This window comes from Carex rostrata, chromosome 22, assembly GCF_964058835.1.
Source record: "Carex rostrata chromosome 22, lpCarRost1.2, whole genome shotgun sequence".
Taxonomy (NCBI): Eukaryota; Viridiplantae; Streptophyta; class Magnoliopsida; order Poales; family Cyperaceae; genus Carex; species Carex rostrata.
Window position 1 is genome coordinate 4957953 of NC_135939.1, and position 144179 is coordinate 5102131.

General features: G+C 31.7%; 8 protein-coding genes across 15 annotated transcripts; 3 read left to right on the forward strand and 5 right to left on the reverse strand.

The window, feature by feature from the left end:
• The first annotated feature begins 3170 nt into the window (after positions 1 to 3170).
• Positions 3171 to 6951, forward strand: LOC144574366 (kinetochore protein NDC80 homolog). Its single transcript, XM_078324321.1, has 4 exons — positions 3171 to 4343; positions 4909 to 5155; positions 5756 to 5902; positions 6544 to 6951. Exons 1-4 carry the CDS (start codon positions 3241 to 3243, stop codon positions 6787 to 6789), a joined length of 1743 nt encoding a protein of 580 aa, XP_078180447.1. The 5' UTR covers positions 3171 to 3240; the 3' UTR covers positions 6790 to 6951.
• A 4834-nt stretch (positions 6952 to 11785) lies between these two features.
• Positions 11786 to 18784, forward strand: DPB2 (DNA polymerase epsilon subunit B2). 3 transcript variants are annotated; one of them, XM_078323880.1, is made up of 13 exons: positions 11786 to 12041; positions 12686 to 12863; positions 13126 to 13279; positions 13516 to 13647; positions 13987 to 14064; positions 14447 to 14551; positions 14893 to 14973; positions 16205 to 16335; positions 16714 to 16808; positions 16981 to 17080; positions 17467 to 17581; positions 17689 to 17799; positions 18441 to 18784. In XM_078323880.1, the coding sequence occupies exons 1-13, from the start codon at positions 11876 to 11878 to the stop codon at positions 18585 to 18587; spliced, it is 1593 nt and encodes a 530-aa protein (XP_078180006.1). In that variant the 5' UTR covers positions 11786 to 11875; the 3' UTR covers positions 18588 to 18784. The 3 variants fall into 3 exon arrangements, with proteins under 3 accessions (XP_078180006.1, XP_078180007.1, XP_078180008.1); XM_078323881.1 differs by having other exon boundaries at positions 17689 to 17777; XM_078323882.1 differs by having other exon boundaries at positions 11902 to 12041; positions 12686 to 12852.
• Positions 18785 to 19230: 446 nt separating this feature from the next.
• Positions 19231 to 21169, reverse strand: SYP112 (syntaxin of plants 112). Its single transcript, XM_078324323.1, has 2 exons — positions 21089 to 21169; positions 19231 to 20283 (listed from the first exon to the last, which is right to left on the reverse strand). The coding sequence occupies exon 2, from the start codon at positions 20269 to 20271 to the stop codon at positions 19366 to 19368; it is 906 nt and encodes a 301-aa protein (XP_078180449.1). The 5' UTR covers positions 20272 to 20283; positions 21089 to 21169; the 3' UTR covers positions 19231 to 19365.
• A 2653-nt stretch (positions 21170 to 23822) lies between these two features.
• LOC144574068 (mitogen-activated protein kinase kinase kinase NPK1-like) lies at positions 23823 to 66898 on the reverse strand. Of its 6 annotated transcripts, none has more exons than XM_078323912.1 (18): positions 66876 to 66898; positions 29846 to 30276; positions 29714 to 29755; positions 29558 to 29623; positions 29345 to 29455; positions 29164 to 29244; positions 28993 to 29070; positions 28651 to 28733; positions 28137 to 28218; positions 27522 to 27622; positions 27191 to 27230; positions 27039 to 27098; positions 26626 to 26675; positions 26178 to 26304; positions 25652 to 25894; positions 25177 to 25547; positions 24563 to 24618; positions 23823 to 24311 (listed from the first exon to the last, which is right to left on the reverse strand). In XM_078323912.1, the coding sequence occupies exons 2-18, from the start codon at positions 30194 to 30196 to the stop codon at positions 24223 to 24225; spliced, it is 2031 nt and encodes a 676-aa protein (XP_078180038.1). In that variant the 5' UTR covers positions 30197 to 30276; positions 66876 to 66898; the 3' UTR covers positions 23823 to 24222. The 6 variants fall into 6 exon arrangements, with proteins under 6 accessions (XP_078180038.1, XP_078180037.1, XP_078180040.1 ...); XM_078323911.1 differs by lacking the exon at positions 66876 to 66898 and adding an exon at positions 57535 to 57550; XM_078323914.1 differs by lacking the exons at positions 29846 to 30276; positions 66876 to 66898 and adding an exon at positions 57299 to 57488.
• On the reverse strand, positions 61764 to 65883 carry LOC144574070 (mitogen-activated protein kinase kinase kinase NPK1-like). Its single transcript, XM_078323916.1, has 8 exons — positions 65816 to 65883; positions 65500 to 65582; positions 63214 to 63295; positions 62700 to 62803; positions 62362 to 62401; positions 62210 to 62269; positions 61904 to 62048; positions 61764 to 61872 (listed from the first exon to the last, which is right to left on the reverse strand). The coding sequence occupies exons 2-7, from the start codon at positions 65574 to 65576 to the stop codon at positions 62025 to 62027; spliced, it is 387 nt and encodes a 128-aa protein (XP_078180042.1). The 5' UTR covers positions 65577 to 65582; positions 65816 to 65883; the 3' UTR covers positions 61764 to 61872; positions 61904 to 62024.
• Positions 65951 to 66894, reverse strand: LOC144573758 (mitogen-activated protein kinase kinase kinase 3-like). Its single transcript, XM_078323506.1, has 5 exons — positions 66674 to 66894; positions 66532 to 66573; positions 66376 to 66441; positions 66162 to 66272; positions 65951 to 66061 (listed from the first exon to the last, which is right to left on the reverse strand). The coding sequence occupies exons 1-5, from the start codon at positions 66827 to 66829 to the stop codon at positions 65951 to 65953; spliced, it is 486 nt and encodes a 161-aa protein (XP_078179632.1). The 5' UTR covers positions 66830 to 66894.
• Positions 66899 to 73705: 6807 nt separating the features above from the next.
• LOC144574212 (universal stress protein PHOS32-like) lies at positions 73706 to 75618 on the reverse strand. The gene is made up of 4 exons (XM_078324115.1): positions 75373 to 75618; positions 74906 to 75015; positions 74678 to 74796; positions 73706 to 73998 (listed from the first exon to the last, which is right to left on the reverse strand). Exons 1-4 carry the CDS (start codon positions 75545 to 75547, stop codon positions 73923 to 73925), a joined length of 480 nt encoding a protein of 159 aa, XP_078180241.1. The 5' UTR covers positions 75548 to 75618; the 3' UTR covers positions 73706 to 73922.
• Positions 75619 to 87320: 11702 nt separating this feature from the next.
• Positions 87321 to 88976, forward strand: LOC144573759 (putative disease resistance protein RGA4). Its single transcript, XM_078323507.1, has one exon. It carries the CDS (start codon positions 87333 to 87335, stop codon positions 88974 to 88976), a length of 1644 nt encoding a protein of 547 aa, XP_078179633.1. The 5' UTR covers positions 87321 to 87332.
• The last annotated feature ends 55203 nt before the right edge of the window (positions 88977 to 144179 follow it).

Consider the following 144179-nt stretch of genomic DNA (forward strand, 5'->3'; position numbering starts at 1 on the left):
TACCCATAACTTGTTTGTAGATTATCGGGTTCGGTTTGGATACGGAGTGGTTTCGGATCAGGAGCGGGTATATGTCACAAAAAAATCAGGAGGATGGAAAGAAAATAACTTTTGAAAATAAAAATATTGAATAAGAGATATAATTTTTAGAAAGTAAAATATTAGAAATGATGATTTTCTTTTCTATGGTTTAAAAAATCTATGAATAAAATACTAATAATTTATAGAAATGACATATCAATGAGAGCAATAAATTTTCATTATTATGCAGAGGATATCAAGACAAATATTGAAGGATATATTCATAGCAATAAATTTTAATTAAAAAATTAATGCGGCTGTTATGGAAGGAATAAATTTGGCATCCATCTATGTGTATAAACATAGCGAATATGTGACTACATTCTATTTTCTCACATTCTAGTGGGCTCACCACGGCTTATGCAAAAATTAATATGCAAAGTTGTATTGTTATATATTAATAGTTATTAATATATGTTTTATCGGGTATTTATACGGGTATCAGGTTGGATTCGGTTATGGGTCGGATAATTAAATGAAACCCATATCCTACCTATTACAGTATCGGTTCCGGTTTGGATTCGGATCGGATATTAAATTATTAATTTTATAACCGTATTCATAATTTAATCGGTTATATTTTTTAAACCATATCTTATCCAAATTAATCGGATTCGGTTCGGTTCCAGATCGGATCAGGGTAATCAGATAAAAGTAGCACCTCTAGTTTTGACATTCGCACTACAGTAAGAGGCAGTTTTACCTAGCTTTGAGATTCGGGCAAAATTAAAGGAACGGTCCAGATTCCCTATTACGGCACCGGAGAGGATCTGATTCGCCTATAAAAGAATACAAATAATCGTTTTATGCATTAAAATTTGAAACCATATCCACTCAGGTACTTGACTGAGAAAATTAGAAATAGACGGTCCAGATTAAACCGTACACCTACAGTTTCCCAGGCGTCTGTAGGTGAATTCCTTGGACTGTAGATGTATGTTTTGAGATTTGTGCTTTATTAAAATAACAGTCCAGATTTACTAATTGCCTGGGAGGATCTCAAATCCCAACACTGGGAGACCGGTCTTCTTGAGTGCGTATCCTCTGGTATATCTCAACTTTTACGTGACCGACGTGTCCGGTGCCTATTCGGTGATAACGCAGGGGATGTGTACTATTTGTGATTTGAGATTCGTGCAGAACTTGTTTAAACGGTTCAAATTTTCCGTAAAGTCATGCAAAGTTTGAGATATCTCAAAGGATACGAATTCGGTCTTCTTCCCTCTCGAAACAGAACAATAAATAAGCGATCAAATTTTGAAAAAGAGAATTCAAATTACATTTCAGTCTTCTCATAACCTCACATTCTTTTCAATGTAAAGTAGGACAATTTCCTTTACAGTACTTAGGACTCTCTTTAAACGATAGAAAGTTAACTATAGCCAATTGGCAATTCCTTATAGATAAAGTAGAAAAATAGGTTACAAAGTTGGAAAGGCCAACTTTTATCTTTAGGTGGACGATTAACACTAATTAATTCAGTACTTTCAGCGATACCCCTGTATACCTTATCTTTATATAGAGCCCCTAAGACAATCTTAAGAAGATTAAATACCATTAGAAATCAGTTTCTTTGGCAAGGTTCAGGTAAGTCTAGGAAAAAATACGCTTTAGTTAAATGGTCTAAGGCTTGTTTGGCCAAAACCCACGGTGGTTTAGGCATTCTTAACTTTCAGGAAATGAACATTTCATTACTTTTGAAATGGTGGTGGAAATTTCATAACTCTCAATATTCTGCCTTATGGAAAACTGTTATTCAATTTAAATACTATTCTCCATCACCTTTACAGTTCTCTCATTTTTTGTCAAACATTATCAAGTTAGATGTGTTAGGTCAACTCAGTGTTACATATACTCCTAATTCCCAATATGATCTTGAATTTTGGAATACCCTATGGTATGGTAATTGTACCCTTGCAACTCAATACCCTCAATTGTACACTATATGCTCCAATAAATCTATCTCTATAGCTGAAGTGTTTAAACTCACAAGGGTATGCCATTCATTTTAGAAGAACACTTGCTGGGGTTCTACTATAAGATTGGCATGATATTTTACAATTAATTAGTTCCCCTAGTTTTACTCATAATATAGATAGAATTGCTTGGAGATGGACCACCATAGGTTTGTTTACGGTTGGATCGATCTACAAGATTTTAAACTTTCGGAGAGTTAATGACAATCAATTTGCTATCGTATGGGAATTGCCGATTCCTCCCAAAATCAGAATTTTTCTTTGGCTTCTATTAAATAATAGAATCTTAACTAAGCAAAATTTATCTCGTAGGGGATGGAATGGGGATCGTCAATGCCACTTCTGTTTTGATGTTGAGGATAATAACCACCTATTTCTCAATTGCCAACAAGCGCAAAAAATATGGTTTTTGCTAGGGAAAACTCAAGATTTCTTTCATACATGGACAACCATTGTTGATATTTTTCACTTTTCCTCTACTTTTAGTGTTGTAGAACAAAAAGGTTTTTTAGTTATTCTAAGTGCAATTAGTTGGACACTATGGAAGTATCGCAATGAGATATGCTTCCAATCTGATTCACCTAAAACGGTTAGATCTCTCATTCTATTGATTATTTCTGTTTTTGAATATTGGACAGGGCACATGGACAAGAAGATTAAAGCAGCTGCTCTCGTTTGGCTCCTGAATGACATCAATGCAATTCCTCTACAGGTATGGGACCTCGCTGACAACCTGGCTGTGCCATATTCTGACAGTGGATTCAATGAGACTAGTGATCATGGTGAACAAGCTCTTAGGATGGTGCCTTTAGACAGGGGTATTGGGTCTCCAATTGAATGAAGATGACTACAATTATTTTGTGTTTTTGCATCTTTAGGTGGTGTTTATACTTACTTCAGCCCAAATGTCAGTGGCTTAATCTTAAAAAATTCTTCCCTATTTCTGTGTTGTGGTGGGCTCTTAAATGGAGAGCATTTATCTTTGTTTGGTTTTTGTTGCCTGACCTCTTAGAAGATCAGTGAGGGTTTCACGTGCTTGAATTGGCTGTAATTTAACCTTTTGATTTCATGAAAATGAAATGGGCTTTATTGCCTTTTTTTTTCAAAAAAATGACCTCACATTCTGCCGAGCGGGAAAATTAGAACCCACACTACTCCACTCAAACCCTAGTTCGGAGAAAAAATGCGGCCAGGGGCGCGGCGCCTTCCGCAACCTCCCCCCAGTTCCGGGGTCCCGTCGATGAACTTGTCGCGCGCTTTCGACCGCGCCCGCGACTCCGACGCTGCCAGCGTCAGCAGCCTACCCTCCTCCACCGGCACGCGTTTCTCCGTCTCCTCCACCATCCTCTCCGACCGGGGCTCTCAGATGTCGGCTCTCTCCTACTTAAACTCCTACCTCGCTGACCTCAGTGCCCCTTTCTCCCTCAGCCCCCCCTTCCCCTCTGTCCGTGACATTGTCTCCGCCTTCAAGTTCCTCCTCGAGCGCCTGGACTACCCCATCTCTGAAAAGGGATTTGAGGAAGACTTGCTCTTCTTTCTTCAAATTCTCAACTGTCCCATTAAGATAAACAAATCAGCTCTTAAGGCACCCGGTGCTCCTCATACCTGGCCAAAGATTCTTGCTGTGCTCTACTGGCTCTCACAGTTTGCTCGTGTGAGCGATCACCTCTCTGAATCTCAACCTCCTAGTTCCACTTCAAATGACTTACTACCGTACATCACTCAGAGTTACTCGCTCTTTCTCTCTGGTGATGACGATGCTGTAGAGGAGCTTGATGAAAAATATGCTTCCACGGTGCGGGCGCACAGCGATATCTTGGCTGAGCAGGCCAAAGGGATGGAGAAGGAGATTGCGGATCTCGAGGCAAAACTTGCAGCTGCAATAAGTGGGCCTTCCTTGAGGGAGGAACTGGAGAAAAAGAGAGGGCTTCTTATTGAGGATAAGAAGAAATTTGAGGCAGTGGTCTCTAGCTGGACTCAAAGGTTACGTGAAATGGAGGAAACACGTAATGGCTTGATGAAGGAATTGGAGGTGAAGAACAAGGAGCACAAACGGCTGTCAGAGGAGAAGGATGAGCTGGAGAATAGGATAGGCACGCAGGGGGTGAGCGTGAGGGATATGGAGAGGATGAAGCGGGAGATGCAAGTGATGGAGAGAGATATCGAAGAAGCAAAGAATGCAAAGAGTGTTGCTGAGGAGAAGGTGTGGGAGGCTGAAGCTGGAATTGCTCAGAAATTAGATGAGTTAGAGGTTGTCGTTGAACAGTGCAATCTGGCTGTTAAGAAGTAAGTTTTTTTTTTTGGGTATCAGAACAACCTTTACTTTGCATAAAAGTTACCTGTATAATTTCCTGATAGCCAATAGCAAAGTTAGGACCTAATTATTCTGATAACCCACTCTCCTTTTTCCTGTTTCTGAATTAATGTCGCCTAGTTCTGCATAATGCTGCTCCTGTTTTTACCTTGATTTATGTTGGCATAGTTGTTTAGCTTTTATAAAGGATCCAATTATTAACCTATATAATTCCATTTTTTGAAAATTTTAATTTCTTAAGAGATGAATTTCAGCATATTCCAATCCAAGCTAATTTTAGGATCTGCATGCAGTACAAAGTAGGCAGGTTCGAATATATAATTGCCTTTTTAAGGTCAGATAGTTTCAAAAATTTTGTCGGTTAATTATAATGCCTTCTAGACCTAGTTTAAGGCCGTTCAGTTGTATATAGAGTACTTTCAGTTAGTTTAGTTATTGTTAACCTGATTTTTCTTGCATAATTTCATTTTGCATAAGGGCTAAATCTTTCTTCTCTCTCCTCCTTTGTCTTTGTCTTTAATTTTTTCTACTTTCCAGGCTGAAGCTTGAAATAGATTTCAAGTACATGCTGAATGTAAAGGGATCCACCCCAGCTGAGGTTATTGGTGCAGATTACAGAACTGTGCTTAAGCCCACACTAAAAAATCTAGAAGAAGAAATGAAGAACATATTAGTTTCTAAGGAAGAGGAGTCAATTGCATTGCAAGAGCAATTGCAAGATAAATGTAAGGTTCCTGAAGAGAAGAAGAAGCTCCTCACAGCTCTTCAAGACAGATTGGATGAGGTTATTTTTTCTTTAAGAATATGAAACTGTGAATATGTAACCAATACAGCCAAGATATTGTTATATTTTCTTTTTATTAGGGACAATAACTGGTATAATGTGGGCATATCTTGAGCATGGCCAGCTTAGCTAAAATCACATTACCTTCTACTATTGTGCAAATTACACCAAACAATTTTTCTCTTTGTATTTGGGTATGTATACTTCTTGTGGTTAGAAGTAGAGAAAATTTAATCACTGAACTAGTTATCAAGCATCATGGAAAATACCAGGTTTGGTCAAATAACTACAAAGAAGAAGCAAAAAATTCCTCATTTAAAGTAATTTATGAATAGGAGTTGGTGCTAAATAGAAATCAGAATTTCCAGGTTCATTGTTGCTGTTAATTTGCGATTGATATGTAGACATGTAGTTCTTCATTAAAATTTTTTTTTTTGAAAATGTTGTTTTTTTTGTAGGACAGAGGGGGACTTCCATATTTCTAGGAAATCATTTTTTTTCCTTTAATACAAGCACTAGAAATGTGTCGAGCAGGATCCACTTGTAAGAGATGATGAGAGATCTTTGCAAAAGTATCTTACAGTGCTTATTTTTTTGTAGATTGAAGGCCACGTGAGATTGGTTAAAAATGAAGTGGAGAAACATAGAGCTACTTGTGCAGCTGAAACAAAGAAAATGACAGATTGTTTGGCAGAGAAAGAGAATCAATTAAGTTCCGTCGAGAATGAGGCCCAAGAGTTTTTGAAGGTGATAATAATTTAACTTGCTGGTATTTGTTTGGAGGAGCCACCTGAACAGTAAAGTTTTGAATGATCCGGAAATATGCTATCTTTTGTTTTTCATTTTAATCAAGCCAACTCCATGTACGGTATCTCCTTCTAGTCTTTCATAATGTTGTGAGTTTAACATTTGTAATTGTACCAGTACATGCTATATTGCTATCCCAATCACATGAGCACCATTGAACCCATTGATTGATGAAAGATGTTTTATCAAAATCAAGAAAAACAAAATGTGGATATGTTCTTTGTAGTTTTAGATATGCCGTCTATGATTCTATTGGATTTGGTGTAACTTTAAACTGATTGATTATAGATCGAGCTAATTTGGAAAATTAACAGTTCATTTTTATTGGCACTCCATGGATGACCAAATGCTTGTGAAACTGCTCCAAGTCTGATACATGATATATCTAAACTATAGATGTTTCTACAAGTTTAATTTTATTTTGATAGCTGTTTTGCTAATTATCATGGTTCTCAAACTCTTCTGGGTTTCTAGTGTTTACCTTCCCTTCATTGGTAATGCTTTTTAAAAAAATTTGGAATAAGTTAGTCTGTAGGTTTGTTGATCATGAACTAATAGTCTGTTCCTTTGATTTTTGATAGAGTGCTGAAACAAAACTAAGAGATACGATTAGGGTAGCTGAAGAAGAAACCCAGCGTTGTGCTTATGAGGTGATTGCGGTTATGGATGCTGCAATCCAGTTCAAGGAATCCATGGAGTCAATGGCTGATGCGACAAAGGCAGACTTAGCCGAATACATTGATTCGGTGGCTGCTTTATCTAGGAACCTGAACTCTGCTGTTCCCAAGTCGGGCCTGAAGCGGGCTCGCTCCCCTCCAGTTGAGTAAAAAGTGTAATGTTGGTGTAGTTTTATTTACTCATTTACTTCGTCCTTGTACTGCAGGCTCTTTTTTTCGTGTGTATATAATATTGTTTTTGTTGATCTCTCTTAATAAGGATATTGACAACTAATGTATTGAACTTGCCTTGGTTAGAAAAGTTTCTGAAAAGCCAGTGGTGTTGTGATGTTTTGCTAAGTAAATAATGTTCGTATTTTGCGTCAAATCCTTGACCTTCGAAATTTGAATGGTCGATGCCAGATATTCGGTACAGTTTCCATATTGAAATCTGTTTGAAACGAAATTTTATGGTTTGAGATTTAAACTTGGCAAAGTATTGACATTTTGTGTTCTGATTTTTTTTCTGTAGCATTTAGAAAAAAGTGTGGCATAGTTTTTTTTTGGGATGTAACTGGTTAAATGTTCTTTTGAGTGCTATTGTTCAGAGTGTTCAATTTTATTTTTGTTTAATAATGTCCAACAGTAAAAATTTAAAAATAAATAAATTCAGATATTACTATTTTTAAAGAGGAGGGGTCAAGTTATAACAATTTTTCAGTTACAACAAGTTACAACTATTTTTTGCATTTTTAAAGTTTAAATCGTCAATCCAAACCGTTAGATATGATCTCTACAATAAAATGTGCTTGGAGATCAAATTTTACATTTTTTGAAATTTTTTTATTATTTATTAAGATGGGTACAAAATTCAATTGTCTGAATTTGATTAGTTTTTGTACCTATCTTAATAAATATTAAAAAAATTACAAAAAATGTAAAATTTGGTCTCCAAGCACATTTTATTGAAGAGATCACATCTAACGGTTTAGATCGATGATTTGGACTTTGAAAATGTAAAAAATGGTTGTTGTAACTTGATCCCTCCTCATTTTTAAATTAGAAGTGAATTTTTTTTTCAATAATATTATTTGTAGAAATATTTATTTTTTAAATTCTGGAATAATTATTTCCAAATCAAAATGTTATTTGCAAATTTTGTTGTACATTTACTAATTAAGTATTTTTCCAAAAACGAAGGTTCAGCTTTTGTAGTATCAAATATGTTGTTGCTAAGTTGTGATAATATCGAATAATAAATGTTGTTTCCTAAATATTTGCAAATAACATTTGGATTTGATTTTTTTTGTAAATAATGTTATTGACAAATAATTTCACTTCTAATTTGAAAAAGAAATGTTTAATTTAAAATTAATTATTTCTATCTTTTTAAATATTTTATGAGACAAGTTCAAAGAAAAATGTACGGACGGATATTGTATTTCATAACATTCTCGCTATATTTTGACATTTTGGTAAAATACTACTATTTTATAAAATGTATTTTTACATATAAGAGAAATCGATATTTGTGTTGGTGTGAATGCATTGTCAGGAGGAATGCCCCTGGTTACTTTATTACGCGTCTGTGCCAAAGTACATTCCGCATGACAATGCATTGACAAAGTACTACGAAAATGGATGCTAATTTCCATCCACTATGGCACAGACATGTAATAAAGTATTATAAAAATCAGGGCTGGTCCTAAAGATTTTGGAATCCGGGGCGGAAGAAAATTTGGGACCCTTTATATATACAAAAATTTTATGAGACCGGCCAATATACTTCGATAAGTACTTCAACACTATATGCTTTAAGTCATTTTTGTATTTTTAAAATCCAAATAGTCGATCCGAACCATTCAATATGATATCCATATTAAAATGTGCTTGGAGACCAAATTTTACATTTTTTTTGAATCTTTTTTTACTTTTTTTAAGATAGGTAGAAAATTCATTAATTTAGAAGATTCTCAACCATAAAAAAAAATTCTACTTACCTTAAAAAATAATAAAAAATTAAAAAAAAATGTAAAATTAGGTCTTCAAGCACGTTTTAATATGGATATTAGGTTGAATGGTTTGGATCGACTATTTGGACTTTTAAAACGCAAAAACTACTTATAAACATATGGTGCTGAAGTACTTATGGAAGAAAGTAGGGGTGTTCATCGGTTCGGTTCGGTTTCAATTGAACCGAACCGAACTAAAGTTTTATTTCGGTTTCTTCAGTTTCTTCGGTTCAAATCGAAAGATATTAATTTTTTTTATTTAAAGCAATTGATTTATAATAAACCGAAGTATATTAAGAAATAAACCAAAGTATTTAAAGCAATTGATTAAGAAATAAATGAGGTATTAAGAAATAAACTGGGGGTAGTCCGGACCAAATTCATAATATATACAAATTCGACCGGTTCGGTTTTTTCGATTTTGAAATTTTTTAAACCGAACCGAACCGAAGTTATAATTCAGTTTTAAAAAGCAAACTGAACCAAACCATTAAACCGAATAAATCAAACTGTTTAGTCCAAACTAATTTGATTTGGTTCAAAACCGACTAAACCGGACCCAATACCGGTCATATTTTTTATTGATATGCCAATAAATCATATTTATTTATAGAAAAATTTGATCCATTTATATATACAAAATTTGAGCTCTAATAGTTTATTTATTTTTAATATATACAAACTAATTTTTATTTTTTGAGGTCCGGGGCGGTCGCCCTGACTGCACAGCCCAGGGCCGGGCTTGATAAAAACCCATGAAACAATGATGATTTGCTCCATGCCTCTATGTCGATACATTATGATTTTTTTTTTTAATCTAACCTTTTAACTGTGTTTTAATTTACAGAAGAAATCAATTTTTTTGTCCAGCGTAGTGAGGACGTACTATAGAAAAATGATAATCTAAGTTGTGCTCTAAAATTATTGACAAAATATGTCCTCGGCAAGTTTTATCTCGCAGGTATTGGGCATGTCGGTTTAATCTATGTGAATTTGAGATTAATACATGAACCTCAAGATACTCCATGAAAATAAACAAGAGGTCATCAGAATGTATATGTCAAGTATTTCACTCACCAGTCTTCTTTGTAGTCTTATATTGGCTTGTCCTGGTGAACAGTAGCATGGTACATGGCATAATACAGACTTTCATTTATTTTGTGATGATTGGTATTTTACCATTGCATTTATTTCAAATATATATTTTTTCTAACAAATAAGATATGCAGGTGCCACAACTAAAGATCGCATCTAGTGTTGAATCTGCTCATTGACTCTTCAAATGAAAATTGTTGGATTTAGAAGGCTTTAAATGTATTTTTTATTGCAAGAATTTGAAAGTATGGCACAAGTATAGAAGGGTTAATAGAAGGCTACAAATGTAGTTTATAATTTATACTTTGTAGCAATATTTAATGTTTTTTTTACTTGTTTTGTTTTGTTGATATAATTTAATAATATAATATACTGCAGAATATCTGGAGGTTATTTTTAGTTTGTTGTCTTGTGAATTTTCTAATGCTTCGCTAATTCTAGCTTCTTGTAATTTTTGAGGAGATTTGACATCCACAGTTATTGTGATTAAACTAAGGATGTGTTATCTCAATTTTAGCAGCTTATAATTCAGAAACACGTGTCATCTCAATATATTTGCTCTATTTCATAATTTATGATAGATCCAAAACATCATAACTGAAAGGGATCAAACTATATTTATTGTTATTTTCTGATCTCTCTTGTAAAATTCATGTTGTAAAATTTGAAGTATCATGGATATAATTAATAGGAGTAGAACTGGGTGTTCTTAAGCTCACCAAAGTGTTTGGTGAGCTTGACTCCAAAATCTATCAAATCGGTTTCAAATGACAAATTCGAACCGTTGGAACCCGTCTATTTTACGTGTGATGCATCTACATGTGAAATTTTTTAACTTTCGAATTAGTTTAGTATAAAGTTAATTGGTCAAAATTAGAAGGTTAATAAATTAATTTTAGTGCATTCATTTTTTGAACATGTTTTGACCGCTTGACTTTATACTAAACTAATTCGAAAGTTTAAAAATTTCACATGTAGACACATCACACGTAAAATAGGCGTGTTCCAAAGATTCGGATTCGTCATTTGAAACCGATTTGACGGATTTTAGAGTCAAGCTCACCAAACACTTTGGTGAGCTTAAGAACACCCTAGTTCTACTCAATTAATAGATACATTGTTTTCTTAAAATTTCTATTAGAAATAAAGGTGAAGTTTTCATAATATATTTTCAATTATTTTTATATGCATTATAAATAATAAATTTGCATTTATATGTCATAAAAGAAAATTTATATACTTCATTTATAAAGAAGTAAAGTTCAAATATTGCCTCCTACGATAAAAAAATCATTGAAAAAACAGTAACGAGAGGATTTGTAGGGAAGCGAAGAGAGAGAAAGAATGGATGTAAAATTAAAAGAAGGAAAATTTTAACCTCAGTGGGTTCTACTTCTACATTGTTATTTTGTGAAAAAAAATTTGAGAGAAGATATTCTGACAAAAAAAATTCAATTTTTTTTTTGTAAAATGTCCCGACTTTTTTGCCTTCTGCTAACAAGACCCCGATAATTTACTACAACTGGACATCTCCATTGTTTACGTTGACCGATGCAGAAAAAAAGTGTCTGTGGTCCAAAAGCTGACGACCGGGCCCCTTTACTGAATTAATATTAGGAACCCAAATTTTGAGTTTGGATCCTCACCGTCCAAATTAAAAGACCAGGACATTTGGGTTGATCCGGACCTCCTTTACTGGGACTTCGATCCCATGAAGCAACCTAATTGGAGTTTTTATCCAGACCGTCTAAAATGTTCTAACACGAATCTTAAAGAGACGCAACCCTCCAAATAATACTGCCCCTGTGCTAGAGTGCGTATCCGCCCAGATATCGGAATTACAATTTAAAAAAAGTAACGGTCCAGATTAATTCTATCCAGTTTAAATTCAATCGGTAGTTGCTGTGACTGTAGGGGGAGGCTTTGAGATTTTCGCCAAGCTAAAAGAACGGTCCGGATTTTCGGCACCGAATAGGCACCGACCACAGCTAAACTAAAAAAATTGAGTCACTTTTGAGGATCCGGAACCCTTTACTGGAACATACTTGAGCAGCCCGCCATTTCCCTCCAACACCTCTAGTGTTTTCCCGCCCACTTCACACACACGCGCACACACACATAGAGGGGCGCCGAGCTCTGATCGATTTACCATGGGAGAGGCGGGGATGAGGAAGAAGGCACAAAAGAAGTTTCGTATAAGAGGTTTCACCTTAAGAGTCGATGCCTTAGATGCGGTGCTGTCGTACATCTCTCGCTTCCCTGAGGACGAGGAAGAGGCGCTCGAAATACTAATCGACGGGATCGAAAAAGAATCTCGTGAGTGCCCCCTCGTTTTCTCTTTCTCACCTCCTCAGTTTGCTCTTAATTGGAAGATTTCCGATGGGGATTCACGATAAGTAATTAGCATTTTGGATTGGCCATCAGAGAAGCTGTGACTTTGTACGTTAAGTGCAAATTGAAGTAAAATTGGGGAGAAACAGTACTTCTGGTGTCTGATTAGAGTGCTTCCTCACTCTTCAAATTAAGTTCGTATAATATTGGAGTTATCACTTACAAGAGTTACAGTGTGTGAGTTTGAGATTACGTACTACCTCTTTGTTTAATTAAGGTTATTTAGGCCATTGGTCATACTGCCATAGCCCATAGGTGAAGTTGTATTTATATTTCAAGTTGGACTTGCATTATTCCAACAATTTGAACATTACTCTTAACCTAAATTATACCAACTGAAGTCTTGTTTTCTTATAGGCGTTGCTGACCCATATTTTACTTTTTGAGGCGTGATAAATATTGGAAAATTATAGAAGTATGTACTTGAAAATCCATGATGATATCCCTTCACTGCTTGTTATAATTTGTTTATATCACATGCACCTCTAATTAAGACCGCAAGAAGACAAACTTATGAAACAAACTTCTCTTCATAAAAATAGAGTATGAACCTTGGTGAATGTTTGCAGTCAAATCGACCATATTAGATAAGGAGGCAGTGCAAAGAGTTATCAACATATTATTGGAGGCTGAAGCTGCGGTGGACCCCACTTCGGCGCCAGTCAGTAGCCGAACAGCCTTTCGCGTGATTGATGCCTTTGTCATACCAAGATTTCATTATGACCCCATCAAAAATGTATTCTACGAGTAAGCCCATATCAGAAGCAGTTTGATTTATATTCTCTGTTTTCGTACCTTTCTAGTATCCCCTAAAATACTAAACCCCAATGTGAGGTTTAAAATTAAATTTTGAAATACTAGCCCCAAAAAAAAAGCTTGATGAGTGAATGGTATAATTTAGAAGGGGAAGAAGGGTGTTGATGTGATTTTCTTTCTCGATCAAGGGTACATAGGACTTTCTCCTTTTTCAGGCCCGAATGAAACTCTTACAGTAAAAACTTATATGTAGGCATACTGGAAAATTGCCTATTCATGGAGAAGCTGCTGATAAGGCTGCGCTGTACCGGGATCGCTACCAGTTGATGCTGCAGAGGCTTACTCGTGATAAATACTTCTCCACACCAGCTTTTGTTACCGAATTGATGGAAGATGAGAGTTGCAAGGTATCAACCAAGCTTAACTCAATTAGCATGTCTCATGCAGTTATGCTTCATATAAGTCTTGACAAAAAAAAAATTCAAAAGAAACAAAAAATTGTTTGGTGAAAGCTTTTTCTGTATTATACGAGTCAATACATACTGGTCCATGCAAAAGTGCCACTGCATATTATTAATCTTGTATTGCATTTGCTAGGGAAGTACTGGTAAGTTTACTCCCTTTCTTTTCCTTTTGAATGTAGATAACAACGATACAGTCATTAACTGGGTGCAAAGGTCGAAGATGGATAACTGGGGTTATTTCTCAGCTGGAAGAAGGCCGATTCTACTTGGAAGATTTGACAGCTGCAATTGCTATTGATTTATCTAATGCAATATCCTTTCTTAATTTACAATCAGTTTTTTTTTAATGTGCTAGTCAAAAACCACAAAAATAAAAAATGAAAAGCTGCAATTATCTGTAGAACATTTCTCTCATCATCACTCAATTTGCTTTATTATAATATATGCTATTTTGTTATTTTATTTTGAAGATGATAACAAACCCTAAACCTAACATTGAAATACTGTTGCTTCTCTCTTTTTTCCCTTATTATTTTAGTCGATAAGTTCCCTCAAACTTTGTAACCCAATTAGTTCAATTAACAGATATTAAAGCACTTATCCGAGAAATGTTTTGCAATGAAGCTGTACTTTTCCTTAACGCAAAGCACAAAATTACATCTGGTTTCTTCGTTGAGAACACAGTAATTGTAGCTGAGGGAGAACTACAACCAGATTGTACTTTTAAGGTTTTTTCCCCTTTTTTTACCTATTTTCTTTGCTCCATTATGTAGTTGAACTTGTTGGTTTTGCAAGTTAGATTAGATGTAATACTTCATTAGCATATGACACCCAAATATTTATTATTTGAGCTTGCACCATAGGACAACATTATGGAAATATTGTCCGGTGGGCCTTATTGTAATTACCCTCGCATACTGACATTAAACTAAAATCAAGATAAGAAGTTCTAGATGTTGGTATTTAAGTTCTATAAAGTATAAACTACTTTTGAAATTGGAAGTAATTTGTTTGAGATACCATATACCATGCTTCCCCCTTCTAATTAGGGCCAACTTCTTTATTTGTAGTGTTCCAGTTACACTTTTTGACTGCTCAACTTATAAACAGGTCAGTACATGTGGATTCCCTCCTTTAGAAAATAGAGAAGTCTCCCTTAAGCAATTGATGGGGCTTGATTTCTTTGGTGGTGGCATCATGTCAGCTGAAGATACTGTAATTTCTCAAACTCCCATTTTTATTTTGGGACTGCTTCATACCTGCTCCTTAAAGTGCCAAAACTCTTGTATATCCATGAAAAATGAGAAATGTTTAACATGTCCCTCTAAACCATGTCAAATGCTGAATGCCCCTACTGTTATATTTCCTTGATAGTAATACTTATCCAGTGGTAAATCTTAAGGAAGCTAATTTGGGTTTCTTTGGGGTAAATGGAGAGGAAGGGTGCAGTTGGCCTTTTCATGTTTTCTAAGGGTCTGCATGTTTTCTTTGAAGCAATCATATGATATACAAAAGTCCGTTGACAATCTTTCTTGTCCTTTTCTTAAATTGAGCAGCACAGGATGGCAGAGTTAGAAAAGATGGCGGTGAATGATATGTTTGTTGTTCTTTCAGATGTATGGTTGGACAATGAAGAGGTAGGTACAGCAGTTAGTTATTTGTTGATTTGGTAAAGTATTCAGATACCCCTTTTTCATTCCAGTTATGCCAATGATATATTGGATCTGAGGCCGATACTTGGTTGTTGGGGGCCAGGGGAAAGGAAGGACTTCAGGGGATACTTTTTTGAAGCTTTATAGATTGATCTGTGTTATGTACCGACCTTTTGTAGACTCATGCATGATGATTCTTGTTTTGCAAGGGCACAATATTCCGTTATTGAAATTTTCTGGGCAAAATGTGGAATTGGCCCTTTATCTCTGCTTTGGAAAATGCTGACCACTTAACATGAGCTGGTGCATCCAAATATCAATGGTTGTGATCCAGTTTCAGAACTATCAATCTGGTTACATTTCTACTGATGGTTTCCATGTTTAACCCAACAAAATCCTTACTGTCAAATAAGAAAAATGCTCAAGTATACTAAGTTTTTGTTGGATGGTTCATATTCATTTGATTGGTTGGTTATGCTATATTATGAAGCTTCCTAAATTTTGAATGAAAAGGATATAAAAGTAATATTTCTGTGATCTATGTTTATTAATGAATATTTTCATACTTAAAATTAGGAACTAGTCTTAAAAGTTATGCAAGCATTCTTTAGTTATCCTTTGTTTGCTCGGATGGTAAAAACTAATTACTGAATTTTCTGTCAAGAATAACTTGTTATATGAACTCTTATATTTGCTATTGAATATTTATTTAGTTTCACTTGTTTTTAATTTTACCTTAAAGTAGCTCAATTTATAGCACTGAAAGATTATAAATTTACGTAATTCTAAAAAAGTTTCTCCTGAACTTCTGTATTGGTGTGGCCCTAAATCCGCTCTTACTGTTCAATCAGAGCCCTGAATTTGGGGTTTTAGTAATCAAGCAGGTCCTTAGTCAATAGCATGTAAATCAAGTAGGTTTAGAAAAAAAGGGTGTGTTGTCCAGTGTCACCCTCATAGTCAATATCATGTAAATAAGTAGTCTTGTCAGCATACTGGCATCTATTTGGTAAAGGAGGGTCTGGATTGTATCAGAACCAAAATTTGGGGTTGATTGAACAAAAATAAGTCAGGGGCCTTGTTGAAATAATCACAAAATTTAGCGGCCATGTTCTAACCAAATTTATTATACAAAAGGGGGAGGATTTGCATTGTATTTGGCAAATTTTTGTCTCATAGAAGTTACTTTTCTTATTTTCCTTTTCTTAAACTTGAGAAGAGCATGGAAAAGCTAAGGGTGGTTCTGGATGGTTACGAGAGTGTGGAGACAGTACCATCTCTATTTGTCTTAATGGGAAACTTCTGCTCTAGACCTTGCAATCTCGCTTTCAATTCTTTTTCAGAGCTCAGGTACTGAACAAAAATAATATTTGATTATAAAGTTTCAAATTTGATCTTGATAACATTTCAAATGATACGGACCTTGTTTATTATACACCAACTTAGCTTCCTGCAGTTCGAATTTTGATTTAGAATTGCGGCAGCATATTTGTTCTTGTATAGAGAGAGACGAGTAAAGCATGCATATTTATTCTGATGTTCTTGCATCTACCCTTTTCAACATACTGTAAATATCTGAACGGATAAAGCTTTACTTTGATTTAGTTTTTATTTATCAACATGGACATAATTTTTTTTTTTTTGATGAGTCTTATAGGACCATGCATGTAATTTACTTCATACTGGACAACAAATTATAAGGAATAATTTTATTGGTATGTAATGCAGAATGCAATTTAAGAAGCTTGGTGAAATGATTCAATCTCATAAAAGAATAATGGAGCAAAGTCGCTTTTTGTTTATTCCTGGCCCAGATGATATTGGTACTTGATGTCTCTTTTTCTATTGTCTTTTTATTGGGTTCCTTGCGCCCTTATATAATCTTTGCAAATAACACCCAATATCTCTTATACTTGCAATTAAAGTTCTACAACATTTTCATCTGTATAGCTTATTGTTTAATTTAACTAACACCTGATATGAAAAAAAAAATAGGTCCAGCTAAGGTTTTGCCAAGGTGTGCTCTGCCTAAATATCTGACCGAAGAACTACAAAACCTTGTGCCAGATGCAATCTTCTCTACTAACCCTTGCAGGTAAACCTCTTCATACATTGGTCTCCTTTTAGTAAAAAGAGGTTTTAAGAAATATTCTTTTTAATTGAACTCGAGATTGTGTACCTGCAACTGCACCTTTTCTGTCCACACTGAAATTAAATAATACGCCAGCCATCTGCAAATACAACCCAATTGTCTGTTTTGAGACAGAAATAACGCCACTGCCAGAACTTTCGAGAAAGTTCGTGATTACATTAGGATTGACATCATTCCTCTTATCTACCAAAACTCTTTGATCCGTTATACAATAGCATATCTTTGATTTCTCAGGATAAATTTTTATACGCAAGAAATAGCATTCTTTCTCATCTACCGGAACTCTTTTAATCTATTATAAAATATATATCTCATCTTTGATTTCTCAGGATAAAATTTTATACGCAAGAAATAGTTTTCTTTCGGCAAGATCTGCTTTATAGGATGCGGCGTTCGTGTCTGGTTCCCCCCAGCACAGAAGAAACAAGCGACCCATTTGAGCATGTTAGACTTCCTATTTATTACTTCAAAACATTTATTTTATAAATTCTTCTATAACCATTCAGCATATAATGAATATAATTTATTTAATTATTTTATTTTATTGTCAGCTAGTTGCAACCATCACACATCAAAGCCACCTCTGTCCCCTGCCACTGACAGTTGAACCCATCATTTGGAACTATGATCACTGCCTGAGGTTATATCCAACTCCTCACACGGTACTCCCTTCAAATTTAAGGATGGATTAATTTCTGTGTTTACAGAATGAATATTGAACTTAAATTTTCCCTAGTATTAACCAGTTATGATCTTTATTATAGCCAACATTGTTAAAATTGCAACACAGCATTGTATTACGACTTACGAGTAATCAATACACTGTCCCTGGGTCCTGCTTGTTGATATAGTTTAACACCTTTACCCCTTCAAATGAAAAAGTCTTCATCTTCAATCATTCATGAAAAGTTTCGAGATGTGAATGGGGAAGTTTGTGTCTTTTTTTGTGAGAAGCTCCAGATGGGTTTTTAAATTTCATTGTTGATTTTGATGGAGATGGCAAATTTAATTTAAAGAGAGTTGATACAAACATTTAAGCAGTTTGGTCATTATCATTTTAAATTTGATTAACTTATTAGTGGTTAGAATGCAATTTCTTAAAATGTTGGTTGTCATATGGAAAAAAAAAACTAAATTTTTTAAAAATTCTCAGTACAGAAAGGTAGGACCAAGACAAGCTGCCAGTAGGCCCAGTACCAGTTGGTTACACCACGATTGCTTACATTTTAGAGTACTAATCTTAAAATTGTGTCATCTTGAATTTTCTTTCCGAGTTAATGTGCTTTTTTTGCATACTTTTCAGATAGTATTGGGAGATAGAAGCGAGCAGAAGGCATTCAAGTACACAGGAATAACATGTTTCAATCCAGGCTCATTCTCTAGGGACAGTACATTTGCCGCTTATCGACCCTGCACTAAAGATGTCGAGCTTTCTGGCCTGGAAAGTTAATTTACCAAACTTCATTATAGGATGACTAATTTTATGTGATAGGCTTTTACTTGGCATCGTGCCTTCTGTATTTCTTTATGCAACTTGTATTATTAGTTCCTTTACGTTGTACAGACATTTTGACTTGGCCTTTTGAAAAGGAAAAGTAAATTTAATTTTGTACAAACATGTATCAATTTTGTGTTTTGTGTTTTCTATTTTCTATTTTGTGCTTTATGTCCTGTGAATTTCTTCATCTTGTAATTTAACTTTCTTTAACTGAATTTGCTGTTGGGTAGTTCTAGCCACGACCTTACAAAAATTATGTAATCTTGTAATTGTATTTATCAAAGTTGGCTGTTTTTTCAAAACTTTTACCAGTCTTTTGTTATGTTCCAAATGATGCATACCTGCCACTTACCATCATGCCTAATAGTAGCAATGTATATTATATTATCCAACTAATACCGGTATTAAGGATTTGGAAATGCTTGTCAGGCTGCAGCCACTTGATTATAATACAACAATTTGAAGGAAAAGAATAAGTTCTGCATTAACAGCAAGCATCTTTCATTTACTTTTGTTTGGTTTGATTCCCTTCCACAAATTATCTTAAGAAAAAACAAATATTACCAGTACAAACACTACTAATGCAATAGGACAGTGTACAGATGAAATGGAAAATAGAAATCTATAGAATACCAAAGTAAATTAACATGTCTCACTAAACAAACATACAATTGCTTAACTTTCTTCCTGCCAAACTAAATTATGATATTTTTATTCACTAAAGGCCCTCCTAATTCCGTGCAATTATGAAACAAACCAATAACAGAATGATGACACCGGCACAGACCAGCAGAAAGCAGTTCTTGTCACCCTTCCTCTTCACGGCAGTTGCTGCAACCAGATTTTCCGCACCTCCACTTACATAATCTTTCGCGCAAGTGACATTCACCTCTATGTCATTCAACTTCTCCTCTTGCGTCTCCACCATAACTGCCATATCAAGAAAAACTTGGTGCAACTTCACCAAACTCTTTCTGATATCACTAACTGCCTTATCCCGCTCCGCCATCTCCAAATCCATCTGCCCTTTGGCAACACTCAAAATCTCCATTTTGTCACCATCAGACAACATCTTCTCAATTACCTCCTCAGTTGCCTCCTCTCCAGTGGTATTGAAATACCTCCTCTTGAGATTCTCTTTATGATCCGCAACGATTTCATCTCTTAGCATCTGAAACCCATTCATCAGTTCTCTCAACTTGCTTCGGACCCCATTAGTCACTGACAAGCGGGTCCGATCCACCATACTTCCTTCCGTGAAGTTTTTTGAGAGGTTTCGGTTGGTTATGTTGGACCTGTCAAGGAGTTGCAACCTTGCCTTGATGATTTTTGCATTACGAAGAATCAATGCCATGTCAGCATCCATGCGGTCTCGAGCTCCTCGTAGGAGCCGTGGTACATGTAGCGATTTCGACTCCTGGTGAAGCATAGTCAAATCTGAGAGGAGGCCACTGATGGTGTCGATTTCGGACTGGATTATGTTGATTTCTTCAAAAAATTCTGACAGGTTGGCCTCCTCTGCTGGTGTAGCAGTGTGGGCCCCATTAACTGCCTCGATATCCGTCCTTGATTCATCTAGAGCTTGCTTCTTCAGCTTGGTATAACTTAGGAAGGATTTTGTCATTAGATTGTTCATCTTGGAAACTATCTGGGGAGAAAGATAAATAAAAGATGGTTATTAACTTATTATCAAAATTTTAAAAAATACAACTTTCAAAACTTATCTGATTGAAGAATAATGTTGCAAGATTTTATGCAAGAGACTCTGAAAATTTCATTATGTTAAGTTAAAGGGTTCTTATGAAAAAGTTACCAGTACATACTGAAAGGACCAGAGCTTTAATCCATGTATGAATTACTGTATTTCATGCAAAAAATAATAAATTTTCTGAAAGAAATTCCAAGGATAACCAAATAGGAGTGTTGTATCGTTGTGGGAAACAGAATTGGTGATGAAACTACATTAGCAAGCAAGCATTGTTACACAGGAAGCAAAATTTTAACTTGAAAAGAAGATATATTTAAGAAAGCCTTACTTATTCAAGAAAAAAAGTAAAGGATTTGAAGGAGGAATTCACAAACCTACCGATTTGATACAAGAAAAACAAGATTTCATTATAAAGAACGGACCTTGGAGGAAAACAAATCAATGAAAAACTAAATCAAAATACATAGTTGGTTCTTGATATTGAACTGATGTCTGTGTTGCTTAATTGTTCTTTTGAATTGAATTCTTGCTTAATTGTGAAAAACGATCTCCTGTAAAATACCAAGTAGGGAAATTTAGTCAGAAAGACCTGAACTAATCCAAAATATAGCAACGAATCAACAAAGAAAACATACATCTTGAAAATAAACTACATGAGAAATAAAGAAAAGGAAGTTTGAAAATTTAGCAGTTGAATTTAAGGGACTAATTTGTCAGAAAGAGAGTAGTAATGTTACAAAGGTACCTCGTTGAAGAAGAACTGGGACCGTCTGAATTCAAGAATTCTTTCAAAACTTGAGAGAGGGAGCGAGAGAGAAAGGTTTAAACGGGCTGGTGTGGTGTCGCATGAGGAAAGAACTTAAAACGGCTTTACGACTTGGCGTCGTTTCTGGACAGCAAGAGAGGGGTAAAGATTTTAACAGATCAGTTTTAACTTCATGCAGCGCACAAATCATATGCAGTGCCCGTTTTGATTCTATAGCCTGTGCTCTGCATGAAGTAAAAACTACTCTGTTAAGATCTTTACCCCAAGAGAGCGGGCAAATTAGTTTTGAAAATTTTAATTGGCGAAACTTAAGAGTGAAAAAATGGCACGGCGGAGCCAGATCCGTCACGGGCGGCACGGTTATGGCACAAAATGGCACGGTTCAGTTACGTGCTGTTACTAGCGTGTTGTGATCATTCTTTAAAACTTTGGTATGACACGACATGTGAAAAATCTAATCACGGCACGGTACAGCACATAATCACGTGTAATTATAACAATTAGATATTGATTAAATGATAAATCTTGAATAAACTAAAATTATAATTAAATGGTCACGCGAGGCACATTTGATCACAGCGTGACTCACGTGGCGTGACCATTCGCGTGCCATGGCCACTCCTTGATATTTTAGTAACGGCACGGCACGGTACGTGATAAATTAATTTGATCAAAGTACGAAATGGCACGAGACCAAAATCACGGTGAGTTAGTCACGACACAATATATTTTTTTCACTCTAAACTCCTCCAAAACCTGCTATAATTATTTTCCAAGCTCCTCTCTTGAAACGGTCTCCAATTGCTGACGCTTTTTTCTTATTTACGTTAATGCTCCAAAATATGGAAAGCACTTGCAAAGTTCCTCGCTTTCTTCAGATTTGAATATCTTATCAATTTAATTGCAAAAAAAAAAAAAATCTTATCAACTTTTTTTTTCCTATTATTGAATTTTCTGATCATGTTTTAATATGCTTCAATATCATAATATAACGTATTTAATTCATTTTTTTTGCCTCACTTGAGACATTAATAATGATTGTTTCATCGTTTTCATAAATCTTAAAATCCTTTCATGTTTTATTAATTACTATGAATTTTATATCTTCAGGATTTTTCAACTTTTTTGGGATTTGCCTACTTAATAATGAATATATAATGAAAAAAGCGAACGAATTATCTTACATTTTTTTTGTTATTTCGTACTTTTTTGGTTATTTCCTAGCGAATGAAAAAAGCAACCAGTAGGAAATAACCAAAAAAGTAAAAACTAGTGAGTTTTTTTTTTTATGTAATGCCATCATAGATGTCTTTATCATGTAGTAGTTTCTTGTTATATTTTTGTTGCTTTGGTTTACTAAACTTAAAAGATGAAATATTTTTTTATAGTGTAGGTTAGGGCTGGTAAAAAAAGTTTGTGGTTCAATGTGACTCACAGCTGACTTATTCGTTAATAGCTTTTTCGTTATTGGACTAAGCTAGTTTAGGGTCTAGCTCATTCGCCACTAGCTCGATCCAGAATTAACAAGTTCAAGCTAGGACTTAGCTCGCTCGCTAGTTCACGAGTTAGCTTGGCTAGGTATGGATTTGTTAATTTGTATGAATTTGTGTGCATTTTATATTGTCCAGCTCGGTCCAGTTTGATTCAGCTCGGTCCAATTCAGTTCCAAAAGTTTGTAGAATTTATTTTTTTCTTAAAACAAGATCCAACCAGATCCAGTGAGCGAACTCGTCAGCTCTCGAACTAGCTTGGTTCAGCTTTGACAATTTCAAGCTGAGATTTCAGCTCAGACCTTTAAAATTAGCTCGATCGTGACTCAGATGAGCCAGCTCATGACGAGTTTGAGTTGGACCCAGCTCGTGCGACCTCTAGTGTAGGTACATCTTGATTTTTTTGTGAACCTTTGGAATGGAAAATTGGCGGTGTGAAGCATTAGAATAACATAAACTATAAATTTATCCGTTAAAAGAAAATATTAATATGAGAAGAGATAATTGCAGAAAGGAAAAGTAAAAGAAGTAAAAACCGCAATCTACGGTTGAGAAATACAGTAAATGAATTTTGATGTGTACTAGAAATTCTTTTTATATATATATATTTGTGCTAGTGACGTGCATGGATAACAAGGTAAGACTAAGGCTGCAAGGGATGTGAAAAAATAATATTGTTAGCTTCGCCGATCTTTTTTTGTTACTCTTTTTTTTTTGGGAGAATTTTGTATATAATATAATATTAAATTTTAAATTTAAATCCTATTATCTAAAAACTGTTTATAATATACCCTCTTCTTTTTTAAAATGAGGAGGGTTCAAATGCTTTTATTTTTTTGTGCCATCATTAAGTCTCCAGCTTAAAACTTAAATGTCAAAATAAAATTGTTAGATATAATCTATTTAATTCTCTCTATGCACATATAAAAAATATATTATTTTGATTGTTATTAAGAGCTTAAAAAGTTACATTGATGTGGATAATTTTTGGATATTGATTTTTAGCATATTGATTTATATGAAAGTAAAATTAACAAGTTATGGTGTTTTTGCCTATGCAAAGAAAATAATGTATTTTGGCATATAAATTTTAACAATTTTATTATTAGAAGATTAAAAGGTACAACATAGATGTCCCAATAGCATTGTCACCCATAACATGTCACAAACAATTGAGACATTTGAACCCTCTTCTTTAAAAATATCACATAGCACCCAGAACATGTCCCAATGGTGTAACCTCCTTGTAAACCAGTTTTTTTTCTAAAAGTATTACATAGTATTATTGCAAAAAAAAATAAAAAAATACATGTCCCAAAATACATATCCTTGAAAGATAGCAAGCAAACTCCATTTTTTTTTTTTTTACTTTGCACAAGCCAAAATGTACAACAAAATCCCTTCTATCACATCTCTACTTGATGATAAAAATAGCAATAAGTAAAAAAACATATAACAAGCCTCAGCTCCATATACGCAAACCACCACACTGAAACTGCTATAGAAAACCTTTTCTGACGACTCAGGTAATTATGCGGTGGTGGGACAGTATGGTCATGCATTTATACATGCAGTATACTTGCAGTGCCCTCTGGTTGAGTACTCAATTGAAGTATTTGCCATTTATCTATTATTATTAGGCCGGTCTCGCTTCCGGTTAAAGGGTGCATTCTGTGGTGAAGACATCCTTCCTAGAGTGGTCTGCCGCATTTCTGTCCACACATTATGTAAGAATAATTAGTTGTGAATTTTCATTGCGTATTATTCACCAAATTGCCATAAGAAAGGGTATAATGTCTCCTTTTATTTAGTTTGATCAGAAACACTAGTAAGAAATTTGCAATATTGTTAGTGTTGTTTCAAAGTACCAAAGCCTGCAGAGTAAATTACAAATCATAGGATGTGCAATTTGCAAATAAAAAAAATGTCGGTATAATCAGCAAAAAGCTCGCAAGTAAAATACCTCTTTGCCTTTCAAGCTCCTGGTCCAGTTCTTCTTTCCACTTCCTTCTTATAGAACTGCACAAAACCATTTTTTTGCTATCAAGTAGGTTGCATGATGGCATTTCCAGGTAGTAATAAAAACAACACCTTTGATCTCGAGATCCTGGACCCCAACATGGATTACCCAATCTAACTTCAGAATCTTTCTGGGTCAAGCAGGTAGGTTTTGTATCCTAGACAAAAGCCTTCTGACCAGTTGGTGTATTAATCAATTTTGTAATTTCATTGCAATTTTAGATTTAATGAGACAAGGATTAGGATCCATTGAGAACGACATTAGATACTTTTGTAGACATATAGCTTTCTATAAAATTTTATAAAATTTAATAACATTAGATATTCCACAAAATGCAGTCATATATACGAAGGTTAACAAAATTCAAGTTGTTTAATGGATGGTAAAACTTGCATCAGATTTTATCATCTTTCATGTGTATGACTTAAAGTATAGATTGCATTCCAAGTTTCAAAATCAATTTCAAATGCTACTTGCACGGTCATCAAGATTGTCAATGGATCACAAACTCAGATGACCTGACCACTTGTCATCTCTAGATGTTGTGTGATGTTTACCTTGGGCTTAAAGGCTCTTGGATGTCTGAGTGATGCTCAGGCGGGACCCACTCATTCAATTTCTGTGGGGAAGTAATCTCCTGCAAGATGTGGGTCCCCTCCACACTACACCTTGAACTACGCCGGCTGAAAATGCTGCCTGGGCTGACATTCCTTGAGGAACCTGATCGAAGAAGCATTGTTGGCAAGGCTGCACTGGAAATTTTGCTTGGGGTTGTAGGCGGAAGCTTTGAAGCATTTGTCGCGTTGCCGTTGCTGTAATTGCTTATGTTCTCCTTGCACATACTGCTGATTACCTGTGCATTGCTAGCATTCAGAGAGTTGTAGAACTCTTCGTATAAAGGTGTTTGAAGCTTCTTCAGATCAAGTGCCTGATTATATAAAAAATTATAACGACATCAACAAGTCAACAATAAATGAGAGAACGGTACCAACTTAGGTTTTTGATGCAAGTGGTAGAGAGAATGGTACATACCTTCTCATCAAGAAAAGCTCTAATCTTGGACTCGATGACCTCATCATCATCCTCACAAACAGCATCGCTGGGGAAGGAGAATCCATTGGCACCACTGCAGTCAACTTTTGAGGTACTTCTATTAACACCATCATGGTCAGCTGTAAGGTCTCTCAGGTGTTGTGAGCTCAGTGTTCTCTGCTCGGGGCTTATGTCGAACTTACAAGGCCATTTGTCCAATGGCTCCGACATAGGATTGAAGCTCTATTGTAAAAAATATGACAAGCTTTATTAACCCAATGACCCAATATATTGATGAAGTCACAAATAACTCCCAACCACCATAGAATTGTCGAGTTTAATCAACTAATAGGAGCTATCTAGATTAAGCATCTCCAGTTTTCAAGCAAAGAGGACAGAGTTTTACGCATACTTGTAATATTTCCTATTAGTTTATTTGGGAGAGGAATTCTACAATATTGACTTTTACAGTGTTAAGTGTCAGAGTATAAAAGAGAGCCTTAAAGAGAAAAGTAAGATCTAGTACCGAGCCAATCACGGGGAAATCATCACCATCATCAAGCCGGCACATGTCATCATCATCATCATCATTACTGGTTTCCCATGCTGGCCTTGCCGGTGAAACCTTATCAGTCTCGGTGATCATGCCACTGCTTAATAATGTACAAAGATCAAAGAGTCCACTAAAAATGTAAGGTATCGTTGGGTAATTAGGCAAAATATGATTACAATCCAAGTATCAGTGTAGTTCCCATATAGTTGGAATAATATTAATACTGCTATAATTGCTAAACTTGAACAGATGTTTCCAGTGGAAGTTGGAACTATTGTATACAGTGAGGCGAGATAGATTTTGAGTTTCTATCATTTCTAAAATCTAGTTCAAACTTTGAAGGCATTATTGCCGGATATATATATACATGTCAAATAAATAAATAAGTAATGAAATAACAATAAAGAAAAAGGGTTCTCACATATTGCATGTCTGTGTTTTGTTTGTGCTTAGCACATTATTGCCGGATTCCTGTAGTGATAATAGCAGTCAGCATACAGTAGAAAAAACTTCTCCACATATACCCACAGAATATTTTAATGCCAAAAAAGGGTGGAAATTTCTGATTGCAACTTGAGCTGGTAGTCAAACTGTTGCACCCCCCCCCCCCCAACACACACACACCTCCCTTCAAAATCAAGGCAATTAAAATCTCATTGACCCTGAATATTTCAATTAATTAGGATTCAATCCAAAATAATTTTGCCTCATTTAATCCAATTGCAAAATTAAGCCTCAATATACCCTCAATTAACAAATTGCAAGGCAAAAAAAGAAGAAAGAATAGAAAAATAAAACCAAATAATGCTTTAATATTACTCAATTAAAGCTCACCTTGCTGCTTGCACGATTCAACTGATGGACATCTTCAAGTTGTCCCGTTACAAATGGATGCTGAGTGAAAACAAGAACATACTTTGTTGATCATGTACTTATAACAAAATTATCTGAATTATTAAGGTAAAAGATAGTCGCGCATGAAGTACCTGTAGTAAATCACTTGCAGTTGGGCGCAAGCCAGGTTCCCTGACACCACAAAAAATAACTCGATTTAGAAGTAGTTATGACATTTCCTCTCTGATACTGTTTATTTTTAGAAACTTTTTTTTTTTCAAAAAAGAATTAGGCTTTCGTTATGGCATCTATTTTGGTACACATAAAATAAAGAATAAGCAATTTATTTTTTGCTTTAAGCTTCTATTTGATTTTCTACAATATTTGTCCATGAGAATAAAATGTTCTTTAGTTTCAAATCCATGTAAAGTAATAAACCATAGGTCATTTAAAAAATAACAGGCAATGAACTAGAAACCATACTCCTGCAAGCATTTGAGAAGAAAATCCTTGGCCTCTGAAGAGAGGTGCTCTGGTATTGGTGGGTGTGACTTTGTGTTCCCCACATGAAATAAAGCAGCGACCTGAAGTACATACAAGAAGATACAAAAAAAAAGGAGGTAAATTGAAACAAGGATCAAGGAGTTTTAACAGGAAATTATGATGTATTGCTTATAAGCCACCATTTTTGAAAATTATCCCAGAGCATCCTCAGACAACTCTTACTTGTGTTAGTAAGCCTCAATTCTGTTCCGTTTTCCTTAACTTAACCCTTAGCTTTGTTATTAGGCACAGATGGCCTTAAATGCAGTCTGAATGTCTCAGCAGTCAGTATAACATCATAAAACTTTTGTCTCAGTTTACATTCAGATTCACACTTCAGCACAGAAAATGCATACCAAACTAGGTTAATTAAAATACTGATTCATCAACAGCGCAGAAAATGCATACCAAACTAGGTTAATTAAAATACTGATTCATCAACAGCGCAGAAAATGCATACCAAACTAGGTTAATTAAAATACTGATTCATCAACAGCACACCCATGGGAATAATCTAGGTTTTTGTGCTGTGAAAACAAAAAATAATGAGCTTACCTCTTGATACTGGCCGCTCCATGGTGGCTTACCAGTAGCCATTTCAATTACCGTGCAACCCACACTCCAGATGTCAACCGAGCTAATTTAGATTTGCAATTTATTAGAAGCATAAAAAAGCAGGGCGACAATTAGCAGAAAATAAGATATAGAATATGTACACACTTATACTTAAAATATATATACATGTCCGACTTAATCAGGTGCTAACAAGATGGGTCTAGTTAAAAGTATGATTGACCAACATATGGGCCTAAAAGTGCTTTTAGGGTGTCATGCTGCTAGAAATTTAGTTCCCAAATTCCCCATAATGCATTTTTCGTTTTTTTTTTTAGCCGAGTTTGATTGAAGCTCAAAAAAGTTCTGGTAAAAAGACTAATAAAGCACCTATTAAGCTTTATACTCTACCCGTAAGTTCAGGGGGATACAAAGGAAAAATCTTCATGCTCCATTGCTAAATTTAAAAGAGAAAAAGTTATAACTAAAGAAAAAAAAGGAGATATGAGAATCTTACAAGCTATGGCCGGTCCCTAAAATAACTTCAGGGGCCATCCAGTATGGCGTACCTTTCATTGACTTGGCAGCTGTCATCGTTGCCTAAAATTCATAATGCTTTGGTATAAATAGAAGAAAAAATAAGGAGGGGTAGTTTTGGAATATCTTAAAAAAATCAGGAAGGAATGATATAAATGTTGCGGTTTGTAGCTCAGCGAGCTTAATAATAACTGCAGCTCAGCTTAATTATTGTTTTAGAGAACATTGGCATTTTAAAATTTTGCAGCTCAGCAAATTGAAAAACCAAACCTTTAAACAATAACTGCAGAATCTAAAATCTCAAATATAAGTAAATATTTACCAGCATAGCAACTTGCTTCGAAGCCCCAAAATCAGCAAGCTTAATACAACCTTTATTATCCACAAGAATGTTTGCCCCCTGAATTTAAAGACAACAAAATAATGTGAGAAAAATTATGCCAACAGCAAGTTGAAGCAGTAATCATACAAATTGATAAGGTAGGAGTTCTGCCTTTATGTCTCTGTGAATAATTTTGTTCTGATGGAGGTAATCCAGCCCTTGCAATAATTGCTTTGTGTACATTCTTATAACCTATTTTGATAAATAAAACACAAGAAGAAGAAGGTAAATTAAATTTTGACATCTTTTCATTCAAAGACCAAAGTCTTTAACAAAATTAAATGATACCCACAGCTTCAGGGAAAGATCCAAATTTGCTCAGCAAAGATGAAATGGATCCACCGGGAACAAACTCCAATAGGATATTCAATGTGTTTTCTTCTCTGACAGTACCCAAGTATCTCTGTTGCGAAAAATGGAAAAGGAAAAAATGCTCAGAAATAATGATTACAATTTCACAATCAAGAAATAATGCAAAAATTGAGTAATAAGCCACTTCACTTACAACAATGTTTGGATGCGAAAGGCTTTTCAGAAGCTTCACTTCTTCCTCCAGTTCCCTTATATGAGCCTATACAGAAAAAATACAAAACCCTCACAGTAACACAAATGATAGCACGCACAAATGACCTCTAGTTTTGAAATAGAAAAATAAGCTTACTTGGGCTTTCTCTTTAGAAGCATTGCTCGTCCCAATCAAAACCTAGATAAAAGAAATCAAATCCAAGTCTTCAAAATCAAGAATAAAAAACAAATTGACGCCCCAATCCAGATCCCAAATAAGCATCCTAACCTGTTTCACGGCAAGCAACTCTCCAGAATCAAGATTCATCCCCATGAAAACCTGGCCAAATGCTCCACATCCAATCATTTCTCCTTTTCTCCACCGGATTTGAGGTGGCATCTCCTCCTTCATAGGTGCGGCTGAGACAGTGGCCGCCATGGTTAGCCGCCTTAACGGGCTTTTGGGTACAAACCCCAAACCCAATCCAACCCGTGATTTGCGGATGCATGAACCAATCCGATCAACAATACTGGTGTTAGGAGGATCGTCGGAGCTAGGGTTTGGTCGAAAGACGAGGGAACGGCGCACCGATCCGAAGAGATCTTGCACAGATCCGAACAGACTTTCTTCTTCTTTCATCACCCAAATCTAGGGTTTTAAGGGTTTCTATTGTTGCTTTGTGGCACGCGATCTAGCAGAGAGGAAGTAGTTTTCGTAACCTTTCCTGATTTTCTCACGGTAACTCACAGGGTAAGGAGAGTGGAGACTCGAGAAGGGGCGATTGATTCTTGCTTTGGGTTTTGAATTTGTGGGTGTGTATGACGAAAATGCCCCTGACGACCGTTGGAGAGATGGGAAGGTTCTATTTTCTAATCGAGGGGAGCCGGTGGGGTGTAGGTGTACAGCGTGTACTAAAAAATAAAAGAAATTAAAATAATAATAATGACGGATCTGGCCACTTAAGTGGGTTTGACGCGCCTCAATTGGGAATGTTTGGGCTTAAAAATCCAGTTTTATTTTCTCCATTTCCGTAGAACTGGAGAGCTTCTTTGTTCTTTACCTCCATCACTATCACTAATCACTAAATATAAAAAAAAGTGTTTTATACTTTAACCTTTTTCTTTTTATGTGTTGCCACTTGCCAGTCCTAGGGGTGTCAACGGGTACAATACGGGTCGAGTGAAGCTATTTTCATATCCGTACTAATTATGATAACAAAAAAAAATATTTGCTCTTATCTGTTTTTTCGAATACCGTACGGATCGAATAAACAGATAAAAAAGTGTCATTAACATCTTGATTTGTGTTTTTAATAATATTTTCAAAACAAGAAAAAAAGAAAAAATAATATGAATACAACTGATTTGTATTATGAAAATTTAATAAAATACAAAACTTTATTGTACCATGTATCATCTTCATATAAATATATATCTATAATTTTATTTTTAAAGATGATCTTATACGATAACGGATAAGATAATGAAAAAAAATCGTACCTAATAAGTTAATGAATTTGTTTTTTACCTTTATCTTTGTAACACCGTGAACTTTTAAAATTCAGATTTAATTAAAATAATAAGTGGTTAAATCAAATAATATATATATACGTATATACGAAATTAGTGACGTGGATGGTGAAAAATAATTATACGATTAATTGTGTTAAGAGAGAGGAGCAATTGGGGTTATATAAATCATTTAAACAATATCGAACAAGTGGAGGGTTTATTTTGCAAAAATACCACTTACAAGTGGGGGCCCCTTGTCATTACCTCCTCTTCCCCTCCTTCCTTTCCTTTCCTGCCCCCATCTCTTTTCTTCTTTTCCCTTGTTTCCGCCAAGAGAGAAAGAACGAGAGAGAGAGAGAGTGAGAGAGAGACACCCCGGTGACCGTATTTCACGAAAACGGAGATTTAGGAAGAGGAGCTCAAATCTCGTACATCCATCCGTTCCATCGGTAATTCCCCTTTCTATTTCTCTCTCATTTCGTGATTCCTTGTTTTTAGGGTTTCGGTGAAAACCCGTAGAATCGTACCAAACTTATTATTCCGTGCCTTTGTTGTTTCTATAGTGTAAATTGACTGATTCCGTGTTCCAAAGTGCCACCAAATTTCCAATTTACGGATTTTCCCAAATTTCTCGATTCCGTGTTTTTAGGGTTTCGGTGAAAACCCGTAGAATCGTACCAAATTGATTATTCCGTGCCTTTGTTGTTTCTAAAGTGTAAATTGATTGATTTCGTGTTCCAAAGTGCAACCAAATTTCCAAATTACGGATTTTCCCAAAAATTGATTAGGGTTTAAATTGTAAAAGTGCCGGAATTTAATAAATTGACCTATGGATAGATCCTAACGAGCACGGCTAGCGGGATTGACGAGCTTACCGAGTCGCGAGATCGCGGACCCTCTACGTGCCCTACATACCCTACATAACCAGGTGCGGGGGTTTACGGGATCTGTTTTGGGGTTTATTCGTAGAACTAAATAACGGTGCATATTATTATATTATATTTATGTTGTTTGCTTGATTTAAATAAACTGTGCATAGCATGTTGAATCTCTGATTGAAAGCATTTGTTGCCGCATTGCATTAATTGTGATATTAGCGTAATTGAATTGTATAACTGTTATGATTCTCATGTTGGTACGGTTTATCGATTGTTGATCTGTCGTTTTGAATAAGTGAGTGGAACCACAGTATGACTTGGATTGATTGTGTGAAGTGAACAGTGTATCATAGTGGAAAGTCTAGCTAGCTACTAGACTTTCATCCAGGACCCTTATGCGCATCTGGAGAATGGCCCTAGTGAACCCAGTACCGGTTGGGTAAGGGAAGTGCAGTGTAATTTTAGGTAGAACTGTGGTTCAGTGACTCAGTGAAAGTGTCAGTGATTTCTTTTTGAGAAAAGCGATATTCTGTTGCATATTCGCGGAATATGCCCGTGTATATTTTAAGTGATGAATTGATGAGATTGTATGACTTGAAACCAGAAAAATAGAACTATTAAGCCGGAGGTGATCGATAGTTGATATCTGTACCTCATAACCAGACTTATATATATTATATCTGTGAAACCAAATCTTTCTGGACATTCGTTGATTGATGTTGATTTTTGTGAATTGAAATCCGTTTGAATCTATTCCCGGTACATGTGCATTTATTATTATTGGTGAATAAGTAAATAGATGCCTTATCGCTAGTGTATTTAGTTCTGGTGATGGATTTCTCACAAATCCAGTAGCCCTTTAAATTCCGCACTGAGAAAACGGATGACAGGTTTTCTCACCCCCTCCCCTCGGGAATTTTTCCCTTTGAATTGATATGTGCAGGTAAACGCGAGTGAAGTGGGACTCGGGCTCGACACGTGAGTGTAGGCCGGGCTAATAGGTTATGCCAAACCCTTTTTGTACCCATTTTGAATGTGTAGTTGAACCCGTAGTCGGTTATTTTGATGTATAGGTTGTTATCGAACCGTATTATGTTATAAAACCCTAACGGTATGTTTTAAATGGTTGTTATGATTTAAATGTTGAAATTGCATTTTAAATGTCATTAAAATTGCTAGTGAATGGGGAATAATTGTTTAGTTATACGGGGATTTGATCGGGTTTGAAAACGGGATGAAATTTCACGAAAATGGGCAAAGGAATGAAAATCAGTACCCTTATTGCGGGCCGCAATAACCCTATTGCGGGCCGCAATGAATGGAGGCAGAGGCGAATTACAGAGGCTGGAAATTTTGGGAGTGTTGCGGGCCGCAATAGCCCTATTGCGGGCCGCAATGGGGATTCTGAAAAATGCTATTTTGGGTATAACTTAGTCAAATCAAATCGGTTTTGAACCAAACTTGTTTTAAATCAAATCATATGATAATGGGATTGAATTTCAATGAAAATTATGTGAAACTTGACTAATTTGGGCCGTCGGTTAAAGGATTTGCATACCATTTGCTTCGTAACCTCAGACAACGCTCGCAGGGGGCTGCCGCCCCCCCTGCCACCCCCCCTGCCACCCCCCGCAGACTAATAGAATGAGGCCCACCCACATAACCATATATCAATATATATATATATATATATATATAGATCTGCATGAACAAAACCGCATTTTAAAACGAAACTGCGCGACCCCCTGTCCCGGGGTGTGACAGTTTTAAGTTGGTATCAGAGCCATGGTTTAAACCCTAACCAGACCGAACCATAACCAGACTTGATAGGATTCGCGAGTGGGGTAATCTAGATTGGGACGGTAGTGTAAGTTATTGTGAGTCGTAACGTGAATGTGTTGAGTTTTCAGAAATGGAGAGAACTCTCGAAGAGATGCTAATTGCGGCCTACGAGCGAGGTCGTAGAACTGAGCAGCAGGCTCAAGGACCACCAGGGCCAACCGTACCAGTGATTCCAGTGGTACCGGGGGAAGAGTTCAGACAACTCTATGAGGCATTCATGCGCCTTGCGCCCCCTCGGTTTGACGGGTCGGGAGGATACCCGGAAGCGGAGGAATGGAAGGTGAGTCTCAAGGCTAAGTTCACCCTGTGCCGGGTGCCTGAGGTAAATAAAGTTGAGCTGGCAGTGCAGTTGTTGGAGAAGTCGGGTAGACACTGGTGGGAAGGCGTGAAGATGGAATTTGAGGGAGTGGAACAAGAGATCCCTTGGACCTGGTTCGAGCAACGGTTCGGGGAGCAATATTTGAGTGATCTGCATCAGGAGGCTCTGAGGAGCCAGTTCCTGAACCTCCGCCAGCGTGAAAGGTCGGTTGAGGAATACAACAGGAAATTCTTTGATCTGGCACGGTATGCCCCGGATGTGAAAGGGGATCTGGTAAGGTACCGAAGACAGTACCTAGACGGGTTGGACCCGGCCATTGCCCTAGCGATTCATCACTCATTAGCTGCTGGGGTTCCTGCCCTAATGAAACAAGCTGAGCAGACGGAGGTGTATCTCAAGAGGAGTGCACAACAGACCAATACCCGCAACGTGAGACCCAAGTTCGATCATAAGAAAGAAGCTAGCGGGTCAGGAACTCGACCCCAACCTGCGGGTCAGCCAACAGGGCAAATGGTGGTTTCCGGGTTTACCCCGGGAGCCGCTAAACCGTGGTGCAATGTGTGCAGGATGGCAGTCAGAGAGGACCATTCAAACCCTGGAATACATGCTTCGAGCGTGTGCGTTGAGCTTCCAAGGGTCTTGGTTAGATCATTTGCCCCTAGTTGAATTCGCTTATAACAACAGTTACCACTCGAGTATTGGGATGCCACCGTTGGAGGCACTTACGGGTGAGACATGCCGGACACCCTTGTGGTGGGGTCCCGCGGGCACTTATTTGCCTACAGGACCAGAAATGATACAAGAGGCTGCAGAAAAGACACAGGTTATCTTGAGCCGACTAAAGTCCGCTCGAGATCGACAAAAGAAGTACGCGGATGTACACCGGCGGCATTTGGAATTCCAAGAGGGTGACCATGTGTGGCTCCGAGTATCTCCAGTCAGGGGAGTACATCGGTTTGGTGTATCGGGCAAGTTGAGTCCGAGATATATCGGTCCGTTTCAAATTCAGAATCGAGTGGGACAAGTGGCATATGATCTTGCGTTACCTCCGGCTTTGAGCCGAGTTCATCCAGTGTTTCACATATCGCAGCTCCGGAAGTATGTAAAGGATCCATCTCATTGCATCGATCATTCTGACCTGTGAGTAGATGAGAATCTGGCGTATAAAGAAGAACCAATGCGAATTCTGGACCGAAAAGAGCAAAGGTTGAGGAACCGAACGATTGGACTTGTATTAGTGCAGTGGGGACGACACTCAGAAAAAGAGGCGACGTGGGAACTTGAAATGAAAATTCGCGAACAATATCCAGAGTTATTCGACAGTTCAGGTACGTAGTTAAGTTCAAAGGATTGAACTTTGTTTTTAAGTGAGGGAGAAATGTAACACCGTGAAAAAAAAAAAAAAAAAAAAAAAAAAAAAAAAAAAAATTTCCTAAAACGTTATAACGTTTTTAAAACGTTATGTAACGTTTTCCACTGTAAAACTTGATAAAAATGGCAATTTTATGAAGGCTGGATTCAATTAAACCGTTATAACGTTTTCAGAAAACGTTATAACGTTTTATAGACTAAATTAAGGGCGTTTCTCACCAACTGAATCGTTATAACGATTTACCAAAACGTTATAATGTTTTATACATTAAATTATGCATTTTATACACTATTTCCTGCGTTTTTCACTAGCTGAATCGTTATAACGATTTACCAAAACGTTATAACGTTTTATCCGACAAAGTGAGGGTTTATTTTGCAAAAATACCACTTACAAGTGGGGCCCCTTGTCATTCTTTTCTTCCCCTCCTTTCCTTTCCTTTCCTTTCCTGCGCCATCCCTCCCTTCCTCTTTTTCTCTTTGGCCGCCCCAACAGAGAGACACGAGAGAGAGATAGAGAGTGAGAGAGAGAGTTTGATTTCCCGCGGAATTGGCCGAAACTTGAGAAAATCGTAGAGGAGCTCGAATCTCGCCCCTTCCTCCACTTGGTTTGGTAATCCCTCTTCTCGTTTGCTCTATTTTCTCGTCCCTTGATTTTTAGGGTTTCGGTGAAACCCGACCAAATTGAACCAAACTCGAGAATCAATGTCTTTGTTGCTTCTTGAGCGTTATTTGATTGATTTCATGTCTCAATTCCAACTAAAACCCGAATGGTGAGATTATCCCAAATTGATTAGGGTTTTGAACCAACTTTTGAATGAATTGAATTGTAAATGACCGTGATTACGAGTTTGAGTGAATTGAGACTTCCTTATTGCTATCTATTTGATATAAACCCCAATTGAGAAGAAATGTGACTTAAACCCTAAAAAAAAAAAGGGTGAATTGCAAGGGTAAGATGGTAAAACGTCCGAATTTGTTGAATTGACCGTTTACGAGTATTAGAATGCGATTGGGTATAGGAATTATGAAATATATTGAAATTGACTTGCTATGCCATGTAATTTAGGCCTAGATCCGATTGACCGAGGATTAGCGGATTAGACGAGGTCGTCGAGTTTAGCGATACCGGATCCTACCCAAGTGCCCTACTTGATCAGGTGCGGGGGTCCACGGGATCTGTTTTGGATTCTATTACTTAGAATTAAATAACGGTACATGTATATATATATATATATATATGTGCTTATATATATATACCGATTGAATTGTTAATTGACTTATTGTGCACGACCTCATGTTGGATCTCTATTGTTAGCATTATTTGCAGCATTGCATGAAAATAAGTAATGATATAATTGAATTGATATGATATTGTTGATCTAGCATGTTGGTATTGTTATTCGATTGATTGTTCTATCGTCTTGATAATTGACTGGAACCCCAGTACTGAAATGTGAAGAGGGCATAGGATAAGTTAATTGTGAATGAAATGAGTGAATTGTAGGGACAATGTCTAGCTAGCTACTAGACTTTGTCTCAGGGCCCATATGCGCATACGGTGAATAACCCTAATTGTGGAGGGTATCAGTAACCAAGGAGAAAGGCAGAGCTAGGTTAACTGATACCAAAAAGGTAGAGTATAGCAGGAGGATTGAAACTGTGAATAATTGATTGTTATTGGTCTCTCTTTGGAAGAGTGACAACCCGTTGCATGATCGGGAGATATGCAATCCTAAATTGGAAATTGACGAATTGATATGGATGTTTGACTATAAACCAGACCAGAGAAATGTTAAGCCAAATGAGATGGATAGTCGATATCTATCAATTGTAACCGGACTTAGCAATTGTATCTGTTATACCAAACCATTTTATGAATTCTTCGATTTCATTTGATTGTGATATGAGTTAGATTTCAATTGCTTCTATATATGTTGCATATGCATTTCTTTTATCGAATTGTTGAATTGAAACTCGTTGCAGGTTTATTTAGTTCCGGTAATGGATTTCTTACAAATCCAGTAGCCCTGACTAAATTCCGCACTGAGAAAACGGTTGACAAGTTTTCTCACCCCCTATCCCCTCGGGGAACTTTATTCTTTTGTATGTGTTTGCAGGTAAACGCGAATAGAAGGGATTCGAGTGCTCGACCAGTGAGGTTTAAGCCGCATAGCGATAGGGTATGCCTCACATTGAGTCCATTTTGATGTCGATAGGGTTTTGGTATGGGATTTGTGTATAACCATGTTATCGGACCGTGTCGAGTGGTTTTGTAAACCTAATTGTATATTAAACGTTTACTGTGGTTTAATATGAATCATTTTATGTTTTAAACTGTGTATAAAATGTTAATGGGAATTGATTTGGGATTGTTTAATCTTTCAATTATATAGTATTTGCACGAATTTATATATACTATTGAGTATATTTTGATAATCTATAAATGTATTTGTATAAACATGATTTTAAATCGGATTAAATGATAAGTGGTGATGTTGTAAACCGATATTATGTTAGGTTTACACCGTAATTGCCTTGTGAAGGTATAGTCATCTATATATTCACGGCGTAACTGCACGACCCCTAGTTCCGGGGTGTGACAAGAAATAATACGGAGTCAGCTACAAAGCCGAATAACCAGTTATTTAACGACTCAGCTTCTCTATAATTTGCTTAATAACAGTAAACAACCATTTCAACAGGATTGGATTAATCCACACAATTAAAAACCAGATTACGTATGCATATTTAACCGATAATATTAATTGGGTCTAGGTTTTCAGTAAAATCAGTTTCATTTCAGTTGAAATCACTAAAACAGACGATTTCCAGTATTTTCAGTCCACTAAAAACAATTTCAGTATCTAGACCCTATATTTCAGCTAAATATGCTATCATAATATAATTACCTAATTCAATAGCAAATAAACCAAACAAATCGAGAACACAGATTATAGAGAAGTCTGGTTACCTGATAGCGATCAATTTAGGAATCCAATTCGAGATACAACACTTGTTCAGAATCAACGCGACATAGTCGGAATTCCGATCGAATATACAATCAAAATATTTCTATTTTTCTTCTCTCTTTCTCTTTTATTTTTCTTTTCCTTTCTTTCTCTGTTTTTATTTTTTTAACCGAGTCATATGAAGATGGAAACAAATTAAAAGGGTGTTAAGGAGATGAATGCATGGAGGCCACGTGGCCTTAGTGCCACGTTGGTTTTTATATTTATCTTTTAAGATTTATGTTTTAACATTTAAACCTTGTAATTTTTTTAATATTACAAATAAGTACAAAATAATTAAAAATGCAGGGTGTTACATCTTTATTTCTAATTTTAAAGTTTAAATAGACGATTTGAACCGTTCAATATGATATCCCATATTAAAATGTGCTTGGAGACCAAATTTTATATTTTTTTATTTTTATTTTTTTTACTATTTTTTAAGGTAGGTACAAACTCACTGTTTTTCAAACAAAAATTGGTCCATCTAAAAACAATGATTTTGTATCTATTTTAAAAGATAGTAAAATTTTATCTCCAGATATATTTTAATATAAATATAATATTGAGCGGTTCAAATCGTCTGTTTTAACTTTAAAATTGAAGATAAAGATGTAGAATATGATTAGAACATGAAAGTCATGAGGCATTAGAGCCCTCCTCTATATGTATATACTAAATTTATTAATTTTTGCCTATGGGCTTTTTATCAAAAAGATATTATTAATTTTATTTACCGTGAAGTATAGGTTGGAGTGTAAACGGAGCGGATAATGCTAATAACTTATCTATATCTACTTTTTAATGAGCAGATACGAATATGAATACAGGTAGTAAACAAATATCAAAAATTAAAATCATATCCGCCTTAAATAGATACAGATACAGAGCGGATAATCTACGAATACGGAATCACTGAATACAAAACGAATTGTCAGATATTGCGTTATATAAACTTTAAAATACATATATTAATTAACAAAATTTAAATATTAAAAAAAATGAATAATTAATCCACAAAATTATTCGATATGTTTATTTGAATTCATATCAAGAGAAAATTCGAACCGATTTATTTATTTGTTACATCTGACCTCTTAGAGAGAAAGGTGGGCCTAAAGACTAAAGTGCATCTAAATACAATCCTCACGTTTGGTTGTGACTTAAAGCAAAGGAGGTCTAAATTGGTTATTCCAACTTAGGCCGGTCTAAATTATTCATGTTTGGTTGAGGCCTAAAGTTAAATTATAGCTTAAACTATTCCTTGTTTGGTTAGAGTTGGTGGAGGACTAAAGTTTTGAAATTCTAAATTGGTTAATTATTTATAATAAGATACTAATTATATAATATTAATATATTAACAATAACTGTAATATATTATATATTATTCTAAAATTTATTTAATATATTAATAATATAAAATATTAATTATAAATTAATAATAATTATTAATAAAAAGATACTAATTATATAATCTTATTAAAATAATTATCTAATATATTAACAATATAAAATATTAATTATATAATTATATATTAATAATAAGATACTAATTATATAATATTAATATATCAATAACAAATATAATATATGATAACAATGATTTACTATATTAACAATATTAATTATTAATTATATAATTATAAATTAATAATAATTATTAATAATAAGATACTAATTATATAATATTAATATATTAATAACAACTATAATATATTGTAATATTATTATAATAATTATTTAATATATTAACAATATAACATATTAATTATATAATTACATATTAACAATAATTATGAATAAGGAAATATTAATTATATAATATTAATATATTATAATATTATTATAATAATTATTTAATATATTAACAATATAGGATATTAATTATATAATTATATATTAATAATTATTATTAATAATAAGATACTAATTATATAATATTAATATATTAATTATAACTATAAAATATTATAATATTATTATAATAATTATTTAATATATTAACAATATAACATATTAATTATATAGTACTATATATCGTTAATAAGATACTAATTACACAATATTAATATATTACAAGAGATGGGCTACGGTGAGTTGCGATGTAAAGCGACTATTTTACTTCACACTCTTATTTTGCGATTTGAAAATCCAAATGACCGATCCGAACCGCTCAACATGATCTCCGTATTGAAATGTGCTTGGAGACCAAATTTTACATTTTTTTGAATTTTTGTACTATTTATTAAGCAATTTTGAAAATCATTGATGCGATGGTTCAGAAATTTTTATTGTTTTTTACTGTTCACAGCAAAACAGCAGTTTTCAAAATTACTTAATAAATAGTAAAAAAAAATTCAAAAAATGTAAAATTTGGTCTCCAAGCACATTTCAATATGGAGATCACATCTAACGGTTCAGATCGGTCGTTTGGACTTTCAAAATGAAAATACAGCGTGAAGTAGAAACGCATTTTACTTCGCAACTCACCGTAGCCCATCTATATATTACAATATTATATCATAATTATTTAATATATTAACAATATAACATAATAATTATATAATTATTTATTAATAATAATTATTAATAAAAGGATATTAATTATATAATATTATTATAATAATTATTTAATATATTAACAATATAAGATATTAATTATATAATTATATGTTAATAATAATTATTAATAATAATATACTAATTATATATAAATAAAATATTATTATAATTATTCCATTGTTTAGGCCGCAACCAAACATGGTGAATAACCCTAAAAATCCAGTCCATTTCCACCTCACTTAATAACAATAGAAGGGATAAGTTGAGAGGTTATATAATACGTTCTTTTCAGACGGTAAAGAGCAACTTTTGAACGGGTGCGCAGCCCAAATAATGGGATCCGATTGGAATTCAGATGTATTCGGATATTCCCTCCGTTTATCAATTTTTGAAGATACTCGTATATGTATCCCTGTATTTTTTCCTCTTTTAATAAATTATCCGTATATATATCCGGATACTATCAGTTCTGTTTTATTCGGATACAGAAAGTAAAAGTAAACGGATTCGGAGCGGATAATTCAGATCCGTTTTTGATTTGGTAAAAAGCGTAGGCCGTAGGGACATGTACTCGTGAATGGAATTTACAACTATCAACCGAAACCTTGACCAAAGTAAATACTGAAATAAATATAAAATTTGGACAGTGCTACCGCTGCCTTGTCGTGCCTTGAAGTTGCCATAATCATTGGTGCAATTACAAAATCTGTATTATTTTTTTCATGTTTAACATTTTCTGTGTTAGAAGAGACACACATACAAAGTGTGTAATTTCTGAGATTTTGTTTAGAAGATCAAGATATACAAACAAAGACACGTAATAGTTATTATTTTATTTTTTTCTGAACTGAAGTTAGGGTGTTTTTTCTTTGTTTGATTATTGATCTTGTACAAAATATTCTATAAACATGTTCGGCTAGTACGTGATAATATGGGATAAAATTAAATGAGCATGGGATCTTAGAATTCAATTTTAAAAAACTCACGGGTAAAAATCACGTCGGAATATATACGGAAATGAATCCGGCATTTTCATTAATATTCAATATTAAGTAAAAGTTAATACAAATATTCACGATTTTTCAGAAATTTTAAAAATCTCTGGGCCGTTGAGTTTCTCAGCAGCTGAATTCTTTTTTGATCTGTCTAGAAACTTGATGGTAGAATAACATATATTTTTTTTTATTTACATGGTTTCTGTCAAAAACTTGGTTTTAACATTTTTTTTTATTTAATTAGAAATTTTTCATGATTCTTTTATTTTTTTTCAATTAAAATATTATAAATATTTTTATACTTCTTTTGAAAATAGATGTAATACTATATAATTTAATTTACTAGAAAGACCACAATAAATAATCTTGGTCAACATTTTTCAGTCGGGATTTTTTGCAGCGGTAAGAAAAATAAAAATATTTTTATGTGTGTTATTGAATACAATAAAAATATTTTAAATATGAGTTATTGATACTGGTTCAAAAGCCATTTATGGGCAAGTAAACAAATTATTGTGGTCCTTCTAATACATTCAAATTTTAAATTATTCTATCTATTTTCTTAGAAGTGATTTTAAAAAATATTTAAATATCAAAAATATAAAATTGCTTCTAGAAAATTAGATGGAGTACCTTAGAATTTGAATGTAATAGAAGGACAATGATAATTTCTTTATTTGCTCAGAAGTGATTTTTGAACCGGGATCAATATCTCGGATTCAAAACATTTTCAACTTTTTTCAGTAACACACAAAGAAATATTTTAATTTTTCTTGCAGTTGCAAAAAACCCCGCCTAAAAATGTTGACCAGGTTATTTGTTGTAGTCTTTCTAGTAAATTAAATTATATAGTATTCCATCTATTTTCAATTAAATATAAAAATATTTCTAATATTTTAATAGAAAAAATAAAAAGTTCATAAAAATTTCTAATTAAATTAAAAAAAAAACATATATGTTAAAACCTGGTTTCTGATAGAAACCGTGTAAATCAATTTGGTTAAAATTATATTATTCGGCCATCGAGTTTATCAACGATCCAGAAAAGAATTCAGCAGCTGAGAAACTCGGTAGCCTGAGCATTTTTTAAATTTCTAAAAAATTGTGGATATTTGTATTAATTTTTATTTAATATTAAATATTAATAAAAATTTCGGAAAAATGAATGGTTGGATTGTATTGTGAGAATTATCATAGAAAATTATAGATTTTAGAGAATTATCATAGAAAATTATAGAATTATCATAAAAATGATGGACAAAATCATATATATACAGCCCAAGAAATTTCTGTCTGTCTTATGTTGTAATTATTCAATTCAGTTCATCATTAAATTGAATATTACATCTTAAGTTATACAGATTAAACGTCCACACTCTATATGATACATTAATGTTTAATAAATTATATAATGCATATGACGACTTTTAATTGGGCATAAAATTGACAGTGTACAATACAAAATTATTTTACATTAGTCCAATGTTGAATTAATAATCCAACAAATCAAGATATAAAAACATAGACACGTAATAGTTTTTTTTTTCTGCTTAGGGTGTTTTTTCTTTGTTTGATTATTCATGATCTCGTACAAAATATTATTCGGCTAGTACGAGATAATATGGGATAAAAATAATATGAGCATGGGATCTTAGAATTCAATTTAAAAAAACTCATGGGTAAAAATCACGTCGGAGTATATACGGAAATGAATCCGTCATTTTTATTAATATCTAATATTAAATAAAAGTTAATACAAATGCTTAGGATTTTTCAGAAATTTTAAAAATTCTCAGGCCACCGATTTTCTCAACAGCTGAATTTTGTTTGAGCTGCCCAAAAACTTGACGGCTGAATAACATAATTTTTTTATTTACATGGTTTTTGTCAGAAATCGGGTTTAACATTTATGTTTTTTATTTAATTAGAAATTTTTGTGATTCTTTTATTTGTTTCTATTAAAATACTATAATTTTTTATATTTATTTGAAAATAGACGGAATACTATATAATTTAATTTACTAGAAAGACTGCAATAAACGGTCAACATTTTTCAGTCGAGATTTTTTGCAGCTATAAGAAAAATTAAAATATTTTTTGTGTCTTACTAGAAAAAAAATAAAAATATTTTAAATCTGAGTTATTGATCCCGGTTCAAAAGTCATTTATGGGTAAATAAAAAAATTATTGTGTTCCTTCTAATACAATCAAATTCTAAGTTATTCTATCTATTTTCTTATAGGTGATTTTAGAAAAATATTAAAATATTAAAAATATAAAATAGCTTCCAGAAAAATAGATGAAGTATATTGGAATTTAAAAGTGCTAGAAGGACCATAATAATTTCATTATTTACTTAGAAGTGACTTTTAAACCGGTATCAATAACTCAAATTCATTTTTTTTTAACTTTTTCTAGTAACACAAAAAGAAATATTTTAATTTTTTTTACAGCTGCAAAAAATTTCGATTGAAAATGTTGATCGAAATTATTTGTTGCGATCTTTCTAGTAAATTAAATCCGATTTTTTATTTATATCCAAAAAATAAATTAAATTACAAAAAATAACTACTGTGGTGTTGAAATTTGAAAACTACCCAATCCGGTTATCCAGTGACCGGATTTTTATTTTTTTTCCGGTTACCCAATTCCCGGTTTAGTGAAATGGGTCCGGTTATTGGTTAACCGGAAATGATGGAAATGTTTGATATGTATATGTCCGGTTAATGGTGCACCGGTTTTGTGTTTTTTTTTTTTTTTTTTAACATAATTTTTTTTTTGTATTAAAATATTAGAAATGTTGAATATATTTCTTTGAAAATAGATGGAATACAATATAATTTATTTTATTAGAAAGACTGCAACAAATAACCGGATCAATATTTTTCAGATCAGATTTTTCGCGGCTGTAAGAAAAATTAATATATTTCTTTATGTGTTATTGGAAAAAAAATAAAAATGCTTAGATTTCGAGTTATTGATCCCGTTTCAAAAGTCACTTCTAGGTAATCTAGAAAATATTATGATCTTTCTAGTACATTTAATTTATTAAAAGTTGTATCTATTTTGAGAATTATTTTTGAATAACAATCATTAAATAAATTAAAGTTTTTATTTTTTTTCAAAATAGATACAACTTTTAATAAATTAAATCTATTAGAAAGATCATAATATTTTCTAGATTACTTAGAAGTGACTTTTGAACCGGGATCAATAACTCGGAATCTAAGCATTTTTATTTTTTTCCAATAATACATAAAGAAATATATTAATTTTTCTTATAGCCGCGAAAAATCCGATCTGAAAAATATTGATCTGGGTTATTTGTTGCAGTCTTTCTAATAAATCAAATTATATTGTATTCCATCTATTTTCAAAGAAATATATTCAACATTTCTAATATTTTAATACAAAAAAAAATTCTGTTAAAAAAAAAAATTTCTGTTAAAATAAAAAAACAAAAAAAAAAACAAAACCGGTGCACCATTAATCGGACATATACATATCAAATATTTTGCTCATTTCCGATTAACCAATAACCGGACCCATTTCACATTTCCGGTTAACCAATAACCGGACCCATTTCACTAATCCGGGAATTGGGTAACCGGAAAAAAAATAAAAATCTGGTTACTGGATAACCGAATTGGGTAGTTTTCAAATTTCAACGCCGCAGTGGTTATTTTTTGTAATTTAATTTATTTTTTGGATATAAATAAAAAAATCGGAAATTAAATTATACAGTATTTCATTTATTTTCGAAAAAATATAAAAAATTATAATATTTTAATTAAAAATAAAAAATTCTAATTAAATAAAAAAAACATAAATGTTTAAACCCGGTTTCTGACAGAAACCATGTAAATCAATTTGGTTAAAATTATGTTATTCGGCCATCGAGTTTTTCAGCGGCTCAGAAAAAAATTCAGGCTCTGAGAAACTCGATGGCATGAGCATTTTTAAAATTTTTGAACAATATTGGGTATTTGTATTATTTTTTATTTAATATTGAATATTAATAAAAATTTCGAGAAATAAATAGTTCGATTGTATTGTAAAAATTATCATAGAAAACTATAGATTTTAGATTGTATATATGTTATATTATATCTACATTCTCTTAGTGGTATTGCTATTGTCAATAATATTATATATATAATTTTTTGGAAAGAAAGATGAAAATCAATCCTTTAAATTTCATACTCTTGTTATTACAATAAGTAACAACTCTCATCTGAATTTCGAACCCATAACCTCTTATATTAGAGATCACGTGTTTTTGTCATTAGATCAAAATCTAGTTCTTAGGTTATATATTACTTAAGATTAAAATTTACTTTGATTGACTATATCTCTATCAATATAATTTGTTGAAATATTAATGGGCTAAATATATAACTTCATTCAACACTTTTTAAAGAAAATTTATATGCTGCTATATAGTGAGGTGACACAAAATATCCGTGATTAATATTCTTTTGTCAATTTCACACAAAAGATTACTGTCCTTGATGTGTGGGAAAAAAAAAATTGAGGTTCAAAACTTCAAATGAATTTTAAATTTCTCATGAAAATTATGACGTGGCACGGATATTGCAACGCATTTTTTTTCTTATGATAGTTAATCGAACACCATTTTGGAATTAAATCCCAATGAATTTTCAGTGGGAACCGAACATGTCCTAAAATTTATAAATTTTCTTTTTTCATGCATTGCTCTTGACATGGAACAAAAGCAACAGGACAATTTATTGTTTGACATTCAGACTTTTTGAATATTAAGATGAAATGGTTCTGAAAAAGTACTGCACCAAAAATATACATTTTTATTTTTATGAAAGTCTGATTTTGGATGTCGCAATTATTTCACTTATTATTGAATCAAACCGCAAGCATTTTTTTTGGTACTATCAAGTGCCTAAATTGTTTCAGATTGTTTAAACATTATTTGTTTTCTTGATTCAATTATTCATAAATTTTCTTGTAACCAATTAATTTGGTCTTTTTGTAGTTAATATATGTAAACTAATTAACAATTATAAGCAAGTGAACCCAGGTTGTTTCTTATCAGCAGAAATGTTATTACAAAAAGCATTCTTCACAAGAATAGGAGTGCGTATCCTCTGAGATATCTCATACTTTGCATCACCGACGTGTCCGGTGCCTATTCGGGAATGAATAATCATTTCTGATGCGCTACAGTACTCGCACAGTACCCGAGCTACAGTAACTGTATTTAGAGGAATAATATATTATGGTCCCCACTAATTATTATTCTAAAAAGATATTATATAGTCTCAAATAATTATTATTCTAAAATCCCAGCAGTACCATTTCAAAGCCTCGGCACTAATTCCGCGTCAACATTTCTCTAACAAAAATAGTTGACCTCATAAAAATAAATACTTCAGTGCATATATATAAATACTTTCAATACTTAGATATTAATACTTTCAGTGTCATATGTAAAAAGAAGGGGATCCAATTACAACATTATGGCAGTTTAGGTCCCCACAAGCAGTTATGTAAAAATTACAACATTGTTTACTATATAGATATAAATACTTGTGTTCTTTGAACTATATACTTCAAGATTTGACTATTAATATTAAAAAAAAAGTTATAGATATGGAACGATTGCGGTCTCCATAAGCAATTATGGCAGTTTAGGTGCGGGTACGACGTCAGAAATTTCAAAAAAAGATGCGGGTACGATTATTTAAAAATAATTAATTTATCATTTACATTATTTACTATATAGATATAAATACTTGTGTTCTTTGAACTATATACTTCAAGATTTGACTATTAATACTTTAAAATAAAGTTACAGATCTGGAACAGTTGCGGTCCCCACAAGCAATTATGACAGTTTAGGTGTGGGTACGACATCAGACATTTCAAAAAAAAGTGCGGGTACGATTATTTAAAAATAATTAATTTATCATTTACATTGTTTACTATATAGATATAAATACTTGTGTTCTTTGGACTACATACTTCAAGATTTTACTATTAATATTAAAAAAAGAGTTATAGATCTGAAGTGCAGTTATGGCAGTTTGGTCCCCACAAACAGTTATAGCAGTTTAGGTGCGGGTACTGTAACGCGGGTACTCATATCAGCTTCCGGAATAGCGCAGGGAGCCAGTATTATTTGAGCTGTGAGATTCGGACATAATGTATTGAACGGTTGCGAATTCTAAGAATAGGGGGGCAAAACACAAAAAGGTTAATAAACGCATTCAAAAATTTTATTAATAGCATTTAAAAAAAAACACCACTAAAATTAGAGAATTCGAAAAATATCAAAGCCTTCAAGTTAATCTGCAGTTCCTCAAAAACCTAAATATCAGTAATATATTACAGTGTATTTTTGGATTTTTGAGAGACTCAACGTTAATCTGTTGCCCCTCCAAGAATGAAGCCGCATATTAACTTAAAGATTCTGTTATTTTTTGAAATCTTCATAATTTATAATTTTTTTTTTTTTGACAGTGGTATTAATAAAAATTTCGATAAACGCAGCACAAAGTACATATCGATTTTGAAGGCTGTACAGGCTTATACGGAAACTAACTAAAATAACATGAAAGAAAAGTAGAAACTAAATCTGCTGTGATCCATAGGAATTGTAGGACCCTGCTATTCTAAATCTAACCTTTCAATTTTTTGGAATGCACGAATTCCAATAAAATTTGTTTATATACACGGATCTCAAAACAAATAAAATGTTAGATTTCGAATAGCAGGTCCCTACGGATCACAGCAAATTTATTTCCGAGAAAAGTATACAAGTTCTCCAGGAGTCTGTGTCCCCCCAGGTACCTGAGCTACAATCTAAAAAAACAGACGGCCTAAATTAATCTCAGCTGAGTCAAATTTGATCCGGTGCTTATGGAAACTGTAGGGCTATGATTTAAGATTCGTGCCAAGTAAAAATAACGGTCCGGATTTATCACTTGCACCTCAGGTACCTGGGGTGATTAGGATTCGTTCTCCAGGGCTCTGGTGCTAGGCTCGTCCTCCCAGAAGGCGATGAACGGTGTCCAGCTCATCCTATTTTTCGGTGAAGAAGATCGAGCGGTCCCAGTTGCTTCCAGTTCTCCATTCGGAAACTGGTTTTAATCTTTCATTAGGCGTCACATGCTGACATGCACGTGTGATGTGGACTGCTCCATGGAATTCAGATCCAGGGCAAAACCTGACTGTGTAGAATGAGATCTCAATCGTCCATTTTTATATGACACGAATAAGGGGAAGAATCTTAAAGTGGACCCCATATTCCAAATAGACAGGTCCGGCTGTGAGTATTCTATACGGTCAGGTACCTTAGGGAGGGGCACTACCACTGCATATGCGTTGAGTGCTTTTCTAAATGATTTCGCTACGTTTTTTTTTTTTTCCAATGCAGCTTGTATTGCATAGATTTCTTTCAACCCAATAACCATCAGATACAACTCGCTATATAGAAGTTCATACAACTACTGCTATGAAAAAAAGTACAGGAAAAAGTTGGTCGCTACGAACCGACGGATTCAAGTCGTGCACATCTTGACAAGATCTAGTGGTTTAGAAGCAAAGACGAGAAGTGGTCTTGTCGTGCTTGGCTGTTCCCCAGCGTTAAAAAGGAGAAGAATTTTATCGTTAACTAATCAGACATCATAATTCATAAGAAAAATACTTCTTAAAATTTAAACTAATTAGAGGTCCGACTAAATTAGTATAAAATTTTGAGAAAAGGTTCTTGTCTATTACCTTTTGTTCATCATCTGTCCACTGCATTATCTGGTTTTCACTTTTTAATGGTTTTTAACAGTCTCCTATGCTCTATTTAAATATATCGTAACTTTCCGAATTTTATTTCTCAAATTTTCGATCAGATTACATTTTTTTGAATTTCTCTCTCTCTTTCTTTTCTTCTTGCTCACCTTCTCCCGCTACCCTATCTAAACTCCAAGATCCCAACTTTTTCTTTGTCAAATCTACTCTCGATCTCTCCATTACTCAACTTCTCCGCCTTACTCAAGTATCTCGTGCTGCTCCAATCAACCTCGCCCTCGACATCGCCGGAGGTAGCGGATCTGGCCGCAGCGCTCCGCCATGCTTCGAACACTACTGTCCTAACGACCAGCAGCGCCAAACGGGCGGCACCGATGGAGTACAAGCGTGAGACTACTCATCGGCTCTTTCTTCTCTAAGAGAGGCGACGAATAGTACGAGAGTACGAGCGTACGACAATCTAAGAGAGGCGATCTGGTGGAGAGAGATGAGAGTGAGGTGATCTGGAGAAAGAGAGATAAGAGTTAGGCGATCTGGAGCATAATCGGGTTATTTTACAGTATTCACTTTGTAGTTTTACAATATGGATCTTGTGGTTTTATAGTATTTAAAACAACTTGTTTATTTTACAATTGAACAGATGGTGTTGAACTGATGTGTTTTGTTAAGCAATTGTGTTACAGTTGGAATCGTTATATTTGTATTAAAGATGTGTCAGTTTACAGTATTGAGCTATTGTTATTTTTATTTTTTGTGTTTTTATTCTGAATGTTCTGGATTTATAGATTAGATATAGCAATTTTACAGTATTGGTCTTTGTTTTCACAGTTTTGATCGACTATTTTACAGTATTGAAATTTCATATTTTTTAAATACAATTTAATCGTTTTCATCTGCTAATTTTACAATTTGGTACATTTATAGTTTTTACCTTTTGTTTTTATAGTTTAACTTGATAAATTTACAGTATTGAAAATTAATATTTTTTAATATTTATTTTATCTTTTTCATCTGTTATTTTTATAATTTGGTAAATTTATAGTTTTTAACTTTTGTTTTCACAGTTTAACTTGATAATTTTACAATATTGAAATTTTCATTTTTTAACATTTTATTTTATTATTTTCATCTGCTAATTTTACAATTTGGTAAATATATAGTTTTTGTCTTTTGTTTTCACAGTTTAACTTGATAATTTTACAGTATTCATTATTTTGCCTTTTTATCACTTTTTTGTCAAAATAACTACTAATAACTTCTTATAACTGCAACTTCCGAAAGTACAATTTGAAAGTATTTTTTTTTTGTCCTGTTGTGGAAGTTGCAATCTGTTTCTAACTATCATGGGATCACTTCAAATAGTTGCTGGATGTTTTGTGATTAACTGATATATTTTATGTGATATATTGTATAATTATACAGCATGTAGAAGTAGTTTTACAGTATTTGCACAAGTCAAATATGTGGACAAATGGTGAACAAAAGTCTGTGGACAATTATATGCTTCCACCTGAGGTGCAAGCCATAAATCTGAACCGTTCTTTTTATGTGGCACGAATCTCAAAGCAAACCCCCCTTATAGACCCGGCCGGTTCCGAATTGAGTTTGGTCCGATTGGGATTAATCTGAGCCGTTTGTTCTTTTAAATTGCACCTCAGGTACCTGGACGGATACGCACTCCTGCCAATAAGAGAATGACAAATATAATTCACTTGAAAATATAAAATGAATACTATGCATCTTATAAACCAAAATTGGCCCATATAAATATATGTAGATTTTATATCTTAAAGCTAATTTCGCTCTATTAATTTTCAAAATGCTGGGGAAGTAATAGTGAGAAGTCTAATAAAAACATGAGAGTTAATTTTCAATTATTGTTTATAACTTATACTTAAGAAAAATAAAATATCATATAAATTATTTCGATCTTGTAAAAAAATTAATGAAGGTGAATTGACTTCAATTTATATCAATTATTTATCATGGACAAGTTCAATTTAATGGTACTGACGATGACAATAGTAAAGGTAGCCCTTGAACATTCAAAATCTGACATCTAAGTTTTTATTTATTTTTTTTAAGTTTCTGATCTGGGAAGAAAAAATATTAAAAAGTATATTTTATGAGGAGGTTCATGCTTTTCATACATCATTATGCTTCATATTTTTTAATTTTGTATTCAAAGTTCAAATTGTTGATCCGAACCGTTGAACATGATATCTATATTAAAATATGCTAGGAAATCAAATTTTATATTATTTTTATAGATAGGTACAAAATCATTGTTTTTGAAAACGGGATTTCATACCTTTTTTAATAAAATAGTAATTCTTTTCACAAATTATAAAATTTTATTTCCAAACATATTTTAGTATGGATATCATGTTGAGCGGTTCGAATCAATAATTTGGACTTCAAAAACAAAAATATATAATATGAGATATGAAAGTCATAAGGTATTGAAACCCCCCCTCATATTTTATTGAGCCCACTACATATTAGAATTTCATCATAAAGAGCATAACTAATTGATGTTATCATCACTGATAGGGATATATCGGATCCATTAATTAGAAGATGGAAAAAGTTCTTCCCATCAATTTAATTGATTTTTTTTTAAAAAAATTTCTTCACATCAAAGCTAAACAATCTCTCGCAAAGAATGTCTGTTTTAATCACTGATAGGGATATAAGATAGATGAGTAAAGCTAGGGTGTGACATGCTCACAAAGAAAGTTTGGTGAACATAACTCCAAAAGTATATCGGATCAACGTCAAATGCCGAATCTAAACCGTTGAAATCCATGTGCTTCATGAGTGATGCATATACATGCAAAATTTTGAAAGTTTCGAGTTTATTTGCTATACGGTCAAGTGGTCAAAGAAATAATAAAAATTGAATATATAAAATAACTTATAATAAAATGTTTGTTTCTTTGACCACTTGACCGTGTAGCAAATAAACTCGAAACTTTCAAAATTTTGCATGTATATGCATCACTCATGAAGCACATGGATTTCAACAGTTTGGATTCGGCATTTGACGTTGATCCGATATACTTTTGGAGTTATGCTCACCAAACTTTCTTGGTGAGCATGTCACACCCTAGCTTTACTCAAGATAGATCATTGATTATAAGATGGAAGAAATTCTCTCCATTAATTAAATGTACAAAACCTATAGATTGAGAGACTTTTCAATACTGTTAATTTAATTGATTATTTTCTTCATGTCACACCCCAATTCATAAATTTTGAATTAAGGTGCAATCAAGCCTCGCCTTATATTTATTAAATCAATAAACACACAAGGCTAAATAAACACAATAACATCAAAAAAAAACGGAAGCATAAATAATCATCACAAGCATCAGTCATGCAACAATAAATAAACATGCATATAAATGTTGGTACAATCCACATTACATCAAAATAGAATATAATCTATAGAAGGGGGATACATTATACTATTCAAGCACTGCAGGGCCACCGGAGACAGCTCCTGCCGACTCAAGAAATGTCTAAAATCCATGAAAAAATTTGTGGGTGAGAGACTAATCGTCCAGTATGTGACCCAGAATTATCCTTTCACAGGTCCTCTATAGTCAAATGACCCAATATATTGTAAGAAATATGACAAGCTTTATTAACCCAATGACCCAATATATTGATGATGTCACAAATAACTCCAAACCACCATAGAATTGTCGAGTTCTATTACATAAATAAAATGCCTTTTGTTTTATATGTTTAATCAACTGATAGGAGCTATCTAGATTAAGCATGTCCAGTTTTCAAGTAAAAAGGATAGTGTTTTTCGCATACTTGTAATATTTCCTATTAGTTTATTTGGGAGAGGAATTCTACAATTATTGACTTTTACAGTGTTAATTCTCAGAGTATAAAAAAGATCCTTAAAGAGAAAAGTAAGATCTAGCACCGAAACAATGAAAGCATCACATAACATATCATCATCATCATCATTACTGGTTTCCCATACTGACCTTGCCGGTGAAACCTTCAGTCTCTATGATCGTGCCACTGCTTAATAATGTACAAAAATCAAAGAGTCCACCAAAAATGCAAGACATCGTTGGGTAATTAGGCAAAATATGATTACAATCCAAGTATCAGTGTAGTTCCCATATAGTTGCAATAATATTAATACTGCTATAATTGCTAAACTAAAACAGATGTCTCAAGTGAAAGTTGGAACTATTGTATACAGTGAGGCGAGATAGATTTTGAGTTTATATCATTTCTAAAATCATGTTCAAACTTTAAATGCATTATTGCCGGATATATATATACATGTCAAAAAAATAAATAAGTAATAAAAAAACAATAACAAAAGAGGGTTCTCACATATTGCATGTCTGTGTTTTGTTTGTGCTTGGCACATTATTGCCGGATTCCTGTAGTGATAATAGCATGTCAGCATACAGTAGAACAACTTCTCCGTATATACCCACAGAATACTTTAATGCCAAAAAACGGTGGAAATTTCTGATTGCAACTTGAGCTGGTAGTCAAACTGTTACCTACTACCCCCCCCCTTCCAAATCAAGGCAATTAAATCTCAATGACCCTGAATATTTCAATTAATTAGGATTCAATCCAAAATAATTTTGCCTCATTTAATCCAATTGAAAAATTAAGCCTCCCTCGGTCCAGTTCTCTGCAATTTAGCATAAGCCTCAATATACTCTCAATTAACCAATTACAAGGCAAAAAAAGAAGAAAGAATAAAAAACTAAAACCAAATAACGCTTTAATATTACTCAATTCAAGCTCACCTTGCTGCCTGCACGATTCAACTGATGGACATCTTCAAGTTGTCCCGTTACAAATGGATGCTGAGTGAAAACAAGAATATACTTTGTTGATTATGTACTTATAACAAAATTATCTGAATTATTAAGGTAAAAGATAGTCACACATGAAGTACCTGTAGTAAATCACTTGCAGTTGGGCGCAAGCCAGGTTCCCTGACATCACAAAAAATAACTCAATTTAGAAGTAGTTGTGACATTTACTCTGATACTGTTTATTTTGAGAAAAAAAAAATTCAAAAAAGAAATTCTTATTGGCATCTATTTTGGTACACATAGAATAAAGAATAAGCAATTTATTTTTTGCTTTAAGCTTCTATTTTATTTTCTACAATATTTGTCCATGAGAATAAAATCTTCTTTAGTTTCAAATCCATGCAAAATAATAAACCATAGGTCGTTTAAAAAATAACAGGCAATGAACTGGAAACCATACTTCTGCAAGCATTTGAGAAGAAAATCCTTGGCTTCTGAAGAGAGGTGCTCTGGTATTGGTGGGTGTGACTTTTTGAGCCCCACATGAAATAAAGCATCAGAAACCTGAAGTACATACAAAAAGATACAAAAAAAGGAGCTAAATTGAAACAAGGATCAAGGAGTTTTTAACAGGAAATTATAATGTATTGCTTATAAGCCACCATTTTTATAAATTATCCCAGACCATCCTCAGACAACTCTTACTTGTGTTAGTAAGCCTCAATTCTGTTCCGTTTTCCTTAAATTAACCCTTAGCTTTGTTATAGGCACAGATGGCCTGAAATGCAGTCTGAATATCTCAGCAGTCAGTATAACATAAAACTTTGTCTCAGTTTACATTCAGAATTCAATTCACACTTAAGCCCAGAAAATGCATACCAAACTAGGTTAATTGAAATACTGATTTATCAATAGCATACCCATGGGAATAATCTAGGTTTTTGTGCTGTAAAAACAAAAAATAATGAGCTTACCTCTTGAAACTGGCTGCTCCATGGTGGCTTACCAGTAGCCATCTCAATTACCGTGCAACCCACACTCCAGATGTCAGCCGAGCTAATTCAAATTTGCAATTTATTAGAAGCATAAAAGAGGAAGGCGACAATTAGCAGAAAATAAGATATTTAAGAATATGTACACACTTACACTTAATATATATATTTATATATATACATGTCCGACTTAATCAGGTGCTAACAAGATGGGTCTAGTTAAAAGTATGATTGACCAACATATGGGCCTAAAAAGGCTGCTAGAAATTTAGTTCCCAAATTCCCCATAATTCATTTTTCGTTACTTTTTATATAGCCGAGTTTAATTGAAGCTCAAAAAAGTTCTGGTACATAGACTAATAAAGCACCTATTAAGCTTTATAATTTGCCCGTAAACTCAGGGGGATACAAATGAAATATCTTCATGCTCCATTGCTATTTTTAAAAGAGAAAAGGTTATAACTGAAGAAAAAAAGGAGATATGAGAATCTTACAAGCTATGGCTGGCCTGTACAATAACTTCAGGGGCCATCCAGAATAGCGAACCTTTTAGTGACTTGATATTTATCATCGTTGTCTAAAATTCATAATGCTTTGGTATAAATAGAAGAAAAAAATGAGGGGTAGTTTTGGAATATCTTAATAAATTCAGGAAGGAATGATATAAATGTTGTGGTTTGTGAGAGCATGAATTATTGTTTTAGAGAATATTGCCATTTTAAAATTTTGCGGCTCAGCAAATTGAAAAATCAAACCTTTAAACAATAACTGCAGAATCTAAAATCTGAAGTATTTGCAAATATTTACCAAAACTTGCTTAAAAGCCCCAAAATCAGCAAGCTTAATACATCCTTTATCACTCAGAAGAATGTTTGCTCCCTGAATTGAAAGACGACAAAATAATGTGAGAAAACTTCTGCCAACAGCAAGTTGAAGTAGTAATCATACAAATTGATAAGGTAGGAGTTATGCCTTTATGTCTCTGTGAATAATTTTGTTCTGATGGAGGTAATCCAGCCCTTTCAATAGTTGCATTGTGTACATTCTTATAACCTATTTTGATAAATAAAACACAAGAAGAAGAAGGTAAATTAATTTTTGACATCTTTTCATTCAAAGATCAAAGTCTTTAACAAAATTAAATGATACCCACAGCTTCAGGGAAAGATCCACATTTGCGTAGCAAAGACGAAATTGATCTACCGGCAACAAACTCCGATAGGATATTCAATGTGTTTCCTTCTCTGACAGTACCCAAGTATCCCTGTTGCAAACAAAAGGAATAGGAAAAAAATGCACAGAAATAAATATTACAAATTCACGATCAAGAAATAATGAAAAAATTGAGTAATAAGCCACTTCACTTGCAACAATGTTTGGATGTGAAAGGTTTTTCAGAAGCTTCACTTCTTCCTCCAGTTCCCTTATATGAGGAGCCTATACAGAGAAAATACAAAACCCTCACAATAACACAAATGATAGCACGCACAAATGACCTCTAATTTTGAAATATAAAAAGAAGCTTACTTGGGCTTCCTCTTCAGAATCGTTGCTCGTCTCCATACAAACCTAGATAAATGAAGTCAAATCAAGAAAAAAAAACAAAATGATGCCCCAACCATACTCTAACCCAATCCCCAATCCAGATCCCAAATAAGCATCCTAACCTGTTTCACGGCAAGTAACTCTCCAGAATCAAGATTCATCCCCATGAAAACCGGGCCAAATGTTCCACATCCAATAATTTCTCCTTTTCTCCACCGGATTCGAGGTGGCACCTCCTCCTTCATAGGTAAGGCTGAGACTCCCTTTCTCCACCGGATTCGAGGTGGCACCTCCTCATTCATAGGTGCGGCTGAGACAGTGGCACGCAATCTAGCAGAAAGGAAGTAGTTTTCGTAACCTTTTCCTGATTTTCTGGTGCTAATCAAAATCCTTGTTATCCGTGCTCCTCTCTATCTCTCTCCTCTTCCTCTCTCTTTTCTCTCTCCTCCTGATTTTCTCACGGTCGGACGGATCTGGCCACTTAACCCTCTGATCGGAATGACATGTTTCTTGTTCAAACTAGAAATGGAATCGGAATTCTAGCTCGTTGGTTGATCGGAACGAAAGCTTAGAAGAGAGATGATTTCATTTAACAGGATTTAAGAGGTGATATTTTCTCTAACGAAATCACTGGAAAAATGGAGGTATTTGGCGAGAAATGATTTCGCCAAACTAAAATTACGTGGTTGCCCTCATCGCTGAAGGAGAAGTCGCGGCTGAAGAGGAAGAAGAGGCGGAGGGATACCTGAAGAGTGAGCCGAGTCGCCGAGTTGCTGTGAGTTTCAGAGACAATTTTTTGTTTTTGCTTTGCCTTCTCTTCTCTTCGCTTCTGTGAATTTCAGCGCCAACCCTTCGTCTTTCCTCCTTTCTCCATTTCTCTCCCATGGCAGCTTTTGAAAGAGACCATTTAATGATGGCATTGTTTTGTAAATAAAGAGAACTTTTGGGGTTTTCTTTTACTACTATATATTGAATTCTGTCGTGCTATTTAATCCTGCCGATCAGTAAAATTCAATTCCATATCCGTTCTAATCATCTCTTTTCTATTGAATTGAATTCTATTTTACAAAATATTTGTTCCGATCATAGTGTAAGTGGGTTTGACGCGTCTCGATTGGGAATGTTTAGGCTTAAAAATCAAGTTTTCTCTTCTCCATTACCTCCGATGGACTTCATTATTTAATTTGTATATTTAATTTGGGGCGAATTTTACGTATACCCCTCAAAAACTTCAAAATTACATATTCCCCCTCTAAATTTTAAAAGAGGAGGGATCGGATTACACCTTTTTTTGGTGGCACCGGTTACACCCTACGATTACAAAGTCCAAACAGTCGATTCAAACCGTTCAACTTGTTGGATATGTTAAAATGTGCTTGTAGATCAAATTTTACATTTTTTTGAATTTTTTTACTATATATTAAGATGGGTACAAAAATTCAACGGTCTAAATATAGCAATTTTGTTAAATACTTAATAAATAGTAAAAAAAAAAATCCAAAAAATGTAAAATTTGATCTGCAAGTACATTTTAACATATCCAACAAGTTGAACGGTTTGGATCAACTGTTTGGACTTTGAAAACTTTGAAAATGGAGAGTGTAATTCGGTGTCACCAAAAAATGGTGTAATCGAATTCCTCCTCATTTTAAAATTATATATTTTCCCCTCAAAACTTCAAAAACTTACAAATTTACCCATTTAATTGTATTTTATATTAAAACTCATTTTAAATTTATTTATCCTTTATTGAAAGCATAAAATGCACATTGGACTCAAATTTAAATATGAAGGGTTCATATACTCGTGAAGAAATTATTGTGGTCCTTCTAATACGTTCATTTTTTTTACCAATTAACTTTATACTAAACAACTTCAAGAATTTATAATCTTTGTATTTAAATGCATCACTCGTGAAGCAGATCAATTTCAATAGTTTGAATTCGTCATTAAAGCATATCCAATAGATTTTCAAAATGTTTATGAAAATTTGTTTGAAGAAAGACATTGAAAATTCAAGATATCATGAAAACTTAAACATCACATCTCAATCGCTGCAAGCCATAAAATATTTCTGATATAAATCATAATAAATCCAATAAGAGACATATAGCCAAGTAAAATTTATGTCATAATTCCAAGCAATTAAAGCTGGAATTTAAAGCACCCTTTCTTCAAGACAAGCAAATAAAGGAAATACGATGCCCTCTTTCCTTCGGTCACTAGCCAATTGATGCTGAAAGTCGTTAATGTCTACTACCGATAAAGAATGTTTATTTTATTTTGTTATTTTAGTTGTTAGATGTTAATGTTCGGATATTGATGTTGATGTTGCAAGTTATATTTTCATCCAATGACCTATAATAGTTTCTGGTTATTATATTGATTTTATATGAAAATTTCTAATAAAACTTCAGGTTTTTAATTGAGAATAACTTCAGGTTATTATTCTTCCAGTGGCCTATAATAACTGTTGATTATTATATTAATTTTATACAAAAATTTATAATAGAACTTCAGTTCTAAACAAAAATAATTCCTGGCCAAAACATATAGTTCCTAGCAGAAACAAAAAATACAGAAAAACAATGTGTTATGCCAAGGCCGAAACAGACAGTTCCTGACCGAAACAGCTGCGCAGAAAAAACTTTTATAATGATAACTTCAAGTTATTATTTTATTCGGGTAATACGAACTTCGGGTTCTTGACAAACATTTAGTTGTGATAATAACTTCAGGTTATTACTCTTATTATTATATTCAGGTAATATGAACTTCAGGTTCTTGATAAACATTTAGTTTTGATAATAACTTCAGGTTATTATTCCATTATTCACTTCAAGGAATGATTCTTATAAACTAAAAACAAATATAATCAAAAATTTAAATAAAATTTAAATTAATAAAAGATATAATAATTGATCACACATATTACTTACATGCTTACTTTGCAACTTCTTCCGAGCAAGTCGTGCTGATAATGTGTTGTAAAATTAAGATGAAGTTGCAACAAAATTAAAGTAAATAATAAGAGAAGTAGAGAGAACAATCATAGAAATTTTATTCTCCACTATTGTATATAATATGTGTGTACATTTTATATTTACAAAACCTCTATTTATAGGCTAGAAAGAGATGTTACAATAATAAAGGAGAAAATGAATGCTTATAGTGGTGAGAGTAGTGGGGGTAGTGGGCAATAAAATGAGAATTAATATTGAAAGTTATAGAATCAACATTCATATAAAATATTTTATAACAGTTTGAACATTATTTTCAAATTTATAGCAATTATTGATGGTTTGAACCATGAAAAGTGAGAAATGATGACTTTAATTTAGCAATTTATTAGCACCATATATATTTTTTTTTTTGGCACTCAGCCCATAATTCTAACAATTTGTAGTTTGTGCTTTCATGTAATTAATTATGAGAATGATAGTAAAATAGGCTAATAAGACAAAATGTTCATTAATTCAAATTTTACAAATTACTTGACTTTAGACCACATCCTTGATCAGTGTGTATAAATTGCCACAGCAAATTTTGAAAAAAAAAATGGCTGGCTGTTCCTGTCTATCACAGACAGGAACTCTTTTTTTTTTTTTTTTTTTGTGCCCGGTCGTTTCAATCAATTACGGATAGGATTTTTTTTTATTATTATTTTTTGTTTCTAGCCGTTTCAATCTATAACGGACAGGGTTTTATTTCCGGTTTTTTTGTGGTTCAGTTAGAATGGTTAATCTTGTTAATTAAGTACTAATGTTGGCCGTGATAATCCATAACGTTTAGAGGCCGTGATTAACAATCACATTTTCCCTATATCTCGAAAAAATCCAAAAGTGTTCTCCAATTTCGATATTTATTAATATATTTCCTATTAATAAAAATTTCGGGAGAAACCGGATATAATTTTTTTATTTTTTCACTGGTTTTTTTTTCTTTTGCTGTTGTTTAGATTTGAGAGGCTGTATAGTAAACATATTTAGTTTATTTGAGAGAGGAATTCTACAATTATTGACTTTCACAGTGTTAAGTCTCAGAGTATAAAAAAGATCCTTAAAGAGAAATGTAAGATCTAGCTAGTACCGAGCCAATCAGGGGAAATCATCACAAGCAGACAAGAACATATCAACATTACTGGTTTCCCATACTGGCCTTGCCGGTGAAACCTTATCGGTCTCTGTGATCGTGCCACTGCTTAATAATGTACAAAGATCAAAGAGTCCACCAAAAATATAAGGTATCGTTGGGTAATTAGGCAAAATATGATCACAATCCAAGTATCAGTGTAGTTCCCATATAGTTGGAATAATATTAATACTGCTATAATTGCTAAACTTAAACAGATGTTTCAAGTGAAAGTTGGAACTATTGTATACGGTGAGGCGAGATAGATTTTGAGTTTCTATCATTTCTAAAATCATGTTCAAACTTTAAATGCATTATTGCTGGATATATATATACATGTCAAAAAAATAAATAAGTAATAAAATAACAATAAAGAAAGAGGGTTCTCACATATTGCATGTCTGTGTTTTGTTTGTGATTAGCACATTATTGCCAGATTCCTGTAGTGATAATAGCAGTCAGCATACGGTAGAACAACTTCTCCATATATACCAACAGAATATTTTAATGCCATAAAAGGGTGGAAATTTCTGATTGCAACTTGAGCTGGTAGTCAAACTGTTACCTACTACCCCCCCCCCCCCCCCCCAACACACACACACACACACACACACACCCCTTCCAAATCAAGGCAATTAAATCTCAATGACCCTGAATATTTCAATTAATTAGGATTCAATCCAAAATAATTTTGCCTCATTTAATCCAATTGAAAAATTAAGCCTCCCTCGGTCCAGTTCTCTGCAATTTAGCATAAGCCTCAATATACTCTCAATCCAGTTCTCTGCAATTTAGCATAAGCCTCAATATACTCTCAATTAACCAATTACAAGGCAAAAAAAGAAGAAAGAATAAAAAACTAAAACCAAATAACGCTTTAATATTACTCAATTCAAGCTCACCTTGCTGCCTGCACGATTCAACTGATGGACATCTTCAAGTTGTCCCGTTACAAATGGATGCTGAGTGAAAACAAGAATATACTTTGTTGATTATGTACTTATAACAAAATTATCTGAATTATTAAGGTAAAAGATAGTCACACATGAAGTACCTGTAGTAAATCACTTGCAGTTGGGCGCAAGCCAGGTTCCCTGACACCACAAAAAATAACTCAATTTAGAAGTAGTTATGACATTTCCTCTCTGATACTGTTTATTTTTAGGAAAAAAAAAATTTCAAAAAAGAAATAAGGCTTTCGTATTGGCATCTATTTTGGTACACATAGAATAAAGAATAAGCAATTTATTTTTTGCTTTAAGTTTCTATTTTGTTTTCTACAATATTTGTCCATGAGAATAAAATCTTCTTTAGTTTCAATTTTCAAATCCATGCAAAGTAATAAACCATAGGTCGTTTAAAAAATAACAGGCAATGAACTAGAAACCATACTTCTGGAAGCATTTGAGAAGAAAATCCTTGGCCTCTGAAGAAAGGTGCTCTGGTATTGATGGGTGTGACTTTTTGCACCCCACATGATATAAAGCAGCAGCAAGCTGAAGTACATACAAGAAGATACAAAAAAAGGAGCTAAATTGAAAAAAAGGATCGAGGAGTTTTAACAGGAAATTATAATGTATTGCTTATAAGCCACCATTTTTTTAAATTATCCCAGAGAATCACAGACAACTCTTCCTTGTGTTAGTAAGCCTCAATTCTGTTCCGTTTTCCTTAAATTAACCCTTAGCTTTGTTATTAGGCACAGATGGCCTTAAATGCAGTCTGAAAGTCTCAGTAGTCAGTATAACATAAAACTTTGTCTCAGTTTACATTCAGAATTCAATGCACACTTAAGCACAGAAAATGCATACCAAACTGGATTAATTAAAATACTGATTCATCAACAGCATACCCATGGGAATAATCTAGGTTTTTGTGCTGTGAAAACAAAAAATAATGAGCTTACCTCTGGATACTGGCCGCTCCCTGGGGGCTTACCAGTAGCCATCTCAATTACCGTGCAACCCACACTCCAGATGTCAGCCGAACTAATTTAGATTTGCAATTTATTAGAAGCATAAAAATGCAAGGCAACAATTAGCAGAAAATAAGATATTTAAGAATATGTACACACTTACACTTAATATATATATTTATATATATACATGTCCGACTTAATCAGGTGCTAAGTGCTAACAAGATCCGAAATTTTTATTAATAGGAAATATATTAAATAAATATTGAGATTAGAGAACGTTTTTGGTTTTTTTTCGAGATATAGGAAAAACGTTTTGATTCATCACGGTCTCTGGCCGTTATGGCTTATTACGGCCAGAATTAGCGCTTAATCAACCATTCTAACTAGATCAACTATTTTCTAACTGAACCAGAAAAAAAACCGAAAAAAAACCCTATCCGTGATAGACAAAAACGGCCAGATCCTGTCCGTGGTATATAGGAATGGCCAGGTGCCAAAAAAAAAAGAGCTGGCCGTGATAGACAGTAACGGCCAGAGCCCCAAAAAAAAAAGGTCTGGCCATTATAAATAGTAACAGCCAGAGGCGGTCAAGGATCATTCCATTCTCCTATATATATTTTATGAATTAAATTAAAGATGGTCTAGACTCATTTCATTGTATTGTAATTCAAAGTTCAATGATATATATCAATAAAAGAAAAAAAGGATGTCCATGCTGGACCCCAAAAATCAAATAAATGCTCTGATCGGACTAGAGTTGGCAGAAAAAATCGTAGTTCATGATTCGATTCGAGTTTAATTCGATTTGTATTAATTCGAATTGAAACGAACCCAACCAAGTTCGGTTCGAAATTAATTCAAACCAAATTCGAACTGGGCCTGGTTCGATCGCGAATCCATCACGAACTTTTATGGTTCGAATCTCATAATAACATCGGTCGTTCATTTACCTGATGAAATTAAAAACCCAAGATAGAAAGTCATAATTTAACATAGCCGACGCTCCCTCGCTCTAAAATCTTAATAATCTAGTTCTCTCTCCGCCTCTCCCTGACTCGCTCTACCTCTCGCTTTAAAACCTAGCCGATGCTCTCGGCGACTGGCCGTCTCTCTAGCCGTTGCTCCTCTCTCCTCCGCCTTCTCTACCTTTTGAATTCTTACTTCATTAGATAGTCTGGTCGAGGGTTTGATCAAGTGAGTACTCAGGATACGATTACTTGTTTTACTGCATATTCTAGTTATTGTATTTAATTCTCTTTTTACGATTATTTGTTGTGATGTATTTTTTCATAAACAATTTTTCAACTTAAAAACACTCATTTCATACCGGTAAAAAGAAGCCGTGTGAATTTTGTCCCGCAAGAAGAAAATTAATGTATAAACTACTGGCATAACTAGGGCTGCTAAAAAAAATTTCGTTCGTAATTCTATTCGACTTCAATTCGAAAATGTGTAGTTCACAATTAATTCGATTCGAAACAAATCAAATCTAGTTCAGTTTGAATCTTATTCAAATCAAACTCAAACTAGAGTTAGTTCGATTCGGTTTGATTTGTTGCCAACCCTAGATCCGACAAAGAAAACAAAAATAGACTGACATTTTTTTCTAGACCATCTTTAATTAAATTCATAAAATATATATCTTCAAGGAGAATGGAATGATCCTTGAGACCTTGACCGTGCCTCTCAAGCCGTTACTATTTATAACGACCAAACCTTTTTTTTTTTGGCTTTGACCGTTGTTGTCTATTATGGCCATTTTTTTTTTCGTGCCTGACCATTTTTATTTATCACGACAGGGTCTGGCCATTCCTGTTTATCACGGACAAGATTTTTTTTTCTGGTTCAGTTAAAAAATGATTAACCTAGTTAGAATGGTTAATTAAGCACTAATTCTGCCTGTGATATCTCGAAAAAAATCAAAAACGTTCTCTAATCTCAATATTTATTTAATATATTTGCTATTAATAAAAATTTCGGCTAACAAGATGGGTCTAGTTAAAAGTGTGATTGACCAACATATGGGCCTAAAAAGGCTGCTAGAAATTTAGTTCCCAAATTCCCCATAATTCATTTTTCGTTACTTTTTTTTTAGCCGAGTTTAATTGAAGCTCTAAAAAGTTCTGGTAAATAGACTAATAAAGCACCTATTAAGCTTTATAATCTACCCGTAAACTCAGGGGGGTAGAAAGGAAATATCTTCATGCTGCATTGCAATATTTAAAAGAGAAAAAGTTATAACTGAAGAAAAAAAAGGAAATGAGAGAATCTTACAAGCTATGGTTGGCCTCTACAATAACTTCAGGGGCCATCCAGTATAGCATACCAATCATTGACTCGCCAGGCATCATCGTTGCCTAAAATTCATAATGCTTTGGTATAAATAGAAGAAAAAAATAAGGAGGGGTAGTTTTGGAATATCTTAATAAATTCAGGAAGGAATGATATAAATGTTGCAGTTTGTGAGAGCATTAATTATTGTTTTAGAGAACATTGCCATTTTAAAATTTTGCAGCTCAGCAAATTGAAAAATCAAAACTTTAAACAATAACTGAAGAATCTAAAATCTCAAATATTTGCAAATATTTACCAAAACTTGCTTAGAAGCCACAAAATCAGCAAGCTTAATACATCCTTTATCACCCAAAAAAATGTTTGACCCCTGAATTGAAAGACAACAAAATAATATGAGAAAACTTCTGCCAACAGCAAGTTGAAGTAGTAATCATACAAATTGATAAGGTAGGAGTATTGCCTTTATGTCTCTGTGAATAATTTTGTTCTGATGGAGGTAATCCAACCCTTGCAATACTTGCTTTGTGTAGGTTCTTATCATCTATTTTGATAAATAAAACACAAGAAGAAGAAGGTAAATGAATTTTTGACATCTTTTCATTCAAAGACCAAAGTCTTTAACAAAATTAAATGATACCCACAGCTTCAGTGAAAGGTCCCATTTTGCTTAGCAAATATGAAATGGATCCACCGGCAACAAACTCCGATAGGATATTCAATATGTTGTTTTCTCTGACAGTACCCAAGTATTCCTGTTGCAAACAAAAGAAATAAGAAAAAATGCTCAGAAATAAATATTACAATTTCACAATCAAGAAATAATGCAAAAATTGAGTAATAAGCCACTTCACTTACAACAATGTTTGGATGTGAAAGGTTTTTCAGAAGCTTCACTTCTTCCTCCAGTTCCCTTGTACGATCCTATACAGAGAAAATACAAAACCCTCACAATAACACAAATTATAGCACGCACAAATGACCTCTAATTTTGAAATAGAAAAAGAAGCTTACTTGGGCTGCATCTTCAGAAGCGTTGCTCGTCTCAATCCAAAGCTAGATAAAAGAAGTCAAATCAAGAATAGAAAACAAATTGATGGCCCCAAACAATACTCGAACCCAATCCCCAATCCAGATCCCAAATAAGCATCCTAACCTGTTTCACGGCAAGTAACTCTCCAGAATCAAGATTGATCCCTCTGAAAACGTTACCAAGTGCTCCACATCCAACAATGTCTCTTTTTCTCCACCGGATTCGAGGTGGCACCTCCTCCTTCATAGGTGGCACCGGTTTCGTGGTGGCAACCCCCATGAGACAGTGGCACGCGATCTAGCAGAGAGGAAGTTGTTTTCGTAACCTTTTCCTGATTTTCTCACGGTCGGAACTCGGATGGATCTAGCAGAGAGGAACTTAAGGGGCGTTTGGTTTGTGCTTTTAGAAAGTCATTCTCGGGTATTACAATTTCATTGCCATGTTTGGCAAAATTAACTCTGGAATAGACACGGTAATACGGGATTCCCTGCTATTCCGATTACCTAGTCTGTGGCTATTGCGCTAGCCAAGAAAAAGATGAATTTTAGGATTACCGCTCGATGGAAATCATTCCCGTCGCGATTTTTTTTTTCCCGCAGAGGGCTCTCTCCTCTCCTCTCCTCTCCTCTTCTCTTCTCCTCTCCGACTTCTCTCCTGAGTTTGCTCTCTCTCTCTCTCTCTCTCTTCTCCGATTTTCCTGTTTAACTTTCTCTATTAATAGAAAAATGAAAGATTTAAAACTAAAATCTGCAAAATGCTCCACTGAATCCTTGAACTCCGCGACAAAATTAGAGGGGCAAATGCTAATTCTACTGACGGGATCCTTCATGCATAGCATTTACTGGTACTGCTTGTTCTGATGGTGATGTTATTTTGCTTGTCAAACAAGCACTGTCTAGGGGTCAACATGTGTGGTGCGGTTAGTTGTACCAGTTACTGGTACGGTTAGCGGTATTAGTTACTAGTACAGTTTTGGGTAAGTTGTATTTGTTACTGGTACAGCTAGGGTTAGTTGTATTAGTTACTGGTAAGCTTCTCTTGAGCTTGTACTATGTAATGCTTGTTTTATTGCTTTCAATGAAGTACACCTATGGGTTTTCATGGTTCAGAGTAAACTATCTATTATACTGCTACTTTCTTTTGCTATACATACTGCTATACTGCACCTTTTTTAGCAAGTCAATACAACTAACTTCTAAATATCTATTGACCAAATTGTATGCATCACTGCAGCATTCAGTGCAGAGTGAGTTAAACTTTGCTCCAGTCTGAGTTTTATTCAAATTTTGAGTACTTGATTGGGTTTATCTGGGGCTTAAAACAAACTGAAAATGGACACGTACTGGTATAGTGAGGTATAGATCAAATATGATGTGTGATTTATTTTCTTTTCCCTTAACTGTTTAATTTAATTTTTTCTTACTTTCAAACCTGCATTATAGTTGCTTTTGTTTTTATGATGAGATCATGCTACTTGATTTATTTCTCAACATTACACTGTCTAGGGGTCAGCATGTGTGGTGCGGTTACTTGAGCTACTAAAATTAATCTATAAATTTATTTTTTTGCTTCTGCAATAATGCAACAGAAGTAACCTACTAAAATTAATCTATAAATTTAGTTTTTTGCTTCTGCAATAATGCAACAGAAGGTGTTGGTGTCGAGAAACTCAGTGTTAGTTTTCATGCATGTACTGGTATTATCATGCTTAGGGATAGTTTAGGGAAGTCGTCAGTTTTTATTATTCTTTTAAATTATCTGCTATGTACTGGTATCATGAATTTGTTAGTTTTTATTATATTTTTAGATGATTTGTTATGTACTGTTATTTTGTTTTTGTAGTTTCAGGGGTAGATTAGGAAAGTTGCTAGTATAGGAGATATGTGAGATTGAATTGCCTAAAAGCAAATATTTATAATGGGATGTAATGATGTAAACATAATTTTCAGTTATAATGTATGTCTGCGAACTTCCAATCAAAAAAGAAAAATCAAGCATTTGATCAAAAGAAGTTTGCAGTGCTATCTGACAAAATGAAAATATAGCCAATGAGACCATTTGTATTTGAATTTTAGAGTAAAATAAAAATGATAAATAAAAAAAATCAATCATTAAAAAAAAATATTTTAATGATACATTTCCGAAAATACTAAAAGTCATAGTCATATACAAATCAAGCATGATAATGACACATTCTTTAGAATATTAAAGTGATAGTCATACGCGAACTAAACATGATAATAACATATTTCCTAGAATGGTCATTCCTTGGTATCACATTTGTAGAAATCCTCTATTTTCTGGCATGATCTATAGCACGAACCAAACAGGAGGATGCTTAGTCTTAAAAATCAAGTTTTATCTTCTCCATTCCCTTAGAACAGGAGAACTTCTTTGTTCTCTATCTCAATCACTAAATAAAAAATAAAAAAAAGGCTTAATAGTATTATTATTTAGGCTTCATTATTTAATTTGTATGTTTAATTTGGGGGGAATTTCATGTATACCCCTCAAAAACTTCAAAATTACGTATTCCCTCATCTAAATTTTAAAATTAAATTTTTCCTCCTCAAAACTTCAAAAACTTACAAATTTACCCATTTAATTGTTTTTTATATTAAAACTCATTCTAAATTTATAAAATACCCATTTGACCCTTTATTAAAAGCATACAATACACATTGGACTCAAATTTGAATATGAAGGGTTCATATACCGTTTGATCTATGCATCACTTGTGAAGAAATTATTGTGGTGCTTCTAATATGCTCATTTTTTTTACCAATTAACTTTATACTAAACAAATTCAAGAATTTATAATCTTTGTATTTAAATGCATCACTCATGAAGCAGATCAATTTCAACGGTTTGAATTCGTCATTGAAGCATATCCAATAGATTTTTTAAGGGTATCACAGCATATCCAATAGATTTTCAAAATGTTTATGAAAATTTGTTTTAAGAAAAACATTGAAAACTCAAGATATCATGAAAACTTAAACATCACATATCATCGCTGCAAGCCATAAAATATTTAGAATGAGACACTTTTCGCGAGGATAAAAAAAGTGACTTTTTGCGACGGACTACTCTCATTGTTCAGCTTTTTCTTTTTGCGACGGACGACCGTCGTAAATGCGTTTTTTCTCTCGCAAAAGGTGTCTACTTTGTTGTAGTGTTCTAATATAAATCATAATAAATCCAATAAGAGACAAATAGCCCAGTAAAATTTATGTCATAATTCCAAGCAATTAAAGCTGGAATTTAAAGCATCCTTTGTTCAAGACAAACAAATCAAAAAAATACAAGAGTAATTAAATAAACCCAATACGCACACATTCAGATAATCAATCATCTCAAAAATAAAATTTAAGCTGCCTTCACTACTGTGACCGGGCAGGATGCATGGAGGACAACATAGCTGCTAACACTTCCTAGCAACACCCTACAATTACACATTCAAAAGCATTATATATATATTAGCAGGGAAAAAAAGGAAAGACAGTTCAATTCTTCACACAATAAAAAAGATAAAAAATGAAGTCTCGGTGCTTTACATCAAAAAAAAGGTTCTCAAAAGTTTCATAAAATTTATTTACTGTCACTTAAATAGCCCCCTTTTCATGATAATAATTCATAAGAAAAATAGTTCTTAAAATTTAAACTAATTAGAGGCAAACTCTTATTGGCCAATAGCTAAAATAAACGAGGTTGCACAAAAATTGAAAACAAGTTATACAGGGCGGAAGTAAAAAATTGTTCAGCAGGAGTCAGCAAGACAGCAATAAATATATGTAGATATTATATCATAAAGCTAATTTCGCTCTATTAATTTTCAAAATGCTGGGGAAAGTAATAGTGAGCAGTTTTATAAAATATAAGAGTTAATTTTCAATTATTGTTTATAACTTCTACTCAAGAAAATAAAATATCATATAAATTATTTCGATTTTGTAAAAAAAAATGAAGGTGAATTGACTCCAATTTATATCAATTATTTATCATGGACAACTTCAATTTAATGGTACTGATGATGACAATCGTGAAGTATTTTTTTTTTTGAAGTTTTGTCGGGGAAGAAAAAATATTAAAAGATATATTTATGAGGAGGGTTCTAATATCTCATGTTTTTTTATTTTTAAAGTCAAAATTGTTAATCCAAACCGTTCAACATGATATCCATATTAAAATGTGATTGGAAACCAAAATTTATAATTTTTGAAAATTTTATATTATTTTTATAGATAGGTTGATAGGTTAAAAGAAAGTGATTTCGTACCTTTTTGAAAAAATAGTATTTTTTTCACAAATTAAAAACATCTCCAAGCATATTTTAGTATGGATATCATGTTGAGCAGTTCGGATCAACAGTTTGAACTTTAAAAATATAAATATATAATATGAGGTATAATAAGATATGAAAGGCGTATCAAAACCGTCTCATATATATTTTATTGAGCACACTAAATTTATAGTGCATCTAGTTATTAGGATTTTATCACAAAGAGCATAAGCAATTGATGTTATCATCACTGATCGGGACATATCGGATCCATTAATTTAATGTACAAAACCTATAGATGGAGAGACTTTTCAATCCGATTTTTTTATTTATATCCAAAAATTAAATCAAATTACAAAAAATAACCGAAGTATCGGTGAAATTCGATTTCTACCCAATCCGGTTATTCAATAACCGGATTTGGGATAAATGTCCGGTTATCCAACAACCGAACTCAAGAAATATAACCGGTTATTGGATAACCGGAAAGTTTTTTTTTTTTTTTTTTTTTTTTTTTTAAAGAAAAGCCGGTTAATCACTAACCGGAAAGTAAGTTTTTTTTTTTTTTTTTTAAAACCAGAAATTTCGAATTTTTTTTATTTTTTATATTAAAATATTAGAAATGTTGAATATATTTCTTTAAAAATAGATGAAATACAATATAATTTGATTTATTAGAAAGACTGCAACAAATAACCCGGATTAATATTTTTCAGGCCGGATTTTTCGCGGCTGTAAGAAAAATTAATATATTTTTTTATGTGCTATTGGAAAAAAATAAAAATACTTAGATTCTGAGTTATTGATCCCGGTTCAAAAGTCACTTCTAGGTAATCTAGAAAATATTGTGATCCATCTAGTAAATTTAATTAATAAAAAGTTGTTTCTATTTTTGAAAAAAATAAAAACTTTAATTTATTTAATAATTGTTTTTCAAAAATAATTCTCAAAATAGAAACAACTTTTTATTAATTAAATTTATTAGATGGATCACAATATTTTCTAGATTACCTAGAAGTGACTTTTGAACCGGGATCAATAACTCAGAATCTAAGTATTTTTATTTTTTTCCAATAGCACATAAAGAAATATATTAATTTTTCTTACAGCCGCGAAAAATCCGGCCTGAAAAATATTAATCCGGGTTATTTGTTGCAGTCTTTCTAATAAATCAAATTATATTGTATTTCATCTATTTTTAAAGAAATATATTCAACATTTCTAATATTTTAATATAAAAAATAAAAAAAATTCGAAATTTCTGGTTTTAAAAAAAAAAAAAAAAACTTACTTTCCGGTTAACCGGGTTTTCTTTAAAAAAAAAAAAAAAAAAAAAAAAACATAACTTTCCGGTTATCCAATAACCGGTTATATTTCTTGAGTTCGGTTGTTGGATAACCGGACATTTATCCCAAATCCGGTTATTGAATAACCGAATTGGGTAGAAATCGAATTTCACTGGTGCTTCGGTTATTTTTTGTAATTTGATTTAATTTTTGGATATAAATAAAAAAATCGGCTTTTCAATAATGTTAATTTAATTGATTATTTTCTTTTCTGTACCAAGGGAACCTTCATGCCTACATTCGAAATTTTTTTATTTGTAGAAATTAAAGAAAAGAAAGAGAGAGAAATACAGAGATTACATTATATTTTTAATTGGTAGAAAGATCGGTAGAATTTATGTCGAGTCTAAAAATAAAAAAGTTTGAATCGGTAGGAATTCTACCGATCCAAACCATTTTTTCCTTTTTCCTTTTAATCTTTTGTAGTAAAATATAAAAAGATTTTATGAAAATAGATAGAGTATCATAAAATTTAAATATAATAGAAATATTCCATCTATTTTAAAAAATATATTTTTTTTTTACTAGAAATCTAATATAAGAATATCCTCCATCTATACATTAGATTAAAAAAAAAACTAAGTTTGAATCGGTAGAATTCCTACCGATCTAAGCTTTTAGAATCAGTAAAAATTCTACCGATCTTTCTACCAATCAAAAATATAATATACTCTTTCTATCTCTCTTTTATTTTTTTAATTTGTACAGAAAAAAATTCACCTACATTCCGAAGTATCCCATGTTGAAAAATAGTTTTGCAAGTTCTTTTGATTTTAGCCATGATACATAGAAGTTGGTTCCAGTAAGATTTTGTTATTTTATTACCTGTATTTTTTTTTGGTAAATGTACAATTAGTTTTAATCCTAAGAAATTTTTTCTTTGTTTAATTAATATTTTTCATTGTGGGAATTGAGCTGATCAGTAATAAATATGCAAGCACTAGTGGAAAAGGACTCATCATTTTGTGAAATATTTTGAAGTTCCAGGACATTGGATATAATTAAGGGGTCCTATGTCTATTTATTTTTTCAAATAATCTTTTTTTATTGAGGTTTGTTTCTTATTACAACTTTCCATTCAAAAGATGTTTGAAAAAAGCTAACATGACCTATAGGATAGTGACATACCGTGTTATCCCTGAATAACCTATTGAATATATTTCAAACAATGAAACTAAACTCTTGAAACCAATCTACTTTACGAGTGATATATTTATATTTTACAATATAAAATTTATAAATTTCTGCGTATAAATTCAAGGGTAAAAAAATAATGAAAAATGAATGCTTTAAAATTAACTTATAAATGTTCACTTTTTTTATCACTTGACTTTATACCAAATAAATTCAAGAATTTATAATCTTTGTATTTAAATGCATCACTCGTGAAGCAGATCAGTTTTAACGGTTTGAATTCGTCGTTAAAGCATTTCCAATAGATTTTCAAGATGTTTATGAAAAAATTGTATTAAGAAAGACATTAAAAACTCAAGATATCATGAAAACCTAAACATCACATCTCATCGCTGCAAGCCATAAAATATTTCTTATATAAATCATAATAAATCCAATATATAAGAGACATAGCCAAATAAAATTTATGTCATAATTCCAAGCAATTAAAGCTGGAATTAAAAGCACCCTTTGTTCAAGACAAACAAATCAAAGAAATACAAGAGTAATTAAATAAACCCAATACGCACACATTCAGATAATCAATCATCTCAAAAATAAAAAATAAAATTTAAGCTGCCTTCACTACTGTGACCGGGCAGGATGCATTGAGGACAACATAGTTGCTAACACTTCCTAGCAACACCCTACAACACATTCAAAAGCATTATATATATTAGAAGGGAAAAAAAGGAAAGACAGTTCATTTCTTCACACAATAAAAAATTCAAATGTAGCATCTAAATCAAATAAATGAATTTTTTTTGTGCGTTGCGTCAAAATATGTTAGACTTCTTTTGGAAAGTTGTTGCGAACCTTGGAGCACTCGAACATAAAGAGAGAAAATGATGTCTCATGCTTTACATCAAAAAAGGTTCTCAAAAGTTTCATAAAGTTTATATGCTGTCACTTAAATAGTCTTCTTCTCATGATTAGTTTGCGCCTTTGTGGCTCCTAAATTGACAAAAGCAAGCCCACTTGATTTAAGAGCTTTTAGATATTTATATTAATTATGGAGGGAGAAATCTTATATAGTTTTGATTTTTTATTTTTTCGCTGGTTTTTTTCCTTTTGAGAGGATGTATATGATGTAGTAAACATATTTATTTTTTGTAAATTTGGTACCACTACCAAGCAATTTAAAAAAAAAAAAAAGCTATCTATATTAATTTTTTTAGTCATTATTTGAAAAAAAAAACATTTAATATAAATTTTGAGAAAAGACCCTGCATTCTTCTTTAACTAGCAAGAAATTCATCTTTAGCATGAGAAACCGGCCTAATTAAGATTAATAGTTCTGAAAAAATGTTAATAGTAAAGTTAAACCTTTTCAAGGGTCCTAAACCCCGACTTCCGACAACAAGCGAGGTCAGCTTCAGATCGTTCGCAGCATCACATAGCTTCTCCCGAGCATCGCCCCAGTAAATCTTCGACACAATTGTTACCTGTTTGCAATAATCATATAATTGTAAAACATAATTATTTTAATAAATGAAGCCTGAATATATATATCAGTAAAAGAAGAAAAAAGGAGGTCTGATCAAAGAAAGAAACCTCTTTTGTTGTGGATGCAGCGTCTAGGACAGCTAGAATATCGGCATCTGGTTTAAAACCATACTGCACCTGCAAGTGCATATCTTGAAACTCCTTAAGAGGAATCAAAGCTGCATTGACAATTGACACAAACAAGATAAGATGTATTTACTGATAAGTGATAACTATTTGCAATACCCAACAAAATTAGTTTTTTTTTTCTTCCAAAAAGACGAGTACATTTATACCATATAATAGGTTGTTATTAGAAGTATATACTGGCTCATGTCAGATTTCTGTCTGCTTTGGTCTGACTCTGATGAGCAAATGGATTGTTTTAAATCTATATAATGGAGTCAAAATGAAAGCTCCGAGATCATTTCTGGTGCGAAATCTCTCTATATATACTGATAAACATGAAATTAATATATTCTTAACAAGAGTAAATCCCTAAAAAAAAGAAAAGAAAAAAGTATATGTGCACCTACGTGATCCCTCTTCCTCCCATAGCTGCTTTTGAGCGCTATGACTCTCATGTGGCTGTGTATGAATCAAGACGATATGATCGCCGGCCCTTGCGATGTTTTCCACAGCCCATTTCAGAGCGGTTTTGCTACTCGGCGAGTAGTCCATGCCGATACCGATTGTGCGATGCTCGCTCATTTTTTTCTCTTAGAATTTTCTCTTCTTTTCTTTCCTTTTTCCTTGTAGGTTGATATCTGATGAGAAGGGTTGAAGGAAGAGGGATGACTTTTAAAGTTGGATGGAGAGGCGCTCAAGAAAGATTCAGTGAATCTCATGACAGCCTGCACCAATTTATTTATTAATTATCATATATATTTAATGCTTGCCACAATATTTTTTGTTCCTTTTATGCAAATACCCCTAATTAATGATAATATGTTGTATTTAATCCTTGTCATTTGGACCTTTCTATTTGTGCATTCAGAATTTTTTTTATAAATCATAAATAATTAAATCAAATTTACTGAACCAATATGATTGTTTTTTTTTTTTTGAAAAACCATAAGGACTGAACGGCCCATTCGGACTCCAGAATTGCCTTTTCCCCATACCGAATGGGCCATTCGGTCTCACCATTTTTGTGTGTTTTTCACACGGGATCGTGTGGCTTCTTGTGTGGCCGGTGTATGGAATTTTAATTGGAGACTGAGTATGGAATTTCCAAATCCAATATATAGAAATAATACCTTATTTTATTTTATTTATTTGTCATAAAATAATACCTTATTTATTTTTGATGCTCTATCTCTTCATTTAAAAAAGTATGTATTATTATATAAAAAATTTCATGCAGTTGATCCTATTTTCTTTATTGTGTAGATTTATTTGAGTTTTAAGAAAATATTATTTATGTTAAAAATTTATTTGACTGTAATATTTTTTTTATCCAAATTATTGTTATTCAAGTTCAACTTATTGTAAAATTTATTGACTGTAATATTTTAATCAAAATTATTGTTATTCAAGTTCAACTTAATTATCGTAAAATTAATGGATATTATTTTATTTTCTTGAAGTTTATTATGTGCGGGTCAATATTATAAGTTTATAACTCACAAGATGCACTGTTAATTTCATTCCAATTTCAAAATTTAAATAGTAACTTCATTTGCACATTAAGATATGTGTCATAATGGAGACCGAATGGTGCATTCGGTACTCACAAGATGCACTGTTAATTTCATTCCATTTTGCAATGGAGACCGAATGCACCATTCGGTGTGGGGAAAAAATTTATGGAGACCGAATGCACCGTTCGGTATGGGGTAAAATTGGATCAAAATGGATCTTTTGTGGCCGCAGTTGTAAAGTTGTGAAAAAACTGAAAAAAAAATGGTGAGACCGAATGGCCCATTCGGTATGGGGAAAAGGCAATGGTGGAGACTGAATGGGCCATTCGGTCCTTATGATTTAAAAAAAAAAGCAATCATGTTGGTTCCGTAAAATTAATTTAATTATTTATGGTTTATAAAAAAAATTCGTGCATTCAACCCAGAAGTTTGTTCAACCAAGTACTGTACTGCAAAATAAAATTCCAAAAGGGGAACAGTAATAAGAAAGTACACCTATACCTATGTATCAGATTGTGTAATACAAAAACATAAAAGGTCTGTTTGGCAAATGTTCATGCCAAATGCTGAATAGTGAAACAAAATATTGTCAAGAGGATACTTTTGGAAAAATGCATATATTAATCAAGAGTAATTGAGTTTTTTTTCTCCTTCAAATAAAATTAATGACTAGTTTATTAGGAGGTCAAAGTTCTGGGTTGAAAAAGTATAAAGCAAAAAGAAAAATGAATTATTCAAAAGGCTGATTAGAAAGTAAAAGGCCACACAAAAGTAGAGATACAGCTTAACAGAAATCTGTGTGCCAAGCCATAGAGTCTGAAATTTTCAAAGTATAAATCAATTTAGATTTTAGAATCATCGTCCAAAAAACAATTAATTTCTATTGGTTATCTCCCATAGGGGATGGGTTTACTAAAATAAATTAATTTTGACTTGTTCTCGATCTGATAACGATTTTTTTAAAAATCCATAAATAAAAAAATAATATTTTATCAAACCAACTTGATTGCTTTGGGTTTTACAAAAATCATAAGAACCGAAATGTCATTTCAATCCGAATTTTCTTTTTTCGGAACCAAATATCATTTCAGTCCAAGCCATTTTCACAGATTTCGATAAAAAAAATGAGAGTAAAACTTGTGAAAACACCTCGGACCAAAATGTTATTTCGGTCTAGGAATAAAAAAATTTCGGACCGAAATAACATTTCGGTTCTTATAGTTTATGTAAAAATCAAAGCAATTAAGTTGCTTTGATAAAATATTATTTTTAGTTAGTTTGGTAAAATATTATTTTTTATTTATGATTTAAAAAAAAAAACTATCTGATAACGGTACCCCAAACACCCAGTAGCTCCCCAATTTGTCTCCTTCTGTTCTGCATCTTCGGAAACTTGCGGCTTTTTAAAAATGAAAACAAGGTCATCTAATAGACTCAGAGTCTCAGACTGTCTTCTCAATAAATGCCTAGAGCAAAGGCTGTACGGTTCCCAAGATTTGAATGTTTTCTATGTTGTTAATAGCTACATCTTTCATGTCTGTATTGACATGCTAGCATGCTAGTGTAGAAGTAAAAAAAAAATAAGAAAAAGATTTTGATAAAGAGGACGGTTCAAATGTCTTTATTTTTTGTGTCTTCACTATATTTCTATTTTTAAAAATTTTAATAACTAAAATTTTAACACTTAAAAGTTAAAATAAAACCATTAGGTGTGATCTATATTATTTTTTCTACGTGCTCATAAAAAATTATCACATTTCAATTTTGTTTTTAATGTGAATCAATAAGTTAAAAAATCAACGTCTAAAATTATCCACATTAGTACGTTTTTTATAAGCTCTTGATAACAACTAAAATAAAATTGAAATGTCATAATTTTTTACACATGTATAGATAAAATGATGTAGATCATATCCAATAGTTTTATTTTGACTTTTATGTTTTAAATTTTGAATTATTAAATTTTTAAATTTGAACCCTCCTCTTTTATAAATTATATGAATCATTAATTGTTAGTATTCAAAATAAAATAAAGTTTCCGTAATGTGATTAATACGTCATAATTTCAGTTAGGTAACATGCTAAAAGTATATATTTTTCATGTGAACTAAATACGTCAATTTATATAAGATTTGTATGGATCATCAGACGAAAGTTAAACACGTCAAATTACACTTTATTTTATTAAGAGAGAATATTTTTTTTCTCCTAATTTGAACTATTTTAATTTTAATTGAATAGTTAATATGAAAATTATAATATATTGGCGGCATTATTTTTGTGATAGTAGATATGTATCCAAAAAAAATTGTAGGGTAAATTATATATCAAGTGAAAATGGGTATATAATGGTGAACAATAATTTTCAGCATGATTTTAATCTATATTAATTGAGGTTTTTAATGCTGAGTTATAACAATATATGGCGAGGCATCATTAGCGACGATCTTTTTTGTTTGTTTTCAAGGGGGGTCAATGCTAACCTTTTATCGGTTTATTTGATCTGTATCGTATTCGAAAATACGGGTAAGGATAATATTTTTTTCGTTAGCTTATTGGATACGGATAAGGATAACGATTTTTTTTCGTTATCTTACCTGTTATTGTATAAGATAATTTTTAAAAATAAAATTATATATATAGATATATATTTGTATGAAGTATAAAGATGATACATAATATAATAACGTTTTGTATTTAATTAAATTTTCATAATACAAATTAGTTGTATTCATTATTATTTTTTTCTTTGTTTTGGTTTTAAAAATATTTTATCGAAAACACATATTAAGATGTTAATAACACTTTTTTATCCGTTTATCCGATCCGTACTTATTTCAAAAAGACGAGTAAGGATAAAGATTATTTTTTCGTTATCTACGAATATGAAAAATGTCTCAATCCGACCCGTATTGTATCGGTTGACACCCCTATTTTTTTTCTTTCTAATTTATTTGTCGTTTAGTCTTTTAGATGCTACTTGCATGTTATTTCATTTTTGTTTATGTTTTTTTTTTATATATTATTTTTGTTAATATATGATTATTGCGCAACTCGTCTACTCAAAAAATATATTAACATGTTGAATTGGGTATAAAAATTCAATAAATGAGCAAATAGATATAATTTTATATTTCTAATGATAATGATGGTCTAGTAAGGCTTAGGTGCTATGGATAACATAAAATCATTCCGTGCTACGGCCTCAAATTTAAATTTTCTTTTATTTTTCTATTCATTTTTGGCCATTTTTCATAAATCATAATAAATAGTAAAAAATTCCAAAAATAGTAAAAATTAGTATTCTACAAGTTTATTATATAACCAATTTATTGAGCTATTAACCTAAGTTTGAAGGTTATACGATAAGTTTTTGTGGCCGTAGCACGGGATGGCCTTATGCTATCTATAGCACCCAAGTATTACTCATGATGGTCAACGTTTTATCCAACAAATGGTTATATTATTCTTCATATCTTAATTACATAATTTTAATAGATATTGCATAATATATTTCTTATTTTTAAGATATTTTCGTAAGACTTAAGCTTTTCAAGAAGGACATCGGGCTGGATTTCTTCTATGAAAGGCATCAAAATTCTTATTTTTATATTATTTCATGTGCTTTGTTTTATTTTTATATCAAAAAATAGTTTCATAAATAACTAAATATTGATAAAACGTTTAGAATATAAAGGAAAAATAGAATACAATATGAATTATGAAATAATTATTGATTTAAAACTAATACCGAAAATTGCCAAGTATTAAATTTTATCTAAATATTTGAATAATAGACATTTTACGTCAAAATATTACTAAAGATATATAAAATTAGCAGTCAGAAGGGTAATTGATATGACTCTCTAATTAAAAAAAAAATCAAATAAATATTTGTCACAAATAAAAGTTAAGTATTTATCAGAACCCAAACAAGTGATACTATGATACATAGATTTTATAAGGACTTGAAAGTGGATTATCCGTCTGCTTTCATCAGCTCTCTAAAAACTAGCGGCCATTTTTATTAATAACCCCAATTTTTTTTTTTTTTACAAAAATAACTCTAAAATCTGAGTTTTTTCAAATATGACCAAACCGCCAGGGTTGCTGGCGGTCCACTTCTATAGCGGACCGCCAGGGACACTGGCGGTCCCCTAGGGACCCGACCGCTAGAGTTCTGGGCAGTCCGCTATTTTTTTTTTTAAAGATCTGATTTTTTTCTTAATATTTTCATTTATGAAGTTTTAGATTTTTTTTGTTTAGGGTATTTGCCAAAAAATAAAACATTTGATATATTTATAAGTGATGTCGTAACTTTTTATAACTTTGATTTGATTTGTTAGTTGGATATCACAAGTCTAAAGATAACACTAATTAAGGACTTGGCCTTAATTCAAAAAATTTCAAGCTCTGACAGCTTGTTGATCTTCTTCTCTATATTTATGGTACTAAAACAGTAGTTTAGAGCTACTAAAATATGTTCAAACCTCAAATTAGATCTCTGTTCATGCACAAAGTATCATAGACTGACCTCTGGTATAGTATCAAGTTCAAACTCAGCAGCCAAGTACTAGGCAAAGGCCACTGGTATAGTGCAATGCACTAAAAACATCAAATTTGATCTTTGCTGGTAAATTAGCAAGTATGGATTGATACATGGACTAAACTGCAAAAGTGATTGCACCAGCATGCATGTAGAGTATTCAAAAATACTCAGAATTGATATAAATTTCAACTTATTTTGATTTTTCCAAAGTTTAATTTTCGAAAAAACTTTAAACACTCATAACTTTAACTAGAAAGTCGAATTTTTGTAAAAAACTTTTTTTTTTTGGGTTATTAATAAAAATGGCCGAAAAACTAATTGATAAGATTGGGCTTTAATTTCAACCCATTTTTCCTAAGTTCGTGAGGTGGGAATTCAAATCTACTCATTTTCTTGAGGAAAGGAGCATCATCTTTTTCTTTATCTTTAGATGCTTATATTCTTTAAATGCTTATATTCTTTAAATGTTTACATAATGAACCAGATGCTTATATAGAAGATTTAGGTTGCCGTTCTTCAATAATTTTAGTGGACCTCATTTTTTTTTTAGTACAGTGGACCTCATTGTCTGCTGTTTTTTGAAGAGAGAGAGAGAAAAGAAGAAGAGGAGGGTCTTTTTATTCTAAAAAAATAGAAGCAGATTTGGATCCGTGAGGCGGATAGTGATGTAAAAGCATCTTAATGTCAAATAAAACTAAAAAACAAGCACCAGTGAATTCCTCTAACATGTTCTATTAGTCAAATAAGAAAACTTATATACAACATAAAGAGCGGGAAAGTCCAACCGATTTTCATTAAAACATACAACTATTACACTATTGCAGACCCAATACCACCTCTCACGTCTCATAAGTCATAACATAGAAGAAATGAAATTTGACTTGACCACAACTATACAGAGTTAGGCTGGGGTGCTATGGATAGCATAGTGGCCTCCCGTGCTACGGCTCAATATTCAAGTTTTCAAAATCCAAACGGTCGATCCGAACCGTTCATCTTGTTCTCCATATTAATATGTGTTTGGAGACCAAATTTTACATTTTTTGAAAATTTTTTTTACTATTTTTTTAACTAGGTAGAAAATCACTTGATCTAAAAAATTCTGCACCATTAAAATATTTGATTTTCTACCTATCTAAAAAAATAGTAAAAAATTTTCAAAAAAATGTAAAATTTGGTCTCCGAACACATATTAATATGGAGAACAAGATGAACGGTTCGGATCGACCGTTTGAATTTTGAAAACTTGAATATTAAGCCGTAGCACGGGAAGCCACTATGCTATCCATAGCACCCCAGCCTAACTCAATCATAGAAAGAAAAAAAATTGTTTGAAAAATTGAAAAAGCAAGATCAGGGACTCTAAATTGTATAGTACAAGACAAGAGCCTGTGCAGTCTATTATCTATGGGCTTTTCAAAAGAAAAGTACGACCTAATTCGATCACTCACTGAAAGATTTTGAAAAAATGTGAAAAAATGAGTTGGATTGTGTTTTGGTTAATGGGTTGGGTCTTATTTGTGAGTTGTTGTTTTTTTATTTGTAGTATTGAAATGGATTTAGTTAATTATTAGGAAGCTGATATGAGCTCGCACCTTAACTGCTTTGGGAGAATCGTAGAAACTAAAATGCTGATTGTTTTTTAATATTTATATCTATGCAAGAAAATATTTTTACCTATGAGGTGAACAATTTTTACGTAAATAATTCACTTCAATCAAATCTCTCAAAATTTACTCGCACCATAAAAATATGTGGGGACCACTAAAACTACATGGGCAAACCATACACGTTTTTGGATGTGTTTTTTTTTCGTTCAGTCTCATACATATTTCTAGCGATCTGTGAGAAATTTTGCGAATCTAAAACCACGAATATTTCTATGCAATTTTCTCTTTCAAATGAGATCCATGATGACGTACATTCGGGTTTGTCGTCACGCAAGTATTAATACCTCGTTGTGCAAATATTTATATATATACTTGCAAGAATTTTTTTACATGTGACACTAGATTACATCTGAAAGTATAAATATCAAATATTGTAAGTACTTATACCTATGCACTAAAATGTTTATACCTATGATGTCAATTATTTTTGTTAGAAGAATGTTTACGTAGGGACGATTGGATTGGGGAATGTTGATGTGAGGATAGGGAGTCCTTACTACTTCATTAGAGAAAGGTTGATGCGGGACGATTGTGAGACTAAAAAAATAAATGATCATATCAAGTTACTCATGTAAGTATTAATATTTTATTTTGTAAGTATTAATAACTTATGTTCGAAGTATTTATACCTATAAAGATTGATGCAGAGACGAGTGCAGAACCTGAGAAAAAGGCAACCATAGTACAACCTTTCTCTATTGTTCCTGCGGATACGATGTGGGTACTAAAGTGGGAAGATTGAAATAACTATTCAATATAATATAGTATTTCAAATTAAATTTTTTATTTCAAAAATATCAAAAAATATCAAAGTATTTTCAAATGTTTCCTCGCAATTAAATAAATATCATTTTTTTCTAATATAAATATTTCTTTCTTTATTCCGGGGCTTGAATTTTTTCAAATAATAAATCTTTGAAAAGTAGCATGTATTTTTCCAGATCTCGAAACTTAGCAGATATGCAGACTAGGTTGTCATGGTACTTCATTGTTCATAGCAATTCGTTTTGATTTAGCATATTTACTTGATATATCTATTTCTGGTTTAATTAATATTGCATATTATTTTGAACGGCTTGTCATGAAAAATATTAATATGTAATTTTTTTTAATTACAACGAAATAATACATTTTTTTTATTAAAAAATAAATAAGAAATGTGAGTGACTCGCATGCTCAGTTTGTGTGTCCCCTGAGTTAGAGGTGTAAATGGTCGGATAGATCGGATAGTGATCAAACAAGATGTTAAATGAATATGGATACGGATTGGATATAGACAGATACAAATACGGATATAAACATAAATTCGGATAACTAAAAATAAATTACTAGTGTACATTCTAAAAAAAATAACATCTTCATACAATTTTTTACAACAATAAAATCTAAATATAATTAATCAATATAAAATAGTTATTATAAAACAAGGAAAAAAAATATGGCGTTAATAGTATCATTTTTAAACAAATCTGTCGTACTCGCCTACCAGTTCAACTAAAATGTTCGTTTTGCATATGATGGGTCAGCGAGTAAATGAGAAGAGAGGCTTCAACCATTAGGTGCAAGCGCTGGCAAAGAAAAAGGAAAGGAAAAAAAAAAAAAAGTGACAATCCCGACTAGAGGTGATTAATGAGTAAGCATGAGCGAGTTGGGTTATGCTTATGCTCGGCTCATTAAGTAAATGAGCAAGTTATTAATGAACGAGTTTAAGCGAGTTGATAATGAGCGAGTTGTTAATGAGTTTTTAATGAACGAGTTATGAGCGATTCACGAGTTATGAGCAATTTACTCACCTCTAATCCCGACGAATTCACATCCTCTCCAATACCTGATAAGGGAATCTTTTACAATTACTAGATTTGGACCGTTCTTTTTAACTTGGCACGAATCTCAAAGCTCCAAAATACTGCCCCCTATATTGACCCGAATTCCAAACCAATTGAGATTTAATCTCAAAGTGTAAAGTGGGAATAATCATCTACAATACCTGAGAGGATACGGATACAATCCCAACCACAAGAGTGATATTAGTCCCACAACCAAACAACAACTAAAGTGTATGCATATATTGATATATATACTAAAAAATGAAGGGCAGAGTTGACAATTTACTCAGCCCATAAAGCAAACAATAACTATAGTCTATAGTACATGCATATATACTAAACATATTAATCCGGTGCACATAAAGCAAGGCCCAGACAATTTACTCGGCCCATAAAACAAGACTTATTCATGCATTTATACACTAGAAATTTTCTCAAAATTTACAATTTACTTGACCCATAAAGGAGTGAAGCGGACTCGTTTAGGTGAAAAATGTGGGATCCGGATATTTATCCGTATTCACATCTGACTTTAGCTAACGCAAGCTGTCGAGGCTTCATAAAAAATTGATATGTCCATTATTTATAAAGATTTAGTATACTAGACATAAATGCTTGATATATTATGTAAGATATTTACACACGTAGTTATAAAGACTTGCATACGCTAATTAGTATCGGTCAAAAGTCGCTAGTTGGGAGATTTGACCCGGAGATCCCTTCTTATAAATATGTTTCTCAATACATCATCAAAAGAAAATAAGAAAAAGATACCCAAACATAAATATTTCTGGCCAGTATTGCCTTCTGCGGGCCCTTGGGGTATCATCAGCATATGAATTACCACATTTGAAAATGCAACTTTCCAATTTGCAACCTGGATATTGTATTATTGTTGACATTTCGTGTTACCTAAGAAATCTTCCATCATCACCCCCTTCCAGTTTCCTCCCACCTTCCCTTTTCTCCATTAATTATTTGATAAAGTTGCGTAGCCTATATATGGCCATCATCAAGGTGATAAATCCATGCTTGTTTTCACCTTATTACTCAATTGTACTTCTGAAATTTCAACTGCAGAAGAGAATTAAAGGTGAGTTCAACTGCAGAAGAGAATTAAAGGTGAGTTTTCTGTAATATTTAATGGACATCGATCGTGTGCTTGTTCTTAAATTAGCTCTGCAGTTTACTAAGTTTAAAACTAAATTCTCATGTCGAACTTGTCACCTCTTTTTATTTCCATTCAGCCAAACCAAAAAAGTAGTCTCAATTGGTGGGGGCAGTGAATTGCGAAAGAAAAAAAAAAAAAACTAATTACAAAAGTGTTAACGGATAATGCTAAGCAGATTAATTTGTGAATACCAATCTAAAATGTTAATTATTTGGGACAATTATTCCAAGTTAAAAAGAGATATAACAACATGTTAATAGTATCTAAAACTTAGAACAGACTTGTAGTTTGTGAACCAAAATTATCAGAATTAGTTAGCACAGGTAGTTAGCAAGCTGTTAGTGGCATCTTTTTAAATAATCAAGTCTCTATATAAGAACATCTCTGTAATCCGAATACAATAAAGGAATTACAAGATTCATTTTCCATTCTCTCTCTCTTATTCTCTTCTCTGTATCTCCTATTATTAGTTCATCATGATATACCCGTAATCACGGACGGAGCTAGACTTTTAACTTACGTGTGGGTTAAACGTGAATGAAGGTCAATCATATAAAATTTTCATGCTACATATGAGGGTAAATTTACAATACCCATAACATTTTACTCCAAGTTATATAGAAAATCATGCATAAGTACATAAAATTTGAAAATGACTATAACATGGATCTACCTCTGCCCGTATTGTTTTATCAAGTAGGTGCGTGGATACTATTAACTAAAAAGGATTTGATCAATGCAACTCTCCAATTGCCAATTGGATATTGTATTCTTGTTGATATTTCGTGTCACTTGACAAATCTTGGATCAGCATATATCTTCATGATCCTCTTTTCCTCCCTCCTATCATTTTCTCTATTAATTGGATGAGCACAGCAACATCAATAAGAACTTAAATAATTAAAGTGCCTAGCCTATATATAGACAAAGTAAAGGTGCCAAATCCCTGTTTGATTTCATCACCATATTAATTACTCAATTGTGCTTCTAAAATTTCCACAATAGAAGTGAATGAGGTGAGTTCTCTGTAATATATAATATGGAGTGCTTTTTCTTAAATTGGCTCTGCAGTTTAGTAAGTTTAAAACTCAACTCCAATGTCTAACTTATGACCTCCTTTGATTTCCATTAAGCCAAAACAAAAAGTAGTGTCAATTGGTGGGGGTAGACAAACTTCTCATCACAATTTACTAATTACAATAGTTTTTGCTTATCAATAATGCTAAACAGATTAATTTGAAACCACCCCAAACTGTGAATTATTTGGGAACAAGAAGTTAATAGCATCGACTAGTTAGAAAAAAAAATACAAGAAAAAAGAACTCTTTATATTCAATAAAAGAGTAGTTTTGTCAATAGAGTTTACTAAAAAATTTCAATGGTTGGCTGTGCAATAAATCAATATATTGTTAACAAAATTGTGTAAATTGAAGGTTGCTGATTTTTTAGTACTATTTGCCAATCTACAAATTATCCGTAATGTAGAAAGGCAATTTAACTTGAACTGGTTGTTCAAAGTTATTATCTACCACACTAGAGAAGTAATAATATTTTCCACCAGTTCAAAGTTATTATCTACCACACAAGAGAAGTAATAATATTTTCCTTGAAACATACAGACGGAGGTGAACAGCAGGATGGGGGGCACAACAAGCATGTTTTATTCTGGAGCGGTAGAAGCAGCAGCTGGGACCATAGTAAGCGGTGCAGTCTCCTCAATCACGAGCAGATACGAGAACGAGATGCAGGAGGGACTCGATGTGACCCTGTATAGCCTGCAACAAGAGGTGAGCAAAATCCAATCTGCCATCGAAGCAGCAAGAGGGCGACGGATTACCAACCAAAAGTTGCTCGAGTGGTTGGCACAAATAATAAATGCAGCATACCTTGGGGAGTACTATCATCGTACTTTAAAAAACCGGAGTTCACTTTCTCCAATGATCACTAGTACTCAAGGTACGGGCAACTTGCATAATTACCCCACCAGTCATGCAGCCAAACGCCAGCGGACAATCAAAATCTTGCTTTTTGGTAATGATGAGCAAAGGGAACTCCATGATGTTCTAAAAATGTTGCAAAGTATAGATATATGTGCATTCATACATATGGTAAATGCCCAACCTGAAAGGCCCATGAAAAATTACCTGTACATGGACCAGAACAGGTTAATAAATCGGGATAAGGAAAGAGAGCATGTTATTAAATTCTTGCTTGAACCAAGCATGTTTGGTGACAATAATGTGGATATACTTCCAATAGTTGGGTCACAATCAGTAGGAAAGAGCACTCTTGCCCTTCACTGTTTCTATGATCCAAAGGTACAAAAACATTTTTCCTTGAAAATATACATTTCTGCTCCAGGTGTCTCTTATCCTAATAATCGCGGTCTTCCTAACATATTTGAACAAATTATGAAGCGATGTAACAGTACTCAAATAATAAATTATGATGAGAATAGCTTGGTAGCAATGCTTAAGCAGAACCTCAGCTCAGAGAGACTTCTGCTCGTGATGGGCAGTGTTTACCGTATGGAATCCACAGTTTGGAAAACCCTGTTGGGTTGCCTAAACTGTGCAAAACAAGGAAGCAAGATCATCTTTACAAGCAATTTAGTTGTTTATAATGAGTATAAGGAGATTGTAAATCCAGGGAAAGTGAAGCCGGTCATGCTTGACGGCTTTTCTGAGAACCAGTATATGTTGTTTTTTAGGGAGCATGCATTTGGCAGTGCTGACCCAGAGGACCATCCTAGGTTAGCAAAAATGGGAGAGGAGATAGCAAAGAAGATGAATGGATCACTTTGGGGAGCAAAAATCATAGGTGAGCTTCTGAGAGATAATTTGAATGCTTCATTCTGGTCTATCTTCTTGCGAGATGGCGTTCTAAGCTCACAATTTTTGCAGAATAAAGGCATTTTTCCAGTTGTGAAGACTATTGCCCAGTTGTTTCCCAAGCCCCAACAAGTGGAGAGTTTGACAATAACAAGGGGAGAAGAATCAGTACATGGTGGAAGCAATGAAGTTAAAAGTTTTAGAGAACTAATGGTTCTTGGTCCTAAATATTGTACTCCTGTTAGTAAAGAAGGAAAGAATTACGGGGTGGAATTTTTGGTGACCAAGCATTTCAATCTATATGAATGTAGTGTTTTCATTGCAAGATGCAAACCTGTTGGTCGGGAGAGCAGGATTTTGCTTGGAGACTCAATCTCGATGGATCTTGAGACTCAATCTCGGTGGATCTTGAGTGAAAGAAAGATCGTGTTTGTATTTTTGAATTTGTAAGAACTAAGAACTAAGAACTCACATACCAGTAATTGTTTTTTTTTAATTTCTCTTAGAAGTTAACGTATGTAGAAACTATGTGAGCAAGTAATGGATGTTTTTTTTTAATATTAAATTAGTTATTTCTCACAAAATATAATTTTTAAACCCGAAATTTTTATATTTACTATCTTAAAAAAAAAACCAATTAACTAATTGTCTACGAGAATAAAACTGCAGTCCTATCCTTATTTGAAATGTAGTTTCAAACTACGATCCCACCGCATATGCAATTAATTTCTGCGGATCTAAGAATTGCTATACTGGCGGCCATTTTTATTAATACCCAAAAAATAAAATTTAATTTTAAAAATAACCATCAGTTCTGTTTTTTTTTCAAAAATAACCCAACCGCCAGGCCCACGGGCGGCCCAGAATATTAGCAAACCGCCAGAACTACGGGTGGTCTCCTTTTTTTTATTTTAGAGATCCAAGTATTTTGATTTAAATAATTTTGTGAAGAAAAAGTTTTCTTGTTTAGAGTGTATGCCAAAAAAAATAAGACATTTGATAAATTTATGAAGTGATGTCGTAGCTCTTTATAACTTTGACTTTATTTGTCAGTTATATATCACAAGTCTAAATATAACACTAATGAAAGACTTGGTCTTTATTTAAAAATTTCCAAGCTCTGACAGCTTGTTGATTTTTTTATCTTTTTTTGGTTTTTATAATATATGTATAATATATACATATATACATATACATATATACATATACATATATACATATATACACATATACATATACACATATACACATATACACATATACACATATACATATATACATATATACATACATACATACATACATATATACATATACATATACATATACATATACATATACATATACATATACATATACATATACATATACATATACATATACATATACATATACATATACATATACATATACATATACACATATACATATACATATATACAATTTTTTTTTCATAAACTCATTTTTTTATAATATATGTATATATGTATATATATAAATATATACATATACATATATTATATAGAGATAGGCTAATGTGCTTTCGGTAGCATATGGGCCGAAATACACACGGTCCAAATTTGAAATTTTAAAATTCAAAAAGTCGATCTGAACCGTTCATCTTGTTCTCCATATTAATAAAAATGGCCGCTACTATCTATGTAACGACGAATAGGTGGCCAAAAGACAAGTTGCTTTCTTCTCGGCCATTTTTATTAATACCCCAAAAGAAAAAGTTAATTAATATGGAGAACAAGATAGTAGCGGCCATTTTTATTAATATGGAGAACAAGATGAACGGTTCAGATCGACTTTTTGAATTTTGAAATTTCAAATTTGGACCGTGTGTATTTCGGCCCATATGCTACCGAAAGCACATTAGCCTATCTCTATATAATATATGTATATATGTATATATAATAACATATACACATATACATATATACATATACATATATACAAAAAAAATTTATAAACTCATTTTTTTATAATATATGTATATATGTATATATAAATATATACATATACATATATTATAAAAAAATGAGTTTATAAATTTTTTTTGTATATATGTATATGTATATATGTATATGTGTATATGTGTATATGTATATGTATATATGTATATATGTATGTATGTATATATGTATATGTGTATATGTGTATATGTGTATATGTATATGTGTATATATATATGTATATATGTATATATTATACATATATTATAAAAACCGCAAAAAGAGAAAAATATCAATAAGCTGTCAAAGCTTGGAAATTTTTGAATAAAGGGCAAGTCCTTCATTAGTGTTATATTTAGACTTGTGATATATAACTGACAAATAAAATCAAAGTTATAAAGAGCTACGACATCATTTCATAAATTTATCAAATGTCTTATTTTTTTTGGTATACACTCTAAACAAGAAAACTTTTTCTTCACAAAATTATTTAAATCAAAATACTCGGATCTCTAAAAAAAAAAAAAAAAAAAAAGAGGAGACCGCCCGTGGGGGATGGGGGTGGGGGTTTGGTCCCCAGGGAGACCGCCCGTAGTTCTGGCGGTTTGCTAATATTCTGGGCCGCCCATGGGCCTGGCGGTTGGGTTATTTTTGAAAAAAAATAGAACTGAAGGTTATTTTTAAAATTAAGTTTTATTTTTTGAGTATTAATAAAAATGGCCGCTATACTGGTCTTGGGTTGAATTGCTATGCATAATTGTTACCATTATTAAATGCAATTATTTCAACCCAAGACCAGTATTGTAACAATTATGCAATGAATGAAGAATAGAGGCTGGACTCTTATTTCAATTTCAAAAAAATGGCAGCACTGAGATCAATTCAAAGGTAAAAAGGTTCCAAAAGTACTGCAAGCCAACCCGACTGTAGCTTGCAGAGACATTACAGCTGATGAGTGGCATTTCTCTGATTGTATCCTCACTATGAAAAATACCACTTGCACACCCATGTTTTAAACAAAAGTAAAGACAATATAATCTAAATATTGTTAAGATTTTATCTTTATTCATGCTACCAGCATCAGTGGTAAGGGAAGTCTATGAATCAATATTATGATGCTTAAAAATTGTTAGCATCGGTCTATCATTACATAATCTAGACATATATTAAAATAGATTATTAACATATAATGGTAACAACTTAAAGCAAATTACCTTTTCTGAGCTTCGCAAGAATAAGCCGGATTCAATCAGGGACCAGTCCGTCAGCGACTCAATCAACGGTCATGACATCATTGCAAATTGGCAGCACACACTCTTTTACAACATTCACATGTGTTGGGCAGTCACAACAAGAATGAGACACCTTTCGCGAGGATAAAAAAGTGACTTTTTGCGACGGACTACTCTCATTCTTCAGTTTTTTCTTTTTGCGACAGTACTTTTCGCAAGGGATTACCGTCATAAATTTGTTTTTTCTCTCGCAAAAAGTATCTACATTGTTGTAGTGAGTTTTCGTATTCCAAGAGCTGCTTCAATTTATACCTATGAAGAATAAGAGATAATGATATCAGCTATCAAACAAGCAATAATTTGGAAAGTTAAAAAACCAATTTTTTTATTCTATTGTACCTTATTTCATTTTTGTTAGAGTCATTTTTCATGACTCTACTTTCACTTTTTGGTTTTTTTTCGCTCTTTATTCTGAATCATGTTGGATCATTGTATTTTTTTTTCTAGCTCAACTCTATGCACAGGGTGGAATACTCTTATATAGTACATATATTAAAGGAAAAAAAAGAATAAAATATTAGGCAATCTAATTTGGTTACATATGCATAGAGATTAGAGAACAACGTGTTAATTTGATTTAATTATACCTTGTATTTGCTATCATATTGAGCCAAATTCAAACCGAAATCAATGAACTACCAAATGATTTCTAAAATTCATATAAAGATCCTTTGAACTAAATTTGCAGTTTTTAATTCATATTGTATATACCATTGATGTGGATCCAATGAGGTAAATAGTAGTTAACAAAATAGATCAGCATACTACAACTAAGGCAGAATAGCTGTAGATTTCGTTGAACAAATTAAGAGAAACATGACTCATTTTCGTAAGATTTTAGAATAACCTAAAATGGGAAGAATCAAATGAAGCGAAGCAAACATTATACATGCATATACACTTCTTAGCCTATGCGTCCACTTCATCTTCCTCTTCTCGCGACTCCATTCTGGCATAATTACAGTTGAGAAGACTAGACGAGGAGAGAGGAAAACATTGATTTTTTCAAGCGAAATCAATGTGTGATTTTTTACCTCGATCATATCTGTTTTCGAATTTATTAGTTTTTGAATTCGAATATGGATAATATCCGATATGAGTATGTACCCTATTTTGAGTATGTGGATATCCAATGTTCCATTGTTGTACATATTTGTTCTTGTATGTAAAATCAGCTATTTTTTTATTAGAAAAAATATAATAAATGTTTATACTTGCATAATATAATGTTCAGAGTATCATTTTCATTTTCATTATCCATTCCATATAGATAAAAAAAAATATTCTGTAATTAGTTTCCTGATATTCATATATATAGTATGGAGATTGCAAAATAGAGTATGAAATGGTACGTAAGAAATGGATTTGGAAAGGTTGTGCGAGGCGAGCAAAGAACAAAAAAAAAGAGGTAAAGATATATAACACGGAGAAAGACATGAAACATCGGTAAATAAACTCATATTCTATGCGTAGAAGATTAAATTTGGATCTTCTGATTAAAATCTACATTAATATTAAAGAGCTCCATATATAATAGGTATAGACTGAATTGGTCCAGATTCTAATTCGTCGGTCTGAAAATAAACTCAAACAGTTCGTTGATGCAGAGAATATGGACTCTGTGATAATGAACGGAGAGATTGCCAGAGATGAATGGTGGAATTGTGCAGAAGGATAATTAGAGGCAGAGAAGCATATAGTCCGAGTTTGATTAAAAAAGCAATACGGATATTGAACAATAAAAAAAGAATCGAACTCATTAAAAAATTAAGTCAACGTGGCTAATCAATTTTTCTGTTATGTTTATTTAGAAGATGAAAAAAAAAAAATCTAATATATCGAATCAAATCAAATCAAATCAAATCAGATCAGTTCTTAAATCGAAAATTTAGCAGAAATATATATACGGATTCGATTCTCGTAAGAAATGCTTGAAGAAAAATAAACGTTAGAAACTCAATAACTTAAGATCCTATGTTACCTCCATATTCGGAAATTTTTCCTGTAGAAATTAAAATAAAGGAAGAGAGAGAAAGAGAGAGTACATCACATTTTTTATTGATAGAAAGTCCGGTAGAATTTTGACCGATCTTAAAAATAAAAAAAATTTGGATAGGTTGGAATTCTATCGATCTAAAACAGCAGGACCGGTCCTGAAGATTTCAGGGCCTGGGGCAGAGAAAGTTTGAGGTCTTAATATAGACATTTTTTTTATTAATATATCAATAGATCATGCAAAATAGGAGGGACATAAAACCAATACCACTCAAAATAAAACACATACAATGAGTCAATGGTTAACATATCCACATCATGCTTCTTGCTTCTTGATAAACTAATTCTAAAACCTTTCTTAGGAAAATTAATATTAGAATCTCTAATAGAACCATTATCGAGAAGCAAATCTCTCAGTTTTGAATCTAAATTATCCCACACTCTAGGATCATATATATTTATAGACAACGAAGAATCAAAGCACTCAGACACATGATTAATTTCTTTACTATTTTCATTAGTCTCATTTTCAAGCGCATTTGTTATTTCTTAATTTTCCTTATTTTCATTTTCAAACAAATTTGTTGTTTCTTGATTTACCTTATTTTGGTTTTCAGATACATTTCTTGTTTTTTCGTGCACCTCACTTTCAACCTGGTTTTCCAAAGAATCATTTTGTAGTTTAATTTTCTTTTAAAGTTTTTGAATAAAACCTTTTTGAGGTTTTAGTTTTTCCTCTCTCTTTTTATGTTTTTTTTTCGCTACCTGATGCATATTTTCTAGAAAACATTGTTTTAAATTAAAAAATAAAACAAAGTAATAGAATGATAAAACCTAGATAATGAGGTAGAGGCAGTCCAATCCAAAGGCTGCAGTCCGCCGACTTGCCTCACCCAGTTCAGTCGCTGCCGCGCCACATCGCTGCCACGCCACATCGCTGCCGGCTGCCGTTGCCACGCCGCGTTGCTGCCGCTGCTCATGAGAAATGCTAGATTTCATAATTTCTTTGTTCCCTCATTTACTCGTTTATTGATTTACAAACCACATAACTAGATTTTCACTTTTTTTATTCCTACGACGGAACTTGGTTTTTATTTTTTGGGTTTTGTCGGCTATAACTTAAACTGTGATAGGTTTTCAAAATGATGTAACTTCCAGGGAAAAACGAAAAAACAAAAAAAAAGGAAAGATTTAAAATCTTTTCTTAATTTGGGCGTAGAAACGAACAAATTAAGAAAATTTTTTGGCTCTGACGGTTGTCACGGAATTGGATTTTAATTTTTCTGTTTTTACATTGTTAACACATATATATATTTTTTTTTATTTAGGGGACCTTTTAAATTTTGGGGCTCAAGGCCATCGCCCTAGGTGCCCTGGGTCAAGACCGGCCCTGTAAAACAGTTTGTAATTTTTTTGTTTTAAAATTTTTCTAGAAAAATATAAAAAGAATTTACAAAAATTGATAGAGTATCTTAAAATCTATATATAATAGAAACATTTCATCTATGATTGGAAAAACTTTTTACATTTTACTAAAGATCTAATATAAAAATTCTCTCTATTTATGCATCAAATTAAAAAAAAAACCTAAGTTTAGATCGGTATAATTCCTACCGTTCTAAACTTTTTATTTTTAAAATAGATATAAATTCTATTAATCTTTCTACCAATCAAGAATATAATGTACTCTTTCTATTTTTCTCTCTATCTTTTTCTTAATTTCTACGGATAAAAAGTTTCCTCCATATTTCTATATGAACTCCGTACGAGTTGACCGGATACGGATCCGAATTTAGTCAGATAACGTTTTCTAACCAAAAAAAAAAAAAAAACTTGGCTAAAAACATAGAATAATTCTTTCCGGAAAATCCGGATTCTCGCGCCCAAACGCGGGATGGCGTACTAGGCCCTTGGCGAAGACTTGTGACCCTTGAAATATTCCTTCCATCCGTACCGCGTAGATCCAACGGTCGATCTTTCCTCCAATCCGGGCCATAGACCCATCGCCCGTTGACAACTGGACCCCACTCAGGCGGGAACTGTGAGGTCCATCGTAGACCTATTCTTGTATGTTTTAGTCAATAGGCCGGAGTAGGTCCACTGTTCAGTCTGTGTTTTCAGTTATGCTTTTTAATTGTAGACAGATGCAATCTAGAAGCTACTCTGTTTAAGCAGAAATTTTTATTTGTACCATTTATTTTCGGAAGAAAAGAAAAAAAACAGAAAACTTCGATTTATGAAAAATCCGACTTTTACCATGGCTGCAGTCCGCAGAACTCCGATGTTGACCCAAATACTAGGGGCCGCACTATGCTGCGGCTCCAACATTTTATTTTTTTGGTGTAAAGAAACATCATATTTGCTCCTGGGAAATCACATCCTCTGAGATGTGTCAATTTTTTGTCGGGTACAAATTCAAATTTCAAAATAGAATTGAGATATGAAAAAAAATATTGGGGTCGTACTATAATGATACAGATCCATATCAGGGGTCGCGTTGGCATAGTGCGGTCCCCAACATTTGGTTCCGCACCGGTATAGTACAGTCGTAGTAGAAATCAATTTTTTTGGAAACGAGAGTTTTTTAGTTTATTTTTTTATAAATAAATGGTATGAATAATATTTTAGGCCGTTTTAAAAACGCCGGGAATTTGGAGTTGAGAACATTATTTTATAATTCAGCCGCTTCATAGTGAATTTTTTTTTTCTATGCTTTTTGCATCTCGTTTTCTAAATTCGAAATCTTCCTTTTATAAGTTCCTATATATCTAATTTAAAATTTACATTTCTCAAATATTAAGTTTGACAATTATGAAATACCACGATAAAACAATCAGATCAAATAATTACCATGAATATGTATTGAGTACTATGTTAAATTTGTGTTAAACTAATATCAGAAAGGACACTATAACACAAATACTAGGCACTTTTGCATTAAATGAAAAGTATTTGAGTTTTTTTAAATACTCTATGTGTTGGGATCAATTAATAACGAACTATCTTGGCATTTTTGACAATTTATAAAGATAACAATTAGATTTGAAATTTGTGAACTTATTGTTTATAAAATGATTGAAATTTGTGAAATTTTGTATTTAACGGTCTTTGACGGAATATTAGATAACAGTAAAATTGTATAAGATTTAGAAATATGTTGTTGAGATTTTGAATTCAATTCATTGTCAATAGATTTCAAATGAATATGAGTTAAACTAAATGATAATAATAAATTTAATAATAGACAATTTCTAGCATAGTTTAAAAAAAATAAAAACAATAATTAAAAGGAATTAGTTACAATTTACAAAGGTAAAAGAAAAAGATTTATCAAAATATTTTTAGAATCTGCTAACCGTGTAAAAGTTGTGTGAAACTTGATCAAATAATGAAACTGATAAAATTATTTTCTTGAATCTCTTCTCTCTGCTTTTTTAGAGTAAATAAGCTTTAAAATATGTCGGAACACAAACTCATCTTTTAAGCTATTTTCTTTTATAATAAACCTCAAATCAACTAAATTAGAAGAATTCGTGGAACATTTATATTTAATTTTTCGTACATTATTTGGTTTGTTCATGGGTTGCATTTTGGAAAATACAAATATTTGATTAATGGTTATTTATCTTTATTACTGATTAAAAATCAAAGTATCAAATTATTACTGATTATTTATATTTTAGTGTCGTCGCAAGAATTCAATTAAAATATGTCAAACGTGAGATTTAACTAGTCGATTAAATATGTTTCAACCATAAATTTCATTTCATGCAATTGTGCTAAATAACAGAGGAAATTCTTACAATGATTTAATTTTCTTCTGATGGCGCCAAGGAGAATCTTGAGAAAGAAGACCCAGTCAGTCTCATAGAACACTTGTTTTATTTTCATTCGTGTCTCCCTTGTTATATATAAGAGCGACCTGTCAAACAGCTAAGCAACAGCCGTAAAGACACAAAATCATTGCTTCTTCTCAAGCACAGTGGTAATAAGCTAGACCTCTTCAGTCTCTCATCAGGATTGGCGGTTCTGACTTAACATCTCTGGAAGAAGGCCAAGAAATTCATGGTTTAATTTGTTGTGCGTCTTGGTTCAATTTGTATAGAAATGATATTTCTTTTTTATAAACTTTTATTTAAAAAGAACATACTTTGAATCGAAAAGTTACAGCCTTGCGGGATATGTCAAAAGCACAAAAAAGTCACGTGAGATATCAAAGTCAACGGCCAATCTGATGTTTTTTTTGCAGATGGTCACGTGAGATGTCAAGTCAACGGTCAATGTATGTTCAAATTTGTTGTCGGGAAGGCGCTTCTCAAATTTGTTGAAGAATAACTTTATTTTTTATTATTATTTTGAAGTAAAAAATTCATTGTGAACATATGATTTTGTGACAAAAAAAACAACTTAATTTTATTCAATCTGCTTTTAATTATCTAAGTTCGAAACTATTACGACTAGCATAAGAAGTGTCTATTTCTTAAACAAATCGAAAAACGCTAACACGAACTAGAACAACCTCGTCAATTTATGCAATGCTCTTCAAGTTGGGAAGAACCGACTGCTCCTAATCGTATTTGTGTTTGATCGGTTCAATGAAATTGGAATAACGATATTTTTTTTAAAGTGCAAATAATGATAACTTTATATATATCCGCGTTGTTTTCAACACTAACTAAATCATTAAATAAATATTGTAGATTTGAATACTTGCACAGCACAACACAACTTAATCATTCGGGAATGATTTCTTGACAACGTCTTGTCTTGATGATATTGACAACAACTTGTCAAATCATATTAAAAATAAAATACAAACATATATGTTGTTTTTTTGTATTTTTTTTATAGATTGACCGTGTATCAATTTTCATGCAATCTTAGAATCGATTTTTTTTAAAAACCCATAACTAAAAAAATTAATTGTAGGAAAGCAACATAATTAATTTTTCTTTTATAAAAATCATAAGAGCTAAAATGTCATTTCGGTCCATCAATTTTTTTTTCCGGACTCAAATGGCATAGTCTGTCATGGTTTCACAATTTTTTTAGAAAAATGACGTACCCGTTGGTGTAATACCTCTGGATCGAGATACCATTTCAGTCCAACTTTTTTTTAATTCAGACCAAAATGGCATTTTGGTCCGAACAACTTTTTTTTTTAGGAAAGAAAGAAGAGGCTTGTCTCGGGTGGAAAAAAAAATTATATGGCACTGAAATGCCATTTCAATCCGGAGACATTTATGGATTTTTTGTGTCTGCTGGTATGACTAGCTGTGAAACCAATACGGATCGAATTGTCATTTCGGTTCCAAAAAAAGATTGGCAGATCGAAATGGCATTTCAATTCTTATAGTTTTTGTAAAAAAATAAATAATCATGTTGGTTTCATAAAATTATTTTCTTATAATTATGGTTTATAAAAAAAAAATTCCTTAGAATCATCACTTGAAATTCTATCAAATGGTGTTAGATATAAATTGCGAAAAAATTTATGTTATTAACTCGCACTAAATTTCATCCATTATATATATAATGTTATGAAGTATGGATTATACTCTAGTTGTTGGATTCTAAAATTATAAGTTAATTTTTACACTTGTTCAATATTTTAAAGTAATTTTGATACTTTGTTAAGGATACCCGTCCTACAAATATTTGGCATATACCTTTAAATCTTTATAGAACAACTTAAATGTATGTGTGTACATAATATTAAACACGGACAGTGTTACACTAACTTGAATACTTGTACAAGTTAAAATATTAGACAATTCATGTTTTGTATATGAATATTATGACCATAACCATAACCATAACCAATCAGTATTAAATACCTCAAAATACAACTTCAAAATAATATTTAACAATGTATAGAAGCCGAATAATATAAATTTGTTCATAGACGGAAGCTCGAGATACTGAATACAGACAGGGGCGAAACTATAAAATTTAGATAGGAATGACTGAAAAATAAAATGTATAGATGTGTAATGTAGTTGGTGATATTTGAGTCCAAATTCTCCATAATCACAACAATGATTCTAACTACTAGATTACAAACTCACATTTGATATTTTATAAGAGCGGTCCAGCTATATAAAAACTTAAAAAAAGATTCAATTAAATTTTATTATACATAATTAAAAAAATTAGAACTATGGGGGTGGGGGGATTGAGCACCCTTTCACTTACAATAAGATCCGCCTCTGAACGCAGAGGTGAGTTTAGGGTTTAATTATGGAATAACATTTTACCACGAGCTTTTGGGCTCTGAATAGTTTTTAGGATTATTTTTTGGCTAATTAATTAGCTTTTAGGATAGGGAACAACATTTTTTAAGAATTTGGATTCCACTCAAGAGGTGCAATTAGTAAATTTGGACTGTTCTTTTATCCTTGCATGAATCTCAAAAAGAATTCCATATAGTTTTCAACTTTTTATAGATACCGAATTGGAATTCATCTGAGCCATCCGTTTACATATATTGCACCTCATGAGGTACCTGGAGGAATACAAGCTCTTTTTTTACAAGCAATTTAAAGTCGAAACAATAGGGGACAGACGGATGAGAGTTTTGTCGAACTTCATAAAAGATTTATACATTGTGAACGGGTGAGTAATATGACAGGTAACAATATCAATGATTAATTTTTTTTTAAAGCTCGCATAAATTGAGAATAGAACTCGAATTCTCGATTTTTGACTAATTACAGTCTTAAAAAATTTCTTCTAATTAATTGTGTTACCTTCTCATCTCATCAATGGTCAAATTTATTGTTCAAATTTAGACTTTTAAAAATTCAGGTGGAAGGTTAATTTATAAAAATGAAAAATAAAAATGAATCTTTTATGATTGTGATTCTCGAAGTATTTTATATTAAACCCTGTTCATCTTCATTGAACTTACGATCGAGACATAACTTATTTCATATGTTGCATGAATAAGATTAAAGGTCGTATCGGATATGATTGTAATGATAATTTTCAAAGAGATAGAAACATAACAATACAACAATACAATAATTCGGTACGGAACTATATGTCAACTATCGGAGGCCGCCGGGGCCATTGTATCGTTGTCGGTTAATTATTTTATAACGAAAAATCAATTTTCAGCCAGCATTTAATGCTAAGATACTGCGTGCATTATTCAACCTAACTATACGACCAGCGTTGATCAAGTCAATCGACTCAAACCTGAATACTTGACCCCACAACTGATGAGCGAAGACCGATCTCCCCAGTTCACAACTTGTACTCCTCTAATCGGACAACATACTGTGCGCTCTTAACCTACTGTTCTGATGACGTCAAATTTGAAAACCACTATTTTTTATTCTGAAAATAACAAAAAAGTAATTATTTTTTAACTTATTTACCGCGAACGTATTTGACTATTTTTGAGTCATTTTAGCAGGTTTTGAAAAAAAATTGCTTATAAAGATCAAAAACAAAGAAAAAAATATCATATTTCAACGATTATCAAATAGTTACTGAAATTGGACATCACATACAACATGCAACACCTCTCACACGACAGCAACAGTACCACACGTGGTATAGATAAATGTCAAAAGACTCAAAACTAATAGTTTGCATGATTAAGAATGTTAAGAAATTTGAACTAAGGTTATGCCTTTATACGAATAGAATTTCAGATTTTATTTCAAAATATGAGATTGTTACAAGTTTCGGGTTTTATTTCAAAACCCGTGTAATGAAAACAAAAATTGGGAATTTTTTTTTTTTAAAGAATTGAAATCCATAGGCCATACATAATACCGGTAACAATAAACTAACAATAATAAAACATATCAAGCATCAACAATGAAGTACTAGTAAACTAAAAATCTAATACAAGTACATAAAAACCCAATACTAGTAAACTAAAAAAAATACCTGTAAGCAAAAAAACCCAATATTAGCAAGCTAAAACCCCTACCCCTTGTATTAATAGAAAAAAATATTAAGTCTTGAAAAAAAAATTGTGAATCTTCTGGTTCTCCCTACTACTACAGTACTGAAATTGTACAATACCTTTCATCTCGGTCTTAAAAAAAATTGTGGAGATTGGTCAGGTGATTTATCACCTTGATTCAACCAAAATAAAAGAAAAAAAAATGAAGTAAAACCGAATAAATGAAAACTAAAAATAAGAAAAGATAAAATGAAAAGAAATACTTTGAATAGCATCTTAAGTTATGAACTGTGAAAGAAGAGAAGGTGAATAATTCTGAATTTGGAAGGCTAAAAGACGGGAAAAAAAAGGGAAAACAAAATATTCTAGTTCAGATTTTTTTTTTTTTTAATTCATCTACAATCAATCAGTTTAATTAATAAGATTTATATTAATAAGATGAAAGAAGATGTTATATGTCAACTAAAAATTAGCTAAATTGAAGGGTGGGCAGAGAATTTGTTCCCTAATTTTGATCCAGCACGCATCAAATGCTCGGTTCCCTATACAACGCTTCTTTTTATTGCTGGATCCAACACCAGAGGTATCTCATATTTTGAGTGACTTTTTGGAATATTTCAACCGTTAAAATACATTTTGAACGAATCTCAAAGGTCAAATAATACAGACCCCCTGGCCCCTACGCTATTGGCACCGGACACATCGGTGATGCAAAATGTGAGATATCTGATATCTCATAATAGGGTCGCACAAAAAATTCGTAGTTCGTGATTTAATTCGAGTTTGATTCGAAAAAGTTTGTAAAAAATTTGATTCAAAATAGTTTGAAATTAATTCAAACTGGACCTGGTTCATTCGAAATGGGTTCGCGAACTATTCTAGTTCGAAATTGAAAATAACGTGAACTGTTGATTTCCGCTGATGACTTATGTTCGCTGATGATTTAAAAGTTATAAGTCATAACTCGTAAGTCGTAACTCTCACTCTCAGTTTTAAAATCCTAGACGACTTTTACCTCTCGTTTTCGGAAACTAAAGAGTAATAGTGAAGCGAACAATAATAAGTACCGAATTTATTATCTAATAAATTAAAAAATCGGATTTACAAAAATATTTAATAAATTTAACCATATTGAAACACCATCATTATAATTTTTGTTCCGTACAAAATTTCAGTTAAAATAAAAAAAAAAAATAGGAATACGGCCTTTCAATGATAGAGATCTGAAAATTTGGCTCTTGAAAGATGATAAAAAAAAAGAGGAAATCATATTTTGGAAGTATAGCATCGAGTGAAAAAGGTAAAATTTAATGTAACTTTACCGTTAACAATTAAAATTTGTGAAGTTTAATATTTTATGCATAAATTAATTACATTGTCAATATATTCCAAATCAGTAATAGTACTATTTTAAAAATAGTTAAAATAAAATAATAATTTTTTAACAATAGACAATTCTAGTACTGCTTTAAAATATTAAATAGAATAACTGAAATGTAGCTATAGAGGTAAAAGACTATGTAAAACTATTTTCAATATCCGCTATCAAATAAAGAAACCAATAAAATTTATTTCTTATGTATGTTTTTTCTTTTTTCTTTTATGAATAAACAACATTCAAAAAATTATGAACGAAAATTTATCTTGTTAGTTATATTCTTTTGTAATCAACCTCAAATCAACTAAATAGAAAAATAGAAGAATTTATGACAAAAAAATATAGTTATTTTTTTTTGACATTATTTAATGAGGAAGTTTCAAATGTCTCTATTTTTTGTGCCACCGCCGTACTTTCATTTTTAAAATATTAATAATTCAAAATTTAAAACATAAACATTAAAATAAAATTGTTAGATGTGAATGGTATATATGATTTTAACTAGGTGCACCAAAAAAAATTCACATTTCAATTTTGTTTTTATGCGAATCAATAAGTTGAAAAATGAACGTCTAAAAATTATCAACATTAATACATTTTTACAAGCTCTTGATAACAAACACAACAAAGTTGAAATATCATAATTTTTTACACATGGATAGATAAAATGATATAGATGACCTCTAATAGTTTTGTTTTTACTTTTAAATTTTAAATTTTGAGTTATTAAATTTTTTAAAAATAAATGTATAATGAAAGCATTTGAACCTTTCTTTTAATTAATTTTGTTCTTGTGTTCCGTTTTGAAAAATATAAATATTTGATTAATGGTGCCAATATTTTTATGGCTAAACAAGATTAAAATAAATCACAGTATCAATTTCTTAATGATTATTTATCTTCAGCCGTCAACGATATTAATAAAATTTATTAAACGTGAGATTTTTGTTGATTTAATATGTTTAATAACGGACTAAACGACAAATTTCAGATTCATGCAATTGTGCGAAATAACAGAAGAAATTCTTACAACAAGCTAATTTTCTTCTACTGGAGCAACGAGCCAACTCTAAGTACTTAACTGGCCTAAGAAAGAATCTTAAATCCCTTGAAAAGTTGAAAGAAGACCCAGTCTCATAAAACAATTTTTAATTTCCTTCCATTCGTGTTTTCTCTTGCTATTATAAATAGAGCGAGATTCAAACAGCTAAGCAACAACCATAAAGACACAAAACCATTGCTTCCTCTCAAGCTCTCCAACACAAACACATCTGACATCCTTTTTTTTGCGTCTTCTCAAACAAGTTTAAAACCTCTCAAACTAAGATCAGCCATGCCGTTCTGTTTTCAAATTCGCCAAAACGCAGAGAGGGGTTCCAAACAGGGCAAAAGGGTGACACCCGGGACCCACCCCCGGTATGTACCGAAGCGAGGCAATGTACTGAAACAAGTCTTGAAGATTATGATAGGTCGGGGAAAGCCGAATAAGACCCGGCCATTGCACGATTGAAAGATCGAAGGATGGAAGGACTGATTAGCATAATTTTTTTGAGCTTCATTTCGAATTTTTTTAATAGCGTAATTTGTGCACATTTTGTGCATAAGGATTAATTACTTCCTTTTGATTGATGTTTTTTTTTTCTTTTTAAACTTTTAAGATGGCGAATTTGTTGTACATATCGGTTCACTTTGTATAGATTTCATCACACACATATTTTAGCCATGAACTTTTTTTTATTAAATTTCAGTAACTGCGCTTATAATTTAACATGTAAATGCATTGTGAACATAATCAACATAAATATGATTTGAGGAGGGTTCAAATGCCTCCATGTTTTTGTGCCTCCATCATGCCTCCATCTCTCTCCATCATTTTCAAAGTTCAAACAGTCGATCCGAACCGCTCAACCTAACCTCCATACTAAAATATGTTTGGAGACCAAATTTTATATTTTTTGGAATTTTTTTACTATTTTTTTAGATAGGTAAAAAAATACTGTTTTTAGATGGTTCAGATTTACTGATTTTGTACCTATCTAAGAAAATAGTAAAAAAGTTCCTAAAAATATAAAATTTGGTCTCCAAACATATTCTAGTATGGAGGTTAGGTTGAGCGGTTCGGATCGACTGTTTGAACTTTGAAAATGATGGAGAGAGATGGAGGCATGATGGAGGCACAAAAACATGGAGGCATTTGAACCCTCCTCATATGATTTTGTGACCAAAAAACATATTAATTATATTCAATCTGCTTTGTAATTATCTAAGTTCGAAATTATTACCACAAGCATAAGGAGTGTTTAATTCTTAAAAGAAACAAAATAATCATATTAAAAAAATAATTATATGTCAATTTTTCATGAAAGAAACAAAATAATCGTACTTGTATTTGACCGGTTCAATGAAATTTGGATAATGATGGTTTTTTAAGTGCAAATAATGATAACTAAAAATAAATAATGTAGATTTGAATACTTCAGGCACAACTTATCATATATGCGGATATGATTTCACATATATAATCACCAAATATAATTATGAACTAATGATTTATTGTAATATTGATTATATTGACAATACATTTTCAAATCATATTAAAAAAAATAATAATAAGTGTCATCAGTCATCAATACATACATGTTTTCTTTTCTTTTAAAGTGACTCTGTATTAAATTTCATGCAAATCTAAAATTATTTGACATTTAATCAAATCGTTGAATTTTCATCACATCGTTGTCAGTTAAACACTTTTAACGAAAAAAAAGAAAAAGAAATTCCCAACTAATATTTAATTCCTACACCCTGTGGGCATTATTTAACCTACGACACAAAACCATTGCTTCGTCTCAAGCTCTCCAACACTACACATCCTCTATTTCTTTGCGTCTTCTCAAACTAAGATCAGCCATGCCGTTCTGTTTTCAGATTCGTCAAAAAACAGAGACGGGTTCCGAACAGCGCAAAAGGGTGATGACACCTGGGACCCACCCCCACTACGTGCCGAAGCAGGGCAATGTACTGAAGCAAGCCTCGAAGACTATCGTAGGTCGGGGAAAGCCGAATAAGACCTGGCCATTGCCCAAGTAACAGGTTAAATAATGGTGCCTTTGATGATAACAAAGCATTGGAAAGACTGATTGGCTTAATTTTTTTGAGCATGATTTCGAGTTTCTTAACAGCATAACTTGTGCATGAGGGTTATTTCCTTTTGATTGATGTTTTTTTCTTTTCTTTTAAGATGGCGAATTTGTTGTGCGTGTTGGTTCAGTTTGTATAGAAGTGCTATTTCTTTTTTATAAACTTTTATTTAAAAAGAACATATTTTGAATCGAAAAGGTGCGGGATGTCAAAGTGGATCTAAATATGTTGTTATTCTCGTGCATGAACAGTAACCATGTTATCTCTATTTTTTTAAATCCAGTCGTTAAATTGTTTTGAGAAGCGTGCACAAAAAAGTTGTAAAAAAGATTGCTTTGAGATTTGTTTTAAAAAAAAATTGAACGGTACATTGGATTCAAAAAAATAAAAATAGCAAGATTATTGTTCACGAGAAGAGAATAGCAGCGGATTTGAATCTAATGTCAAAAGCACAAAAACATCCCGTGCGATATCAAAGTCAACGGTCAATCTGATGTTTTTTTTGCAGATGGTCACGTGAGATGTTAAGTCAACGGTCAATGTATGTTTCAAATTTGTTGTTAGGGAGGTGATTCTCAAATTTGTTGAAGATAACTTTATTTTTTTTAATTATTTCGAAATAAATATATCCGCGTTGTTTTCAACACTAACACAATATTGTAACTATAAATAAATAATGTAGATTTGAATACTTCTTAATCATTCAGGAATGATTCAAATATAAGTATTATCAATATATAAATATGAATTAATGATTTCTTGACACGTTTTGTCTTGATGATATTGACAACACCTTCTCAAATTATGTTAAAAATAAAACAAAAACATATAATTGTTTTTATTTTTTTTTATAGATTGACCGTGTATTAATTTTCATGCAATCTTAGAATCATCATTTGAAATTATATCAAATGGTGTTAGATATAAATTGCGATAAATTTTATGTTATTTAACTCGCACTAAATTTCATCCATTATATATATATAATATTATAAAGTATGAGAAGTTGGCTAAGCTCAAAACATTAGATATTCAAATCATCTTAATAAAATGTGCAGAATTTTAATAAAATCAGTGGTTTTCAAACTATCTTAATAAATAGTAAAAAAATTTCAAAAAATATAAAATTTGGTCTCCAAGCATATTTTAATATAGATTAAACATCTAATGGGTTGGAACGATTGTTTAGACTTTGAAAATAAAAAAACCAAATTGTTTGTTCCGAAGGCTAGAAAAAAAACGTTTTGAGCTTAACCAACCTCAAAGTATGGATTATACTTGAGTTGTTGGATTTTAAAATTATAAGTTAATTTTTATCCTTGTTCAATATTTTAAAGTAATTTTGATACATTGTTAAGGATACCCGTCCTACAAATATTTGGCATTTATCTTTAAATCTTTATAGAACAAGTTAAATGTATGTATTTACATAATATTAAATATGGACAGTCTTACACTAACTTGAATACTTATACAAGTTAAAATATTAGACAATTCATGTTTTGTATATGAATATTATGACCATAACCATAAACAAGTAGTATTAAATACCTCAAAATAAAAATTCAAATTAATATTTGATAGTGTAATTATAAATGCCGAATAATATAAGTTTGTTCATAGATGAGAGCTCCGGAAATCGAACACAGACGGGCGAAACTATAAAATTTAGATATAGGTGACTGAAAAATAAAATGTATAATGTGATTGGTGACATTTGAGTTCAAATTCTCTCTAATCACAACAAGGATTCTAACCACATTTGATATTTTATAAGGACGGTTCAACTATATAAAAACTTAAAAAAATATTCAATCAATTTCTAATATAAATAATTAGAAAAATTAGAACTATGGGGGATTGAGCACCCTTTCACTTACAATAAGATCTGCTTCTGAACGCAGAGGTGGATTAGGCTTTAGGGTTTAATTATGGAATAACATTTTACCACGAGCTTTTGAGCTCTGAATGCAAGTTTTTAGGATTATTTTTTGGTTAATTAGCTTTTAGGATGGGGTAACAATTTTTTTTTTACGAATTTGGATTCCACTCAAGAGGTGCAATTAGTAAATTTGGACTGTTCTTTTATCCTTGCATGAATCTCAAAAACAATTCCACATAGTTTTCAACTTTATATAGACACCAGATTAAATTTTACCAAATTGGAATTCATCTGAGCCATCAGTTTACATATATTGCACCTCATGAGGTACCTGGAGGAATAAAAAGTCTTTTTTTTACAAGCAATTTAAAGTTGAAACAATAGGGGACGAATTCGGGACGGATGAGAGTTTTGTCGAACTTCATAAAAGATTTATGCATTATGAATGGGCGAGCAATATAACAGGTAACAATATCAATGATTATTTTTTTTAAAGCTTGCATAAATCGCCAATAAAACTAGAATTCTTCTTAAATAATTTCTTCTAATCAACTATGTTACCTTCTCATCTCATCAATGATCAATCTTATTGTTCAAATTTTAGACTTTTTGAAGTTCAGGTAGAAGGTTAATTTAGAAAAATAAAAAATAAAAAATAAAAATGAATCCTTTATGATTGTGATTCTCGATCCTCCAAATAGGACTAATTTCTTTAGAAGTATTTTATTTAAACCACTGTTCCTCTGCATTGAACTTACAAGACATAATTTATTTCATATGTTACATGGATAAGGGTCGTATCGGATATGATGATAATGATAATTTTCAAAGCGATAGAAACATAACAATACAACAATACGAGTATCCATACGACAAATTCATTACGGGATTATATATCAACTATCGGAGGCCGGGGTCATTGCATCATCGTCAATTAAAATACTTTATAACGAAAAATCAATTTTCAGCCAGCATTTAATGCCTGGGCTGCGGGCAATGTTCAACCTAGCTACGACCGATCAAGTGAACCGACTCAAACTTGAAGACTTACCACAACTGAAGAGCGAAGACCAATCTCCATTCTCCCCAGTTCACAGCTTGTTCTCTTCTGATCCGACAAGATACTGTGTGCTCTTAACCTACCGCTCTGATGACGTCAAATTTAAAAACTACTATTTTTTTATCCTCAAAATAACGAAAAAGTAAAAAAAATTTAACTTATTTACTGCGAACGTATTTCACTATTTTAAAGTCATTTTTCGCAGGTTTTGGAAAAAAATTGCTTATAAAGATCAAAAACAAAGAAAAAAAATATCATATTTCAACGATTATCAAATAGCTACTGAAATTGAACATCACTTGCAGCATGCAACACCTCTCACACGACAGCAACAGTACCACACGTGGCATAGATAAATGTCAAAAATAATATTTTGCATGATTAAGAATGATAAGAAATTTGAACTAAGGTTTTGCCTTTATGTGGACAGAATTTTGGGTTTTATTTCAAAATATGAGATTGTTACAAGTTTCGGGTTTTATTTCAAAACCCGTGGAATGAAAACAAAAATTGTGAATTTTTTTTTTAAAGAATTGAAATCCATAGGCCATACATAATACCGGTAACAATAAACTAACAATAATAAAACATATCAAGCATCAACAATGAAGTACTAGTAAACTAAAAAATCTAATACAAGTACATAAAAACCCAATACCAGTAAACTGAAAACAAAATACCTGTAAGCAAGAAAACCCAATATTAGCAAGCTAAAACCCCTACCCCTTGTATTAATAGGAAAAAAAAAATATTAAGTCTTGAAAAAAAAATTGTGAATTTTCTGGTTCTCCCTACTGCAATACTGAAATTGAACAATACCTTTAATCTCGGTCTTAAAAAAAATTGTGGAGATTGGTCAGGTGATTTATCACCTTGATTCAACCAAAATAAAAAAAAAACGAAGTAAAACCGAATAGATGAAAATTAAAAATAACAAAAGATAAAATGAAAAGAAATACTTTGAATAGTAGCTTAAGTTATGAACTGCCAAAGAAGAGAAGGTGAATAATTCTGAATTTGGAAGGCTAAAAGACAGGAAAAAAAATATTCTAGTTCAGATTTTTTTTTTTAAAATTCAACTACAATAAATCAGTTTAATTAAACAGATTTATATTAGTAAGATGAAAAAAGATATTATATGTCAACTAAAAATTAGCTAAATTGAAGGGTGGGCAGAGAATTTGTTCCCTAATTTTGATCCAGTATGCATCAAATGCTCGGTTCCCTATACAATGTTTCTTTTTATTGCTGGATCCAACACCAGAGGTATCTCATATTTTGAGTGACTTTTTGGAATATTTCAACCGTTAAAATACATTTTGAACGAATCTCAAAGGTCAAATAATACAGACCCCCTGGCCCCTACGCTATTGGCACCGTACACATCGGTGATGCAAAATGTGAGATATCTGATATCTCATAATAGGGTCGCACAAAAAATTCGTAGTTCGTGATTTAATTCGAGTTTGATTCGAAAAAGTTTGTAAAAAATTTGATTCGAAATAGTTTGAAATTAATTCAAACTGGACCTGGTTCATTCGAAATGGGTTCGCGAACTATTCTAGTTCGAAATTGAAAATAACGTGAACTGTTGATTTCCGCTGATGACTTATGTTCGCTGATGATTTAAAAGTTAAAACATAATACCACTCAGTCATAACTCATAACTCGTAAGCCGTAACTCTCACTCTCAGTTTTAAAACCCTATACAACTTTTACCTCTTGTTTTCGGCGACTACGATTACTCTTTCTTGTCGTAAAAAAATTCATAAAAATTTCGAAATTGAGTTTATAAAAAAATTCATAAAAGTTTCGAAATTGAGTTTATAAAAAATTCGATTTGAAATTAATTCAAATCAAATTCAAACTGAAACAAGTTCGATTCATTTCTATTCGTTTGCAGCCTATCTCAGAGATACACATTCATTCATAGCTCTGCAGTCTGCACTCATTACTTTGTTCTCCAGCTCGGAAAATCAAAAGGCCTCCATCCGCACCCGTTTTCTAATGCTGAGACACGTGCCATCGAACCATTGGATTGAGAAAAGTCTCCAGTGGGCCGGGCAGTCCCTCCTCTCGGACTATTCTGTGGTAGAGATGGGTACAACTTTAAATAAAGTATGACTAATATAACATCAGTATCATTTCATTCTATATAATATTAATTTCAAAATTTATTAAATTGAGTTCAAATGGTGAATTCAAACCGTTCAAATTAATTTACCGCTTGACTTGATATCAAATAAACTCAAAAACTTATAAATTTTACATGTAAACACACAACTAATGAAGTAGATCGGTTTGAACAGTTTGAATTCACTATTTGAACTCGATTTGATAGATTTTAAAGTTGGTGTTATATAAACTGAAATGACACTGATATTATATTAATCATATTCCTTTAAACATGGTGCGCTATTGTTCCCCGGTTTTCTATGAAATTAACCCACCATACAATAAATAGCACAGAATGATATGCTAACAATTTTGGGCAGAAAAGGCAATAGAATTGGATCGTCTGATCCATCATACATCGACGGGGATCAATAACCATAGAAGATTATTCTCACTTTACGGTTTGAAATTTATTCTCAGCCAATTTGGTATTCGAACAAGTGCAGGTGCAGTATTATTAGATTTTGAGATTCGTGCCGAGTTAAAAAGAACGGTCCGAATCCACTGACGGTAAAAGATTATCCAGCCATTTTTATTAATATCCCTAAAAAAAATCAAAATTTTAAAAATGCCCCTGTCTCCCATTTTTTTTTAAAAATGCCCTGACCGCCAGAATTACAGGCGGCCCAAAACACAAGCGGAGCGCCCGTGGCTGGGGTGCCCCATGGCCCTTTTTTTTTTTTTTTTTAGTATTTTGATTTGAATAATTTTGTGAAAAAAAGTTTTCTTATTTAGAGTGTATGTCAAAAAATAAAATATTTGATATATTTACGAAGTGATGTCGTAAATTTTTATAACTTTGATTTTTTTATTTTTATTTTTTTGGTGAACTTTGATTTTATTTGTCAGTTGGATATCACAGGTCTAAATATAATACTAATAAGAACTTGGCCTTTATTATGATTTTTATAATATATGTATAATATACACATACACATATACATATACATATACTAGTATTTTGATTTAAATAATTTTGTGAAGAAAAAGTTTTCTTGTTTAGAGTGTATGCCAAAAAATAATTTTGATCATGTGGTTACTAAGTGGTAAGAACATAACTTTTATACAAACATTGTATTGGATCCAGAGGAGTATATGTTATGTTTTATCACATGGGATTGCATGTGTACAAAAGACAATATGTATATATGTTGCATGAATTGTAATCTTCTACCTTTTTTTGTCACTAAGTAATATTAAATTATAATTGTATTATGGACCAAAGCAAAAGTGTATGTGTATGTGTATACTAATATTATTTGTTAGTTGGATATCACAAGTCTAAATATAACAGTAATTAAGGACTTGGCCTTTATTCAAAATAGTAGTTTAGAGCTACTAAAATAGTATGTGTATATATGTAGCTTTGTATATGTATATATGTATATGTATATGTGTATGTGTATGTGTATGTGTGTGTATGTTTGTGTGTGTGTGTGTATGTATATGTGTATATGTGTATATTATACATATATTATAAAAATCTTAATTAGTGTTATATTTAGACTTGTGATATCCAACTGTCAAATAAAATCAAAGTTCACTGAAAAAATAAAAAATAAAAAATCATAGTTATAAAGAGTTACGACATCACTTCATAAATATATCAAATGTTTTATTTTTAGGCATACACTCTAAACAAGAAAACTTTTTCTTCACAAAATTATTTAAATCAAAATACTAGTATATGTATATGTGTATATTATACATATATTATAAAAACCATAATAAATGCCAAGTCCTTATTAGTGTTATATTTAGACTTGTGATATCCAACTGACAAATAAAATCAAAGTTCACCAAAAAAATAAAAATAAAAAAATTAAAGTTATAAAAATTTACGACATCACTTCGTAAATATATCAAATATTTTATTTTTTGGCATACACTCTAAATAAGAAAACTTTTTTTTCACAAAATTATTCAAATCAAAATACTAAAAAAAAAAAAGAAAAAAAAAAGAATGGCCATGGGGTGCCCCGCTAGTTACCATGGAGCGCCCCAGCCACGGGCGCTCCGCTTGTGTTTTGGGCCGCCCGTAATTCTGGCGGTCAGGGCATTTTTAAAAAAAAATGGGAGACAGGGGCATTTTTAAAATTTTGATTTTTTTTAGGTATATTAATCAAAAATGGCCGAAGATTATCTTTTTAGGTATCTGGGAGGATGTGAATTTTATGGGCGGAGGCGCAGAGCCAGTCGTGAGTGAAGAATTCTGAATCCAGTTGACATCAAATCACTTGCAGAAATTTTTATGTGTAGATAAAGTTCGTTTATTTGTTTGAAGTTCGTATAAACTTAATCATGAAAGTGCACATCGCAGTAAAGGAGCAGTACTCTGTTTGATCTGTCTGAATGTATACTAGGATTTATAGAAAATACTCGATTTAAGTAAATTATAGAAAATACGTTTATAAATTTTATTTTGTATTTTGATGACTTTTTTAAACAAATATTTGTTAATAGAGGAGGGATTCAATTACACACTTTTTTTTAGTGACACTGAATTACACTTTCGATTTTCAAAGTTTTCATAGTTCAAATAGTCGATCTAAACCGTTCAACATAATAGATATATTAAAATGTGCTTGCAGATCAAATTTTACATTTTTTGGAATTTGTTTACTATTAAGTATTTAACAAAATCGTTATATTTAGACCGTTGAATTTTTGTACCTATCTTAATAAATAGTAAAAAAATGTAAATTTTGATTTGCAGGTACATTTTAACATATCCATCATGTTGAATGATTTGAATCGACTGTTTGAACTTTGAAAATATAGAGTATAATTCAGTGTCACCAAAAAAATATGTAATTGAATCCTCCTCTTGTTAATATAGGGCTAGGCTACTATGACATTGGTGTTATTTGAAATTAAATAACACCAACTTTTAAACCCTTAGATCTGCCTTGAGATTCGTACAAAATAAAGTGCTTGAACAGTAAAAGCGGATATTACGAATCTCAAGGCAGATCTAAGGGTTTAAAAGTTGGTGTTATTTAATTTCAAATAACACCAATGTCATAGTAGCCTAACTCGTTAATATATATTCCTTTCAAAACTTTTAACTTTGTTGAATTGAATAATATTTTTTGAAAATCAACGGAGAAGCTGCATTAATATAACGAAGAGTTATTCACTTCTTTGTCTTTGTCATATGGAAGATCTTGTATCTTAAAAATAATAGATCATTTCTTTCCGGTGAATCCTTTCTCACGATCTCACCCAAACGCGGGAAGGCTTACTAGTCCCCTGGACATATTTACCCTTGAAATATTCTTTTGATCTCTACCGCGTACATCTAACTGTTGATATTTTCTCCAATCCGTGCTATTGACCCATCGTCCGTTGACAGAAGGACCCCACTCTAGCAGGAGCCGTAAGGTCCATTATAGACCAATTCTTGTCTACTTTAGTCAAAGAAACAAAGAGAAGGTTGTTAGTGATTTCCGTTATCTTCGTCAATCGTAGACAGATGCAATCAAGAAACTGGTTCGGAATTGGAGCGAACAATAATAAGTACCGAATTTATTATCTAATAAATTAAAAAAAATCAGATTTACAAAAATATTTAATAAATTTCACTATTTAGAATGACCATCATTATAATATTTGCTCCGTACAAACTTTCAGTTAAGATAAAAATAAGAATATGATCTATCATTGAGATCTGAAAATTTGGCTCATGAAGAATGATAAAAAAAAAAAAAGGAAATCAGATTTGGAAGTATAGCATCGAGTGAAAAAAATAAAATTTGATGTAACTTCACGGTTAACAATTGAAATTTGTGAAATTTAATGTTTTATGCATAAAATAATTACATTGCCAATATATTCCAATTCAGTAATACTATTGCTTTAAAAATAGTTAAACAATTTTTTTTTCAACAATAAACAATTCTAGTACTGATTTAATCTATTAAATACAATAATTGAAATGTAGCTATAAAGGTAAAAGACTCTGTAAAACTATTTTTAATATCCGCTATCAAATAATGAAACCAACAAAATTTATTTCTTATGTCTATTTTTTCTTTTTTGTTTACGATTGAACAACCTTCAAAAAATTATGAATGGAAATTTATCTTGTCAGCTATATTCTTTTGTAATCAACCTCGAATCAACTAAATAGAAAAACATACAGAATTTATTGGAAAAAGATAGTTAATTTTTTTTTGTACATTATTTAATGAGGAGGTTTTAAATGTCTCTATTTTTTGTCTCCATCATGCCTCTATTTTTAAAACGTTAATAACTCAAAATTAAAAACATAAACATCAAAATAAAATTGTTATATCTGATATATATGATTTAACTACTTGCTCATAAAAAATATTACATTTCAATTTTTGTTTTTATGTGAATCAATAAGTTGAAAAATGAACGTCTAAAAATTATCAACATTAGTACATTTTTACAAGCTCTTCATAACAAACAGAACTAAAATATTATAATTTTTTACACGTGCATAGATAAAATGATATAGATCACCTCTAATAGTTTTATTTTGACTTCTAAATTTTAAATTTTGAGTTATTAAAGTTTTTAAAAATGAAGGCACGATGAATATATTTGAACCTCTCTCTTAATTAATTTTGTTCATGTGTTACGTTTTGAAAAATAGAAATATTTGATTAATGGTGCCAATATATTCATGGCTAGACAAGATTAAAATAAATCATAGTATCAATATCTTAATGATTATTTATCTTCCGCGGTCAACGATATTAATCAAATTTATTAAACGTGAGATTTAATTTATCGATTTAATATGTTTAATAACGGACTAAACAACAAATTTCAAAATCATGCAATTGTGTGAAATAACAGAGGAAATTCTAACAATGAGCTAATTTTCTTCTGTTGGAGCAACAGCCTAATTCTCAAGTACGGAAGTACTCAACTTTCCTAAGAAGAATATTCAAAGAAGACTTAGTCTCATAAAACACTTCTCTATTTCCTTCCATTCGTGTCTCTCTTGCTATTATAAATAGAGCGGGATTCAAACAGCTAAGCAACAGCCATAAAGACACAAAACCATTGCTTCCTCTCAAACTCTCCAACACAAACACATCCTTTCTTTTTTCTGCGTCTTCTCAAACAAGTTTAAAACCTCTCAAACTAAGATCAGCCATGCCGTTCTGTTTTCAAATTCGCCAAAAGCAGGGCAAAAGGGTGACTCTTTCTCAAACAAGTTTAAAACCTCTCAAACTAAGATCAGCCATGCCGTTCTGTTTTCAAATTCGCCAAAAGCAGGGCAAAAGGGTGACTCGTGGGACCCACCCCCGGTACATACCGAAGCGGGGCAATGTACTGAAACAAGTCTTGAAGATTATGATAGGTCGGGGAAAGCCGAATAAGACCCGGCCATTGCACGATTGAAAGATCGAGGGATGGTTTTGCTGATTCCAAAGCATTAGAAGGACTAATTAGCATTTTTTTTTTGAGCTTGATTACGATTTTTTTTAACAGCATAACTTGTGCACATTTTGTGCATAAGGATTACTTCCTTTTGATGGATGTTTTGTTTTAACTTTTAAGATGGCAAATTTTCTGTACATATTAGTTCAGTTTGTATAGATTTCATCAAAGACATATTTTAGCCATGAACTTTTTTATTAGATTTCGGTAACTGCGCTTATAATTCAACATGTAAGTGCATTGTGAACATATGATTTTGTGACCAAAAAAAATCTTAATTGTATTCAATCTGCTTTGTAATTATCTTAAGTTCGAAATTATTATAACTAGCTTAAGGAGTGTTTAATTCTTAAACAAATAAAAAAAATGCTAATGTGAGCTAGAACAACTTGTCAATTTATGCATAGACACTCGATAATTAATTGTCAATTTTTCATTAAAAAAAACAAAATAATCGTACTTGTGTTAGACCGGTTCAATGAAATTTGGATAATTTTTTTTTTAAGTGCCAATAATGATAACTAAAAATAAATAATGTAGATTTGAATACTTCAGCCACAACTTATCATGCAGATATGATTTCAGATATAATTATGAAGTAATGATTTATTGTAACATTTATCTTGATTTGATTATATTGACAATACCTCTTCAAATCATTAAAAAAAAAAAATTAAGTGTCATCCATCATCAATATATACATGTTTTCTTTTCTTATAAATTGACTCTGTATTAATTTCATGCAATTCTAAAATTATTTGACATTTAATCAAATCGTTGAATTTTCCATCACATCGTTGTCAGTTAAACACTTTTAACGAAAAATAAATAAATTCCCAATTAATATTTAATTCCTACCCCCTGTGGGCATTATGCAACCTACGACAGAACCTGCGTTGATAAGTCAACCGACTCAAACCTTGTCAGGGGTCAAATTGAGTCCATCTTATAATCACCTATACACCAGTTCCACAGAATTATTATCACTGATGACTTGACCCCACAACTGAAAAGTGAAGACCGATCTCCCCAGTTCACTACTTGTCAGCTGCTAACTCGACAAGATACCATGTGCTCTGCAAGACTGCGACTATAGATAGCTCTTGTTTCCGAATCTTTCTTTTTTGATTGGTTTCAATTTATGGAAGTTTGCAATTTAGAAGCGACTCATTCTTTACTCAAATGAAGTCTGTTTACTGAATTGTACTTACAAAAAATTTCATACTAAAATTCGTGTATACTAATTCCTCATTTATTATTGCATATATTTACTGATCGACGTGTCCGGTGCCTATTCGGGAATACCGCATGGGCCAGTATTATTTGAGCTTTTGAGATTCGGGCAGAACATGTTTAAACGGTTTAGATTTTCCAAAAAGTCACGCAAAATATGAGATATCTCAGAGGATGCGAATTCATAACATTCCGGAATGGATTAGGTCTTTATCAAGCTATATTTTTTTAAGCTCAAATATTTTTCTCCTTTCTTCAAGTTCTCTCAATCTACAAAGTATTAAATTGAAGAAGCAATGGAAGCAAAAGCCTTGTTCTGTCTGGGTTTCTGTATAAATAATTAGCATGAAGCTGGTTGATATGCCGGATAATGTTAGATATCACCTTGTAATAAAAAAATAACAATTATAGAAAAAAAAAATAAGCCTGACATCAACAAGTGTGAGAACAAAAAAATTAAAAATTAAAATAAAATATGCAGCTGGGTCACTTTGTAATGACATATGGATGTGTCATGTGTATTTTACTATTTTTAACACTTTCATATCTGAATTCCTACATTACCTTATTTGACATATGTAACGTGGAATCGTTTGAATAATGAAATATGCTTATGGGCTTTGAAAAAAGAAAAGAAAAAAGAAAAAACTCAGGAGGTCATTTAAACAATTCATTAGACACCTAATTCCTATGGGGCCTAAGTGGGCCTTACTGAGTTCAGATAATATAATGTTTTCCGTTAAAGCCCATTTAAAAGTGGGCCTTAGTGAACCGAATGAATTGGAACAAAGTTGAATCAGATCTCACAAGCAAATTTGGAGAGTATACAAATAAGACAAATAAATTAACTTCTTCAATTGATTCACATGATCCCTAACTTGATCTCGGATCAATTCATGGAAATTGATGGAACCGAAAAGGAGGCTACTAATTCGTTAGAAGCTGCCAGTACATTCAAAATAGTTAACGAGCATTTTAAGGCCTGTTAGGCAGCGTCAATGAAAAGTTGCGTTATTAATATTTTTTTTCATTAGTCGTTCACGGTCCAAATTTATTTCTCATACTCTCATACTCTAAGATTTAAGGTTTTATTTTCTATTTCCAGCTCTAAAATGAAAGCTAATATAAGTACTTTACTCTAAAGTACTCGCATCGTATCCACACCTAAATTGTCATAACTGCTTATGGGGATCACAATGTATTTTTTTTTTTTTACAAATATTAATCGTCCCATTCTGTGTATCGAGACTAGATCAGATCACAAGTATTTCCACTTTTTCAATGCTATTCTAATCATTTGTTTGTTTATAGAGATGATATACAAGGAGAGGAAGAGAGACCTGAGAACTTTAAGTAGAATCACCGAAAATCGAGTAAGCTTCTTTATCGTGATTTTAAATATAAACTCACAAATGAGTCACACTTCATCAGTATTGTCTTTATCCTTGGTACATGATAGTGCTTGGATTAAACACTGATGTGTTGTACCAGTGTTGGTACCGATCAGTGGTCCAGGGTAGTTTTTGATTTGTTTTATTTGTTGAAGGGGATGCTCTCATTGAGAGTTTGTAAAACATAATTAATTTATTGGCTACAAAGGATAATGGATTTACAAAGAGAAAGAGAGAGTGCTAAGTTAATTTTTGATTAATTATAGTTTTAAGAATATTAAATATAATTAATATGAGTTTTGGATATATTTGATATATACTAAAGTTATTTTGAATAAATACATGAGTTATTAAAATTTAGAATAATTACAGAAATTTGAATGATAAATACAGTTTAAAAACTGGTATATATGAAATTCTCCCTACTTTTAAATTATACATTTGCATTATAAATACGGTAGAACCCTGCACTTCCCAAATAACCTCTAACCTCAATGGCTTTCCCAAATCTGCTTAAAAGTTGGTTATATATACATTTGCATTATACTTACCGATAAAACAATCTAGATTTTGATATAACGAGGAATTATTCTTTGTCTTTGTCATATCGATGGACTTGTATCTTAAAAATAGATCAGTTCTTCCCGGCGAATCCGGAGTCTCTCACCCAAACGCGGGAAGGCTTACTAGTCCCCTGGACCAATGTACGGTACATTATGTACCCTTGAAAAATTCTTTCGATCTCTACCGCGTACATCTAACGGCCAATATTTTCTCCAATCCGTGCTATGGACCGTTGACAGATGGACCCCCCACTCTAGCAGGAGCTGTAAGGTCCACTGTAGACCAATTCTTGTATGCTTCAGTCAAAGAGATGGTTGCCAGTTATTTCCGTTATCATCGTCAATTGTAGACAGATGCAATCAAGAAGCTGCTTCGTTAATAAGTACCAATCTAATAAATTAAAAAATCGGATTTACAAAAATATTTAATAAATTTCATTATTTAGAAAGACCATCATTATAATATTTGCTCTGTACAAACTTTCAGTTAAAATAAAAATAAGAAAAAAAAATATGAATACGGCATTTCAATGAAAGAGATCTGGAAATTTGGCTCTTGAAAGATGATAAAAAAAATCGAATTAGGAAGTATAGCATCGAGTGAAAAAGGTAAAATTTAATGTAACTTTACTGTTAATAACTGAAATTTGTGAAGTTTAATGTTTTATGCATAAATTAATTACATTGCCAATATATTCTAAATTAGTAATAATACTGCTTTAAAAACCAATAAACTAAAATAATTATTTATTTTAACAATTAACAATTATAATACTACTTTAAAATATTAAATGCAAAACTGAAATGTAGCTATAAAGGTAAAAGACTCTGTAAAACTATTTTTAATATCTGATGTCAAATAAAGAAACTAACAAAATTTATTTCTTATGTCTGTTTTTTTTTTCCTTTTATAATTAAACAACCTTCAAAAAATTATGAACTAAAGTTTATCTTGTCAACTATATTCTTTTGTAATCAATCTCAAATTAACTAAAGAGAAAAATAGAAGAATTTATGAGAAAAAATAGTTTTTTTTTGTACATTATTAAATTTCAAATGTCTTCATTTTTGTGTCTTCACCATGCTTCCATGTCTCTATTTTTAAAACGTTAGTAATTCAAAATTTAAAACATAAACATATACATCAAAATGAAATTGTTAGATATGATATATATGATTTTAACTAGGCGCTCATAAAAAATTATCACATTTCAATTTTGTTTTTATGTGAGTCAATAAATTGAAAAATGAACGTCTTAAAATTATCAACATTAGTACATTCTTACAAGCTCTGGATGACAAACACAACAAAATTGAAATATCTTAAATTTTAGACGTGCATAGATAAAATGATATATATCACCTCTAATAGTTTTATTTTGACTTCTAAATTTTAAATTCTGAGTTATTAAAGTTTTTAAAAATAAAGGTATAATGAAAGCATTTGAACTTTTTTTTAATTAATTTTGCTGTTGTGTTACGTTCTGAAAAATATAAATATTTGATTAATGGTGCCAATATATTTATGGCTAGAAAAGATTAAAATAAATCATAGTATAAATTTCTTAATGATTATTTATCTTCTGCCGTCAACGACATTAATAAAATTTATTAAACGTGAGATATAAATCGTCAATTTAATATGCTTAATAACGGACTAAACGACAAATTCCAGAATCATGCAATTGGTTAAAATAACAGAGGAAATTCTTACAATGAACTAATTGGAGCAACGAGCTAACTCAAATTCCAAGTACTCCACTGGCCTAAGAAAGAATAATCTTAAATCCCTTGAAAGAAGACCTAGTCTCATAAAACACTTCTTTATTTCCTTCCATTCGTGTCTCTCTTGCTATTATAAATAGAGCGGGATTCAAACAGCTAAGCAACAACCATAAAGACACAAAACCATTGCTTCCTCTCAAGCTCTCAAATTAAGATCAGCCATAAAAACAGAGAGGGGTTCCAAACAGCGCAAAAGGGTGATGACAATCGGGACCCACCCCCGGTACGTGCCGAAGCGTGGCAATGTACTGAAACAAGTCTTGAAGACTATCGTAAAAAGGGTGATGACACCCGGGACCCACCCCCGCTCCGTGCCGAAGCGGGGCAATGTACTGAAACAAGTCTTGAAGAGTACTGTAGGTCAGGGAAACCCGAAGAAGACCCGGCCATTGCACGATTGAAAGATAGAAGGATGGTTTTGCCGATTGCAAAGCATTGGAAAGACTGATTTGCATAATTTTTTTGAGCTTCATTTCAAAGTTTTTAACAGCGTAATTTGTGCACAAGGATTAATTACTTCCTATTGATTGATTAATTTTTTTTTTTTTAACTTGTAAGATAGCGAATTTGCTATACATATTGGTTCAGTTTGTATAGATTTCATCAAAGACATATTTTAGCCATGAACTTTTTTATTACATTTCGGTAACTGCGCTTAAAATTCAAAGTGTAAATGCATTGTTTACAAATGATTTTGTGACCAAAAAAACATCTTAATTGTATTCAATCTGTTTTGTAATTATCTAAGTTCCAAATTATTACGATTGGCTCAAGGAGTGTTTAATTCTTAAACAAATAACAAAATGCTAAGCTAGAACTTAATTGATCAATTTATATGTGGACACTCGATAATTATTTGTCAAATTTTTTTTAGAAAAAACACAAAATAATCGTACTTGTGTTTGACCAGTTCAATAAAATTTGGATAATAATGTTTTTTTAAGTGCAAATAATGATTTCAGATATAAGTATCACCAAATTTAATTATGAACTAATGATTTATTGTAACATTTTATCTAGATTATATTGACAATACATTTTCAAATCATATAAAAAAAAATTAAGTGTCATCAGTCATCAAAATATACATGTTTTCTTTTCTTATAAATTGACTCTGTATTAAATTTCATCCAATTCTAAAATTATTTGATATTTAGTCAAATCGTTGAATTTTCCATCACATCGTTGTCATTAAACACTTTTAACGAAAAAAAAAAACAATTCCCAATTAATATTTAATTCCTACACCATGCGGGCATTATTCAACCTACGATATGAGTTGACCAAGTCAACCGACTCAAACCTTGTCAGGGGTCAAATTGAGTCTATCTTATAATCACCTATACACCAGCTCCACAGAATTATTATCACTGAAGACTTGCCCCCACAACTGAAGAGTGAAGACCGATCTCCCTCACCAGTTCACAACTTGTCAGCTGCTAACTCGACAAGATATATACCGTGTGCTCTGCAAGACTGCAACTATAGCTCCAATCGTAAAGACTAAAGAGCATTGTTGAGTTGAAGCGATAGCTGCATGCGCTCTCAAGATGTTTGAGAACTCCATGACCGGCGACTAAAACCAAGGAAATACCTCCATCCTCAGTTAGAATGCATATGCTCTGCTTTTTTAGTAGAATCTTTTTAATGAACCTCAACCGTCTGATTTTATGTCTTGAATTGAATATGATCATTATCAATAGATTACAAGACAAGACAAGACAAGACGAGAATATAATCATATAATATTTTTTGAATTGAATATATATATGATCATTATCAATCAATTACAAGACAAATCCCAGGGGCACACCCACATGGTTTCAGGAGAAGGCAGTTGTGCTGCTCTGAATTTTGAGTTTTAGTGTAGATTTATCGGTTCTTATCGACTTTGTCTTCCTCTAGATGTTTGATTTGTAATTTGAATTAAATTTAAGGTTAAAATCAAAATAATTTTCTTAAATTATGATTGATAATTGTAATTATAAGTTAGAACATCGGAAATTACAAGTTAGAGCATTAGAAAGTATAAATCAAAGCATTATTTTTTATTGAGTATCTAATTAATTAATGAGTTTAAATTCAATTAGCTATTTAAACCCGATTCAATAATTTTTTGCCTCCTTCTGACGAAAATTCTAAATCCGCCCTGACTGCCAAGTCACAACAACAGTTTTTGGTTGATAAGCTGATTAGGCTTGAGCAATGATCATTGTTCTTAACGAGTCAACAAATACAAAATGATTCATGTCAACGCAAACAAGATAATACCATTACTCCACTAATCATAATTTTATATGCAATATTTTATAATTAGAATATCCGAAAGAAAATCTTGATCAAGACTTAATGATTGGACGGTATCTGAGAACTTAATTTCAAATTTGAAATCTAATAAAAAAAATTATATGTAACCCAATAATTCCTTTCATTTGAATATTTTCTCTCTAAATTTAAAAAGTGGATACTTATCCGTATATAGTTTAAATTCTATAATGTTTGACCAGTAAAATTTCAACCATCATTAATATGAGGAGGGTTTAAATGCCTTCATTATACTCCTGTAGGTAATACTGACACACTCAGTAAAAGTACTTTTCTATCAATTTACTCTCGCAGATAGTAACTTTTTATTCTCGCGAATACTATCTCATTCTTATAGATATATTTTAGACCTTTCTCTCTTCATCAATTAAACCATATCTTCTGATATAGTAATGTATTTTGTGAAGTTGACACAACAAAATACATTGCTACTTCTTCAGAAGAAATTATTTAATTGAAAAAGAGAGAAAAGTTTGAAATAAAAGATTATATTTGTCAATTCAATTTTTAAAATAACCACATAAAAAAAATTTAAATAAAATGGGATCGGAGAAAGAAAGTAAAATTTTTATGAGAATATTGAATATTATGATGGTTTGATGAATAAATTGACTATTTTAGAAGTTTGTTTGGGCACACTAGTAATTCTCCCTTTCTTTAACTACTCATTTCTGGATCATCTCATTTTGAATTTAGTTGACATCAAATCACTTATAGAAAATTTAATGTCCAGATGAAGTTGGTTTATTTGTTTTAAAATTCGTATAAACTCAATCTTAAAAGTGCACATCGCAGTAGAGGAGCAGTACTCTGTTGAATCTGTCTAAATGTACACTAGGATTTATATAATATTATATTTGATACTCAATTTATTTAAATTAACGAAAATATATTTATAAAGAGGAGGGATCCACTTACACTGTATTTGGGGACATCCAATTATATCTTATATTTTTACAGTTTTTAAAGTCTAAACAGTTGATCCAAATCGTTCAATATGATGGATATTAAAATGTGTTTGCAGATCAAATTTTACATTTTTTTTAATTTGTTTACTATTTAGTAAGTATTTTACAAAATCGTTATTTTTAGACCATTGAATTTTTGTACCCATCTTAATAAATAGTAAAAATATTCAAAAAATGAAAATTTTTAACTTGCAAGCACATTTTAATATATCCATCATGATGAACGGTTTGTATTGATTGTTTGGACTTGAAAAACATAGAGTATAATTCGGTGTCACAAAAAACAGTGTAAATGGATCCCTCTCTCATTTATAAATTTAATTTTATATTTTGATGACTGTTTTAAACAAATATATTTGTTAATATATATTCCTTTTTAATAACTTTTAACTTGGCTGGATTGAATATCAATATGATAAAGAGTTATTCACTTAGGTCATGTTTGGTTGTGGACTAAAGTTAATGAGGTCTAACTTGATTATTCTAACTTAGGCCGATCTAAATTATTCATGTTTGGTTGATATCTAAAGTCATACCTTGACTAAAATTATTCCTTGTTTGACAAGAATTTGATGGCTTAAAGTATGATTTGATATTACAAATTATTTTGTCCTACAAAATTTGTAATAACAATAATAAAACTATTCTTTGTATTTTTTTTCTTTTAATTTTGATTGAAAGAAATTGTACAAGAAAACGAGTTATGTATAAATTAATTCTATATCTTAGAAAATCACATTGTATTTAATCAATCTTATTTAATTAAAGTATATGTGTACTAATTTATTTATCAAAAATGTGTTAGGTTGATGAACAAAAAAAATATTATTTTGTAGTACAATTTAAAAAATATTTTATTTAATTATTTTTTAGAATGCATATTTTGTTGATTTAGAAAGTTATGTCATTTAAAAAATATTGATTTTATAATTGATAAAGTTATAAGTTTCGTTAGACGTAAATGAAAAAAAAAATACTTATTTTATATTTCTTAAAAAGTGATTAAAAATAATAAAAATAATGAAAAGTTAGGTCTTATACTCAATTAAAATTAAACCATCTAGAGAGCTGGTTTAGTTTAGGCCAATTTAGTCCGGCCTAAAGATCGACTTATTCCGTTTTAGTCTGGCTTAATTAAGCCACGTTTGGTGGAATAAGTGAGACCTAAAGTCCTTATTCCACTATTTAGTTCACAACCAAACATGACGTTATTCTTTGTCTTTGTTATATCGGAGTCCGTGTCCCCCAGTAACAATTTGTAAGAATGGACAGTCCAAATTAATTTCAGTTGGGCCAAACTCAATTTGGAGCCAATTGTGATTCTCGATCCTCCAAGTAGGACTAATTTCTTTAGAAGTATTTTATTTAAACCCCTGTTCTTCTGCATTGAACTTACGATCGAGACATAACTTATTTCATATGTTGCATGGATAAGATTAAGGGTCGTATCGGATATGATGATAATGATAATTTTCAAAGCGATGGAAACATAACAATATAAAGATACGGATATTGAAACGACAATATAATGTATTTGGTACGGAACTATATATTAACTATCGGAAGCCGAGGCCATTGTATCGTTATCAGTTAAAATTTTTATAACGAACAATTTTCGGCCAGCATTTAATGTCTAGATCCTGCGTGCATTATTCAACCTAGCTATACGACCTGCGTTGATCAAGTCAATCGATTCAAACCTGAAGACTTGACCCCACAACTGAAGAGCGAAGACCGATCTCCCCAGTTCACAACTTGTCCTCCTCTAATCCGACAAGATACTGTGCGCTCTTAGGGCCTGTTTGTAACTTTTAAATTTTTAATATGAGAATCAAAATTTTAATTTAATTGTCAAAATTAAAGTAATTTAACTCATGAGAAATTTTAGAATATAGATGTTCGACAAATGTATGAAAAATTTGTTAGAATGTTGGTTTTTTTATTTTTATAGAAGATGTAATACTACAATTAAACTATATTAAGTGTATTAATAACTTAATACTAATCACTTATTATGATCAATATAATTGTATGTATCAGATTCTAAAAAAAAATTAATTAACTAACAATTTTAAATCTTTAATTAACTAATAATTTATAAATCACGCCTAATTAAAAAAATTATTTAATTAAAGAATGAATTAAATTATGAAGACATACATTAAACTAACACAAAAAAATCTCAATTTATTAAATTAAATCTAAAAGGTAAATCGAGACGTTATATCCAAAATAAATAAGGGGTAACGATATAATGTTAAATATTTACGTAATTTAAAATACAAATTTCGCGACACGTTTAGAATTAAGGAAATCAAATTTTAGCTAGTTAAAAAGATAAATTAAATTATATAATATTATTTATTAAACCAATTTAAAACCTACAATTTAATAAAATTAAATTTTACCAATAAGATTTTCATGCAAAAAAATTACAATTTACAAAATATTAGAAAAAAGTAATTTTATAAAAATATAAATTTGGTGACTTATTAGAAACGAAATTTTTTATAACAATGGTGATGCCGTAATTTTATAACAATTTACAAATTTTTTATAACAAAATATTATACACAATTTTATTGTATATCACAATGGTGATGCCGCTTGCACTGCGAACGCTAATTTGAAATTTGATCCAAATGATATTGTGGATATATCAGATGGAGATAAAGAGTACGGTGGAGATGTTGAAAGACTTAACAATCAACGTCAGGCAGTGAATAAAAAAAGAGTTGAAATTACTAAGCTTATGTGGGATGATTATGTTAGACGTCAGAATAGGAACTTAACTTAAAATTAACTTAATTTATTAAAATTAAGTGTTGCTAGTTTAATTATGCTTGTTTAACAATTTGTTGCATTATTAAATTGTGTTTGTTTAATTGAGTGCTTGATTGTACAAGTTAATTTTGGTTTAATTAATTAAACAAGCATTTATTAGTACAATTTCATCCATCTTTTAACTTGAGTGCTGCTGCAAGTTAATTTCAGCTTTTGGGAAAAAAAAACGGAGGTCTGAGTGAATTTTTTTTTCAACAAAAGTTAGTGTAGAGAGCATGATGGGTTCCAAAATGGATACAATAATGAATTTTTTATCAAGCTGCCGAACACCATATAGGTAAAAATACTATTACCTCTATTTCGCCCTTTAAACCCCATAGGAATGGGTGCCACCGAATAGGCCCTTAGCTTCGATGACATTAAATTAAATTATATAGCGAAAATTTCTATTTTTTTATATGAAAAATGGCAAAAAATGAATATGAAGTAGTCATTTGTTTCGATTTATTTATCATGAACGCACTTTTAATTAGTCATTTTGATAGATTTTGAAAAAAAATATTATCTTTCGAGGATTATCAAATCACTTGCAAAAAAAATTATGTGCAAATAAAACTCGTTTATTTGTTTTAAAGTTCATATAAACTTAATCAGAGATGTGCACAACGCAGTAAAGGAGCAGTACTCTGTTGAATCTGTCTGAATGTACACTAGGATTTATAAAGTATTATATTTGATACTCAATTTATTTAAATTATAGAAAATATATTTATAAATTTAATTTTGTATTTTGATGACTTTTTTAAACAAATATATTTGTTAATATATATTACTTTTTAATAACTTTTAACTTTGGTGGATTGAATATCAATATGACGAAGAGTTCTTCACTTATTCTTTGTCTTTGTTATATCGAAGGGCTTAGCAGCATATATACCTAATGTTTTTTTTTTTTTTCAAAAAAAGCTTAGCAAAGTCTGCTTTGACATTGCTTCAATGAACATAGTTTCCGTCAATTCAGAGTTTCCTCAAAGATTGCCTCCATTTCTTGCTAATGTAAACCCTTAAGAAAAGAGCTGAAGAAAGAGGGGAATACAAGGGGAAGTTAAAGTATATCTTAAAAGTAGATGTACTTTTAAAAAAGGATTCTTTAAATAAGATCTTTCCGGTGAATCCTTTTCTTCATGGTGAAGTCTCTCATCCAAACGCGGGGAAGGCTTACTAGTTCCCTGGACGTATGTACTCTTGAAATATTCTTTCGATCTCTACCAAATACATCTAACGGTCGATCTTTTCTCCAATCCGTGCTATGGACCCATCGTCCGTTGACAGAAGGACCCCACTCTAGCAGGAGCTGTAAGGTCCATTCTTGTATGCAAAGAGACAAAGAGATGGTTGTCAGTTATTTCCGTTATCATCGTCAATTGTAGACAGATGCAATCAAGAAGCTGCTTCGGAATTGGAGCGAACAATAATAAGTACCGAATTTATTATCTAATAAATAAAAAATTGGATTTACAAAAATATTTAATAAATTTCACTATTTACAATGATCATCATTATAATTTTTGCTCCGTACTAACTTTCAATTAAAATAATAATAAGAAAATAAAAAATATGAATACGGCCTTTTAATAATAGAGATCTAAAAATTTGGCTCTTGAAAGATGATAAAAAAAAACAAAAAAAAAGGAAATCGGATTTGGAAAGTATAGTACCGAGTGAAAAAAGTAAAATTTGATGTAATTTTACCGTTAACCATTGAAATTTGTGAAGTTTAATATTTTATGCATAATTTATTTACATTGCCAATATATTCCAAATTAGTAATAGTACTACTACTTTAAAAATAGTTAAACTAAAATAATTATTTATTTTAACAATAGACAATTCTAGTACTGCTTTCACATATTAAATACAATAACTGAAATGTAGCTATAAAGGTAAACTACTCTCTAAAACTATTTTTAATATCCACTATCAAATAAATAAACTAACAAAATTTATTACTTATGTCTGTTTTTTCTTTTTCTTTTATGATTAAACAACCTTCAAAAAATTATGAACGAAAATTCATCTTGTCAACTATATTCTTTTGTGATCAACCTCAAATCAACTAAATAGAAGAATTTACGGGAGAACAGATAGTTAATTTTTTTTGTACATTATTTAATGAAGAGGTTTCAAATGTCTCTATTTTTTGTGCCTCCACCATGCTTTTTATTTTTAAAATATTAATAACTCAAAATTTAAAACGTAAACATTAAAATAATATTGTTAGATGTGAATGATATATATGATTTTAACTACGTGGTCATACAAAATTATCACATTTCAATTTTTTTTTATGTGAATCAATAAGTTGAAAAATGAACATCTAAAAATTATCAATATTAATACATTTTTATAAGCTCTTGACGACAAACACAACAAAATTAAAATATAATAATTTTTTTACACGTGCATACATAAAATGATGGAGATCACCTCTAATAATTTTATTTTTACTTTTAAATTTAAATTTTGAGTTATTAAAATTTTGAAAAATGAATTAATTTTGTTCATGTGTTACGTTTTGAAAAATACAAATATTTGATTAATGATGCTAATATATTTATGGCTAGACAAAATTAAAATAAATCTTAGTATCAATTTCTTAATGATTACTTATTCCGCCGTCAACGATATTAATAAAATTTATTAAACGTGAGATTTAACTATTTAAGTCGTCGATTTAATATGTTTAATAACGGTCTAAACGACAAATTTCAAAATCATGCAATTGTGCGAAATAACAGAGGAAATTCTTACAATGAGCTAATTTTCTTCTATTGGAGCAACGAGCTAACTCTCAAGTACAGAAGTAATCAACTGGCCTAACAAGAATCTTGAAAGAAGACCCGGTCTCATAAAACACTTTCTTTATTTCCTTCCATTCCTGTCTCTCTTGCTATTATAAATAGAGCGGGATTCAAACAGCTAAACAACAACCACAAAGGCACAAAACCATTGCTTCCTCTCAATCTCTCCAACACAAACACATCCTTCTTTTTTTTGCGTCTTCTCGAACTAAGATCAGCCATGCCGTTCTGTTTTCAAGTTCGCCAAAAAGCAGAGAGGGGTTCCAAACAGGGCAAAAGGGTGACACCCGGGACCCACCCCAGGTACGTGCCGAAGCGGGGCAATGTACTGAAGCAAGTCTTGAAGATTATTGTAGGTCGGGGAAAGCCGAATAAGACCCGACCATTGCACGATTGAAAGATCGAAGGATGGTTTTTCTGATTACAAATTAAAGCATTGAAAGGATTGATTAGCATAGTTTTTTTTAGCTTGATTTCAAGTTTATTAACAGCATAACTTGTGCACATTTTGTGCATAAGGATTACTTTCCTTTTGATTGACTTTTTTCTTTCTTTTAAGAAGACGAATTTGTTGTACATATTGGCTAGGGCTGTAAACGAGCTGGTTCGGGCTGAGCTGGGCCTTAGCCCAGCTCGTTTATTTTGGCCCGAGCCTGGACCGAGCGAACTGGACCTAGGTCACCCGAGCCAAAACCTCTGGCTCAGCTTGTGACAAGCCAGCCCGAGCTACCTCGCGAGCTGACGAGCTGACTCGTTGGACTTTATTGGGATGTTATTATACAAATTCAAAAAAAAAAAAAAAAAAAATCTCATTCAAAAAATTTAAGAAATTGTCCAGCAGGCACATCTTCAAGCAACTAAAACCATATCCTTTCTTCCCAAACCGAAAATACATCAATTTTGCATAATTGCGCCTTTAAAAATGGAACTGGACTTGAAATTATACGGGACTAAACCTTAAATTCACTGTAGCTTAACAAGCCGAGCTGGCCCGATCCGAGCTGACCCCTGACTCAGCTCGTTTATTTTGGTCCGAGCCTAAGCCGAGCTGGCTCGTTAACAGCTCGGTCCACTACCGAGCGAGCTGTTAGCGAGTAAGCTAGAGGCGAGCCACGAGCTTTTTTGGCAGCCCTAATATTGGCTCAGTTTGTATAGAAATGCTATTTCTTTTTTATAAATTTCTATTTTAAGTACAAAAATGGCGTATTTTGTAGATGTCACGTGAGAGGTGAAGTCAATGGTCAAGATCCGTTTCATTTTATTTTTGTGAGATGGTGGTTTTCAAATTCGTTTTAAGAAAACTTAATTGGGAAATTGTTTTGAAGTAAAATTCATTTAACAAATGAAAGAAAAAGAAATTTTTTTTTATAAATATATACTATATTATTTCAGAAAAATGTCTTTGATCCACCGATTAAATTCATAACTTTACTCACATCTAATATACGTAAAATAGAGATTAGATTTCAGTAACTGCGCTTATAATTCAACATGTAAATGCATTGTGAATTTATGATTTTGTGACCAAAAACATCTTAATTGTATTCAATCTGCTTTGTAATTATCTAAGTCCGAAATTATTATGACTAGCTTAAGGAGTGTTTAATTCTTAAACAAATATAAAAATGCTAATGTGAGCTAGAACAACTTAATTGATCAATTTATGCATGGACACTTGATAATTATTTGTCAATTTTTCATAAAAAAAAATCGTAATTGTGTTTGACCGGTTCAATGAAATTTGGATAATGATGTTTTTTGAAGTGCAAATAATGATAACTAAAAATAAATAATGTAGGTTTGAATACTTCAGGCACAACTTATCATATACAGATATGATTTCAGATATAATTATGAACTAATGATTTATTGTAACATTTTATCTTGATTATATTGACAATACATTTTCAAATCATAAAAAAAAATTAAGTGTCATCAGTCATCAATATATACATGTTTTCTTTTCGTATAAATTGACTCTGTATTAAATTTCATGCAATTCTAAAATTATTTGACATTTAATCAAATCGTTGAATTTTCCATCACATCGTTGTCATTAAACACTTTTAACGAAAAAAAAAATCCCAATGAATATTTAATTCCTACACCCAGTGGGCATTATTCAACCTACGACATGAGTTGACCAAGTCAACCGACTCAAATCTTGTCAGGGGTCAAATTGAGTCCATCTTATAATCACCTATACACCAGCTCCACAGAATTATTATCACTGAAGACTTGACCCCACAGCTATGAATTTTGAGTTTTAGTGTAGATCTATCAGTTTTGATTGACTTTGTTCTCCTTTGAATTTTTGATTTGTAATTTGAATTAAATTTAAGGTTAAAATCAAAATAATTTTTTTGTATTATGATTGATAATTGTAATTATAAGTTAGAACATCGGAAATTACAAATTAGAGCATTAGAAAATATAAATCAAAAATATTATTTTTTATCGAGTACCTAATTAATTAATAAGTTTAAATTCAATTAGCTATTTAAATCCGATTCAATAATTTCTTTCTTCCTTCTGACAAAATTTTGGATCCGCCCTGACTACCAAGTCACAACAACAGTTTTTGGTTGATAAGCTGATTAGTCTTGAGCAATGATCATTGTTCTTAACGAGTCAACAAATACAAAATGATTCATGTCAACGCAAACAAGATAATACCATTACTCCACTAATCATACTTTAATATGAAATCTTTTATAATTAGAATATCCGAAAGAAAATCTTGATCAAGATTTAATGATTGGACGGTATCTGAGAACTTAATTTCAAATTTGAAATCTAATAAAAAAAAATTATATGTAACCCAATAATTCTTTCATTTGAATATTTTCTCTCTAAATTTAAAAAGTGGATACTTATCCGTATATAGTTTAAATTCTATAATGTTTGACCCGTAAAATTTCAACGGATTTAAATGTCGCCATTTTTTGTGCCTCCACCATGTTTTTATTTTTAAAAACGTTAATAAATCAAAATTTAAATTATAAACGTCAAAATAAAACTGTTAGATGTTATCTATATTATTTTTTCTATGTGCTTATAAAAAAAATATCGCATTTCAATTTTGTTTTCATGTAATTCAATCATTTGAAAAAATCAACGTTTACAAATTATGCACATAAGTACGTTTTTACAAGCTCTTGATGACAACTAAAATAAAGTTGAAATGTCACAATTTTTTACACGCGCATAAATAAAATGATATAGATCATATTCAATGGTTTTAATTTGATTTTTAAGTTTTAAATTTTGAGTATTAAAGTTCTTAAAAATGAAAGCACGATGAAGACATTTGAACCCTCTCTATTAAGAGTAAGGCTTGGGTGCAATGGATAGCATAGAGGGCTACGGTGCTACGGCTCAATATTCGAGTTTTCAAAATCCTAACGGTCAATCCGAACCGTTCATCTTGTTCTCCATATTAATATGTGTTTCGAGACCAAATTTTACATTTTTTGAAAATTTTTTACTATTTTTTAAGATAGGTAGAAAATCAAATATCTGAATGGTGCAGAATTTTTTATATCAAGTGATTTTCTACCTAGCTAAAAAAATAGTAAAAAATTTCCAAAAAATGTAAAATTTGGTTTCCAAACACATATTAATATGGAGAACAAGATGAACAGTTCAGATCGACCATTAGAATTTTGAAAACTCGAATATTGAGCCGTAGCACCGTAGCCCTCTATGCTATCCATAGCACCCAAGCCTTACTCCTCTATTAATATAAAATTTTAAAAATTCAAACGACAAAACTGCCCTTCTTTTTACGGTAGAACCCCTGCACTTCCCAAATAACCTCTTACCTCAAGGCTTTCCCAAATCTGCTGAAAGTTGGTTATACATTTGCATTATACTTACCAATAAAACAATCTAGGTTTTGATATTCCTTGTATCCGGTTTAAATTTAATTATTGAAGGTCTCACTTAAAGAAAGAGCAGGTATTTCTTTATGGGAGAATTGTCAGTGTGTCCATACAAACTTCTTAATTAGCCAAATTATCCATCAAAACATCATAATATTTAATATCCCTATAAAACTTTTTTTTCCTCCTATTCCCTTTTATTTAATTATTTTTTATATAATTATTTTAAAAATTCAATTGACAAATATACTCATAAAAACTACAAGAATAGAACAGTATCCGTGAAGATATTCGCGAAGATATCATCACGTATACTCCTGTAGGTAATACTGACACACTCAGTAAAAGTACTTTTCTACCAATTTACTCTCGCAGATAGTAACTTTTTATTCTCGCGAATACTATCTCATTCTTATAGATATATTTTAGACCTTTATCTCTTCATCAATTAAACCATATCTTCTGATATAGTAATGTATTTTGTGAAGTTGACACAACAAAATACATTGCTACTTCTTCAGAAGAAATTATTTAATTGAAAAAGAGAGAAAAGTTTGAAATAAAAGGTTATATTTGTCAATTCAATTTTTAAAATAACCACATAAAAAAAATTAAATAAAATGGGATCGGAGAAAGAAAGTAAAATTTTTATGAGAATATTGAATATTATGATGGTTTGATGAGTAAATTGACTATTTTAGAAGTTTGTTTGAACACACTAGTAATTCTCCCTTTCTTTAACTAAAATAAATCATCTCATTTTGAATTCAGTTCACATCAAATCACTTAATAGAAAATTTAATGTCCAGATGAAGTTGGTTTATTTGTTTAAATTCGTATAAACTCAATCTTAAAAGTGCACATCGCAGTAGAGGAGCAGTACTGTTGAATCTGTCTGAATGTACACTAGGATTTATATAATATTATATTTGATACTCAATTTATTTAAATTAACGAAAATATATTTATAAAGAGGAGGGATCCACTTACACTGAATTTGGGGACATCCAATTATATCTTATATTTTTACAGTTTTAAAGTCTAAACAGTTGATCCAAATCGTTCAATATGATGGATATATTAAAATGTGTTTGCAGATCAAATTTTACATTTTTTTTTTAATTTGTTTACTATTTAGTAAGTATTTTACAAAATCGTTGTTTTTAGACCATTGAATTTTTGTACCCATCTTAATAAATAGTAAAAATATTCAAAAAATGAAAATTTTTAACTTGCAAGCACATTTTAATATATCCATCATGATGAATGGTTTGTATTGATTGTTTGGACTTGAAAAACGTAGAGTATAATTCGGTGTCACAAAAAACAGTGTAAATGGATCCCTCTCTCATTTATAAATTTAATTTTATATTTTGATGACTGTTTTAAACAAATATATTTGTTAATATATATTCCTTTTTAATAACTTTAACTTGGGTGGATTGAATATCAATATGATAAAGAGTTATTCACTTAGGTCATGTTTGATTGTGGACTAAAGTTAATGAGGTCTAACTTGATTATTCTAACTTAGGCCGATCTAAATTATTCATGTTTGGTTGATATTTAAAGTTATACCTTGACTAAAATTATTCCTTGTTTGACAAGAATTTGATGGCTTAAAGTATGATTTGATATTACAAATTATTTTGTCCTACAAAATTTGTAATAACAATAATAAAACTATTCTTTATATTATTTTTCCTTTTAATTTTGATTGAAAGAAATTGTCCAAGAAAATGAGTTATGTATAAATTAATTGTATATCTTAGAAAAGCACACTGTATTTAATGAATCTTATTTAATTAAAGTTATATGTGTACTAATTTATTTGTCAGAAATGTATTAGGTTGATGAACAAAAAATTTATTATTTTGTAGTACAATTTAAAAAATATTTTATTTAATTATTTTTTAGATTGCATATTTTGTTGATTTAGAAAGTTATGTCATCTAAAATATATTGATTCTATAATTAATAAAGTTATAAGTTTCATTATACGTAAATGAAAAAAAATTACTTATTTTATATTTCTTAAAAAGTGATTAAAAATAATAAAAATAATGAAAAGTTAAGTCTCATACTCAATTAAAATTAAACCATCTAGAGAGCTGGTTTAGTTTAGGCCAATTTAGTCCGGCTTAAAGATCGGCTTATTCCGTCTTAATCCGGCTTAATTAAATCACGTTTGGTGGAATAAATGAGACTAAAGCCCTTATTCCACTATTTAGTTCACAATCAAACATGGCGTTATTCTTTGTCTTTGTTATATCGGAGTCTGTGTCCCCTGGTAACAATTTGTAAAAATGGACGGTCCAGATTAATTTCAGTTGGACCAAACTCAATTTGGAGCCAATTGAGACTGTAGAGGATCTGCTTTGAGATTCGTGCCGTATGAAAAGAACTGTTCAAATTTATAACTTGCACTCCAGGTACATACGGATTCGTTATATCGAAGGACTTGTATCTTAAGAATATATCAGTTCTCTCCGGTGAATCCGGAGTCTCTCACCCAAACGCGGGAAGGCTTACTAGTCCCTTGGACGTATGTACCCCTGAAATATTCTTTCGATCTCTACCGCGTACATCTAACGGTCGATATTTTTCTCCAGTCCGTGCTATGGACCCATCGTCCGTTGACAGAAGGACCCCGATCTAGCAGCAGTTGTAAGGTCCAGTGTAGACCAATTCTTGTCTGCTTTAGTCAAAGAGACAAAGAGATGGTTGTCAGTTATTTTCGTTACCGTCGTCAATTGTAGACAGATGCAATCAAGAACCTGCTTCAGAATTGGAGCAAACAATAATAAGTACCGAATTTATTATCTAATAAATAAAAAAATCGGATTTACAAAAATATTTAATAAATTTCACTATTTATATTGACCATTATTGTAATTTTTGCTCCGAACAAACTTTCAGTTAAAATAAAAAAAATAAAATAAAAAATAGGAATACCTCCTTTCAATGATAGAGATTTGGAAGTTTGGCTCTTGAAGAATAATAAAAAAAAGAGAAAATTTTTAGTGTATTCATACACATATATAGTTAAAATGATGTTCATCACCTCTAATAGTTTTATTTTTATTTTAAAATTTTAAAATTTGAGTTATTAAAGTTTTTAAAAATAAAAGCACGATGAAAGACATTTCAACCCTGAAAAATACAAATATTTGATTAATGGTGCCAATATATTTATGGCTAGACAATATAAAAATAAATCATAGTATCAATTTCTTAATGATTATTTATCTTCGGCCGTCAACGATTTTTATAAAATTTATTAAACGTGAGATCTAAGTTGTCATTTAATATGTTTAATAACGGACTAAACAACAAATTCCAGAATCATGCAATTGTGTGAAATAACAGAGGACAATAAGCTAATTGTCTTCCATTGTACAATAAGCCAAATCTCAAGTACTCAACTCGCGTAAGAAGAATCTTAAATCCCTTGAAAGAAGACCCAGTCACTTAAAACACTTCTTTATTTCCTTCCATTCGTGTCTTTCTTGCTATTATAAATAGAGCGGGATTCAAACAGCTAAGCAACAGCCATAAAGGCACAAAACCATTGCTTCCTCTCAAACTCTCCAACACAAACACATCCTTTCTTTTATTTTGCGTCTTCTCAAACAAGTTTAAAAGCTCTCAAACTAAAATCAGCCATGCCGTTCTGTTTTCAAATTCGCCAAAAAGTAAAGAGGATATACGAACAGGTCAAAAGGGTAATGACACCCCGGACCCACCCCCGGAATGTGCCGAAGCGGGGCAATGTACTGAAACAAATCTTGAAGAGTTTTGTTACTTTTCTAGGTCAGGGAAAGCCGAAGAAGACCCAACCATTGCACGATTGAAAGATCGAAGGATGGTTTTGCCGATTACAAAGCATTAGAAGGACTGATTAGCATAATTTTGTTGAGCTTGATTACGAATTTTTTAACAGCATAACTTGTGCACAAGGATTAATCACTTCCTTTTGATTGATTTTTTTTTTTTTTTTACTTTTAAGATGGCAAATTTTCTGTATATATTGGTTCAGTTTGTATAGAAATGCTATTTCTTTTTTATAAATTTTTATTTCAAGTCAACGGTCAGTCTGATTTTTTTTTTGCAGATGTCACATGAGACGGTGAGATGTAAAGTCAATGGTCAAGGTCCGTTTCATTTTATTTTTGTGAGATGGCGGTTTCCAAATTCGTTTTAAGAAAACTTCATTGGGAAATTGTTTTGAAGTAAAAGCCATTTAACAAATGAAAGAAAAAGAAATTGTTTTTTTATAAATAAATATATATATTATATTATTTCAGAAAAAAATTCTTTCATCCACCGATTAAATTCATAATTTTTATAAAAAAAATTCTTTCATTTTTATAAAAAATGATGTTTTTTTTTAATATATTTAACGAGGTAGTTTATTTTTAGTAGGTTCGACACTGATCATGTGTTACCGAATAGCGATATATCTACATAATTCATCAATGACATATTTTAGCCATGAACCTTTTTATTAGATTTCGGTAACTGAGCTTATAATTCAACATGTAAATGCATTGTGAACATATGATTTTGTGACAAAAAAAAAACATCTTAATTGTATTCAATCTGCTTTGTAGCTTAAGGAGTGTTTCATTCTTAAACAAATAAAAAAATGATAATGTGAGCTAGAACAAGTTGTCAATTTATGCATAGACAGTTAGACACTCGATAATTATTTGTCAATTTTTCATAAAAAATAAAATAATCGCACTTGTGTTTGACCGGTTCAATGAAATTTGGATGATGATTTTTTTAAGTGCAAATAATGATAACTAAAAATAAATAATGTAGATTTGAATACTTCAGGCACAACTTATCATGCAGATATGTTTATTGTTGTATGACTGATGTTTTTATGATTATATTACACGTCGGCTTTATTTGTTATTGTTTGTTTATATTAGCCTTGAGTGTTTATTGATTAATAAACATGAGGCGAGGTCTGATCACACCTTAATCTAGAATTTCTGATTTGGAGTGTGACAGTAAATATCTAAGTTCAAAATTATTACGACTAACTTAAGAAGTGTTTAATTCTTAAACAAATAAAAAAATGCTAATGTAAGCTAGAACAACTTAATTGAACAATTTATGCATGGGCACTCGATAATTATGGTTCAATTTTTCATAAAAAAATACAATAATCATACTTGTATTTGACTGGTTCAATGAAATTTGGATAATGATGTTTTTTTAATTGCAAATAACGATAACTAAAAATAAATAATGTAGATTTGATACTTCAGGCACAACTTATCATATACAGATATGATTTCAGATATAATTATCACCAAATATAATTATGAACTAATGATTTATTGTAACATTTTATCTTGATTATATTGACAGTACATTTTCAAATCATAAAAAAAAATTAAGTGTCATCAGTCATCAATATATACATGTTTTCTTTTCTTATAAATTGACTCTGTATTAAATTTCATGCAATTCTAAAATTATTTGACATTTAATCAAATCGTTGAATTTTCCATCACATCGTTGTCATTAAACACTTTTAACGAATAAAAAAAAACAATTCCCAATTAATATTTAATTCCTACACCCTGTGGGCATTATTCAACCTACGACATGAGTTGACCAAGTCAACCGACTCAAACCTGGCCGATTTTTTTATATATATCCAAAAAATAAATAAAATTAAAAAAAATAACCAACTAGCTATTAAAATTGCAAAACTATTCAAACCGATTAACCAGTAACCGGACTCAAATTAAATTTCCGGTTAACCATTTTCCGGACCCATTGAAATAGTCCGATTACCCATTAACCGAAAATCTATCTATAGATATAATTTTAGATGTTCCGGTTACTGTTCATCTATAGTAACACCTCAATCTCCTCCGTTCGATCTCTATCTCACGATTGAAGTATTTTCTCCCTTTGATTTCGATCTCATCATTAATTCATCGTTGCTATTTCTTTGTCGTCTTTCCCGCCTCTTCTTCCCTTCTCTCTCTAGAAGGTTCACGTCTCCTCTGATTCTATTTTCAATATTTTTCTTCCTCTTCTTCTCTCTCTCCGTGACCCCGACTCCCCAAGCACCACCCCCCACTCGTCCATGTATTATATTTTCACCAAACATTGGTGAGGTTAAGAACATCCTAGTTCTACTCATAATATAATATATATAAGTATATTAATATAATAATATAATATAAAAAATCAAAAAATAAAATAATATTATAAGTATATTAATATAGAGTTAGGCTAATATGACATTGGTGTTATTTGAAACTAAATAACATCAAATCTTAAACTCTTAGATCTGCTTTAAGATTCGTAATATTCGTTTTTACTGTTCAAGCACTTTATTTTGTACGAATCTTAAAGCAGATCTAAGGGTTTAAGATTTGATGTTATTTAGTTTCAAATAACACCAATGTCATATTAGCCCAACTCATTAATATAATAATATAATATAAAAAATAAAATAAAATATAATATAATAATATAAAAAACAAAAAATAATATTATAATTTTATAATTTTATTTTTCGGACGAGTTATACTTTTCCGACCGGGCTGATTTTTTTTTTTTTTTAACTAGAGTTTTTGAAATTCTGAACAGATCTTCCTTTCCCGTCCCTTTTTTTTTCCACCACTAAGCTGCTGTTAGCGTTAATTAGGTTAAGGAACCCGGACGGGTTAATTAGTCCCGTCTCATGTTACGGGATATTTGAGCCCGTTCTACTTATATCTCGAAAAAATCCAAAAAGTATTTCGATATTTTATTTATTTATTTTCTATTAATTAAAAATTCGGCAGTAGGAAGGGGGCTGGAAATTTCCATCTAATTAAGTTACGAAAGTTTTTTCCTTCTCTTAAATTCAAAACAGAAATCCCCTTCATTCATTTGCATTATCATCATTCAGCCATCAACGATCGAAGCCAAAAGCATTAAAAAAGCGAGCCCAGGAGCAGTACTCAAAACAACTCTACTAGTTTGATTTGAGTCCAGTTATTGGTTAACCGGATTTGTGCATTTGTGCATTTTGCTTTTTTTTTCTTCTTTTTGTTTGAAAACATAAATTTTTTATTTTTTTTATTTTTTATATTAAAATATTAGAAATGTTGAATATATTTCTTTGAAAATAGATGGAATACAATATAATTTGATTTATTAGAAAGACTGCAACAAATAACCCGAATCAATATTTTTCAGGCCGAATTTTTTCCGGCTGTAAGAAAAATTAATATATTTCTTTATGTGTTATTGAAAAAAAATAAAAATGTTTAGATTCTGAGTTATTGATCCCGGTTCAAAAGTCACTTTTAGGTAATCCAGAAAATATTGTGATCTTTCTAGGACATTTAATTTATAAAAAGTTGTATCTATTTTGAGAATTCTTTTTGAAAAACAATCACTAAATAAATTAAAGTTTTTGTTTTTTTTTCAAAAAAAAATACAACTTTTCATAAATTAAATTTCCTAGAAAGATCACAATATTTTCTGGATTACCTAGAAGTGACTTTTGAACCGGGATCAATAACTCAGAATCTAAACATTTTTATTTTTTTCCAATAACACATAAAGAAATATATTAATTTTTCTTACAGCCGCGAAAAATCCAGCCTGAAAAATATTGATCCGGGTTATTTGTTGCAGTCTTTCTAATAAATCAAATTATATTGTATTCCATCTATTTTCAAATAAATATATTCAACATTTCTAATATTTTAATACAAAAAATAAAAAGAAATTAGAAATTCGGTTCAAAAACGTCAAAAAATAATAAAACGTGTTCAAAAACGTCAAGAAATATATTCACAATATTTCTAATATTTTTTTTCGTGTTTTTCTCATGAATAATACGTGACTCACATTTTATACGCATTTTATTCGCGAATAAAACGTATTATATATTTTTTTTGTGTTTTATTCAGAATTCGGTTCATAAACGTCAAAAAAACATTTTATACGCAAATTAAACACATATAAAATGCAAGTCATGTCACTATGATTGTTATCCAGTTTTCTATGAAATTAACCCACCATACATTGGTGGGGAATGGGGATCAATATCTGGAAGATTATCCTCACTTTACGGATTTACTATCAGCCTGTTTGGTATTCGAGCTATGCAAGGCAGTATTATTGGATTTTGAGATTCGTGCCGAGTTAAAAAGAAGGGTCTGGATTCACTAATTGTAAAAGATTTCCTTTTCAGGTACATGGGACTATGGGAGGATGTGAATTCCATGGGCCGAGGCAGATCTTATTATATTGAAAATGTGGATAAGTTATCTTGTAATTTTAAAATTTTAATTATGTATATTAAAATTTAATTAAATTTTATTTGTTTCAAAAAATTTTATATAATCTAACCTCCCTCAATGATAATCAAATATTTACTTGTAGTCTAATGATTAGAGTTATATTTTGTAATTGAGAGATCTTGAGTTCAAACCTCACTCGTCACATTTTGTATCACATTTTGCATTTTAATTTTCAACTCGTAGTTCTGCCTCTAAGTGAAGAGTTCTGGATCATCTCATTCTAGATCCAATTGATATCAAATCACTTGCAGAAAATTTTATGTGCAGATAAAGTTCGTTTATTTGTTTTAAAATCGTATAAACTTAATTTTAAAAGTGCACATTTCAGTAAATGTACAGTAGGATTTATAGAAAATACTCAATTTAAATAAATCATACAAAATATATTTATAAATTTAATTTTGTATTTTGATGACTTTTTTAAACAGATATTTGTTAATATATATTCCTTTTTAATAACTTTTAACTTTGTTGAATTGATTAATATTTTTTGAAAATCAACGGAGAAGCTGTATTAATATAACGAAGAGTTATTCTTGTCTTTGTCATATCGAAGAACGTGTATCTTAAAAATAATAGATTTCTTTCCGGTGAATCCTGAGTCTCTCACGGTCTCACCTAGGTACAAAAATTCATAGTTCATGATTCGATTTAAGTTTGATTTGAAAAAGTTCGTAAAAAATTCGATTTGAAATAGTTCAAAATTAATTCAAATTAAATTCAAACTGGACCTGATTTGTTCGAAATAGGTTCGCGAACTATTCAAGTTCGAATCTCAAAGTAACATGAACCGTTGATTTCTACTGATGACTTATGTTCATTGATGACTTAAAAGTTAAAACATAATGCCACCCAGCCATAAGTCATAACTCATAAGTTGTAATTCTCGTTCTCAATTCAAAAACCTATAGGACTTTCACCTCTCGCTTTCAGCGACTATAATCACTTTTCATTGTCGTAAAAAAATTCGTAAAAATTCAAAATTGAGTTTATAAAAAATTCGATTTGAAATTAATTCAATCCAAACTTAGATCGAAATTAATTCAAATCAATTTCAAACTAAAATAAGTTCAATTCTGTTGGATTCGTTTGCAGCCCTAACTCTCAAATAAACGCGGTAAGGCTTACTAGTCTGCTGGACGTATGTACCCTTGAAATATTCTTTCGATCTCTACCGCGTACATTTTAACGGTCGATCTTTTCTCCAATCCGTGCTATGGACCCATCGTCCGCTGACAGAAGGACCCCACTGTAGGAGGAGCTGTATGGTCCATTGTAGACCAATTCTTGTATGCTTTAGTCAAAG

What these genes read in the sequence shown, in the direction of transcription:
- LOC144574212 (XM_078324115.1), bottom strand. Translation starts at nt 75,547, where the DNA reads ATGAGCGAGCATCGCACAATCGGTATCGGCATGGACTACTCGCCGAGT. An exon ending in ATGGGAGGAAGAGGGATCAC is followed by an intron (nt 75,016 to 75,372) that starts GTAGGTGCACAT and finishes TTGTCAATGCAG; the next exon opens with CTTTGATTCCTCTTAAGGAG. An exon ending in GGTTTAGGACCCTTGAAAAG is followed by an intron (nt 73,999 to 74,677) that starts GTTTAACTTTAC and finishes AATGTGTTGTAG; the next exon opens with GGTGTTGCTAGGAAGTGTTA.
- DPB2 (XM_078323880.1), top strand. Translation starts at nt 11,876, where the DNA reads ATGGGAGAGGCGGGGATGAGGAAGAAGGCACAAAAGAAGTTTCGTATA. An exon ending in TGGAAGATGAGAGTTGCAAG is followed by an intron (nt 13,280 to 13,515) that starts GTATCAACCAAG and finishes TTTTGAATGTAG; the next exon opens with ATAACAACGATACAGTCATT. An exon ending in AATTCTTTTTCAGAGCTCAG is followed by an intron (nt 16,336 to 16,713) that starts GTACTGAACAAA and finishes TATGTAATGCAG; the next exon opens with AATGCAATTTAAGAAGCTTG.
- LOC144574366 (XM_078324321.1), top strand. Translation starts at nt 3,241, where the DNA reads ATGCGGCCAGGGGCGCGGCGCCTTCCGCAACCTCCCCCCAGTTCCGGG. An exon ending in TGCAATCTGGCTGTTAAGAA is followed by an intron (nt 4,344 to 4,908) that starts GTAAGTTTTTTT and finishes TCTACTTTCCAG; the next exon opens with GCTGAAGCTTGAAATAGATT. An exon ending in AGGCCCAAGAGTTTTTGAAG is followed by an intron (nt 5,903 to 6,543) that starts GTGATAATAATT and finishes GATTTTTGATAG; the next exon opens with AGTGCTGAAACAAAACTAAG.
- LOC144574070 (XM_078323916.1), bottom strand. Translation starts at nt 65,576, where the DNA reads ATGATGCCTGGCGAGTCAATGATTGGTATGCTATACTGGATGGCCCCT. An exon ending in GTAGAGGCCAACCATAGCTT is followed by an intron (nt 63,296 to 65,499) that starts GTAAGATTCTCT and finishes AATCTAAATTAG; the next exon opens with TTCGGCTGACATCTGGAGTG. An exon ending in CTTCTCAAATGCTTCCAGAA is followed by an intron (nt 62,402 to 62,699) that starts GTATGGTTTCTA and finishes TTGTGGTGTCAG; the next exon opens with GGAACCTGGCTTGCGCCCAA.
- LOC144573759 (XM_078323507.1), top strand. Translation starts at nt 87,333, where the DNA reads ATGGGGGGCACAACAAGCATGTTTTATTCTGGAGCGGTAGAAGCAGCA.
- LOC144573758 (XM_078323506.1), bottom strand. Translation starts at nt 66,829, where the DNA reads ATGGGGGTTGCCACCACGAAACCGGTGCCACCTATGAAGGAGGAGGTG. An exon ending in AGTTACTTGCCGTGAAACAG is followed by an intron (nt 66,574 to 66,673) that starts GTTAGGATGCTT and finishes TCTTTTATCTAG; the next exon opens with CTTTGGATTGAGACGAGCAA. An exon ending in TGGGACCTTTCACTGAAGCT is followed by an intron (nt 66,062 to 66,161) that starts GTGGGTATCATT and finishes TTATCAAAATAG; the next exon opens with ATGATAAGAACCTACACAAA.
- LOC144574068 (XM_078323912.1), bottom strand. Translation starts at nt 30,196, where the DNA reads ATGAAAGAAGAAGAAAGTCTGTTCGGATCTGTGCAAGATCTCTTCGGA. An exon ending in AAAACACAGACATGCAATAT is followed by an intron (nt 26,305 to 26,625) that starts GTGAGAACCCTT and finishes TACATTATTAAG; the next exon opens with CAGTGGCATGATCACCGAGA. An exon ending in GGAGCTTGAAAGGCAAAGAG is followed by an intron (nt 24,312 to 24,562) that starts GTATTTTACTTG and finishes ATGTGTGGACAG; the next exon opens with AAATGCGGCAGACCACTCTA.
- SYP112 (XM_078324323.1), bottom strand. Translation starts at nt 20,271, where the DNA reads ATGAACAATCTAATGACAAAATCCTTCCTAAGTTATACCAAGCTGAAG.